This window comes from Microchirus variegatus (genome assembly GCF_963457635.1).
Source record: "Microchirus variegatus genome assembly, chromosome: 4".
NCBI lineage: Eukaryota > Metazoa > Chordata > Actinopteri > Pleuronectiformes > Soleidae > Microchirus > Microchirus variegatus.
In genome coordinates, this window is record NC_139805.1 from 22139445 (window position 1) to 22281716 (window position 142272).

General features: G+C 40.0%; 11 protein-coding genes across 15 annotated transcripts in view; 6 read left to right on the forward strand and 5 right to left on the reverse strand.

The window, feature by feature from the left end:
- Positions 1-2060: 2060 nt before the first annotated feature.
- Positions 2061-6434, forward strand: hsd17b7 (hydroxysteroid (17-beta) dehydrogenase 7; the record flags this gene model as incomplete). The annotated part of the gene is made up of 9 exons (XM_083888235.1): positions 2061-2095; positions 2207-2413; positions 2524-2616; positions 3437-3551; positions 5265-5459; positions 5812-5925; positions 6007-6063; positions 6148-6246; positions 6339-6434. The coding sequence occupies 9 exons, from the start codon at positions 2061-2063 to the stop codon at positions 6432-6434; spliced, it is 1011 nt and encodes a 336-aa protein (XP_083744361.1).
- Positions 6435-13455: 7021 nt separating this feature from the next.
- serbp1a (SERPINE1 mRNA binding protein 1a) lies at positions 13456-21305 on the forward strand. Of its 4 annotated transcripts, none has more exons than XM_083887973.1 (9): positions 13456-13826; positions 15942-16137; positions 16630-16782; positions 16893-16964; positions 17404-17478; positions 18399-18570; positions 19173-19217; positions 19310-19489; positions 20125-21305. In XM_083887973.1, the coding sequence occupies exons 1-9, from the start codon at positions 13568-13570 to the stop codon at positions 20179-20181; spliced, it is 1209 nt and encodes a 402-aa protein (XP_083744099.1). In that variant the 5' UTR covers positions 13456-13567; the 3' UTR covers positions 20182-21305. The 4 variants fall into 4 exon arrangements, with proteins under 4 accessions (XP_083744099.1, XP_083744096.1, XP_083744097.1 ...); XM_083887970.1 differs by having other exon boundaries at positions 13539-13826; positions 18402-18570; XM_083887971.1 differs by having other exon boundaries at positions 13539-13826; positions 16896-16964.
- A 1753-nt stretch (positions 21306-23058) lies between these two features.
- Positions 23059-31971, reverse strand: il12rb2 (interleukin 12 receptor, beta 2a; the record flags this gene model as incomplete). Its single annotated transcript, XM_083888236.1, has 15 exons — positions 23059-23496; positions 23577-23664; positions 23785-23881; positions 24705-24836; positions 25061-25210; positions 26272-26373; positions 26461-26646; positions 26743-26956; positions 27352-27425; positions 28479-28623; positions 29885-30027; positions 30134-30318; positions 30410-30533; positions 30990-31250; positions 31911-31971. The coding sequence occupies 15 exons, from the start codon at positions 31969-31971 to the stop codon at positions 23059-23061; spliced, it is 2400 nt and encodes a 799-aa protein (XP_083744362.1).
- A 3876-nt stretch (positions 31972-35847) lies between these two features.
- Positions 35848-50305, reverse strand: il23r (interleukin 23 receptor; the record flags this gene model as incomplete). The annotated part of the gene is made up of 16 exons (XM_083888237.1): positions 35848-36510; positions 36986-37076; positions 38250-38337; positions 38442-38582; positions 41566-41721; positions 41847-41945; positions 42660-42866; positions 42960-43161; positions 44206-44273; positions 44367-44580; positions 44667-44800; positions 44978-45144; positions 45242-45365; positions 45760-45926; positions 46004-46133; positions 50170-50305. The coding sequence occupies 16 exons, from the start codon at positions 50303-50305 to the stop codon at positions 35848-35850; spliced, it is 2787 nt and encodes a 928-aa protein (XP_083744363.1).
- A 4069-nt stretch (positions 50306-54374) lies between these two features.
- LOC310926137 (cytochrome P450 2J4-like) lies at positions 54375-67875 on the reverse strand (the record flags this gene model as incomplete). Its single annotated transcript, XM_083888238.1, has 17 exons — positions 54375-54550; positions 54771-54912; positions 56793-56980; positions 57734-57872; positions 57963-58139; positions 58307-58467; positions 59001-59150; positions 59290-59452; positions 61179-61389; positions 62718-62886; positions 63096-63237; positions 64494-64681; positions 64919-65057; positions 65148-65324; positions 65492-65652; positions 66722-66884; positions 67675-67875. 17 exons carry the CDS (start codon positions 67873-67875, stop codon positions 54375-54377), a joined length of 2847 nt encoding a protein of 948 aa, XP_083744364.1.
- A 1938-nt stretch (positions 67876-69813) lies between these two features.
- LOC310926138 (uncharacterized protein) lies at positions 69814-82544 on the reverse strand (the record flags this gene model as incomplete). Its single annotated transcript, XM_083888239.1, has 18 exons — positions 69814-69989; positions 70217-70358; positions 70976-71163; positions 71401-71539; positions 71629-71805; positions 72272-72432; positions 73765-73914; positions 74028-74193; positions 75012-75229; positions 77127-77285; positions 77514-77655; positions 78313-78500; positions 79548-79686; positions 79776-79952; positions 80207-80367; positions 81132-81281; positions 81391-81553; positions 82344-82544. The coding sequence occupies 18 exons, from the start codon at positions 82542-82544 to the stop codon at positions 69814-69816; spliced, it is 2997 nt and encodes a 998-aa protein (XP_083744365.1).
- A 4452-nt stretch (positions 82545-86996) lies between these two features.
- LOC310925621 (cytochrome P450 2J2-like) lies at positions 86997-92043 on the forward strand (the record flags this gene model as incomplete). Its single annotated transcript, XM_083887606.1, is given in 10 exon segments — positions 86997-87179; positions 88225-88387; positions 88485-88634; positions 88801-88948; positions 88950-88959; positions 89035-89211; positions 89456-89597; positions 89867-90054; positions 90133-90274; positions 91868-92043. Coding segments are annotated over 10 exon segments (1479 nt in total).
- Positions 92044-93249: 1206 nt separating this feature from the next.
- Positions 93250-99623, forward strand: LOC310926583 (cytochrome P450 2J2-like). 2 transcript variants are annotated; one of them, XM_083888748.1, is made up of 9 exons: positions 93250-93475; positions 94588-94750; positions 94840-94993; positions 95183-95339; positions 95415-95591; positions 95714-95873; positions 96124-96311; positions 96380-96521; positions 98515-99623. In XM_083888748.1, the coding sequence occupies exons 1-9, from the start codon at positions 93293-93295 to the stop codon at positions 98688-98690; spliced, it is 1500 nt and encodes a 499-aa protein (XP_083744874.1). In that variant the 5' UTR covers positions 93250-93292; the 3' UTR covers positions 98691-99623. The 2 variants fall into 2 exon arrangements, with proteins under 2 accessions (XP_083744874.1, XP_083744875.1); XM_083888749.1 differs by having other exon boundaries at positions 95714-95855.
- Positions 99624-106605: 6982 nt separating this feature from the next.
- LOC310926139 (uncharacterized protein) lies at positions 106606-118836 on the forward strand (the record flags this gene model as incomplete). The annotated part of the gene is given in 19 exon segments (XM_083888240.1): positions 106606-106674; positions 108315-108477; positions 108552-108704; positions 108800-108960; positions 109682-109858; positions 109940-110078; positions 110345-110532; positions 110608-110749; positions 110830-111000; positions 113883-114034; positions 114704-114866; positions 114962-115114; positions 115190-115350; positions 116138-116314; positions 117582-117724; positions 117726-117834; positions 117901-117996; positions 118086-118227; positions 118661-118836. Coding segments are annotated over 19 exon segments (2835 nt in total).
- A 2589-nt stretch (positions 118837-121425) lies between these two features.
- On the forward strand, positions 121426-132493 carry LOC310926140 (uncharacterized protein; the record flags this gene model as incomplete). Its single annotated transcript, XM_083888241.1, has 18 exons — positions 121426-121617; positions 122286-122448; positions 122544-122696; positions 122772-122932; positions 123658-123834; positions 124118-124256; positions 124548-124735; positions 124832-124973; positions 125691-125861; positions 126906-127123; positions 127383-127548; positions 127639-127791; positions 128303-128463; positions 129301-129474; positions 129567-129708; positions 129919-130106; positions 131302-131443; positions 132239-132493. The coding sequence occupies 18 exons, from the start codon at positions 121426-121428 to the stop codon at positions 132412-132414; spliced, it is 3006 nt and encodes a 1001-aa protein (XP_083744367.1). The 3' UTR covers positions 132415-132493.
- A 1606-nt stretch (positions 132494-134099) lies between these two features.
- hook1 (hook microtubule-tethering protein 1) overlaps positions 134100-142272 on the reverse strand; it is a gene marked incomplete at its 3' end in the record, with an annotated part of 9946 nt that continues 1773 nt past the window's right edge. The window contains exons 2-23 of the mRNA XM_083887983.1: positions 142196-142272; positions 141872-141944; positions 141658-141708; positions 140930-141062; positions 140376-140443; positions 140149-140211; positions 139819-139902; positions 139548-139595; positions 138625-138788; positions 138395-138535; positions 137929-138130; positions 137704-137814; positions 137537-137624; positions 137176-137242; positions 136955-137095; positions 136779-136866; positions 136306-136337; positions 136132-136214; positions 135938-136038; positions 135480-135581; positions 135285-135353; positions 134100-134258 (exon numbers count right to left, since the gene is read on the reverse strand). The exon at positions 142196-142272 is cut by the window's right edge and continues 9 nt beyond it. Of these exons, the coding sequence (XP_083744109.1) occupies positions 134100-134258; positions 135285-135353; positions 135480-135581; positions 135938-136038; positions 136132-136214; positions 136306-136337; positions 136779-136866; positions 136955-137095; positions 137176-137242; positions 137537-137624; positions 137704-137814; positions 137929-138130; positions 138395-138535; positions 138625-138788; positions 139548-139595; positions 139819-139902; positions 140149-140211; positions 140376-140443; positions 140930-141062; positions 141658-141708; positions 141872-141944; positions 142196-142272 (2145 nt within the window). The remainder of the gene's footprint in view (positions 134259-135284; positions 135354-135479; positions 135582-135937; positions 136039-136131; positions 136215-136305; positions 136338-136778; positions 136867-136954; positions 137096-137175; positions 137243-137536; positions 137625-137703; positions 137815-137928; positions 138131-138394; positions 138536-138624; positions 138789-139547; positions 139596-139818; positions 139903-140148; positions 140212-140375; positions 140444-140929; positions 141063-141657; positions 141709-141871; positions 141945-142195) is intronic.

The window sequence follows — 142272 nt, forward strand, 5'->3', positions numbered from 1 at the left end:
TACCTTCTTATTAACAGCAGTAATAACACGCTATAATTAACTATATAGTTACCAGGTAAATGCCCAGTATTTTGGCAACAGTTTCACTGTATTTACTTTCTTATTACCATTGGTAATTACCTAGTAACACTTTGGTGTTACCATGAATTTACCAGGTAAATACCTGGTAATTAGGGGACTGTAAAAGAAAGCGTTACCGGTGATTCATGTATATGACTGTGTATATTCAGTAGATGCATCTAAAACTCAAATATCTTGTATTTTGTATATATTTTATATTTATATGTTCTGTGTATGTGTCTGTGTCTTAGATGACCTGTGTGGAGCATCATGTTTGATTCAATTCACTCATTTTAGTTGTGTTTTTGACCTTGTGACAGTTTGTTTACAGGCCGCCGTATCATTGAACACATGATGTGTGTTGTGGATGTTGACCCAGTTCAAGAGAAAGTATATATAAAAAAAAAGTGTTTTTGAATCAGGAAAGAAGAAGAAATTGGAATGTAGACTTCAGACATCTTATTTGTCCCTTTGCCTCTATATGTCACAGGACTATGATAAACAAGGCCGATTATTTGATTCAGACTAGGGCTGAACGATTTTGAGTACATCTTTAATTGAGATTATATCAGAGAGAATGGTAATTTCATTTGAAAAACATTTAAAGTGATCACTGTGTGATATTTGCACAGATCTGTGAGAAACAAAGATGCTCTTGTCAGTCTGTAGAACAAGATGTGTATAGATCGAGACAATCATTTATCTAAAATGATATTTGATGACACAAATTTCGCTTTAACATAATTGCAGTACACTCTTAGAAATAAGGGTTCCAAAAGGGTTCTTCTACAAGGGCTGAGGTTCTACCTGCAACCATTTTCTTGGTAACACTAATGGTTCCAGTAAGTACCAGTTTGATCCAGAGAACCCTTTTAAAAGGGTTCTTGTTGGAACCCTCCAAAAGGGTTCCAGGTGGAACCTTTGTAAAAAGGTTCTGGATCCAAAAAGGGTTCTCCTATGAGGACAAGCCGAAGAACCTCATATGGTTCTACTTAGCACTTTTATTTCTAAGAGTGTAGGCCATATTGCGATTACAATAAAATGTCGATGAATTGTTCAGCCCTAATTCAGACCAAGTGGAATGTAGTAGCAGGTACTTTGTTAATTTTTAACACAAATGAACATCTGACCTAACTGACCTGCAAAGCTGCCCGCACACTGCCTTTGCTCTCACTATACAGTACACAAGTCTTTTGATAACCAGAGGTCAGATCACGTCACATGTCACAGAGCAACGTGATGTCACTGTCATTCAAACACATTCGTTCATCTATGGAATTAGTTATCAGCACTCGATTTGCTTTATTACCAGTGTATCTGTGATACTTTCCTTGCCCTTTCTCTTTGTTTTTCCATTCTGTATTTTACTCTTCACTTAATTGCTTGAACCTTCATACTGCATACCACTGTCTCAGCTGTATTTACAGGCTCTTATCAGAGGCTTACCCACTCACACAGTGAAGACACTTCAGTCCTTGAGACAAATAAATATTGTACAAATCTGCTACTCTTTGGTTTGAGGCTAAATTTGGACATTTGTGAATCTTTCACTTGCTTTTTTCAATCCTCCAAAGACACAAAGCTGCTGTTGGAACATTATCGCAGCCCAGAAAACGATGTCATTTGTTTCGTTTTATTCCATATTTACAACTCAAATCATTGGGGGGGTTTTTCCAGTGAGAATGTGTTATATACATTGCAAACAAATGATGTACATTGATAGCCAAATCACAAATAAAAAGTATACTTTTCTTTCTGAGCTCTTGTGTTATTCATAAGAAGTCAAGGATTTCACAAAGGGGGGTGGGGGTGGTGTCAGGTTCTGATTGGCTGGATCTTGCCATGGCGTCCAATCACAGGACGGAGGTGGAGTCAGGAGTGAAAACAATACTCCATGCATGGACCAGACACAGAACCTGTTGCACTGAAAGGAGTTTTTTCTTTTTTGAATTATTGTTTTCTGTTTTTGTTGTTGTTGTTTCCAATTTGGACCTGAAAACATGAATAAGGTGGTTTTGGTGACCGGAGCGAATAGGTAATGATGTTTTTTTATTATTATTAATTATTGATTCATTGTAGCTTAATCTACTTATTAATTACTCACCGTTACCACAGTAACACATGTATTTTATGTGTTTCCCTGCAGTGGCATTGGTCTGGCACTGTGTGAGCGTCTCCTCTCCCAGGACACAGAGGGCCTGCAGCTCTGTCTGGCCTGCAGGAACACGCGTCGAGGTCAGGCTGCACGTTCTGCCCTCCTCAGCTCTCACCCCGCGGCTCAGGTGACCTTGCTGCAGATGGACACCAGCAGCATCTCCTCTGTCATCAGCGCTGCAAGGGAGGTCAGACTCAGGTGGGAGGCTGACCTCATAGTGACATGAAATGAAGTCAAACATGCACCCAAAACGGTTTTATTTAATTGTTAGAAAGATCAAAATCTGTGTCTCTGCGTGTTATCCGCAGGTATAACCAGTTGGATTACCTCTATCTGAACGCAGGGATCATGCCAAAGCCACAGTTGGACGTAAAAGCATTTTTTAAAGGCCTCTTCTCCAGGTATGTTATCTTCCTCAGTCCTGAGGAACCTAATCTGACTCATCCAGCATACTTTAAATGTTGTTCTGATCTGTCATCCTTCTAAAGTTTGAGATTTTATTTATTTAGTAAATGGCCTGTATTTATAAAGCTTGATGACCACTCAAAGCTGCTTTAAGGCCCTGGTATACTTCGGCCAACATGGCACGTATCGCATATCGTGGACCCTTGTATACTACCTGGTGTGTCAGGATCCTGTAGTGTCTCACCTCACCATCAGGTGGCGCTACTCGCTGGACGCAGTTCTCTTCTTCTTCTACCAAAAAAGAAGAGAACGATGCTACAGCTCCCTCGGACACGTCTGGTTCGAGCGGCTCACAGCTGCTGGCCGAAGCTCGGATGACTATCCTTGGCAAACTACTGTCGGCGACTACGACCAAAACATTTTTCTGCTTGGTGTTTGGGGCTCCACCTACTGGTGAGGAGGAAATTCAGTTCACATGTGCTGTCCATACACACCCAATGTGCTCTTTGCACAGTTCCGAAATCTGGGCTGCACGCGCAGCCTCCGCATTCATGGCACATTTTGCATCATGTGCGCGTTGGGTCCACGGGCCTTACACTACAGTAGTGCAGCACCTGTCTGGTGCGACTTGGGGTTAAGTGCCTTGCAGAGGGACGCAGGTAGCCTAGTGGAGCCAGGAATCGAACCCTCAACCTTCCAGTTGAAAGACTATGAGCCAGCCATTTTAAATACGATGCTTCTAATTGACCCTGTTCTTGGCCAGGTCTTCTCAATGTGGTTAAATCATAAATAGACCTTGAGTTACTTTTATTCCAGTAATGTCATCACCATGTTTGCCACTGGCGAGGGGATTCTGACGCAGACAGACGGGGTCACCTCCGACGGCCTGCAAGAAGTTTTTGCCACCAACCTCTTTGGTCACTTCTTACTCGTGAGTCACTGCTAATTTTGTCAACCAGATAATCTGATATTTTCTCCTTCAGCTGCTTCCCTTTGTGGGTCGAACATGGACGATACCGGATCTGTCTGTCACTTAGCAATGTGGCTCATTAAAAATTAAAGGTGCACACTGTTCTTGCTGTAAGGTCACTGCAGACACTTCTCTGCTTACCGAGCATCTGCAGGTGATATTGGATATTTCACTTACCGTCAGTGAGTCTAAAATCATGTGTATGTGCTGCTGTAGTCACACATTGTTACACAGATGTTTCAAGTACTGTTGTTGGTTGAAACACTCTTAAGTTATCATTTACACAATTAACTCATTAACTCTTTAACAGTGCAGAGAGAGGCAGAAACTCAAGTGAGGTTTCTCCTGTTTTCATTTTTCATGATTTCTTTGTAGCAAAGAAACCAGAAAATATTCACATTTAAGAAGCTGAAAAATCGGAAAACTTTAAATTGATTATCAAAGTAGTTGACAATTAATTTAGTATTTTTTTTAAGTTTTTCTGCAAAACCCTTCAGCTAAGAGATTAATGTGAAAGCAAAACTTATAGGAGATCAATATAAACATGGATTGTGTCATTTAAGAAAAAGAGATGAAGATCATTATAATGTGCAACTCATGTTTGACATCATAATAATTACCGTAAATCATATCAGCTTTAATTTATGTTATTAACATACGGGCAATAAGAAGAACTACTAATTAGTGACAACAAACTAATAATAAGATAGCACGTCCAATGTTAACAATAACATCATGATGAAAGCAAAGATGTCATTAAAGTTTTATTCAGGAATTAACATGAAATAAATAGTTATTGCATCTACTGCAGACACAGATGCAGAATCATTGCTGTCTCTACAGGCTACATTTTAATAGGTCAGAGTAAAGATTAACAATATTTTTTTTTTAATGGATTAATTTCTCTTTATTCAAATCACCACAAAATAAATGATGTGATGCTAAATTTTGACTTTAAAGGATGCACAGGATGGGAGATATTATTTTGTTATGATTTATTGCAATTACTCCCACTGTTCAAATCGATGACTGCGATTTTCTTTTCCTGCTTAAACTTAAACCAGATAACACATTTCATGAGTCAATAACCCACAAGACTATAGGGCTGAACAAAAAAAAGACATTTGTAAAAGCCAAATGTGTGTCAAAATCGAACATCTTTTCTCACAGATCTGCACACTAATCATTTTATATAAGTTTTTTAGAATGAAAATGAGAATAATGGTGTAAATATGACCATTCCCTCTGATGTATATCACAATTGTATATTTACTCAAAACAGTTCAGCCCTACACGAGGCTCCCATTGATTTATTGACAAAATCAGTGTCAGTCAGTCTGATATTTATCTAAACTGGAGGAGACAGTGGTACATGACATATACAACAGAATAGCTGCCCCTGATAATAATAATAACAACAAATACACCCAGGTCAAGTGTTGAAATACAGTGTTTTTTAGCTCAGTGTGGGCAGAAATGAACAGAGGCACAAACATGTATTTTAGATAACATTGACAAACAGAAACTCTGATGCTTTGTGAGGTAAACTGGCAACGGCTACATTTATATGTTTTTGTTCATCGAGCTCGTAGCAATAATACAACATGGGGTTAGAAAGAGATTTTAACATGAATCGTCATCAAAAATTATTCTCATTGTGCTGTTTTGATCCAGATCAGGGAACTGGAGCCGGTTCTGTGCGACACAGGTCAGCCCTCACACGTGATCTGGACCTCGTCGAGTAACGTTCACCGCTCCGCGTTTAACCTGGAAGACGTTCAGCACCAGAGAGGCATCCAGCCCTACAGCTCGTCCAAATACGCCTCGGACCTGCTCAGCCTGGCTCTCAACACACACTGCAACCAGCAGGTCATCCCTCACACACACTAAGAAATCAAAGTACGAGACTGTACCTGAAAAGGTACAAATGCTTTGTCGCTCCAGTTGGACCCTATCAGGGTACAAGCACTATAACTTTTTCAGCGTGTACAGGTACATTTTGATCACTAGGGGTGCAGAAATGTTTCTTTAGAGGTACAAACAAGCAGGTACACATTTTAAAAGTACAGTGCTTGTACCCTCATAGGGTACAACTGGAGCGACAAAGCATTTGTACCTTTTTCAGTACAGTCTCGTACTTTGATTTTGTGCACACACACACACACGTCACATTGGCCTCTGCGGACACTGACGACTGCGACGTTTCCACTTTGCTGTTCAGGGTTTGTACTCGTCCGTGATTTGTCCAGGTTTTGTGATGACCAGCTTGACCTACAGCATCCTTCCGTCCTTCCCAGCGTTCCTCTGGACCCTGCTGATGCCTCTCTTATGGCTTGTGAGTGCAGCTGTCACACAAGTGTCTGCTCTTCCACTCAGTCTTTGATGATCTAATTGTATCTCTGTGTAATGATCACAGATAAGATTCCTCACCAACACTTTCACCCTGACACCTTATAACGGAGCTGAAGCTCTGGTATGTTACAAACAAACAAAAAAGACTAATTTCATTCATAGTTTTTAACAGAAACATAATCAGACACCCTTATCTTTCTTGTAGTTCTGGCTGTTTCGACAAAATCCTGAATCACTCAACCCACAAGTCAAGTACCACAGCTTAACGTCTGGGCTAGGCAACAACTACACACAACCACGCACGGTGCAGTAATATGGCATGAATGACGCTTCACAGTTGTCTTGTAAAAGAGTTCACATCATGAGTTCCGAGTCTTCTGTTCCTCTTTGTTACAGATGGATATCGATTTGGAGACGTCAGAGTCTTTGTATGAGAAACTGCTGCAACTGGAAAGTGAAGTGAAGAAGAAACTGGAGGAAAAACTCAAATAATCCCCCAACGTGTTCTTCTGTATTATCCTGCAGGAGCTCGACAGACACACAACACACAGGCTCTGTGATGGAGAATGTTATTCTTCTGTAACTGGCTGTCGGAATTTACACTCACCGACCGCTTTGTTAGGTACACCTGTTCAACTCGGACAATTACGATGACTAGGAGAAGTTCAAAATGAGCATCAGAATGGACAGGTGAGGTGGTTTAAGTGGCTCTGGATGCAACATTTTGAACTACACCACAAACTTCTGATTTACTGGGATTGTGTTCACAGAGAAGGGGATGAAAAAGAGAGAGAACATGTCCAGTGAGCAGCAGTTACAGAGGCCCCAGGAACTCAAATAACCACTTCTTACAAGTGAAGAGCATCTCTAAATGCACTACACATTCAACTGTGCAGAGGTGGAAATTGAATACTTTATTTGTGTAATTTGTATTTTTTAAGTACAATTTAAAATCAGGATGTTGTATTTTACTTGAGTACATATTGACTCAAGTATTGTACTTAGTTACTTTATAAATCCTATCCGTTACTGAGTAAAAATAAAAATTCAGCACAATGAAGACCTACAGGGGGGAAAATATACACCAGAACCAGACGAATGATGATGTGATTAGCACCAGCACTGGCGCGTGAATATAGAGGGCGCTCACCAAAAGTGACGTAATATCCTGTGTCGCGCCGGGCGCATGAGCTCCAAAATAGTTTTGGATTTCTGAGCCCTTGTCATATTTCTACTACCCTCACACCCCACGCAAAGTAACTAAGTAACTTCTACTTAAAGGTGCCATATGTAAGAATGTGGCCAAAAACGGTTACTACATTCAAATTCAAAATACCGAGGTCTTTTAGGTTTCGTTTTCTGACGTAACTGGCAACCCGTGGTTGCTCAGCAGCTGAGACTCTACTGACTGCGGTGATTGGTGGACGGCGGTAGGTGGCGCCACATGCCAAAACATGATTTCAAAACATAAACATGATTTGCAGTCTGCAAAATATTTTTTTTAATGCAAATATTTTGTCTGTACTGTTGTTGTTGGTGAGTTCAGTTTGTTATATGAACATTATTCCTGAGTCTCTGTGACATATTAGGAGGATTTTATGGCCAGTTGCTTTAGATTTATTACATAACGCACCTTTAAAGTACATTTCAAATTAACTACTTTTTACTTCTACTTGAGTACATTTTCAGATGACTACTTTTACTTGAGTTCTATATTTTAGTACTTCTTCCACCTCTGCAACTATGAAGCAGCAGAGGAACACTGCAGGTGCTGCTTCTGCTTCTTTATTATTATAATAAGTAATACTAAGTTGTTCTAATTTATAGTGACTTCATCAACATGTACCTGGTTTTCTGTTCACATTTGTGTCAGGCACAAAATAAACTGTTATGATGATGAAGAAGAAGTAGAAGTCGGTTTATATCACGCCTTTTTCAGTCAGCGCTGCGCAGGAGGAACTAAATCCAGTCTTGCTGTAAAGTCCATGATCCTCTCGACAGTGAGACAGCAGACTGTTCGTGTCCTCGCAGAAGTTGATATAAGTCGTCTGTGTGAACGGCGCGATCCCCTCTGTTGTGTACGGCGGTGCCACACGCGCACAAACGCACCTGGGGTCGCGCTCAGCGGGGTTTGAGGCGCAGCAGCTTCCGTCCCCGTGTTTCGCTGCCTGTCTCCCGGCTCCGCGCTCCTCCTCCGCTCCGCTCAGTTTCGGGTTGCAAAAAGCCCAAACCATGCCGCAGAAATAGATGAAAAACGTTCCCATGACCAACACCATGAGCGCGTAGGACTCCATCATAGCTTTGTTGACTGGTGATGTCATATTTAGATGATGAAGAGCAGTCACTGAGAGACAGAGAGATGAGGACACTGTGTTCAGTGCAGCTGCATCATCTGTGTGGGCTGGACCAAATCAGAACCGATTCATCCAATAATAACCAAGACTCAAAAATACATTCAACTTTTTTTTTCAGGACCAGTGGAACAAAACTGTTCAATGCCAAATATAGATTATAGAAATTGTTATTATAAACGATCTCTTTACAAACATAACTACAGAGTGTTTTAGTTCATATTCATAGAATGAGCACTGCAATATAAAGTAAACCATTGCCTTGAATCATTTTAGTTTCGTAACACCTTTAAAGGTGCATTATGTAATAAATCTAAAGCAACTGGCCATAAAATCCTCCTCATATGTCACAGAGACTCAGGAATAATGTTCATATAACAAACTGAACTCACCAACAACAACAGTACAGACAAAATATTTGCATTAAAAAAAATATTTTGCAGACTGCAAATCATGTTTATGTTTTGAAAACATGTTTTGGCATGTGGCGCCACCTACCGCCGTCTACCAACCATTGCAGTCAGTAGAGTCTCATCTGCCGAGCAACCACGGGTTGCCAGTTACGTCAGAAAACGAAACATCAAGACCTCGGTATTTTGAATTCGAGTGTAGTAACCGTTTTTTGGCCACATTCTTACATATGGCACCTTTAAGTTATCTTGACAAGTAAGAATTATTAAAGATTTTTTATTATTATTATTTAAGACAGAAATTATGTATGTGAACACTACTTTTCCATTTGAGCAGTGACTAATCTTAAAACAGTGAATTTACTACTCAATCCATTTAAGAAAACATATTGTCTTAAGCTATTTAACGTACTGTAAGTTCCTATACATAAAGCACAGTGATGACAGATTTCTGTATTTAACATAAGTTATCACTTCAACCTACAGAGTGGGAGTGAAGTATTGTTTTTAGTGTCTCTGTCTGTTTATTTGTGCTTCCACACTTGCACTTGCCAATATGACCAACAGAGGCCGCCAGAGGCTTGTTGCGTGTATGGAGTGAAGTCTGCCATCTCTGATTGCCTTGTTTTATCTTGAAAGTAGACATATATAATGCATGCACATAAACAAAGAAGAACACTTAATGAATATAGCAGATTATAGATGTTATAGTATGTATTTACATTCTAATCCAAAAAGGATTGGAGAGTGTCCAGAATAAAACTAATTTGTGAATTCTATGTTAATTTTTTCTTTCCATTTATAAAATAAAAAACATGTTTCACTTCGATTTCTTTCAAGAAGTTTGCTTAGGTTTAATCCATTTCTGATATGTAATAATAATCACATGATTTCCATGAATTACTGCAGTCTCCAGTGTGATAATGTAATAAAATCATGGAGGAACAGCTGAAAGGTTCAGTGCTAAAGCTGGAAACAAAGGAACAGACATTTTCAAACCATCAGACACAGAGAATAAGATCAACTGACGCTTTGTGGACTGCAAATTGAGACCATTCTGGACAGAATTTAGATAAACAGATTACGTTTTAGGGAATGGTACGTTGAACTACACCAATGTTCCAAATCAAAACCCACTGAGTGTAAAAATAATTAAATAATTAAATGAATGAAACTGACCATTTGTGTCTCACAAACACAGATTACACTATAGTGAGAGAATGTAACCTAAACAGGTTTGAAATGCCTGCGGCCATGTTTCCTTCCCAACATTTACATTTACATTTACATTTAGGGCATTTGGCAGACGCTTTTGTCCAAAGCGACTTACAATAGGTACATTTGTCACAAGAAAGGAACTTTCCATAAGTGCTATGATACAAGTGCTGAAGGTAGGAACCTATTAGTACTTTAGATTAGTGCTATGTAGGGTCGAGGTGAAGTCTGAACAAGTGAGTCTTGAGTCTTTTGCGAAAGATGGCGAGCGAATCTGCTGTCCTGACGTTGGTCGGAAGTTCGTTCCACCACTGAGGTGCCAGAGCAGAAAAGAGTCGGGACTTCGTGGAGCAGCCTTTGTTTGCTCTCAGGGATGGCGGTACCAGACGGCCGGCTGATGTAGTAGAGCGAAGTGCTCGAGCTGGGGTGTGTGGTCTGATCAGTGTTTGGAGGTACAGGTTGGTGCAGTTCGGTTGATGGCTTTGAAGGCCAGCACCATGGTCTTAAATCTAATGCGGGCCGCAACAGGAAGCCAGTGGAGGTCACGGAGGAGGGGGGTCACATGAAAGAATTTGGGTAGATTGAAAACGAGTGGCACTGCAGCGTTCTGGATACGTTGCAAAGGTTTAGTCGCAGAGGCAGGGAGTCCAGCCAATAGCGAGTTGCAGTAGTCGAGGCGGGAGATGACCAGGGATTGAACCAGGAGTTGCGTTGCTTCCTTTGTGAGGAGGGGCCGGATCCTTTGGATGTTGTAGAGGGCAAATCTGCAGGATCGGGCTACCGCGATGATGTTTGTGGTGCAGGAAAATCCGTCGTCGAGGATTACACCCAGATTCTTTGCAGTTGATGATGGCGATACAGTGACGTCTTCAACAGTGACCAACAGGTCCATGTGAGGGCAGTTTTTTCCCGGGATGAAGAGAAGTTCAGTTTTACTAAGGTTGAGCTTGAGATGATGAGCAGTTTTCCAAGTGGAAATGTCTGCCAGACATTCCGAGATGCGCGTGGCAACATGGGTGTTGGAGGATGGGGGAAGGAGAGGAACAGCTGGGTGTCATCAGCATAACAGTGGTAAGAGAATACAACAATCACACATTAACACAGAGTTTCCTAAAACAAGGTCATCAGCTGCAGGGTTTGACCTCCAACAATGTTGATTAAATCTTTCTATCTTGTAGTTTCATGTATATATATATATTAGACATACGTAGATGTATACCTCTATTTACATTTGGTAATTCGGCTACAAATTAACAGTAAAATACTGTGGAACACATGGTGGTACAGTGGGTAGCATCGTTGCCTCACAGCAAGATGGTCACCAGTTCACCACACAGAAAGGCCTGAGGTCCTTTCTCCCACAGTACAAGAACATTCAAAATCTAGGATTAAATTTAGGATTATTCTCTATATGTTGGCCGTGCAATGGACTTCTGTTTTTAAGTGTGTAAAAATATTGAAATGTATAAAAACATTTGGGATATATTATTTAAAATATATTTTATGGGCTATGTAGGGTTAGGGTAACCCTAACACTACTGTCTGTGCATAGTGAATGCATATTTGCTGTATATCAGGTTTTGTTAGCCCAGGGGCTGAAATGTTTACACTCGTGCTAAATGCAGGGTTAAATTGGCCTTGGGCTGAGTGTCACGTTCTCAACCACAATGACAATAGACATGCATTATTGATATACTGTTTATTTACTTAAAGGGACACTGTGTAGTATTTATGGGTTTATATGACCCCAAATCCACTTTTTTATACATATTATGTGCTCCTGCATTGTCTAGTCGCTGTATAATAGTTTTTGTTTCATTTTCGTAGTGTTTCAAAAAGTCATGTAAAATAACATGGTCGCGGGCCGCGGTTGCATAGCCACTGTTAGCAGCGAGACGCCATGTTCCTACGGGAGCCTGTAAGGACAAATGCGAGAGAACAAATCAAGCGTCTCTTTACTTGTAGCGGAAGTCCCGCCTCCTCTCTCTCAGATTCGTCTGCTACGGCCGCGGTAGCTCGCCCTCTCCCTCACCTCACGAACCTCATCTGCTGACACGGAGAAAGACGACGAGGACGACATTTGACCAGCTGAGGATACCGTAGCACTCAGGGAAGGGAGGGGGTGAGCAGATTTTGTAAATTTCAGCCTCTCCTCTAGATGGCACTATAAACTACTTACTTCACCTTTAAGTTAGCATGCACCTGATGTTTGCTTCATATGTTAGCAATGGTAGTTTATTTCAGGTCAATACAATAGATGTGTTCACATCAACTATGTATGTTTATCCCAATAAAAAAGCTCAGAGAAATGAGAATGAAGGAAAAAGGCAAAGTAATAAAAAATATAAAAGACATTTCAAGCTAACACAGGGTGATAAAAGCATGTTGGAAGCTCTGGGGAGTCCTCCTTAATAGGGAAGTCAACACAAGTGTGTCTCTCAAACTCCCACAGAGGTTAGCAACAGTTGGGAGAACTTCATTGTGGGTAGTGTAGGCTCTGTTGGCTTTGTCTGTATCTGCAGGGTTGCCAGGTCTGCCGTTTTCCCCCATAAAAGGGCTACTTTGAAGTTTATTCTATTGTTTTTATTTGGCTTTCACAGAAGTTTTTTTTTTTTTTTTTTTAAAGAGATCAAATAATGAATACAACAAACAGGTAAAACTAAAACATACAAACAAAAAGCATAGATGTACAGTGAAAGGGGGATTTTTTTAGCTGTTGGATTGACAAGTCCTTTTTAAGTTTAGAAATAAAGTCTAATTTATTCATTTATTCTTCACAAGGGGAAACATTTAAATTCATAAATAAGAAACTTCACTTATAAAATTAGAAGATCTCAGATGATCATAGCTGATCCCCTTACGTCCATTTTCTGTAAATGAATGTGGATCCATCACAATATTTTCAATGCATTATTCCAGAACAATCCATCCATCCATCCATTATCTACCGCTGTATCCTTCACCAGAGGGTCGCGGTCCAGAACAATCCAATAAATATATTATAGTATATATATATTATAATATATATTTATAGTAAATAAACAGTTGTTTCTGTGTATTCTGTGTTATTTAGAATACACAAGGACATTTCAATTTGAGAAACCAATAATGTTAATTCCTGACTAGTTATAATTCCACTTATTCCAAGTCCAAGATATTTAAATTCCCCTGGAATAACCATAATTGAATTACAAATACCTCAAACTGGAAACATGGATTGTCATAATTGAGTTGATGATATCTACAACTGAATTAAAGAACTCTGTAATGACATACTTCATACATGTGAATGTAAAGGTGGCATGTATTAGGATATCTGAAATTACAATTCTGAATGGGAATAATTTCATATTGGATATCTGATTGTTTAATTTTAACAAAGAATAATTTCATCACGTGTATCTATCATACATATGCAGACAAAAGAATAGCTTGCCACAGACCTGGCAACCCTGTCTGTATTTGCGTCAACGCCTCATTCGCTTAAAAAACTACACGCCCCATCGGCGCCAAACGCGAGGTCCCCGGATGACTATCGCGCCGGAAGAGAAGAAGGTCCTTTTCCCAGCCATCTTGTGGCTTCACCTAGCGAAGTGTTCGCACCAAGCCTCGTAGAATCGGAGGAAAATCCTGCTGAAGGGGCGCCATCATGCCCGGACAAATGCAAGAAGGGTTTGGCTGTGCCATAACCAATCGGTTCGACCATTTATTAGACGATGAGTCGGATCCTTTCGAACAGATGAAGCTTGCTGAAGTGAAGAAGAAGAAGGAGGCTGCTGCTCCTGGTGCCGCCAAGACCGCAGCACAGGCTGCCAAACACCCGAAGAAGGAGTCCCAGAAAGACCGAAAGGTCCCGCTAACTGACAAGAAAGAAGAAACACAAGCGCCAGTCCCACTCAAGAAAGAGGGTAAAAAAATTACACATTTCTGCGTTTTAGCTTCAGGTTAAGCTACAGTGGATGGGGTTTTAGCTATCATGCTAGGTCGCTTGCTCGCTAGCTAGCATTGGTTCATAAGCCCCCGTGACATGAGGTCCGCGTGGTTGCTGTTATTTGTCACTGTGGGCTGTCATTTTTGCCAACGATGACATTTCCTTTCAAAATGCGTGTTACGGTGTGAGCTGCGCGGCTTTTCAGCGAGTCGTTGACAAACAGTTTGCAGGCGAACTTGTTTTGGCTCGTCTTGTTCACCGGCCTTGTTGAGCAGGTGGAACTCGAAAGCCTGGTTAACCAGAGGAAAGTGGCGACAACATGTGCACTTTTTCTCTCCACAAAGAGCTCGTTCCTTTCAGCGAGGCCACTTATTGAAGACTTTGTTTTAATTAGGCCGGTCGCTTTTAATGCTCATTTTAATATAGGATTTTATAACATTTTTTTAAATAAAAAAAATTACAATGTTTGCGTTCACAATGTAGAAACATTAGGCGATGTTTTTTCTATGGTAACGTCACTACGTTATTATACTGGTGGTGGATGAGCCGCTGAATTTGACACGGACAGTTGGGAGATAAACCTCGTGGTTGTTCACCGTGTGGGGCGTGTTAAACCGCTGCCTCCAAACAGCCACTTCCCATTGGCTCATTGAACACGTTTTTTCCTGCTCGTTTACTTTCATAATTAATTTTTAAAACGGTATCAGCGTACAATGATATAATGATTGCCTTGTACCATTTACATATGGGTTAATACAGTAATCTCGGTTGCAAATTGGGGGGAAAAGAACTGGCTAAATGCTCATTAAAATGTAGTTTCCCAACTGTTATTCGTCTGTCATTAATCAACCTTCATTCCGTTTTGTCAGGAAATATATTAATGTTTGCACAATTTCTGAGTCCTTGTAGAAGTAGAGGAAACGGGTGAAATGTTAAATCTGTTTCAATGTTTCAAAAACTTGTTCCATAGGATTAGATGATGTGGATTTTGATAATTATTCAATTTCATTTCAAAATATGATAGTACTTTAAGTTATTACTCATCGATTGTTGGTAACAGATTATCAATGGACATAATGTTTAAGTTAAACAACCCTTTCAAGTTTCAACGTTAAAGTCAAAATTCAAATACATATGTATGGGCTGGCGTCTCCATGTTTTTACCTGATGAGCGTAACCGCATAACTTACTGCAACTCCTCGTGGCACTTCAAAACAAGTCACTAGGACTTATTTATTCATAATTTGACTGATATGGTTATCGTTTTCTCCATTCACGATTGTCCCAACAATGTAAATTCACCATCAACTTTACTGAGTGATTTTCATGGCCATGTGTTTTATATTCCCATTCCATGTGAAGTTCGCTATGATCGTGGAGTTTTTGTTTTCTTATTTTGGGTTGTGTTTACCAACTTTGATTTGCAACGTGGAGAAGTGAAGTGTTGGGAAATGACCAAGATGAAAACCTACTCTCAGGCTGTTAGTCGGCCGTTCTCATTATGACGGACTGCCAAGTGGCTACATATCTGATTGCTTGAGAGGAGATGAGACAGGTGCACAGACCATGGTGCACCCAGCTGCTGCCATGCTCTGGACAGTGTCTATTTTGGTAGCTGGTGATCTACGCAGGGGGCAGGACTTGGTCATTCACAGTCAACCATGTGCCACAGAGGGTTAAAGGCTGCAGAGGTGTTAACTCCATTCAGTAACCGGCTGATTCAGCTGATCAGCTCTTTGTCAGAGTTGTGAACTCATTTTCAAAGCATGTTTAACATCTTATGTGCTATCAATCAGCTGAGTTTTGAATGATTGAACCCATCGTGTAAAAATTAGTCACTGTTACACACAGTAACATTCACAAAATTGTAGTTAGTTGTTGCACCTTGCTTCTGTTTTGGGAAAATATTACACAATATTAAATAAAGGAATTCTATTTTATTCTGCCCATTCATTTAAATTTTTTGCTCCATTTAATTAGAACAATGGCACCCCACCCCCACCCCCCTCTTCCTTGTGTCTGCTGGCCAGCACAGGGTACTGCTCAATTAGTCCTATATGTGTCCTAATGCTGCTGTTGTGGTCAATCCTAGGTGCCGGTATGAGGAGAATGGGTCGCAAGCCAGAAGGTGAAGGCCCAGGCCCAGGCCCCAGACCCCAGGGCGGCCAGGGAGAAGGTCGCCCCCCCACAGACAGACGACCAGTGGACAGGCGGCCCCCTCGTCGCTTTGAGAGGCCTGCTGGTGATGCTGCAGAGAAACCTGAGGGCGGTGAATTCTCAGTGGAAAAGTGAGTTTAATTTTTTTATTGAGCAGGCATTTAATCCAATGTTGGCTGCATTTGCAAGGTTAGAGGGGGGAAGTTCATGACTACAACTATTTTTACACTGTGGTTTGTTGTTTTACCAATGAGGTGAAACGCAGGCAGGGACATCAACTGTTTGTGTGTGTGGTTTGCACTGATAAGGTTTACTATGTCCTTATTGCCCAAACTACTGTTCTGCTGATATGGTTTTTTCTATGGCCACAACTGAAACAGCTGATGGTAGATATAGAATGCTCCCCCTCTCTTAACTTTAGCACATCTTTGGCTAGCCATTTTTTGCTATACCAGTCTATAACAAAGCTTGAAGTGGTATTTGTTTTTGATTATGTACATTGTCAAAAAGAAAATGATTATTCATATGGCTGATTTACTGTGAAACAAACACGACAAAAGAGTATTTAACGGTAAAAGTTGCTGCATTTGTGTGCTGATTGTGTCCTTCTCTCTCTCTTAAAGGCCCACTGGTGACAGGCCGATGAGAGGACGTGGTGGCGGCAGCACCGGTGGCAGAGGAGGCCGTGGAGGCAGAGGGCGCGGTATGGGTCGCGGCGACGGCTTCGATTCCAGAGGAAAGCGTGAATTTGACAGACACAGTGGCAGCGACCGATCGTAAGTGCTTTTTCGGCACTTAGAGTGCTTAAATGAAACTTTGACAGGATTTGTTTGTAATTTAATGCCGTAAGGAGAAATGATCCTGGCTAAAGCAAGTGTTGTTTCAGTAGTCTGAAGGGCGAGGAGAAGCGTGGTGGAAGTGGATCTCACAACTGGGGAACCGTCAAGGATGAGCTTAAGTAAGTTCCCACAGATGCAAAATTACAACGATAAGTATGTGTAAATGTTGTCAACTCAATTGCATCTTTTGATTGGGTTAGGTTAAACTTGAAAACTTGAATTGTTTTTGGTACCCACAAACATCAAGCCATAAGTTACACATGCAAATAATTATTAATAAAGTGACTGTTAAATAAAATGTCAAGAGCTTCTTTTTGTTTCTTGGCATAAACTTGTCACTAAGCTGCATCTTTGGTTGCCCCATGATTTGCTCACACTATAAACCACTTTATATAGCTTTGCACTTGACATAAGTATTTTATGATGCGTTTTTGAAGACACTTAAATAGTTAGCCTGGGTGCTATACATTTGGAGATGTGTATATGGTGCGTTTAAGTCATTTTTATTTAATTCATAACATTTACAGTGGCTTTTCTTTCTTTCTTTTTTTTAAATAGCGAGCTTGACCAATCAAACGTCACTGAAGAAACCCCCGAAGGAGAGGAGCATCCACCTGCTGACTCTGAGAACAAGTAAGTTCTTTTATCTTGTCCTGACTTAAGAAAACATCAGGGTTTTATTTGAGGACAAGGAGTAGAATGTCTGTGAAGAAAAGAAGTCAGGCAGATGGGGAGTTCATCACAATCATGGCACTACAGACTGTCAATGTGGCAGAAAAGTTTGTCAAGAAATCTGAGTCTATCAACAACTATGGCAATAATCCACAAGCCAACTTTCTCCCAAATGAAGGTTAAAAAATGTAATAGATTTGAAACCTTTTGGGCAGTCTAATAGAGAAAACTTGTTACACAAAACAAATCTGACTTAAAACGTTCATTCACTCAACACTTTTAGATGTGTCAGCAACAATGGGCTTAAAGGGTCAGTCGCCTCTTTGCAGCCCGGTACGTAGAGTTTTCTTGTTGCAGACGTGTCCCGTTTTGTTCTGCATTTCAATTGGTCCCAATCTCCACGATGTTGATGTTCAAACGTGTTAAATAAAAAAAACATTCTTGTCTCCTGATGGGTCCACTAATTAGATGTTGTACAGCAATTTTAGTATAAACCAGGTTAAGACAAACAACTTGAGTTTATTTCAGGTTTACTGTCTTGCTGTGGTGGTGTAAAACATTTTAATTCAAACTGTTAAAAAAATATCCTGGGTTTTAACACAGAACCTTACTGCGCAAACACTACACATGAAGTTTACACTTCTGCCCTTAATAAAGCCCTGGTACCTTCTACAATTAATGATAATGAAGATTCTTGTCACTATTAAAGGAAATGCATTGGCAGATGTCAGCCAGTGCATCCTGGCAAGTCTTTGCCCTTTGCTGTAGAATGTAATATTTCCTACTCTCCAACTCGAGCTGAATTTGTATTAATTTTTGTTAATAAATACATTTAAATGACACTTGTGTTAATACTCAAGTCTGTGTCTGTGTTTATGTTGAAGGGAGAATGAGGCCGAGGAGGTAAAGGAAGAAGGCCCCAAAGAGATGACGCTGGACGAGTGGAAGGCTGTGCAGGACAAGGAACGCGCTAAGGTGGAATTCAACATCCGTAAAGCAAACGAGGGAGCTGATTGGAACAAAGGATTTGTGCTGCACAAGTCCAAAGCAGAGGTGAGTCGAAATCCCAGTCAAACTAAATACCAGTTATTCGTTCCATCTTAAATAACGCCACATTTTGTTGCTTCCATAGCAGTAGAAATAACATTTAGCAATGAGCATCAGAGCGAAACCAACTCTTGCAGTGAAAGGGAAGTCCTTTTACATGTGACATTTGCGATAATCAGGCTATCTTCCTGCAGCTAGATTGGCGCAAAAAGGTGTTAGATTTTGGAGTTTCCTGTCTGTGACACGTAAATATTTGTGGTAACACCACCGTCATTGTTTGAGGGAGCTGCTATAAAAACACAGAAGGTCCCTGACTTTTCTGTGTGGAGTAATTCTTTTCTTACCGCCTGCATTTTTATTCAAGACACAATTAAGACTGGAACAGGTTAGTAAGGCAAAAGTTTATTAAATTAATTCCTGAGCCAGTTTATATGTTGGATAGCAGGCCTTGGTGAGGTGGTTTTATTTTTCCTTCATTTGTTCCAAAACAAAATCCCAGCTCGATGTTAACTGAAGAAAAAGTGTCCTTTTGTAAATGTTATTTGTTTTTTTTTGTAATGAGTCAGATAAGTGTATTAAATGTAATGTTTTGCTTTCCTCCATCACAGGCCAAGAAAGGAGTTCTGATTGACCCTGAGGTTGAGGAGCCAAAGGTAACACTCCGACTGCTGTTGCTCAAACAAAACAAAAGCACTAAATGTACAAAAAACTTATCATTTCATCCCTATATTTTTTTGGGGTAAAGCCGGTAGAGGGTGATGAGCACCACTTCCGTAAACCAGCCAATGACATTACGACCCAGCTGGAGATCAACTTTGGAGATCTTGGCCGCCCAGGCCGCGGACGTGGAGGACCACGTGGTGGCAGGGGAGGTCGCGGCCGCGGCGAAGTCATCAGGCCGGTCCGCGCACCAAGGACTGACAAGGTAGATAATTCACTGCTCTAGGAGTACAGAAATTGCAGCTGTGACTCTAACATGATCTCAATTGCTAGTTTCTGCTGCTCTTTAATGGAAATTGTCAGTTTTTGTCAATTGCTCTCATTTTGCAGCCTCCAGAATCAAATTAGTTGACCCCATATTGATGTTGTCCCTATTAGATTATGTCTGCTGTCAATCACACTGGTGTCCACTCATGGTGTCATTCTTTGTGTTCTGTGTTCCTCTGAACGGTAACACAATTGACCAAATTGACATGTTTTATTAACAAAGACCCAAACTAGTGATAGAGACCATAAACTATCAAAAAGGCAATGTTTTTTTTTAAAGATTTTTTTGCAATCAGTGGAATCACCTTTAAGAAGGAACCCCCCCAAAGACAGTGGTCATTTTTAAAATATACCCCTTGTGGACACCAATGATATCGGCAGTATCGTTCAGTAGTTGCCTGTGTACAAGTGATATCTGTGAATTTCCAGTTGTAAATTGTATCATCACTTTGGTCAGATCGTGAATCTTGAAGCCTCAAAATTTAGTTTTTTCCTAACTTGAAGACTAAGTCCATTTTTATGTATCGTCTGTGGCATTTTTTAACGCTAACTTGTGTTGTTTTGTCCTCGCAGTCATCTGTGTCTGTGCCCAATGTGGACGACCCAGAGGCCTTCCCAGCCCTGGCCTAAGCCCCAGCTGCTGTTCCTCAGGCCTACAGGAGCCTCCTGAGCACCTCCACTACGAGGCTTGCATGTTCCTGGATCCTTCAGCAAAGTCAAATGATGGAGAAGACTGTCATTAACTATGACACTCAATGCGAGGACTGAGTTTTACCCAATAAAAACAAAACAAAGATGGAAAAAAAACAAATTAAGAAAAAAAAAAGAGAAAAGGACTTCTTGCTACCCTGGAGCAACTTATTGGTAGAGGTTTTGAACGTGAAAACACAGTAGCAGGGGTGTTTTCACACAGTATTTTTTTCAGAGTTATGTATTGTCCATTGCTAAATTTTTGTAATTGCTGCTGCAAAAATGCATTTTGAAATCAGTCGGTGAGATTTAAGGATTTTTTTTTCTTTAGCACTGCGTTATTGTTTTATATTTTATACAGGAGGTCTATTCTTCTATGATCTTCGGCCTGTAAATCTTGACTATTTTCATAAATTCTTTCAGAGACTGTATTTCACATGGTGCAAATACGGCACACCCCTTGATGTTTGATCAAGTGATTATTGTCGACATTTGAATTCATTGATGAAATGGTGCCCTCGGTCTGTATTAAGGTAATATTTTTACTTGAATATTTGTGAGGAGTAACTTTAGGTCATTTTGGAGAAACACACCGGTGATAACGCCACGACATCTAGATTGACCATGAAGTGGAGTTGTTCCATGAGTGTTTTACCTGTATTCTTGGGTGCTGTTCACAATCTCTGTTCCTCCTCGCCCATTTCACCTTTGATTACCCGCCATGTGAAAGTCAATCAAAGTCTGTTTTTACTTCAGAGTGATCCAGAGGGGAAGTGTCTTTACACAGTTGAGATGTTCTCCGACTGCTCACACACTCCACTCGAGCGTCCTTCCACAGATGTAAACTCGGCTCAGCGTCAGTTTTTTTCCTGCTGTGTTCTGTGCTGATCTTTTCCTCCACTGTTGACTCGCCCTGTAGCTTCCACAGTGGGACCACTGCATAATTGCTCTGAAAGAAATACGGTTGTTCATTGTGTGGAACAACTGAAGTGCTCTACAGATGTGTGAATTCTAGCCCTGCTATTGGAGACCTCTGTCAGTAAATAAAGATGGTCGATAAAGTTTTTGCATTGTCAACTTTTTTAACACAACCTGCAGACGGAGTTAAACGGTTCTACATGACATGGTTTCCAGTTGCTTGCTAAAAAAAAGCTCCAATCACTGCTCACTTTGCAAATGTTTGGAAGAACCTACTTTGGCTTTCTGATAACATGGAAGCAAACAAGATACTCTATAGAGCTGATGGTTTGTAAGCAGTCATGTCACTTTCTTATTGAAACCAATACAGAACGGTCTCTCATACTTGTGTTTTCTTGAATGACCACCAGGGGGTGACTTGTTGCTAAAAGTCAATTTGTATGCGAATCTATGGCAAAATGTGCTCTACTTTATGAAAGCAGACATGTTATTTAAGGTAGTCCTCACGATAATGTATTCTAAGGTGGTTTTTATTTGTTATTTGATTCTATAAGCACAACCTGTCTTCCTCAAGCTTTTATTTTGGTACTTCGACTTACTGGCAGTGTGAATTTGCTTATTAGCTAAATATTTAGTTTGGCCCAAAAGATTAAGATTTAAAGGGGACATATTATACCCTATTTCTTCAAGTTAACCTAGTTCCCTGGTGTCCTAATGAACATGTCTGTGACATGCTTTGGTCAAAATACCATAAGGATGAAGCACCACAGCAGTTCAATCACTCTGCCAAAACAGCCTTGTTCAGAACACTCTGTTTAGTAGTATCTCTAAGGTCCACCTTAAAAAAAGTAAAATGAAACTTAAAGGACAGGAAATGACATCAGCCACAGAGGCTACTGGGAGCTAACAGCAGTTAGCATTTGTAAAAGTGATCATTTGCAGGCTCTAGCAGGCACATTGCCGTCATATATAACATGTATCAACCGGACAGATAAATCCTCTGAGGCTGGAAGTTTGTGTAGAACTCTGTGCTGCACTGTGGAGCCAAGAATAGAACTTTTCGAGGACTTCCACTTTTCGGATACTGTTGCCCTCGCCAGCACTCTCCTGTATTTTATGGACAAATCGGAGCTCCGCGAGACAACAATTCCAGGAGTTTAGCATCTTGTGAGGTCCAAATGAGTGTGGACCAACATAAGTGAGTCATCGCCACACTTTGCCGACTGATAGGACCTCCAGAGTCCCAAATATAAGGATTTAAAAGATTAAAAAGTTGATTTTGCATAATCTGTCCCCTTTAATATTTATATTAATATTTACCATTTAGATGTACATTTAGCGTTTAGATTTAACATTTACATTTAGAATTTAGGTGTAACATTTAATTATATTCAACTATTTAATACATTTCTAAGTTAACAAATATTGTTGCAAATGCGCTAACAAAAAGTGACCTTTGAAGCTAAATGTGACAAAATGTTGCAGTTGTTTTCAGCATGAACCGCTTTACAGACGTCACCCCATAGTAACACGGCAGTGCAATGAAAACGTATTTGCAACGAGATTGTGGTAGATGTGCTGTAGTCACACTTCCTGTCATAAGGTTTCAGTGCTGTCTGTATCAGGATGAGGTTTTTCAGACGTTTATTTCCCTGTATTACTGTGGTCGCGGTATTAGTGTGTCTATAGCCATTCTGTGAAGAAAACAATAATAATGCGTGAAAAGGAAAAAGGAATGAATACATATATGGAATTAGCACAAGACAGCTGTGTATGTTACATGTAAATATGCAAAGAGGTAGTTGGTGCGTGATCCACACAAAGTCACTGAAAGTCTCATTTCTTTCATCTGTTCTTCCCCTAGAAGTTCTCACTCCTCCTCTCACCACAGAGTTCTCTCTAACTGTTCTGAAAGAGGTCACGACAGAAGTCAATTTTGACTTTGTCCAAAGTTAAATTTCCTCCAAAGCTGAACGGCTCCATGAAGATGTTGTGGCTGGGGAAGAAATTCAGCGTTCCGTCCTCCTCTTCCTCCTCCTCCTCCTCCTCTTCCATGTTTGCGTGTGTTGAGATGTAGTCCATGGTGGTGTTCGTGTCCAGAGACGTGTGCGTGTGGTCGGAGCTGTCCGAATCGTGCGAGAAGCTCTTGATGTACGTGGTCAGAGGGTACAGCGGCGTGCTGCTCTCTGTGCCTGGTCTCTGTTGTGAGGAGACCTTTGTAGACGCGGAGATGTTACTGTTCTCTTTGGGCTGCTCCTCCACATCCACCAGGACTGGATCTTCTTCACTCTGGCTTACACTGGAGTTACTGAGCTGCATGTGTAGCTTCATCTTGCCCTGTTTTGGGAGAACAAAGTCAAGCCTCAACAAGGAACACTCGAGCTGCGAGGTATTTTAAAACTCTTTCTTGGAAGTACCTTCTCTCTGATACACTCTTTCGCCCATTTGCTGTTTGCAGGATCTGGCACAACATCGAGCATGAGACACCGGAAAAACACCCAGAACCTGAGAGAGAATGTGGAAAATAGATGTTTTTGTTTGCAGAAGTGTAAATGCACAGAATAATGACCCATGACCCTTGTTAAGTTCTGTCATTTAAGCCCATATAGAGCTGCTGTTACTCACTTCTGTTTGACCGATGAAATCTGGCACAGACACATCAGAGGCACCAATATCGCGAAGGTGAAAACACACACCAGTAAGAGGGACAATGGAATCTCCTCTGCAGGCATGACATGGGAAAAAGAGGGAGAAGATTTGAACAGTGAAGAGTACAGTGGGGTAAAAGTAAAGAAACAGACAGTTATTATCTTAAAGGTAGGGTGGGAGATCATTTTCTGGAGGAACTGGTAAAAAAAATTTTTTTTACTGTGTTGCTTAAAATCCTCTTCTCACCCCGATTGTACCCGATTAATTAAAGCATTGTCACAAAAATTGAAAGCTGTGGAACGGACAGACTGTAAAAACATGTGATGCATCAATCAAACTGCCTTCTCCTCCCCCCTCTGCCCCAGAACGAAATACGTTTTATGGGAAAAGCAACTGTCAAGAAAAAGGCTGATGCAGAGCGATCCAAGACCAGAGTGAACATGGGTGCTGTGTTTGAACGGTGGCGACAACTGAAAGCTCAGTTTCTACTGGTGGCTCTGTCTCTACTGGACAGGTAGGTTAACCCTATTTCTTTGTGATCTTTTGAGAGAATTTGTTGCTTTCCTGTGCTTCAGAGGGAGAAGAAAAGGGCTTGGACTTTTGAATTCAGAATGTATAGCCTGCTCAAACACTTTTCCCATGATCTACAAACCCTACCTTTAGACACTGTCACTGTTTTTTAAACAGCCGATCAGAAGAGTTTGCGGTTTTAAATACAGGTGTGAACGCATTAGCGCTGCATCGTAAATGGATCTTCAGCTCCCATTACGAAAAAACTGATTCTGAGATGGTTTGGTAAGCACATGACCTCATGTTAAAGCCCGGTGTGAACAGGACTTTAAAGGAGAAAGTGAATCTTCAATATAGTGTGGTGGAGGTTTCATGAATGTGCTTACGCTGGATGAGGAACTTGTCTTCGTCACCACCAGGTCCTTCTCCTTTAGCTGTCGACGCAGTCATCCACAGGCTGTATTCAGCTGGAGGCAGATCTTTGATCTTGTATGTCCTGTCTGGTGCTAAAATGGAGTCTGAAATTCAAATATGTAGACACAGGATCACTTAGAAACTATATGAAGTTCTTTTTCTTTGGCTCCAAGATGGTGAATATTTTAACTCAAGGCTTTTAACTTCAGCACGTGGTAAAACACACCATCGTGGTGCAGATAGAAATATGTTTTGTGTCCTATGAAGCATCTTGATCACTATATATAAATAGGAGTTTAGGTTTAAGACGTGATGTTGTTATTCTCACAGTGCTGCTGCTCTCCACCGCTGCTCTTTAAATAGATGGTGTATTTGGTGATGCATCCCCGTCGCTTGCTCTGGTGAAGCTCCATCCAGCTCACTTTCACCGTGTGTCCGTCAACCTCCGGCTCATGGACCAGCGGACCAGCCACTGGAGCTGCAACCGACAAGCACAACCCAGAACAGGTATGACTAATAAAGGAATATTTAAAGGTGCCATATGTAAGAATGTGGCCAAAAACAGTTACTACATTCAAATACAAAATACCAAGGTCTTTTAGGTTTCGTTTTCTGACGTAACTGGCAACCCGTGGTTGCTCAGCAGCGGAGTCTCTACTGACTGCAATGGTTGGTAGACGGCGGTAGGTGGTGCCACATGTCAAAACATGATTTCAAAACATAAACATGATTTGCAGTCTGCAAAATATTTTTTTAATGCAAATATTTTGTCTGTACTGTTGTTGTTGGTGAGTTCAGTTTGTTATATGAACATTATTCCTGAGTCTCTGTGACATATTAAGAGGATTTTATGGCCAGTTGCTTTAGATTTATTACATAATGCACCTTTAAACAACAGTTTAATACTAATGGTGGTGAGGTGATAATGCTGCACGTTCTATCAGATTTAACGACAAAGTTAAACCTTACGATAACAGTTAAAGCTCGGGGTCTGTAAGGCTAGATTCGGACAAACCGGTACATCTCACCTACATTTTCCTGTGAATAACTACACAATTATCTGGCCGTTATGAAGTTTTTATTTAACAAATTACAGAACCTATCTTTAAATCTGCAGTGCGTAGCATTTTCCGTGATTTCTGATATTGATGTTATTATTCTGCCCCTGGTAATAATACACAACTTCCTATATTATAAAAAATAAATACATTTCATATGAACTCAATATGGTTACTGTATGAAGTAAATTTACAAAGACGAAAACTCAACACATTTTCACTATAATTTCAGGCAGTTTTAGTTTTGTGAACACACAATTCAGTTTCAGTTCAGTTTCTATTTTTATTTCAGTTAACAATTTCAATTTTAGCTTTCATTAACTCTAATAACCTTGAACTGAACTCCTCTGACAATGGTTTGAATGTAACATATTGTTCATATTTAACGATTTTGCACCACAGTTTGATGATAATATTTAAAACTAGTGTGTGTGCGCATTATTACAGTGTAAAATCACACCCGAGCTTGAAGTTCTGTTACCTGACTCCACAGTGGCAACACCTCCAAACACATTCCTGGTCACTGAGCTGTCATTATAGAACTCGTACAGCGCTCCTTTGTAGCACACAAACGGCATAATACCTGCACAAATTAACGCAATGATAAATAATATCATTATTTCCTTTCAGGAGAATTTTTTTTTTTTTGAGAATGAAAACACGTTCCCACCTGTGATGACTGCACGCTTGCTGTCACTGTCCAGTCTCATCCAGCTGAGCTCCTCCAGCCTCTGAGCCTCTGGATACCACTCCACCACATAAAAGGCAGCAGGCGGTGCTGCACTTTCACGCTTTGTCCAGGAGATGGCGACATTGCTGTTGTCTACTTGCACCGTCACATCCTGAGAGGACTGAGCTGAAACATGAGGAGCAAATACAGTATGTGTTTGGTTTTAATACTACATCTTAATATTTCCCAATCAAGCATTCACTGGCACATGCTTTCTCTGACCTTTGAGGTGTCGTGATGTAACTCTGGCAGGAGGAGATAAGCCTTTAGAGTTGCGAGCCCACACTGTCACATCACACTTGTCGGCACAGAGTGGGACCGAACAATTCCTGGCATCGGCGCTGACGTTAGTGACCTGCTCAGATCCAGAGTCTGGGTTGTAAACTCTGACTCTGTAGTCTATGATCCTCCCTCTCGTTATGGAAATGTCGGCCTCCTACAAGTAGGAAGAGAAGTTTAAAATGTAACTGCAGGAAGCTAAAATACCCTTCTGGGATTTGAATGTGATGTTTTCTACATACACTCAATGAAGGACACGTACATAGTATATCAAGACACATCATTTCTGTTCAGCGGCTCCTTTCTTGTAAACTGAAACTGCGGCGTCTGTCGTCAGGTTTCACTTACATTTCACACTTCATGTGACATTAAATCAACATAAGTGTGTGTGTGTGTGTGTGTGTGTGTGTGTGTGTGTGTGTGTACGTGTATTTGTCACCACCTTCTCTGGACCAAAGCCTGGTCCTAATGAGGCAGGAGCTCGTTTCTGAGGAACTGGTCAAATTTAGGGCCCAGATTTGAAAAAACACAAATTGATTGAACACACTGTACCTTCCAGTAAACTGTCGGGGTTTTCAAACCAGACTTGGGTTCAGCGTACCACACGTCCAACGGTTCTGCAGGGGCTAAAACAATGAAGCATCAATGTGTCACAGCACGACTAGACATTTAGAACTGCCTGTTCTCTTTTGTTTTCTTACATTTCTTGTAAGTAATTCCTAAACATTTGTCTAGATGCTGCAGTTTTCTCACATTTTCCTGTGACGCTGACCTGAATGCAGCGTATGTGCGACATGTGATTAACGCAGCAGGGGAAGTAAAGGTAATTTCACCCTGTCATTTGTGTACAGTATGTGGGAAGTTCTGAGACATGAAGGATTCTCCTCTCGGTACAGCTGCATGACATAATTATGCCTCAACAAGAAGAGATGAGGGCTAAAGAGACAAATAAATGAGCTCAAATAAACAAACCTGAGGGTCTGCAGCACAACAGTTACACACCTTACACACCTATGTGCTCTGATGCTAAATTGCAGATTTTCTCAGATTTTCCCTTGTTTGGTGCAAGGGAATGAATTGGTTTACAAAGCAACACAGAGTTAATTTTGCAGTCTCTTAAAAGCTGCCTGGCATTAAGGTGAAGATATTCTTCAACTAGAGTTGATTTACACTGATGTTCTAAAGTGACCTTTTGTGAAACCTGTTTTCCCTCTGTACTAAAACAGCTTCTTTCACTCTTTGTCCTCTGTGCAGAGCTGATGATCTGTCATGACTGAACACCGGTAACTTACATACATTATCTTCACACCATCACGATGACAAATATTCTGCTATATTTTCCATTACTGACTTCTTTACTGTTTCATTTCTTTCTGCACTCTGACACAGTGTAGATCTGGTAGTGTAGATCTTGTTGCTCTGCAACAAAATATAGTATAAAAAGTATAGCTGCATTTTTGTGTGAAGTTATATTTGTATTATTTGAATATCTGATTCACAATAAGACACTTTCTCAGTGGCTTACAGATTTCCTATCGGCAGACAGAAGTGAGCTGATAACTGCCTCAAAACCCAATAAAGAAAAGAAAATGACTTCATGATCTGATAGCATGGTCAGATAAAGTACCGCAGAGATGATGTTTGCCTGAAGTTTGAATGAGTTGTACTTTGATTCTTACCCTCCTCTTGAGTCCAGGTGGAAATGTTTGTGCTCCACTGACTCCACTGGCCAGTGCTGAATTTAGATCTGGCTCTGAAATGGTACAACCTGTATGGCTCCAGCGAGGGAATGGATCGGTCCTGAACTGCAGTGGTCTGCACACTCTAAGTGAAATAAACATGTTTACATTTAAGTTTGTGAGAACACCTCAACTTGTTTTTGACACCTGTATTTATTTATGTCTCATCAGCTTAGTACACATGTAGTTTTATTTGAATTCTTCTTTCAAAAAAAAGTTTCCTGAATTTAAAAAAAAAAAAGTTTAATGAAATTTTTTTTCGAAAAAAAGAAACAAAAGAGAGACAAAAACGTCATACCATACTATGTCGTCCAAAATTTGACCATTTTTTTGAAAAACTTTTTTTTGTCAAAAAATTTGTCAAAAACGTCGTACAATACTTTGTCATACTATAAGAAGTCATACTATACTATGTCGTCCAAAAGTTTACCTTTTTTTTGAAAAAGAAATTGGGTCCAAAATTTGACAAACGTCAAACTATATGTGTCATACAATAAAAAGTAATTCTATACAATGTCGTCCAAAATTTGGCAATTTTTTGAAAACATTTTTTGGTCCAAAATTGGACATAAACGTCATACTATACTATGTCGCCCAGAATTGGATAATTTTAAGAAAAAAATGTTTTGGTCCAAAAATAGTACAAAAACGTCATACTATATTATGTCATACTATAAAAAGTCATACTATCCTATGTCATCAAAATTTTAACCAATTTTTTGAAAAAACATTTTTGGTCCAAAATATGACAAAAACGTCATACTATGTCATACTATAAAAAGTCATACCATCCTATGTCGTCCAGAATTGGATAATTTTTTTGAAAAAAAAGTTTCGTCCAAAGTTTGACAAAAACGACATACTATACTGTCGTCCAAAATCTGACCATTTTTTTGAAAAACATTCTTTTGGTCCAAAACTTGACAAAAACGTCCTACTATACTATGTAGTACGTAATACTATACTATGTCGTCCAAAATGTGACCATTTTTTTGGTCCAAAACTTGACAAAAACGTAATACTATACTATGTAGTACGTCATACTATACTATGTCGTCCAAAATGTGACCATTTTTGAAAAAAAAATTTGGTCCAAAATTTGATAAAAACGACATACTATACTATGTCGTCCAAAATCTGACCATTTTTTTTTTAAACGTTTTTTTGGTCCAAAACTTGACAAAAACGTCATACTATACTATATAGTACGTCATACTATACTATGTCGTCCAAAATGTGACCAATTTTTGAAAAAAAAGATTTGGTCCACAATTGGACAAAAACGCTAACCCTTACAATTTTTTTTGAAAAAAATGTAATCTGTTAACAGCATTAAGACCTCTTACCTGGTATAATGAAGACATCCATGTCTCTCCTGCTGCTTTGTATTGGATCTCCAGTTGTTGAGTGACAATGTGCTGTTCCACTTGGACAATGCACTCCCGGGAGGAGCACGCCGGTTGTCCAAGAACAGGAGTCAATGGCCTTGCTACATAAAGAGTTAGTGGGAACACAATGATCAGACTTTAACATTAGAGAAAAATAATAATTGTGTACATGTTCTCAGCAGAAGCTGTTAAACCAGATGGTCTTACCAATGTCACTGAGCGAGTAGGTGATGGTGGAGGAGACAGAAGAGCCCAGTGGATTTTCGGCGCGTACCCACACAGCGATCATCTGGACAGATCTGGCCACAGCGAAGCTAACAGAATCACTTCCCTTATTGGAGACGTTGTGTCGCTCTGGGTCACTTGTGTGATTTCCTGATTCAGTTCTCACCCTGAAACACCACAAACTCAAGTGTCATGTGTCGCCATAAGGAAGGCCATTTTAAACGCATGCTTTGTTCTAGTGACAAAAAAAAACCTCACCATAGAACCGTGCGGTCAAAAAGATACGTGTCCCATCCTCGGGTCCAAGTGCACAACACGTCTCCGCTTTCATTATTCTGGACCTTGTAGACGCATGAAATGTTTTTTGGATGATCCGGTGGATCTGAAGGACAAAGTAGCACAAAGATTGTCTATAATGTCGTCATTTACATTGCTTTAGTTGGCTAAATCTTTTATTTATTGAGGATATTGTGGTGCATGTTACAATATAGGAACTGAACATTTCACATGTGTCAAACAAAAACAGGCTTGTCTATGCTCCCGAATTAGAAACAGGCTTTGTGGTCTTTGTGTTGCTGCACTCACGTCTCCAACGTGTGAATAGGGAGTACTCGAAATAAAGAAGAGAAAGCAGAAGTTCTTACAGCTCTTGTAGCTTTGAATGTCGACTCAAGCCTTGATATGAAAGTCTTATCTTAAAACGCAGTGCAGCGTTTAAAAGTAAAAAAAAAAAAAAACTTCTGTGAAACTCTTGGATCTGTTTTAAACTGACGTGGTCTAAATGTACCAACATATGCACGTAGACAAAAACTGTGAGGAAAAGCTGCTTCACACTCACATCCAGCTGAGATGTCCATGCCACACGGGTCCAGTCCAGAAGGACAGTTACACTGACAGCTGAACGTCCTCATGTGAGTGATGTTCACCACATTCAGATATATGGTGGTTAAGTTGAGATGCTTGTGCCTCTGTAATGTGCGCGGCTGCCCGCTGTACATGGATCCCTTGCACTTGCAGTTAAAGCGGCAGTAAATTCTAAAGGTGGAGTCGCGCTGCACCACATGGCCAGCACTGGACCAGATCACACAGGATTTCTCACCTAAAAGGCACAAATAGGGCACATTTATAATGTCTCACCTCTAACAGTGTGTGTTAGATAACGCCTTAGAACACAGTTTTTTTAAACGTACAGTATACAGAGGCTATAAGAATGGGCAGTATAGAGTGTCTTATATCCTCTTTTTCAGCACAACCAATGATGAGACAAAATATCATTTTCACCACCAAAGTACTCAAAATGTTTGAAAATCCGATTTTGTGAAATTTGGAAATACGTCACAGTTCAAAGTTCACTTGGCTCGTTTTTATGAACAAAAAGAAAAGAAAAACACTCCATTTTGTGACTTCTGCACAATTATTGCTACTTTATATCAACTCTAAAAAGGAGATATAAAATGAATCATAACATTGACTCAACATCACATAAGAAGTTCTTAAAGCATGAATATCTAACCTATAAAAACACAACCCAGGATGTCCATATATGGAGTTGCGTATTATTCCCACGGCAAATTGACATGGGTGCACCTGCGGCACAGATCTGTGCCACCTCGGTTAAATGAAAATGACAGGTTATTATTCTTATTTTTTTATGTCTTATATATATATAAAAAAAATCCAACACATTTAAATTAGCACCATTCAGAGTGGGTTTTAGTGTTTTTATTTACTTGTATTTATATTAGTCATGCATGCTTACCTGTGCAGAGCTGCATCATCAGCAGAGTGACAGCGGTGAAGATGGACCAGGTTTGGAACATGGTGATTCATCGGTTACTGTCTCTTTCTGTGAGATCCTTACATGGCAGCAGGAGCTGCTAAATACGTCTTCAAATATAAGCACACATGCATTAAGTCAGGTCAAGAAATACAGAAATTCTACTGGTAATCATGTCAAGGATTACTATATATTTTTTATCAAAGTACAGGAACAATATAGTGATCATTTTGTCATCGTGAAGTAACATCACGGCAGGAAAAGCTTGGTAACAGCCGTGGAAAGAGTGTGACGGACATAAGGAGGAGGATTTTCAACTTTATGATGTGGTAATTATCAATTTTGACTTGAAGACATTTTCATGAGAAGGTATGACACTGATGGTCGCCTAATCTCCATTACCAACTTATTACCAGGATGTTACTTTGGGAATAACAGGTTATTATTACTATAACATGATTATCCTATTATAAAACTAGCACCATACTACTATGTCGTTACCAGTTACCTATAAGACTCATGATCCTTCTAAGATCCCATGTTCAATAATAACACAGACATACTCACCAGTGGCCCAGTGTTACATCAACCTTTTGGCTCTCATGAAGCTCCGTCTCCTGCGTCGGACACATCTGTCCTCACAGCTGCGTTTCTCACACTGAAGAGGCAGCGGAGACACACAGATGCTGCTGCTGTTGGCTCCGCCCCTGCTGAAACAGAAACAAGTCCCAAATAAAGTCACAGTTCACCAGTGAAGCCAAACACACACAGAGAGAGAGAGAGAGAGAGGGTAGGGGGGGGGGGGGGGGGTGGGGGTTTGTGCAGCTTTTCTTTTAAGAAATCCACTCTGACTTTTCACTCATTTCTGCAGTTTAACCAACCCTCCTCCCTGACCTTAACCATAGCCGTTAAAGTCTGACTCACACTAAGCTTAACCGCAACTCACACTTTAACCAGTTCCACAGAAATGACACTCTGCCACATCAGGACCAGGATTTCGTCCCTTAGAGAGGACTAGTGGTCTTTAAGCGATGACAAAACGACCACATACACACACTTCTGGATAACCTGAATCGATTCTGTTTCACATGATCCTGATTTGATTTCATTTGATATCGAGTCATTTAGAGATATTTCAGTTACTGTAGTAATATTGTTTAGTTATGGGAGAGAATATTTGATTATAATAAACACAACTGACATAAACAGTATCATTTAAATGTCTTTTCTTACTTGTTCTTGTTTTTTTATTATTTATATAAATGTAGGACATTTACTGTTTTTTTTTTTAATAAGAAGTATATTTCACTGTAGATCGGTATAATCTGGTGATTTAAACAAAACAGCACGTCAGTAGAAGCAAACAAACTCCTGTATGATAGACAGTTAACAGTTACTGACAGTTAGCGCATGCATTTGCCTTTCAAAGGAGAAGTTGCAACATCACAACAACACATTTTTCTTTAAATCATCACATTTTCCAAACAGCCCAAAGTCTCTCCGTCAGATCCACATGTGGTGTTTTGGGGGATTTTCCCTTGTAACTGAAACATGTTTCCACCCTCAGGTGCACAAGCACAACGCAAAAGACAGAATCAATAAAGAAAATAGAACTGCACTGTTACCAGTTACTCAGGAAGTGTAATAAGTTACTCATTACTCTTTTAAATAGTAGCAACTGGAACTTTATATAAAGGGGCAATATGCAACTTTGCTAATATCCTTGCAAAAGTGTAAAAAAAACAAGGTTAATGTGCAATTTTCTCTCAAACAAAATCGTCTAAATGTCCTTATTCAAATAAATACATACTTGGTATTTAGGCTTTAAGTTGCATTACTTGTTATTACCTTACAGTTCATTTCAGTGAATGTAATCATAAAATGATGTAGAATAAGTGTATTTTTTGGATCTGAATCCACTTTATTGAAACCAAAATGGGCAACCTAGTTACTGTGCGTAATAATGATAATACTATTGCTGTTTTGTCAATTGTAATGTTATAATACAGTGTTACCCTAGTCAACACTGACTGTTATACACAGAAAACAATCAGTAAGATGATTGAGTATCAGGGGACAGACCCTTCTGAGAGTTTAACTTGGTTATGAATGGGGAAGTGAAAGAACTCTCAGGAAGTCCTTAAAGAAACGTGCTTAGCTGAAGACGTCGCTCGTGTGATCATTTTACACATTATTCAGTCTTTATCTGTGACAGGGAAACTTTTATGACTGACTTTTATCTGTTTTTGGAATAATTGTCACGCTCTGTTTCACGTTACATGTGTAAACATTGCACACATCCTCAATTTCAAACAGTATGGAGAGGTACATTTATTTGGTACCAGCAGTACATTTGTAACTATAGCATTACTAATGCACCAACCTGGCAACCCCAATATTTCCCTTGTGAATGGCTTGTTGTTTACCTTCTAGCACAAAAAAAAACAAAACACATGAGCCGAAAGAATGTAATAATACTGTTAAGATTCCAGACTCGAATAATACTTACAAAGGCATAAACACAGCATATCTTTATTAAACATATGGTGAATAATTGCTACATGTGCTTTTCAAGCAAAGTTAATGACAAAATTAGAATTAGACTTCCCACAAGAATGTTTTATAAGTGTATAGAGTTATATAATTTGAATCAAAGAGACCACCATTTTATTCTAACATACAGGCATTTCACATTTTAAAGGAGAAGCCGGAACTCCATTAAAATGTAATATAAATTTTGCAGATTCTGTGAAAGAAAATACACCTTTATTTGTGTCCATCAACTGCTGTAAACAGTGGAAATTAGCTCACCGACATAAAGAGTCCATGGAGCGATGACAAGGAACAACCTGATGATGTAAAAAATTATCATTATTGTAGTCTTATTTGTGGAGGAATGTCATCCACACATACTGTAAAGTGTCGCTTCCGCTTTTTTCGCTGTTCAAGAAAAATGGCGGAAGCAGGAGGAATGTTTTTAGTCACATGATTTCTAAACAAACAACATCGGCCTCTTATTAAAGGTGCCATATGTAAGAATGTGGCCAAAAACAATTACTACATTCAAATTCAAAATACCGAGGTCTTTTAGGTTTCGTTTTCTGACGTAACTGGCAACCCGTGGTTGCTCGGCAGCTGAGACTCTACTGACTGCAATGATTGGGAGACGGCGGTAGGTGGCGCCACATGCAAAAACATGATTTCAAAACATAAACATGATTTGCAGTTTGCAAAATATTATTTTTAATGCGAATATTTTGTCTGTGCTATTGTTGTTGGTGAGTTCAGTTTGTTATATGAACTTTATTCCTGAGTCTCTGTGACATATTAGGAGGATTTTATGGCCAGTTGCTTTAGATTTATTACATAATGCACCTTTAATACACCACATTTTAACCAGATGTTTCAAGACTTTGAAGAAAAGTTACACTTTTTTTATACGCAAATTGAAAATGTGTATTAAAACAGGCTGCGTGAAAAAAGAACGTCTCTGCAGAAGTGGGAGAATGAAGTGACTAAGGATGTAGACAGTCATGTGAAGGCCACTTTAGTTCCCTGATGGACGTGGAAAAGTGAGTTGTGAACTAAGGAGTTATTAAATAGTAATTTGTAGTCTCACCACCAGATGTCACTTATTATTACACACTGGACCTTTGATGATCAGTTTTCATTATCATTTATTGGCCCGTGATGGACTGGCGATCTGTCCAAGGTGTGACCCTGCTTTTCCCCCGCGATAGAAGCGGTAGAAGACGTTGTCGTTTATTAACTAGTTTTTCTTACAGCTTGTCATAGTTACAGATCATTGCAATGGTTATTTTCCTGTCTTTTACTGTTGCCGAGGTGGTGCTTGAGTAATGCTTTCTCGAGAGACAGTTTAGTGCGTACTCTTTGGTTCGCGTCATTCCCGCGGCTCCAGCTAGCTCTGTGTGGCGCTGACTGAAGAGCAGCTGACAGCAGATACCTGAGGGAAGTAACCATGAGTCAGCACAGTCGCTACTGTACACTGGGAGAAGCATGTGTCTGCAATGTCAGGCGTCTTCATGTCACCCTGCTGTAACTCCACAGAGGGACAGTTCACCTCAACCTCACCCTCCGTCCCCCTCGTCCCCACCTGGAAGCATCCGTGTAACACACCTGATGTTTCAGGAGCGTTCGGCCACAAAGGCTCGCCAACAGAGCTGAGAGTCTGCGGGTGTGAAACAGAGCAAACCACTTCCACACTAGACAGCAAGCCTCCAAGTAATCCTTCAAAAAGAGTTGAAGTGGTGTCCTCCTCTCTATCTGCTGCCACACCGTTTGGCTCCTCTTCTGTCTCCTTCCCCGTCCCTTCTTGTGAGGCCAGCACACTGATCTGGGGTTTGTAGCTGATGTCTCGCACTGGCTGGCTGTCCACGAGCACTGTCCTGACGTCAGGCTCTAGTGAAGGCGTCTGTGCTGCGGTCTGTCCTGGTCCAGCCTGCGTTGTCTCGACGTGGACGACGGGATAGACGTCGTCCCTCCCCTCGCAGGAAATCAAACTAATGGGAGACAGCAGAGGGTCGCTGTCGGTGGACACGAAACAGGGTTCACTGCTGTTCTGCTGTGAATCAGAAGAACACGGAAGAGTGACATGAAGGCTTTTGTTTTCGCAGATTACAAACAACAGAAAGTAAGTGTAGCTTCAATAGACAAAGGGGTGTGAAAGCACGGCCCGGAGGGGCAGACCCCTGAAAGAGAAGAAAGGGATGTGAGAAGGGTGTTCTTCAGGTACAAAAGTTAAGCTCTCGCCATGCTCTGGGGGTCTTTCTTCATCTTCGACCACTCGTGTGTTGATTGACCAAAGTCCACTGTTCATCTGTGTTTTTACAGAATATTAATATAATTGCTCCTGTATCAAACCACTCGTTTAACAAACATGTAGAGAAGCAACATTTCCACCATTTTGCTCACATATTAACAACATTCTTTATAGTTGGTTTAGAGACAGTCCTGCCACTCTCAGTCCTCTTCTTCTCTACTTAATTTCCTCATCTTTAGGAATTTTAAATAATCGTTTGATGCATGGCTTCCATTACCTGAAGTAGCCTGATGGCATTGCTGTTCCACAGATTTGGTAAGCTCTCATCGAGCCAGGCAGGTCCCCAAGATAAACACTTTTGTTTAATCCTGAGAAAGAAAGACATTTGGGTTTTAGAAGATTGACGTTGATGATTCTGTATTAAAAGCAGGGAAAAAGCATGTTTACTTCATAAAACAAACACATTTGGCTCTTCACAGTTAAAACCAGCTGTCACATTCACCACAATTAGCACATGTCTGGACACACGTAAGGGTTTAGGTTTCTGTTCGTGTTAATCGTGTGGGTTCTTCTGTGTGCGCTCATCCTGTGGCGTGGCATTTCATGAGTGCGACCACAGCGGCATTTATCCTTGAGTTTTAGTGAAACAAAACTTATGCACAGTAACAGCCAGTCGTTTGCAGGAGACTGCAATAACCGCCGCAATACTATGGTCCACTTAAAGGGATAGTTTAGGTTATTTGAGTGTGAATTTGAATATGTATTTACACAGCAATGGCTAACAAACGTGATATAGATACACAGATTTATGGACACAAGTATTGGGACACCTGACACCAACAGGGACTGTAATGATGTATTCAAATACATATACAGGACTTTAATATGGAGTCCATCCCTCTTTTGCAGCTATAACAGCTTCCATACGTCTCGGAAGATTTTTTTCATGTCTTTATATTCCTTACTGTGTACACTGGGACACAGTGATGTTGGAATAGAAAGGGCTCTTCCTCACACTGTTGGAAGCATAGCATTGTGCAAAAAGTCTTGGTTTGCTGTTTGGAGAGTGAAACCTGATTGAAACACCGTGAATTCAATACTTAACAGGTGTACCTTTGTGTAAAATACTTTTGTCCATATAGTGTGTATATTATATCAAAATTATTATAACATAAGCATGCTGTTTTAAGAGAACCTGAAGCAACGGAAAGAATTGTGATTCTACACATGATCAAAACAGATTTTGCCAAAACTGTGACCCTGACGGTGATAACATGGCTGCCAGCAAGTGCAGAAAGGAAAATTATATTAAATATTTCAGCCTTCTAACAAAACACTAAATAAAATCAAAGCCTGCTTACGTCTACAATGTTTGCTTCCAAACTGCTCGCTTACCGATGAAGTCATTGTTGCATATATGACGCCTTACCTGAGGTAATACTTTAACTGTTATAAGATGATATGTCGTCTGTTGTCTGTAATGATGACTGATCTCTTCCATGAATCATTATATGAAATATAAAAGCAATATAATTTAATACCTTTTCCTCACGCAACTCCAGCACATCAGGTTTACCACGATTGCTATGAAGATAGCTATGACGACAACGACTTCAATCACCACACCAACTAGAGAGGAGATGGCAAAGCAGACAAATAACAGTTTAACAGACGAGTTATGAAGGACTATAGATGCAGGCCAGGCTGAATGCTTTTTTTTTTTGCAGACTGACCTGTAGGGTCTGCAGGCTGAGAGTTGATCCGGTTTCCATGTTGACTTTCTCCTGCAGAGGTGGATGCAGTCATTTGCAGAGAGAGAGCTCCTTTAGGACAGTCCAGCCACATCTGTCTGGAAGCAGAGCCAGGCAGCACCACTGGAGAGGAACACAACACAAGCCAGGATTTACTCTCTCATTGTATTTATTTATTTTTGTTAAAGCAACAGGTATGCAACTTATTCTGACTCTAACCCTGAACCTCATCCTGTCCTTGCTCTGTGTACGTTTAGTGTAGAAACATAGTGAGTAGATTTGACTGTAGATTTTCTTCTTAAGTGGTCAAAATCACTTTTTTCATCTGATGGCAGCCATCTTTTGTATAAGCACAATTCAAAAGCCCTGAACTATCACTTTAAAGGGGAAAAAAGAAAACACTGTTTTCACCAAAGTCCATGGACAAAATCAGCCATTTCAGCTCATGTAAACGTGGGAGCTGCTACTCTATAATGACTATAACAATATACTGTATCATGATATAATAATATAATAATATGACACGGCATGTTTAAGGTTTGAAGTCTGTAGCTATAGGTGAAAGTACGCTGAAGTAGTCTGAATAAACTCTTAAAAAAAAGAACAAAAGGAAAAGGTAAGTTGTCAGGTGCCTTCACACAAATGTTCCACATGTTGTGTGAAGCAGGCTGGTTAGTAACAACCTTTACGTCTGCATGTGTGCATGAAGCCACAAAACTTCCTGTTGGTGGTCAACGTGAGTTCTAGAAAACCTAAGATTCACTGAGGTGAATGCACTGTGAAAATGATGACAACCAGTGTTTAAAACACCGCTGTGCTTACTGCTGAACATCTGCATTTACCAGTCATATAGCTCTATAATAGATATACTGTGTGTTTTATCAAGCATCAGACAGATTTAAAGGTTTAGTTCAGGCATTCACAAAGACAATACGCACATATGTTGTTGATGAGTATGGAACTTTGAATGTTCTTTTGTCTCTGTTGGTAATTCAGACTTTCAACAAATCAGCACAGTCATCACAAAGCGATGAAACAATCACCCAAGCACTGCAACCCCATGAAATTACTGGAAGTTAAGAGCAGAAAAACCCTGCTGATGCACCAAAGCTTTGTGGGTGGGGAGTATCAACGCAAAGGCTGCTTGAACCCTTTCCATTATGTGACAGCAGCTCCTCCTGAAACACAGCTAACGCACACAACTGCACATATGAAGCCATGTCCTGAACGAGGTAAAGTACACACATGAACATACGGGTAAAGAAAAAAAAAAAAAACCTGCCTTGATGTCAGGAACAGGAAACAGCTCACAGTATATACTCACATTGTTTCAAAATGTGGCCTACACTCTTAGAAATAAAAATGCTAAATAGAACCATATAAGGTTCTTCAGCTTGTCCTCATAGGAGAACCCTTTTTGGCTCAAGGTAGAACCTTTTATAACGTTTCCACCTGGAACCCTTGGTGTTATCAAGAACCCTTTTAAAACCCTTTATTCAGGAAAGGGGTTTTAAAGGGTCCTCTGGATCAAAATGGTTCTTACTGGAACCATAAGTGTTACCAAGAACCCTCAGAAGCAAACGGTTCCAGGTAGAACCTCAGCCCTTGTAGAAGAACCCTTATTTCTAAGAGTGTACAGTAATTGTGAAGGAGCAGAGGTTTAGACATTTTACAAATAATATTGTCCTAATACCAGAGGAGATTTTGTCTGACCTAGAGCCTTCAAACCCCCTCAACATTCAGGTTCACATTTCATGAAAACATGCAGAAAAATTCAGAATGTGTGAATCATGTTTTTCAAGCTGGTCAACAGATTTATTAATGAATCTTTGGAGTCTATTAGATTTATTGTTTTAGCAATGCTATAATGACCATATATAATTATTCTCCTCATTGTAATACAATCAGGATATATTGTATTACCAAACACACACAGTAAGAAATTATGATTTGGTAGAATATCCAGCACTTGGCCTAGCGGGAATTTGGACCAGCAAACCTGCAGTTACAAGCCCAATTCCGAGTTAAATGTGTCCTCCCCATGCACTTGAACAATAACATTCTCTTAAAGGTGAAGTAAGTAGTTTATAGTGCCATCTAGAGGAGAGGCTGAAATTTACAACAACGAACTGCTCCTCTGCTAACCCCCTGCCTTCCCTGAGCGCTACGGTATCCTCAGCCGGTCAAATGTCGTCCTCGTCGTCTTTCTCCATGTAGAGAGTGGAGACGGGACTTCCGCTACAAGTAAAGCGACGCTTGATTTGTTCTCTCGCGTTTGTCTATACAGGCTCCGGTAGAAACATGGCATCGTGGCAATGCAGTAGCGGCCCGCGACCATGTTATTTTACATGACTTTTTGAAACAATACGAAAATTAAACAAAGAATATTATACAGCTACTAGACAATGCAGGAGCACATAATATGTATACAAAAGTGGATTACTACACAGTGTCCCTTTAAACAAGTCATGACATGGAACTAATTGATGTCAGATATGCCGATCATTAAATACACTTCAACTTCAAATTCAACTCATTTGAATCGTGTTAATATGTAAAATGACAGTTTAGTGATAACATGGTCATAATATGGTAATAAGAGTAAAAGTATGGCAACACCATCACATTCTCAATCTCAATCTCAATCTCTCATTTTTACCTCTAAACTAAACATGGTTATAACCTATTTTGATCCCTACTTGATTTTCATGCATACTAGTCCTTTATTAGTAATCATTAAGCACTTCTTCTACATAACCTTATTCTACCTCTATTACGACATGAATTAAGATTTTTCCTACATACGTGTTAATACGTGTTTAATATTTACTAATAAAGGACTAGTATGCTACTTATATGCATGTCAGTAAGCACCTAGTTAATGGTGAATATGTGTTCCCTAATCTAAAGTGTGACCGAGGTTTTATTAGGAAAAGGAAGGTACTTTAAATGAATTACTCCTTATTGCCACACAATAACCATGTTATTATACCATTCAATTTTTTTTAACTTTAAATTTAACGCACAGCAAAGCCAGACCGTTGCACAGTCTAGTATATTTAACAAACACATGATCACAAAAAAATGACCCACTACTGCAGCTCACCCCTGAATGCTTGATTGCTGGAGTCCAGTGTCTGGATATAAAGGGTGTAGTTTGTGATGAAGCCTCTCTGCAGGTTCACAGGCAACTCATCCCAAAGGATCTGGATCCGCTTGGCCTCATGAACCAGCACTGTTAAGTTGGGACCAGATGCTGGTTCTGAGAGACAGAGAGAGAGAGGATGAGGGGTGTGCTGTATGTCACATAAACACAAGGAGTTTCATTTTTTTGGGCATTTAAACATGAGTAAAACGATGTGGTTGTGGCGACACACTGAGTCTTACTTTGTTCTTTGGAATAGATTAAGCCAGATGATGGAGCAGTGACGCCCCTGGTGGTCACAGCAAACAGAGAGACATTATACCTCACACCTGCAGTCAGATCTGAAACAACACGGGGGGGGGGGGATGGATTTATTGCTATAATCTAGTTAGATGTTTCTAGTTAGGCCTTTAAAGACAGAAGAAAGAGAGAAGAAAATAATTAATATTACAATCAATACCAGTAAAAAAGAATGTTTGAATCCAGTTTACAAGTATGTTACACAATGGCAGTAAAAGAAAATCAAAGAAATAGAATTAGGATTTAGCTACATTGTGATTATTATGTTAGATTTAAATCAACTAACAATTCACCAGTTACCCACTAGAGGTCACTGTTTGATTTCAGGTGAAGCGCTTATGTCTGTCAAATACAAACCTGTGATGTGGGGATGAAATAGTGACAAAGGCCATTTTGTGCACAAAATTATATTTTGTTCACATTACTGTGAAATTACAGTAAGACGATAAAGACCAATTTCCCACAATAAAACACTATGAAAGTACAGTAACTAGGACACAATAATTTAGTGTAATTTGCTGCAAAAGTCATGCAACTAGTAGCCAGTAATTCACTGTGAATGTAAAATTTCAAAGGAAATTTTCATTTCCTGTTGATTTTTTTCTTCTAAGGAGTGTTTTTTTTTCCAGACAGATTCTGTGCCATCGCTGCAGCTGAACCCAAATCTCAGAGGAATTCCCACATTCGTTTCAATCTACAATCTCACTGTTGGATTGAACTCATTCTTACACTCTGGCCCTTTAAGTGTTCAGTACCTGTGATTGATGTGCTGTTTTGACTTTTATCCACCTCTTGCCACTGCAGCTCTGTCGCAGGAACACTTCTCCACTGTACCACATAGCGCAGCAGCACTTCTCCTCCGGATGTGGACCAGTTTTTGTTCTCAGACCATGACCAGGAGACGGACACAGCACGGCCATTAGCGGCAGGATCCAGCTGTCTCAGAACAGGGCCAACTTCACCTGAGCAGATAAAGATTTACAATTCATGAGCTTTCTTCAAGAGTTCAATTCCGCTTGATAGGTTTTACTTTCTGCATCAAACTGTTTGTGTACCTGAGTGTCCGAGTGGCACATCAGCTGGTGGAGAAGATCCATATGAGGTAACAGCACTGATGCTCAGTGCATGAACTTCTGCTGGTACCAGAACTGAACAGTGACCTGAAGCCTCAGGACAGGTCACTTCCTTTATCTGATCAGAAGCCAGAAAGATTGTGTACTGTTTCACCTCACCACTGTAGTCCTGTGGAGGTGGAGGCTGTGGGGAAAATAGTTCAAAATTCAAAAAAGTGTGTTTGTTTGTGGAGCTGAAGGAGAGACTCTTGGATGAGAGGTGAAACAGTAATTACTCACACTAGTCTGTATTATTCAGTGTTTTTCTAGGCTTGATGACCACTCAAATCTGCACTACACTACAGTTTTGCCATTCGCCCACACTTTCATACTGCGCATCTACGTACGCAAACATGGGGTTAAGCGTCTTGCCCAAGGACACATCGGCATGTAGACTAGTGGAGCCAGGATTAAAACCCACAACCATCAAGTTGACGCTCAACCACTGAGCTACAGTGAGGCTAAACACTGAATCTGGGGTTGGTCTTTGAGCTATGAGGCAAAGCTGGACACTGACCCAGTATAAACACGCATGCACCAACACAAATATACAAATAAAAAAATGCACTTTACTGTATGCGTGAATGGTGTCAAATCTGTTTTTAGCTAAATTCATGCCCTTTTAAATTGAAAAATAAAGTGATTTGAGTTGGAATTTTAGCTAGCCAGCAGCTAACCTAAGTAGCTTGAAGCTAAAGGATGAGCATTTCTACAACAACTGCAATTGTGTGTATTGTATTGTACGTAGCATACACACTGCTAATATATGTAAGTTCAAACTAACCTCTGAGGTCTGTATTACTGAATTTGACCAAATGCATTAAGTTACCACTTCTGGGTCTGAGGCAGTTTGACCAAGCTAACCTGTGCCAGGATTCTGCCAATAGTGTTCACACAGCTAGTTGACCCAGGTTATTATCGGTGACTCCGTGTTACTGGTAGTGAGCAGGCGAGGAGAGGCTAACTTTCCCTATCTCTGTGTTTATAAACACCAGCCCATAATTCCTGTATACGCAGCCTTAAACATAATTTAAAATGTATAACTCAACCTCTAATGAGCAGAGCATGCTTTCTGTTAGATAATGTACCTGAATAAATTATTTTATGTGCTTCATCAGTATTTATAGAATATAGATGTCCTTTATTAATCCCAAACTGGGAAATTAGAGTGTAGTCATTTATACATTACCTTCCAAAAAACAGTCACATTCTGCTGGCTGTTGAACGTCCTCCATACACTCAGACGCTGTGATGGACCTGGTGATAGGTTTGCGTGTCGTGAGAGTGGAAAAACGTGCACATTATCACAATCAGTGGCCAGATCTTTTGCAGTTAAGATTGTGAGCTCACCTTTTCCCGGACTTATGGCCACAACAGATGAGCTCCATTTGCTGCACAGCAGCTTTTGGCTGGAGGTTGACCCAGGTGTGGAGCTGGGAGCAGTGGTGTGTTTCACTCTGAATGTGGAATTGCACGTCCTCACCTGGAACTCATACTCAGTCAGAGGACTCAGGTCGCCCACAATTATCAAAGCCTCACTGAGCTCCGTTTCCTCCCTGACATCCTGTGAAAGATAAAGGCGTCAGATCTCTCCTACACACTGTGTGATAAAGGCTGATGCTGACGACAACCACAGCACTGTTTATTTACCCAGGGGCTGTGACATCGAAGTCTGATGTAGGGTTTGAGATGCACAGAGGGATCGGTGGTTTTCCACTCCAATACCGCTGCTATGGAGCCATTTTCAAACTCTATGTGTGTAATATGAGGGGTATCTGGTATCACTGCAACAGCAAAAACAAACAAACACAAAAAGAACATTTTTCTGTGTGATGAGTTCACAGACCAAAGATAACAAAGTTTAATTTTCAGACTTAGTCAAACAGTGAGAAACAACAAGTCTGCGTCAGGGTGACTCACTTCTTAGGAAATGATTAAATGATCATGTGACTCATGCTTACCTATCTCCTTTACACACAAGATGAATGGATTAGACTGTGACTCTCCAAGGTGGTTGTAAGCCGTGATGATCAACTGGTATTTATTGTTTGTGTCCACAACTCCTCGTGGGATTTTTATTTCTTCAGCATTCTTGATCTGATCCAAATATATCTGGGTTCCATTTTCTCTGAAAATGTGTTAACAAAAATAAAATAAATGGGTTGGTTTTTTTTTCATGTAGGATTATAACACCACAACTGCTTGACTTCAGAATAAGAGCAAACCTGTTGACGGAAACGTTGTAGGTCCTCGGGAAGTGTGTTTCCTGACCGCTCTTCCACGAGCAGTCTATAAAGTCTGAGCTTCTTGTCACTTCACATATAATGTCTTCAGGTTTATCTGGAGGGACTTGAAGAGAAGAAGACAGAGAGCAAGTTAAATAGCTAAATGTTTTTTGACATAACAATGGTAGTATTTCACAAAATAAATGTTATTTTGGTTTGGTGGACACTCTAAATTGCCCATAGGTGTGAGTGTGAGAGAGGATGGTTGACAGATAACCTGTCTGGCACGTCTTACCCCACCTTTTGAGGATAAAGCAGTAGACAATGGATCGGTTTGAAGCTTTGGCCTGTTGCACCATCCACTACCAACCACCCTATCATGCAGCTTGTAACAGTTTAACACATGGGATGCGAGCAGAGCGGACTAGAAGCCATGTTTTGATTCATATAACCTGCACCTGTTTTTGATGTAAAGCATCTTGTGACTAAATGAACGAGACGACAACATGTGTACATACGCCCGCCATGTAGATCCAGTCCACTGACAACCATCGTGCCACTCTGCATACAGAGCACGGCAGACCTTGGTTTGTGGACGTTGGGCAGATGAAACTTTGCCAGGTTGCAGTTGACTTCCTTCCGGTCCTTGACAGTCTCACCGTTCAGGGCCAGGGATATTTTGGAACTGCATGTGAGGGACAAAACATTTACTCAAGAGGGAGAACCGTGTGTTGTTTTATGTTGTATTTCTTCCATTCCTACCTGCGATCACATTTCTGGACTTTGCAGTACACTGTCAGGTTTGAGCCCAGAAGGAAGAAGGGCGAAGGGTCTACTGTCACATTGCCACCTTTCACGACAAACTGGCGGCCAGCAGGGAGCAGAGGGTAAACTGTCCAGAAAACACAATCATAAAGGGATTTCACAGCAGCAATAGTGTCACTCTGAAAGTCATGTGAGATTTATACTAGCCGTACAGTAAATCTCACTGACGCCATCTATTTTCTTCTCAGTGCCATGATACAAACCCCGTTTCCAGACAAGGGGACACTTTCTCAAAAGGCAATAAAAACGATGAAAACTAGGAAACTTGAATCACTTATTGAATAAACTAAAGCCTCGAGAAAAGATGCTCAGTGATTTCAGTGACACACAAAAGTGGGACAGTTTGCAAGGTGGAGGAAATGAAAACTGGGTCTAAAAAGAAGCGAGCACAGGTGGTGGCTCACCACTTTGTGAGATCAGTGGCAGTCAGTTCAAAGTCAATGTTTCTCAGCACATGATTGCAAACAATTTAGGTCGGCTACAGTTTACAATACATCATCACTTTAGTGAAAAGATTCATGGAGTCATGGACGGACACTGCTGCTGAATGTGTGTGAACATTGGATTTACAAGACAAACCATATCTGTGAAGGTTCTCATAGACATCTTCTGTAGTTAGTTGTAGGCGACTCAAGCAAGTCCAGTCATCTACAGCTAACTACAGAAGAAGAAAATTATGAAACATGATGCTGGTGTGATGCACATAGCTACAGTACATATAGAAATAGCTTGGAAAACCACTCTTACAAGATAATGCACCAGGCTTCATTCTGGACTGCACTCTTAGAAATAAAAGTGCAAAGTAGAACCATATAAGGTTCTTCGGCTTGTCCTCATAGGAGAACCCTTTTTGGTTCCAGGTAGAACCTAGTGTTACAAAAAACACTTTTCAAACATTTTATTCAGGAAAGGGGTTTAAAGGGTTCTCTGGATCAGAATGGTTCTTACTGGAACCAATAGTGCTACCAAGAACCCTTGAAAACCAAATGGTTCCAGGTGGAACCTCAGCCCTTGTAGAAGAACACTTTTGGAACACGTATTTCTAGGGCTGAACAATTTTGAATAAATATCTCATTGCGATTATTTATACAGGAATTGCGATTGCGATATGATTCGCAATATCAGAGGGAATGGAAATCTTGACATCATGATTCTCATTTTCATTCGAAAAACATATTTAAAATGATTTAGTGTATGATATTTGTGCAGATCTGTGAGAAACAAAGATGTTACATCAAGAAAATGACTCATCTAAAATGATATTTTGACACACATTTTTGCTTTAACAAATATTGTGCCTCCTGCGATTTGCAAATTGCAGTAGGCTATATTGATTAATTAATTGCTCAGCCCTACTTATTTCTAAGAGTGTAGTTACAAAAGCATGTGTGTATATGACTGGCCTGTCAACCGTCCAGATCGGTCTCCTGTTGAAAATGTATGGTATAAAGAAGAGAAGCAGACTTCAGAATCACAAGTCTTGTATCGCGCAAGAGTGGATATACATTTCAGATGCAAAGCTGCAGCTATTAGTATGTATATTTCCCAGACGATGAAAGAAAACACAATTTAAAAAGAAGTGATGTGACCAAGTGGTTTACTTGAGTGTGTTGTCAGCTTCAATGTTTATCAAATACGGTTAACAGTCATTTCTTGTTATTTTTGCCTGTTTAACGAGGGTTCGAGTGAATTAACAAATAATAGATTTTCATTTTTATTTGTTGTTTTTAAAAAGTGCCAACTCTTCTGGTAAGACAGTTACTGTAGTAGTTTTCTGTAAGTATCCATGACGGGAAGACCAAGAAATGTCTCAGGAAAGTGTTTTTTTCCCATGATTATTTGTCTTTAAATAAACGCAGACATTAAAAAACACGTTCTCTCACACATGAGGTCAGAGCTTAAAAGGCAAAAACATCAACAGCTTATTACACCATTTTCTCAGGAACTGAACTGCACCAGACAGAAATAGGCTCTATTATTACACTGTGGATGAACAGATACTCACGCAGGATATAAAGGATGAGCAGAGGTAGGATTATGCATCTCGATGTAGTTGCGGAGAGATTCATCTCAGCTCATATTTGTTCTTTCTCCAAAGAGCCCACTCTGGACCAAACAGCAGCTGTTAAAGCAGAAGTTCCTTTACATTTACTGACTAAATATTCAGTGCTGAATCCTTTTCCGAGGACTGTTCTTGAAAACTCACCTCAGACATGTGTGCAGAAGAGACGATATGTCGTAACATGTGGAGGAAACAAGTGTTTTTTGCAAGTCCAAATGAGTGGTTGATAAGAAGAAGCAGCTCCAGTCATAACGGCCCTGCGACACATGTTCAGATAAAGCTTTGCATATCAAGATAAGCTTTTATTAGCAGCTCTCCTGAGATTACTTTCTCTGTAAGATGCGTGTGACTGAAGTGATTTCTGTTGTGCAACCTTTAAGGGGTCGGTGACCTAGTTTAGTGGTTATTTGGCAAAGACAGAAACCTTTAATGTCCTACTTCAGTTGCCTGTTTTTCATCACCACAAACGTTCTGTTGACTTCATCACATCACTTTGCTGCGCACCTGCTTTCGCTAAATGTGCTGCTGCTTGCAGCTAATTACCTGGTCAAATGAACATAAAGCATGTCACATGTGAAACTCCTCTCTAAAATAAAGATCGCTGACTGTAACGTCACATCATTTTTTACTGGTACTGACACTTTCCTCACAGTTTCTTCCAATAATGCCAAATGTGCAGATACAGTAATTGACAAAGGTTAACACACCATGAACTCATGAACCATATCATCAAAAACATTACATAGCTGATGCGTCTAATCTAATGAATGTAGAATTATCTTGAGTAAAACAAACATACATTTTCGGCTTGATAACCATCTCATAAAAAATATCCTACCCATTTTTGTCGCTCACCATTAAAGAGACAACCGTGTCTGAGGAAAGACGAGGACAGACTGAGACATTATCTATCTCACTTGTTTTCTGTATTTTTCCATCTCTTCTTTCAAAACGGTTACTGGAAAAACCCAGAAGCATGTGCATATTCATAGAGATAAAAGAGACCTCAAGCTTGAGGTTTGCTCATTTTCAGAACTGCTCTGTCTTCATTTAATAATGTCAAATGTTCACGTTGAGGAAAATGGCTTCAAAGTGGCAAAAAAAAAAATGTTTAATTCAGTGTAAATTATACGAGTTAGAGTGTGAATGAAGATTGTAAAAACAAATTCAAAGGCAGGTGAGTTTATTGAAGATGTGTTGTGCTTTCACAAAAAGCTGAAAGGTACTGTGACTAAACAGCGATTGCTGAAAAACAGCACTCATACCAGCAGCATGGCATTCTATTGTTTTTCTCATCAGTCACCTCAGACCAAAACCACTGTGTGAACAGAACATACAGAGGTTTGAGCAACAACAGGAGCTAAAAACAGGAGCTAAAATATCACACGGAGTTATTTATAAACACATCAGGCTCTGAGAAATCCCATGGAACTCAAACAAAGAAAATACAACTAATGAATTTAATTGGAATACTGATTATTTGCATGTTCTCCGCGCGTGTGTGTGGGTTTTCTCCGGGTTCTCCAGCTTCCTCCAACAGTTCACAATATAATTAACATCAATACTGGCTTAGACTTGACTTAACGCTCACAAAAATACAGCCCTGGTTATTTATTTAAAGTCCCATAAATTGGAGCATCATTTATACAAAAGATCCCTGTTTTCCACCACTCTCATTTCCCAATGTTTAATAAAAATAGTAGTATGGTTACTTTTGAAGTTAGACCTTTTATGATTATCGCAATAATATTGTAAATTACAAATACATTTTTCATATCTAGGTTAAGACACTTAACGGCACAGACTGGGCTGCTCTCCAGGAACCTCCGAAGGAGAAAGGTGAAGAAGAGGAATAACTCCATCCTGGCCAGCTGTTCCCCAACACACACACATTTACCTGAGAAGATACGACACATCTCAGAAGTTTGAGTTGCAGAATAGAAAATGGATTCAATTTGGACATCGTACAGATGAGACAAATATTTGTTCAATTCTCTTCCCTAAAGCTCTGCGTTTAAATGAGGTGTAACGACTCACTGACCTGCTGAAAAGGGGAGGAAGGCATCTCTCTTCCTAAATTTACCATCCTGGTCCAGAAAGTGTTGAGGGTTGAAGGTGTGTGGTGTTTCCCACATGGACTCATCATGCAGGACTGAGTTGAGTGCAGGTAAGATCATGGCACCCTTCAAGAGAATTTGTAAATATAAATGTTAACCATCAACCTGCCACTTAGATCCCATCCCCACTAAACCGTTTAAAGATATTGTTCCTTTAATTAACAGCTCTATATTCAATCAAATAAATCTATCCTTCTTAACTGGATATGTGCCGCAAAACTTTCAAAGTAGCAGTGATTAAACACCTCTGTAAAAAAGAGACCTATGACACAGATGTTTTATCTTATTACTGACCTATATCGAATCTTCCCACAATATTATTGTGTCAGTTACAAAATTGCACAGTGATTAAAATTTGAATGGAACTACACCCAGTGAGGGATCCAGCAACCAACGCAACAATATCTCCCAATACAGGCCCAAGTCCCATCGCAGACACGCCTCTAAACGTCGCCACAGATCTGGCAGAAGCAGAGACGCTGTGGGACAGGGGCAGACGGTGTATAGGGACGATTTGGGTGACGCCCTACAAACTAGGAGGAGAAAGAGATTTTTTTTCCTCAGCAATTCCAAAGATCCTTAGTACTAACATTCCTTTCAGCCGTCTCTGCCAGCAAAGGTAGTTGTTATCAGTGTTCTCGACACTATCTGTTATTGTCCAATCAGAATTGTCAGATTCAAGTCACGTTTTATGGTTCCGCCTCTTCTGGGGCGATTTGACTGACGTGGAGAATCGCCCGAAAATTCTCCCATCGACTCTCATGTTATAAAAGTTTTTTTTTTCGAAAAACATACCCTCCAATGCATTTTTAATGAGGATTTATGTGCATGCACTAACATGCTTGCGTCATATGTAAATTGAGCAAAGAGAGGAGGGATATCTTCTCTTCTCGTCACTTAACGTCTCCGATAGGTTGTTCGCCTCTCTGCTCGCGGTGCTCTAAGCGAAGCTCATCGTTTTAAAAATACACAGAGGATTGTGCTGGTTTAACCGGTCCCAGCACTAACTGATAAGTATACGTAGTTTTACCAGTGCCACGGAGTTCGCGCTTTCATACGTGTTAGCTGTTTATGGCTCGTAGCAGCGGACAGCAGTCATTTAAAGCTACGTTCATTAGGTTGTTTGCTAACATTGTTGATGTTTGTATCGCTCAGGGTTTAATTGCAGGATAAACCTCACGCAAATCAGACAGTCCGACTGTTTTAAGTAAGAGAGTATTGTAAGATGCATTTAGCAACACATCGAAAGATCCATTTCAGCACTTTCCTTTACACTTATGTCAAGACTGGCTCAGATGACTTGACAAAAAACAACCATGTTCAAGAGAGATGCGGTTAATGAATATTTATTTTAACCAAAAGTAATAATCTTCAACAAAATATAACCTATGTCTGTAATCAGTGGAATCAGCTGTACGTGTGGGTGCATGGCTGCGTGTGTGTTGTATGCGAAACTAAGACCAAATGATGAGAGCTGCAGAGAGCCAGGCAGGAAATGGTGAGAGAGAGTGTGAGCAGGGCTGAACTGCAGGGCTTTAAAGGCACAGCCCCACCTCCTCGGAGACTGCACACACCTGAGGGCCATGAGCTTGATGAGCCTGCCTGTGTGCACCATGGATGTATTATATCAGGGATAATAAACTAAAATTCTAATAGGTCCACTTTGTGAAAATTTCCCCAAGCAAAGGTCCAGAACATCATAATGTCTAAGGGCGCTTTCACACTAACAGCAGTTGGTGCGCACCAAAAGATCCATTCGAACCAAAAACTCTAGTTCGTTTCGTTTTCATTGGTGTGAAAGCATCAATCGCACTTGGGTCCGCACCAAATCAAGCGGACCAAGACCGCCAAAAAGAGGTGGTCTCGGTCCGCTTGACTCTGCACCAAATGTCAGACTCTGGTGTGGTCCCTCTGGTGAGAACGCGAACTCGGGTCCAAACCATATTCTGCAGTAAATGCCATGGACATAGCCTACCTTGTAGGTCTTTGGAGCGTCTCATAGTTAGCACGACCACATTCATGAAAATAGCGCGTCTCCTCTGCCTGAAATGACGCGATATACGTCTTCGCCGACTCCAGTGCATCAGCAGTTTGTTCTCCAGACGCAGCCGCGACTCATTCTCAAATTGGATATTTTGCCAAAAATGGCCAATACAGAGAATGTAATAAACGAAGATCAGAGCAAGTAGCAATGAGCGAACGTGTTGCTCCATAGTGAGTCAAAATTGGCGCTTTTCTACCGGAAGATATATACAAATTGATGAAACGTCGGGCCAATTTTGGTTCGTTTGCTGGTGTGAAAGCGGACCACACTGGAGTCATATGTTACATAATAACAATTGTATTGCCTGGTGTGGATCAAATAATCGAACTAGTGGTGTGAAAGCGCCCTAAATTGCGTTATTATTTAGTAGGGGGATATATACTGAAGTAGCCTAGTAGTCTGTAATCAACAACTGACTGTCAGATTAAAAACAGTAAGAACAATTCAAAAACATTTCGACAATATTTATTGTCACTTTTATACAATTGTATAGATGTAACACTGAACATATGTATTATTTTCAAGTGCCATGAGACAGACTGGTTTTGTGCTTCCAGGGGGAAGATTGAACATGAATGATTCTGTCCATTCTGGGTTGAAAGCTCTATTTTCGCTGTCCACTTTTCTCTTCTTAGAGAGCGCCATGTTAATTATTTTTCTCTGGCACACTCTTCTCTCTGTCTTCTCTCGCTGTATCGCTCACTAGTCTCTGTCTTCTCACACTGTAAACTCTCTTTTTCTCTGTCTTCTCTCGCTGTAAACTCTCTATTCTTTGTCTTCTCTCGCTGTATCGCTCACCAGTCTCTGTGTCTTCTCTCGCTGTAAACTCTCTTTTCTCTCAGTCTTCTCTCGCTGTAAACTCTCTTTTCTTTGTCTTCTCTCGCTGTAAACTCTCTTTTCTCCGTCTTCTCTCGCTGTAAACTCTCTTTTCTCTGTCTTCTCCCGCTGTATCGCTCACCAGTCTCTGTCTTCTCTCGCTGTAAACTCTCTTTTTTCTCTGTCTTCTCTCGCTGTAAACTCTCTTTTCTCTGTCTTCTCTCACTGTAAACTCTCTTTTCTCTGTCTTCTCTCGCTGTAAACTCTCTTTTCTCTGTCTTCTCTCGCTGTATCTCTCACCAGTCTCTGTCTTCTCTCGCTGTAAACTCTCTTTTTTCTTTGTCTTCTCTCGCTGTAAACTCTCTTTTCTCTGTGTCTTCTCTCACTGTAAACTCTCTTTTTTCTCTATCTTCTCTCGCTGTATCGCTCACTAGTCCCCCTGTCTGTCACTCTCTATTTAGCGGGATGCACAGATTTGATTGGCTTTTAGTGGCGTCACGTGGGATGGCTCAAGTCGAATGTTATTGGTCAGTGGATTTCCGGATTCGGTCAACCAGTACTGTAAAGTCTAGAGAAGCTGCGCCGGTCAAAATAGAAGCACCTCGTCAACATTTAAAATACTTTACTACTTGGGTCCGGACTCGGACCGCGGTCTGCCTGTTAGTGACCTCTGTATTATATGAACTGGCTAGAGCACCGCCCCTTGCTTCTGTTCATTCCTATGAAGCTGCTCACCCAGCACATATGCCGAAAAAGTTTTTGACTTCAGCGTTTATTTCCTGGTTATGGGGCCCATTGAGCATGCGCAGTAGTGTCACTACCATATAAAGACCTATAAAAGCCTGTGTCCATGTCTCGAGGTGTCCATGTCTCGAGGTGTCCTGTGGACATTTTTACACGCGTCTCTTTTACTATTGCAGTCAATGGGAAAATTGCTTCTGGGCTCCATGGGGTTTTCTGTTGCAGTACCCACAGTGGCCACCATGTAAAAATTGTCTTCAAGGCAGAGGGGGCGGTGCTCTATCCAGTTCATAGTATACATCCATGGTGTGCACAAAGAGAGAGAAAGAACACCAGCTGAAATTTTCTTCTTTAAAGTCCCATAAATTGGCGCATCATTTATACAAAAGATCCCGGTTTTCCCACCACTCACATTTCCCAATGTTTACTAAAAATACTAGTATGGTTACTTTGGAAGTTAGAACGTTTATGATTATTGCAATAATATTGTAAATTGCAAATACATTTTTCATATCTAAGTTAAGACACTTATCGCAGAGCGGCACAGAGGCGGTAAGGTTTAGGGCAGTGAGTGGCTCCCAGCTTGAACTCCAGACTGGGCTGCTCTCCAGGAACTGGTGAGAAGGAAAACCTCTGAAGGAGAGAGGTGAAGAAGAGGAATAACTCCATCCTGGCCAGCTGTTCCCCAAGACACACACGTTTACCTGAGAAGATACGACACATCTCAGAAGTTTGGGTTGCAGAATACAAAATGGATTCAATTTGGACATCGTATAAATGAGATATAGACGCTAATACTCTCTCTCAAGTGTCTTACTGATCATGGAAATACTAAATTCCAAAGGCAATCAGTGGATGACAAATATTTATTCAATTCTCTTCCCTAAAGCTTTGCGTTTAAATGAGGTGTAACGACTCACTGACCTGCTGAAAAGGGGAGGAAGGCATCTCTCTTCCTAAATTTACCATCCTGGTCCAGAAAGTGTTGAGGGTTGAAGGTGTGTGGTGTTTCCCACATGGACTCATCATGCAGGACTGAGTTGAGTGCAGGTAAGATCATGGTACCCTTCAAGAGAATTTGTAAATATAAATGTTAACCATCAACCTGCCACTTAGATCCCATCCCCACTAAACCGTTTAAAGATATTGTTCCTTTAATTAACAGCTCTATATTAAATCAAATATATAAATCCTTATTAACTGGATATGTGCTGCAAAACTTTCAAAGTAGCAGTGATTAAACCCATTGTGCGAAATACCCATTAACAATCGGGGGGTCCCCATCTCCCATTTGTTGCACAATACTAATAAACACAGACCCCCCTGTATTTCGCACCGTCATCTTAAGGAATAATTTTAATGAATTTTTGAAAATCAGGAAATGATCCATTTGCCCTGATGCACTTTGACAGTGAGCTGACTTTCTTCCCAAAACAAAAAGTATCTCGGAAGACTTGAAATTTACCATGATAATAGTCAGTGTTGCCCTGATCAAGGATCCGTTGAAAATATTTGCATATCTCTTAAGGAATAATTTTAATAAATTTTTGAAAATCAGGACATGATCCATTTGCCCTGATGCACTTTGACAGTGAGCTGACTTTCTTCTCAAAAACAAAAGTATCTCGGAATTACTTGAAATTTACCATGATAATAGTCGGTGTTGCCCTGAACAGGGATCCGTTGAAAATGTTAGCATATCTCTTAAAGAATAATTTTAATGAATTTTTGAAAATCAGGACATGATTTTCAACAGCGCCATTTGGAAAGCAAATAATTAAAACATTAAAAATACACAATTAGAAATAAAATAATTGACATTTTGTCTGGTTAAAAAGGATAAGGAAGCTTGCAAACTGTATTATGTATGTAGATCATATATGTAAAACTGAAATTTCAAAAATCTTTAGGAAAAAAACATGCTTTCCAATTACCCTGTAACATGTTTAGACCCCCCTAAAATTTTGCATTTGAGGCTTTCAGGGGGTCTTGAATGTTAATCAGGGGGGTCTAACCCCCCCAGATCCCCCTGTATTTCGCACAGTGATTAAACCCCTCCGTAAAAAAAGAGACCCATGACACAGATGTTTTAGCTAATTACCGACCTATAACAAATCTTCCCTTCGTTTCTAAAATCTAAAATGGAAAAGGCAGTTGCTAATCAATCATGTGAATATTTGTGCATTAATGGCCTGTTTTGAAGATTTCCAGTCAGGCTTCCAGTCAACACAGAAACAGCACTAGTTAAAGTTAGTAACGACCTTCTCTTGGCCTCAGATAATGGTCTAGTCTCTTTACTTGTCCTGTTAGATCTTAGTGCTGCATTTGACACCATTGATCATGATATTCTATAGCAGAGAATGGAGCAAACTCTTGGTATCACAGTTACTGCCCTCTGCTGGTTAAAATCATACTTATCTGATCGATTCCAGTTTGTTCATGTTAATGATAATGCCTCAATGCAAACAAAAGTTAATTATGGAGTTCCACAGGGCTCCGTGCTCAAGTCTATACTTTTTTCCTTATATATGCTTCTTTTAGAGAACATTATTAGAAAGCACAACATACACTTTCATTGTTATGCAGATGACACTCAGCTTTATTTATCAATGTAGCTGGATTAAATAAATGTTGTTCAGAGACAATGTCTCAGAGACATTAAGTCCTGGACGACCTGTAACTTTCTACTTTTAAACTCAGAAAAAACTGAGGTCATTATAATCAGACGTAAGCTTTCCACCACAATGAGCTAATCTTTTTAACGATCTGATTCTAATGATTCAGTACACTGAAAACGACTGCTTTGCCTGTCACTAGTTTGTGTGTTTGTGTTGCGTATAAAACAACATCACGCTATTATTGTGCAGCAGTAGTATGATGACCCCGCCCACGTTGAGGTGATACTATAGTAAAAGAAAAAAAACCAAACCATGAAGCGTTATGTACCTTTGGGATTGTGTATTTGTCAAGTGTGGTGTCCTTGTTTGCCATGTGGGCAAGATTGAGGGGAAGGATGTTTCCCATTCTCTGGGTCTCATGGATGACTGCATCAGTGTAAGGCATCTTTTCTCTGTCAGTCATGGAGGGCTGTCTGGATGAACCAACCACTGCATCTATTTCAGCCTGGACTTTCTCTGCAAATAGGAAACAACAACAGGGGAATGAGCAGAGGGGTGACATTTCAAGGATTTATGTTCCTTGAAATGAATCAATTTATGATTCGCACAGCTCCACCAATTTACACTACTTCTGTCTCACGTCCGCCCGCTTCCACGCAGCAGGTTTTTTTTGGTACACTGTAAATGTTGTAAACCCAACAAGCAGTATTTCTAACGACCGAATAAACAGGAGCACGCCGAGTTGTTTTATTCTGAAAAGTAAACCGGATGTTCCATTTTCCTACTTCCTCTCCCGCTTGAGCTGAATTCCGCTGAATTTATGTCGATCTGCTGCATCTGCCAGAAATAGAAGTGCTGTGTATCCACTCCGAACCCCCTCTATACTCGGGGCGTGGCCAGAGGAGGTTGGTGACAAAGCACCGGGAGAGAGTGACGAAAGCCTGGGATGAGCCAGCAAATGCGAAAATTCGAATGTAAAGGGAGGTGCTTAGCCATAGAGAGAGTACATACACCCATACACAAAACTACCAAGAGTTGGACGTGGATCACTGAATAACATTTAGGGTTTAGTTATTCTTTAATCGCAACACACTTGATGTGATCAGAGTGGGTGCATCAACATACATCTCTATTTTGCGGTATATTCACATCACAGTCGATGTTCTTCCTCTTACTCAAACCATCGCAACTAAACGCCTGACTCCAAACCTCCTCACCTAATCCGGAAAACCTGAACATTTCAGTCCTGACATGAACACACATATGCACCTTGTATGTGAGGGTAGTAGATCATGAACAGCAGTCCCCACTGTAAAGTAGTAGATGTAGTTTCTGTTCCGGCAACAAACAGGTCCAGAGTACAATACAACAAATTTTTAAGATCCAAACCAGATTCCTTGTCTTCTTTCTATCAGTGACAGATAGAGAAAGTAAAGAAGATGGGTTAACACGTGTTAAACTGTAAGTCAGAGAAATAAACAAAAACTAACATTCTCACCTCTCCCATTTCTATGAGGAAGGAGTCGATGTAATCTCTTGGTGAGGATGGGTCAAGGTTTTCTCTGTGTTCTGTGACCCTCTTTTCAACATAAGCAAGAAGTGTATCTGTCAGAGTGAACATCCTCCTGTGAGGTCCAGGCAGCCGCCTCATGAGCCAGGGCACTGCGTTGTAAATCTACAGAGCAAAAGGAGAAGTACCAGCTCATCTTTCTGAGTCTGAGAACAGTTATACATTTGAACACAAACACAGCTGGAGGCAACAGTGAACATAAAATTAAAAGTAAAACTGTATTGCATTTTTGATTGTGCACATTCAGTATATTGTTCATGGGGAAGTCTCACCTGTGCCCACACAGTTCCCTCCAAGTACACTAGCTCATTGAGGTCCTGAAGTATAGACTGGTACTGTTTGTCACTGTATTCAAACCGACTCCCAAACACCAAGCAGCAGATGATGTTCGACACAGCACCGTTTATCACCGTCTGGGGATTAAAAGGCTTTCCTGTAAAAGAAGACAAGAAAACACCAATAAGACACAGTAGCTACTGATTAATGAAGAGATCGTTGTCACTCTATACTTTTGCTATTACTATTACACTATTTTCCTGACTGTTCATCCACTTGACTGTGAAGTACATTGGACGATGATAAAAAGGGTTTTGTAACAATGCCACGTACTAACAGGCACATTTTGAATACTTTTATTCAATAAAGATAATTTAAAATAATGTTTTCATTCATAATCTTGACTGTTAGGCCTCATTCATCTCATGTTCACACCTTGCATTTAATACACTAAATACACCAGACTCCTCTGTTAAATGTTCAGATTTTAGACACTTCCTTGATAAATGTTGGAGATTAAAGCAAATTTTCTGGATTTTTAAATATCTTTCATCGATCGACAGCATTGTTCAGTTTGATTCTTGTGCCGGATGTCGCACTCGAGTCAAGTCGTGCTGGAACTATAAGAAGCAAGATTATGTAAGTTGTGTCTTACATAATCTTGCGTGAAAAATAAGATTTGTTTAGTGCCTTGTTGAACTTCAATAGCCTCATTCAGGTATTGGCCCTCCTGTTGGATGGACGGCTCCAGTGTCTTCTTGCCCAGACCAAAGTTTCTAAGAGTATGAAGGGCAAATCTCCTCTGCTGCTTCCACATATAGCCATTTGATAAAATAAGCCCTTTGGAAACACAAAAAACAAACAGTATAATAAAAAAATCACATGTAACTGAAACTGAATATAACTTCTTCATGGTGTCAACTCAATGCTACCATCTTATTTCTTAACTCGGAACAGTTTAAACAAAATCACACACTACCTTGATTCCCAATCACATCTTCAAAAAGTGGTATAGATGGACGATCTGTGAAGTCCTCTCCTTTTTGGACCAGGGCTTCTCTGACAAGTTTGTAGCCGTTAAGGACCACGATCCTTCCACCAAAGATGCGAAGGCTGAAAATGTTTCCATATTTCTGTGCAAACTGAAGACAGACGGCTCATTTCATTTCAGTTACTTACTTCCTCTAGCCTCTTTAAAAAGGCCATGTTTATTTTTGACGGCAGATACTTGAATAAGACAGCAATAACACAGCTGTCCTGAGTGGCTTCAGTAGGCTGAAACTATCAACGGAGACCATGAACTCCTCAGGAAGATGTTTACTGACATTTGGGCAGATAAAAACTCTACATTTCTCGCTAAATAAAGACTTAAAAGATAAGAAAGAGAATTCAAGTTTGATCTCTAATTCAGTGAACACTGACATTTTCTATGACCATAAACAGACTGAGACTTGAGTGAATTTACTGCCCTGTTTTGTTGATCTGGACTTTGACAAAATGCCATGTGGGCTAAAATGGACTATTAAAGGTCATCTTTGGAATTATCTAACTATTATGGCTCAGCATCCTTTTTAATGTTGGGGTGACTCTAATGAATAAATAAATGATCTATGAATAAACTGGGCCCAACACTGTGAATGGGTCAATTTCTTGATATTGCTATTCTTGTAGATAAGGTAATGGTTTATGATATGACAAAAGTGGACTAAAACCACTTTTTGTATTTATTTCAGAAAGTTCAGCTCATGTTCATTCATTAATTTCCAAATGCACAAATGTAATATTTCATTGGTGAAAAAGCTAGCATTATTTTAAAACTGAAGAAAAACAATTCCTGATATTCTTAAGGATGTTTTTGTTGTTGCTTTGATTTCGGTCTATATTTCTCTTTTTACATTAGTGTCATAGTTAACTCGCAATTAATCACAATTAATCGCAAATTTTTATCAATTCTAAATATCCTTTGATTTCTTTTTGTACCATTATTTTTCCTCATTTTAATACTCTTATCAACATAGAAAAGTGGATTGGCTTGCTTTGTGTAAATGTTATTTGCATATTTTGGCATATACTGTAGTGTAGGGCTGTTCAATTTATCGATATTTATAGAAATTGCAATACAACTTACTGCAATTTCAAGACACAATATTTATAATATAATATTTATTCAAGCCAAAATCTAATTTTAGATTAATTATTATTACACATCTTATTCTACAGACTGAACCACCCTGGCAGACAAACTAATCTATGTTACAGGCTAAACCTGGTGTGTGTAACGTATGTGTGTGTGAGGAGCTGTGTATGTCACAATCACTTAAGCAGAAAGTAATGTGTTCCATGTGTTTACATCCATGGTTTACATTAGCGAGCCGCAGGCGAATATCGCCGTCTCTCTGCATATTTTCAGTTATTCCTTCATTGTGAGAGCCACACAAAAACACCAGAGTCTGGGTATCAACCCGCAGTTCTGTGAATAAAAAGACGTTCTTTAACGCAGACGAAGTCCCGTGGTTTAGTCAGTTGTTGCCGTAACGAGCTAATCCGAGCTAAAAGAAGCTAGCGGAGAAGCGGACGGCGCTCGCCATCCGGTCAAAACGGAACGTTTGCTCTTTACTCATGCGAGCCGACTACTCTTTGACCGGCTCGCGCAGCTAGTCTGTTGTTGTGTTTCCGGTCTATCTAGATCCGGTGTGGTGTTGTAGTTGTTCTAACGTTACCAGTTGCTGCAACTGCATGTAAAAAAAACTACAAAGTTTGCTCGGTCAAAAAGAGCGTTAATCGCGCGATAAAAAAAAATTGACGCCGTTAAAATGGGTTCGCGCGTTAATTAACGCGTTTAACTGACAGCACTAATATTGAGCCTACCTCAGTGAACTGCAGGTGAATTCTGGAGGCCCTGATGCGGTGAAGGTCGCCTATGACAGGCAGCGACCACGGTCCTGGAGGAAAGTTCGACGGCACTTTGTTCTTCACAACATCCGCCAACAGCAGAAAAACACACACAAAGATGAAGACACTCCAGCCGTCTACCCACTCCAGACCCAGGACGCCGAGTATCTTTTCCATTTGTTCACTTCTTGCTACTTCCGTAAAGTTAGACGGTTAGTGCTTCCATAAACCGTTGGCGAAACGTTTCTGTGATTTTTGAGCTGTCTGGACACCAAACACAGCTTGCTCCGGATAATACAACTTCCTCCTTCCAGAATTTCAAAGTAAAACTCTCTCTTTGTAGGCCAGTGGTTCCCAAACTGAGTATATATATATATATATATATATATGAAATGACCAAGTTTTGCAAAAGTCATGCTTCTGCAGTCGAGCTGCTGCTTTTTATCAATTGAAAAATCTACAGCCATATACTTTATGTTTCATGTCAGCATGTCTTGTTTTTGTGGTATTGAAATCAGTGTCATCACGGTTGCAGTATTAGTAATATGTGTTGTATATTATCCAGTTGTACTACAAGGTACGAGAGAGTGAGCTTTTTACTGAATGTAAGCCTGTAATTTGGCCAAATTAGCTGTTGAGATGTTATCCAGTTCCCGAAAAAAACTTCCTTGAAAATCACTTAAATTTGGTAAAGGTCATCTTAACCTAGATATGATGTTCTTTGTCAAAACACTGGACCTCACATGTTTCAGGATAAGTTTTTATTAGTAGCTCTCCTGAGATGACTTGCATTGTAAGATGCATCTGACTGAAGTGATTTCTGTGATTTTTTTTTTTTAGAGATTTCCTTCAAGAGGTCGGTGACCAAGTTTAGTGGTTTTTTGGCAAAGGCAGACATTTTGAACAGCATTTCAGACCTTTGATGTCCTTCAGTTTTTCTCATAGCCACAAACACACCTGCTTTCATTAAATGTGCTGCTGCGAGCAGATAATTACATGATCAAATGAACATAAAGCTTGTCACATGTGAAACTCTCCTCTAAAATAAAGATGCTGACTGCTAATTTCAGAACTACTCTGCCTTCATTTAAAAATGTCAAATGTTCACATTGAGAAAAATGGCTTCAAAGTGAGGGAAAAAAATCTGGTTAAATTAAACATGTTAGTGTTGTGAGTTAGAGTGTGAATGAAGATTGTAAAAACAAATTCAAAAGGCAGGTGAGTTTATTGAAGATGTGCAGCGTGACATTCTGTTGTTTTTCTCATCCGTCACCTCAGACCAAAACCACTGTGTGAAAAAACAGAAGCTAAAATATCACAGGAAGTTATTTATAAACACATCAGGCTCTGAGAAATCCCATGGAACTCAAACAAAGAAAATAGTTAACATTAATTCAACTGGAATGCTGATTATTATAATCAACATCAATTCTTGTTTTCATTTTATAATGTTGACTAAAAATAGTAGTATGATTACTTTTGAAGTTATTTCATTGTGTCTAAGACGCTTATCGCAGAGCGGCACAGAGGCGGTAAGGTTTAGGGCAGTGAGTGGCTCCCAGCTTGAACTCCAGACTGGGCTGCTCTCCAGGAACTGGTGAGAAGGAAAACCTCTGAAGGAGAGAGGTGAAGAAGAGGAATAACTCCATCCTGGCCAGCTGTTCCCCAAGACACACACGTTTACCTGAGAAGATACGACACATCTCAGAAGTTTGGGTTGCAGAATACAAAATGGATTCAATTTGGACATCGTATAAATGAGATATAGACGCTAATACTCTCTCTCTCTCTCTCTCTCTCAATGTTTGCACAGGCAATCAGTGGATGACAAATATTTATTCAATTCTCTTCCCTAAAGCTCTGCGTTTAAATGAGGTGTAAAGACTCACTGACCTGCTGAAAAGGGGAGGAAGGCATCTCTCTTCCTAAATTTACCATCCTGGTCCAGAAAGTGTTGAGGGTTGAAGGTGTGTGGTGTTTCCCACATGGACTCATCATGCAGGACTGAGTTGAGTGCAGGTAAGATCAAGGTGCCCTTCAAGAGAATTTGTAAATATAAATGTTAACCATCAACCTGCCACTTCCCACTGATCCCATCCCCACTAAACCGTTTAAAGATATTGTTCCTTTAATTAACAGCTTTATATTAAATCAAATAAATCTATCCTTATTAACTGGATATGTGCCGCAAAACTTTCAAAGTAGCAGTGATTAAACCCTCCGTGAAAAAGAGACCCATGACACAGATGTTTTATCTAATTACCGACCTATATCGAATCTTCCCTTCGTTTCTAAAATCTAAAATGGAAAAGGCAGTTGCTAATCAATCATGTGAATATTTGTGCATTAATGGCCTGTTTGAAGATTTCCAGTCAGACTTTAGGTTCCATCATAACACAGAAACAGCACTAGTTAAAGTTAGTAACGACCTTCTCTTGGCCTCAGATAATGGTCTAGTCTCTTTACTTGTCCTGTTAGATCTTAGTGCTGCATTTGACACCATTGATCATGATATTCTATAGCAGAGAATGGAGCAAACTCTTGGTATCACAGTTACTGCCCTCTGCTGGTTAAAATCATACTTATCTGATCGATTCCAGTTTGTTCATGTTAATGATAATGCCTCAATGCAAACAAGAGTTAATTATGGAGTTCCACAGGGCTCCGTGCTCAGGTCTATACTTTTTTCCTTATATATGCTTCTTTTAGGGAACATTATTAGAAAGCACAACATACACTTTCATTGTTATGCAGATGACACTCAGCTTGATTTATCAATGCAGTCGGATGAAATAAATCAGGTTGTTCAACTCCAGGAATATCTGACCTGTAACGTTCTACTTTTAAACTCAGAAAAAACTGAGGTCATTATAATCGGACGTAAACTTTCCAATCACATTGTCACTTTAGATGGCTTCCAGTTCCACTGCGAGGAACCTTAAACTCTGTTAGATGTCAACATAACAGAAACTGGAGCCTGATGTATTACGAGCTGAAAAACAGCGATCAAGAGACGAGTCACAACCCGTTCAGCCGTATTTTAATTCAGTGACTGTGTCAGACAGAGTCTGTTCTCCAGTCATGCAGGAAGGAACTAATCTATTTAACGATCTGATTCTAATGATTCAGTACACTGAAAACAACTGCTTTGCCTGTCACTAGTTTGTGTGTTTGTGTTGCGTATAAAACAACATCACGCTATTATTGTGCAGCAGTAGTATGATGACCCCGCCCACGTTGAGGTGATACTATAGTAAAAGAAAAAAAACCAAACCATGAAGCGTTATGTACCTTTGGGATTGTGTATTTGTCAAGTGTGGTGTCCTTGTTTGCCATGTGGGCAAGATTGAGGGGAAGGATGTTTCCCATTCTCTGGGTCTCATGGATGACTGCATCAGTGTAAGGCATCTTTTCTCTGTCAGTCATGGAGGGCTGTCTGGATGAACCAACCACCGCATCTATTTCAGCCTGGACTTTCTCTGCAAATAGGATATTAGGATTAGGATTTTATTGATGCATTTTCTTACGGGCTCTATCTTCTTTTTTTTTTTTGCCTAATCGTAACACACTTGCTGTGATCAGAGTGGGCGCATCAGCATACATCTCTATTTTGCCAGATATTCACATCATAGTCGATGTTCTTCTTAAAGTGTGTTGTGGCTTGGAACCACAATCAGCCCTAATCACTATAGACAGACATGAACACACATATGCACCTTGTACGTGAGGGTAGTAGATCATGAACAGCAGTCCCCACTGTAGAGTAGTAGATGTAGTTTCTGTTCCGGCAACAAACAGGTCCACAGTACAATACAACAAATTTTTAAGATCAAAACCAGATTCCTTGTCTTCTTTCTATCAGTGACATAAAGAGAAAGTAAAGAAGATGAGTTAACATGTGGCAAACTGTAAGTCAGAGAAATAAACAAAAACTAACATTCTCACCTCTCCCATTTCTATGAGGAAGGAGTCGATGTAATCTCTTGGTGAGGATGGGTCAAGGTTTTCTCTGTGTTCTGTGACCTTCTTTTCAACATAAGCAAGAAGTGTATCTGTCAAGGTGAACATCCTCCTGTGAGGTCCAGGCAGCCACCTCATGAGCCAGGGCACTGCGTTGTAAATCTACAGAGCAAAAGGAGAAGTACCAGCTCATCTTTCTGAGTCTGAGAACAGTTATACATTTGAACACAAACACAGCTGGAGGCAACAGTGAACACAAAATTAAAAGTTATGCTGTTTTGTGTTTTTGATTGTGCACATTCAGTATATTGTTAATGGGGAAGTCTCACCTGTGCCCACACAGTTCCCTCCAAGTACAGTTGCTCATTGAGGTCCTGAAGTATAGACTGGTACTGTTTGTCACTGTATTCAAACCGACTCCCAAACACCAAGCAGCAGATGATGTTCGACACAGCACCGTTTATCACCGTCTGGGGATTAAAAGGCTTTCCTGTAAAAGAAGACAAGAAAACACCAATAAGACTCACAAACACTGTAGCTACTGATTAATGAAGAGATCGTTGTCACTCTATACTTTTGCTATTACTATTACACTATTTTCCTGACTGTTCATCCACTTGACTGTGAAGTACATTGGACGATGATAAAAAGGTTTTTGTAACAATGCCACGTACTAACAGGCACATTTTGAATACTTTTATTCAATAAAGATAATTTAAAATAATGTTTTCATTCATAATCTTGACTGTTAGGCCTCATTCATCTCATGTTCACACCTGGCATTTAATACACTAAATACACCAGACTCCTCTGTCAAATGTTCAGATTTTAGAAACTTCCTTGATAAATGTTGGAGATTAAAGCAAATCTTCTGGATTTTTAAATATCTTTCATCGATCGACAGTTCAACATTGTTCAGTTTGATTCTTGTGCCGGACGTCGCACTCATGAATCTTCCACTGACAACACTCTTTGAACAAAGTACCATCGCCAATGGATAATAAAAAAAATGTAAAACGTGCAGTCCAGTCGTGCTGGAACTATAAGAAGCAAGATTATGTAAGTTGTGTCTTACATAATCTTGCGTGAAAAATAAGATTTGTTTAGTGCCTTGTTGAACTTCAATAGCCTCATTCAGGTATTGGCCCTCCTGTTGGATGGACGGCTCCAGTGTCTTCTTGCCCAGACCAAAGTTTCTAAGAGTATGAAGAGCAAATCTCCTCTGCTGCTTCCACATATAACCATTTGATATCACAAGCCCTTTGGAAACACAGAAACAAAACAGCATAAACAAATATCATGTAACTGAAACTGAACATAACTCCTTAATGGTGTAAACTTAATGCTACTCTCTAAACCAAGTCACACACTAAAAATCTCCTCTGCTGCTTCCACATATAGCCATTTGGTACAATAAGCCCTTTGGAAACACAAAAACAAACAGTATAAAAAAAAAAATCACATGTAACTGAAACTGAATATAACTTCTTCATGGTGTCAACTCGATGCTACCATCTTATTTCTTAACTCGGAACAGTTTAAACAAAATCACACACTACCTTGATTCCCAACCAGATCTTCAATAAGTGGTATAGATGGACGATCTGTGAAGTCCTCTCCTTTTTGGACCAGGGCTTCTCTGACAAGTTTGTAGCCGTTAAGGACCACGATCCTTCCACCAAAGATGCGAAGGCTGAAAATGTTTCCATATTTCTGTGCAAACTGAAGACAGACAGCTCATTTCATTTCAGTTACTTACTTCCTCTAGCCTCTTTAAAAAGGCCATTACTGACATGTTTATTTTTGACGGCAGATACTTGAATAAGACAGCAATAACACAGCTGTCCTGAGTGGCTTCAGTAGGCTGAAACTATCAATGGAGACCATGAACTCCTCAGGAAAAAGTTTACTGAGTGTATAAGTAAAAAAAAAAGTTAAAAGATAAGAAACATTTGCCAGTGAATTCAATTTTAATCTCTAATTCAGTGAACATTGACATTTTTATGACCATAAACAACAGACCGACTGTGAGTGAATTTACTGCCCTGTTATGTTGACCCCTGGACTATGACATAACAAAAATGAACTATTAAAGGTCATCTTTGGAATTATCTAACTATTATGGCTCAACATCCTCTTTAATGGTGGGGGAGACTTTTATGAATAAATAAATGAATCAATGAATAAACTGGGCCAAACACTGTGAATGGGTAAATTTCTTGATGGATGTTATTCTTGTACATAAAAGGTAATGATTTAAAATTTTTACAGTGACAAAAGTGGACTAAAACCATGTTTTGTAATTATTTCAGAAATTAATTCATTTCCAAATGCACAAATGTAATATTTCATTGGTGAAAAAGCTAGCATTATTTTAAAACTGAAGAAAAACACAGAGTAAAACAATTCCTGACATTCTTAAGGATGTTTTTGTTGCTATATTTCTCTTTTTACAGCGTCAGATATATTATGTAATTGTCTTTTTTCCATTATCATTTGCTATTGAGCCTACCTCAGTGAACTGCAGGTGAATTCTGGAGGCCCTGATGCGGTGAAGGTCGCCTATGACAGGCAGCGACCACGGTCCTGGAGGAAAGTTCGACGGCACTTTGTTCTTCACAACATCCGCCAACAGCAGAAAAACACACACAAAGATGAAGACACTCCAGCCGTCTACCCACCCCAGACCCAGGACGCCGAGTATCTTTTCCATTTGTTCACTACTTTCTACTTCCGTATAGTTAGACGGTTAGCGGTACAATAAATATTTGCCGAAACGTTTCTGTCATTCGAGTCAGCCAAGTGGCTTATACAACTTCCTTCTTTCAGACTTTCAAAGTAAAACTCTCTCTATTATACTGTAGGCCAGTGGTTCCCAAACTGTTCACAGTCCCGTACCCGTCCACATATTTGACCTCCAGCCATGTTACATATATATATATATTATATATATATAAATGTGTGTGTGTATTTGTGTGTATTTACAGTGATATCTTGCATTGTACACCGATTACTGACAGTATTGTGCAGGCAGCTATAGCAGACAGCTGCAAGTGATCGAGCCTGTTTTTCACTTACAACATGATTAACAACTTACAAACAAAATTGATCCCAAAAGGAAAATAGTGTTATTTAATCATACATGTTAAGACTCAACCAGGATTTTATCAGAAGGCTTTTTGAAAAAAACATCATGATTTTTCAAGGGATTTTTGATTGTATGGATTTTACTGGATGGCTCATGTTTGGCTTTGCATTGTTACTTTTGATTGATGTGATAAGAAACTGGAGGCCACACAACTTTCCACCAGGACTGTGGGCCATGCCTTTTCTGGGAAATGTTTTCATTGGAGTTGACTTCAAAACTACGGAGAAGGTAAAGATAACAGAAACATGGAGTTTGTTGTGGAAAACTGAGATATTTACATTAAATAAAGTGTTTTCAAAATAAGAGCCTATAGATGTCTTAAAAGCAATAACAAAACCTGACCAACCCAATGTTTATACGGATAAATACTTAGTAGAATAAAACACAACAGAAACTATGTGCAAATGAAATGATCACATTTTACAAAAGTAATACACGTATATATGTATATATATATATATATACGCATATATATATGAAATTCCCAAGTTTTGCAAAAGTCATGCTTCTGCAGTCGAGCTGCAGCTTTTTATCAACTGAAAAATCTACAGCCATATACTTTATGTTTCATGTCAGCATGTCTTGTTTTTGTGGTATTGAACTTTAGTGTCATCACAGTTGCAGTATTAGTAATATGTGTTTTATATTATCCAGTTGTACTACAAGGTACGAGAGAGTGAACTATTTAATGTGCGTGTGTGTAATTTGACCATGTCTTCAAATTAGCTGTTGAGATGTTATCCTGTTCCCGAAAAAAACTTCCTTGAAAATCACTTAAATTTGGTAAAGGTCATCTTAACCTAGACATGATGTTCTTTGTCAAAACACTGTACCTCACATGTTTCAAGATACTTTTTTATTAGTAGCTCTCCTGAGATGACTTGCTCTGTAAGATGCATCTGACTGAAGTGAGTTCTATGATTTTTTTTTTAGAGATTTCCTTTAAGGGGTCGGTGACCTAGTTTAGTGTTTTTTTTTGGCAAAGGCAGACATTTTGAACAGAATTTCAGACCTTTGATGTCCTTCAGTTGCCTGTTTCTCATCGCCACAAACACACCTGCTTTCATTAAATGTGCTGCTGCGAGCAGATAATTACATGATCAAATGAACATAAAGCATGTCACATGTGAAACTCTTCACAGGGGGGGGGGGGGGGTATGTGTAAATTAAACATGTTAGTGTTGTGAGATGATTGTAAAAACAAATTCAAAGGCAGGTGAGTTTATTGAAGATGTGCAGCGTGACATTCTGTTGTTCTTCTCATCTGTCACCTCAGACCAAAACCACTGTGTGAAGCAGAAGCTAAAATATCACAGGGAGTTATTTATAAACACATCAGGCTCTGAGAAATCCCATGGAACTCAAACAAAGAAAATAGTTAACATTAATTCAACTGGAATGCTGATTATTATAATCAACATCAATTCTTGTTTTCATTTTATAATGTTGACTAAAAATAGTAGTATGATTACTTTTGAAGTTATTTCATTGTGTCTAAGACACTTATCGCAGAGCGGCACAGAGGCGGTAAGGTTTAGGGCAGTGAGTGAATCCCAGCTTGAACTCCAGACTGGGCTGCTCTCCAGGAACTGGTGAGAAGGAAAACCTCTGAAGGAGAGAGGTGAAGAAGAGGAATAACTCCATCCTGGCCAGCTGTTCCCCAAGACACACACGTTTACCTGAGAAGATACGACACATCTCAGAAGTTTGAGTTGCAGAATACAAAATGGATTCAATTTGGACATCTATAGATGAGACATAGACGCTAATACTCTGTCACAAGTGTCTTACTGATGATGGAAATACTATTATGGTAAATTCCAAAGGCAATCAGTGAATGACAAATATTTATTAAATTCTCTTCCCTAAAGCTTTGCGTTTAAATGAGGTGTAACGACTCACTGACCTGCTGAAAAGGGGAGGAAGGCATCTCTCTTCCTAAATTTACCATCCTGGTCCAGAAAGTGTTGAGGGTTGAAGGTGTGTGGTGTTTCCCACATGGACTCATCATGCAGGACTGAGTTGAGCGAAGGTACGATCATGGTGCCCTTCAAGAGAATTTGTAAATATAAATGTCTCATACATGTTTTTGAGAAACCACTGCAGGCTGGACGCAGCTGTCTGCTGACAAGAACACAGGAGTAAGATGAAGTCATTTATTGCATGTGTGAATGGCAACGGACAGGACGCATGCATGCTGTAACACTATGTGGCGCTAGAGAGCCTGCACCAAACATTTGCCGTGAATCATATTTTTTAGCCTGGACTGTGAGAATATCATGAAAAAGGAACAGTGATTGTTACAAGAAGATTACTTTCTTTTGCCACCAGGTGGTGTTATAAATTGAACAGTTTCCTGTTCCATGGTTCACTGCATTTCCATGAACATTTCACACATCTGAGGTGTAGACTTATATTAAAAGGACCAGTGTGTAATTTGCCAGGATGAGGAGCAGTGACATCATCCCCACTCCTCAGGTGAGTGAGCAGATCTTTCTGAAAGGATGATTCGAGGTCAACATTACAACTGTTGACCATGACTATGCCAAATTTCACATATAGGTCAAATTTGTGGTATGCTGCTTCATTTTGTGTTGTAGGCGGCACAATCAATTATTTAAAATGAATACAATAAGACCACGAGGACAGCAAGTGCATTATGTACCTTCGGGATTGTGTATTTGTCAAGTGTGGTGTCCTTGTTTGCCATGTGGGCAATATTGAGGGGAAGGATGTTTCCCATTCTCTGGGTCTCATGGATGACTGCATCAGTGTAAGGCATCTTTTCTCTGTCAGTCATGGAGGGCTGTCTGGATGAACCAACCACCGCATCTATTTCAGCCTGGACTTTCTCTGCAAATAGGATATTAGGATTAGGATTTTATTGATGCATTTTCTTACGGGCTCTATCTTCTTTTTTTTTTTTGCCTAATCGTAACACACTTGCTGTGATCAGAGTGGGCGCATCAGCATACATCTCTATTTTGCCAGATATTCACATCATAGTCGATGTTCTTCTTAAAGTGTGTTGTGGCTTGGAACCACAATCAGCCCTAATCACTATAGACAGACATGAACACACATATGCACCTTGTACGTGAGGGTAGTAGATCATGAACAGCAGTCCCCACTGTAAAGTAGTAGATGTAGTTTCTGTTCCGGCACCAAACAGGTCCAGAGTACAATACAACAAATTTTTAAGATCAAAACCAGATTCCTTGTCTTCTTTCTATCAGTGACATAAAGAGAAAGTAAAGAAGATGAGTTAACACGTGGCAAACTGTAAGTCAGAGAAAACAAACAAACAAACATTCTCACCTCTCCCATTTCTATGAGGAAGGAGTCGATGTAATCTCTTGGTGAGGATGGGTCAAGGTTTTCTCTGTGTTCTGTGACCTTCTTTTCAACATAAGCAACAAGTGTATCTATCAGAGTAAATATCCTCTTGTGAGCTCCAGGCAGCCGCCTCATGAGCCAGGGCAATGAGTTGTAAATCTACAGAGCAAAAGGAGAAGTACCAGCTCATCTTTCTGAGTCTGAGAACAGTTATACATTTGAACACAAACACAGCTGGAGGCAACTAAAATGATTTCTGTCACTGAAACAAACAGAATCTAGTCAGAAAAAGCTGTTTACTGGTGAAATAAAGAGTGAACATCATTTTAAACTATTGCAGACTTTTGCAGGCAGATATTTTTTGAACCATCTGTTATTTTTTCTTGTCCCTCCACTGGCAGCAGGGGGAAAACATCCCTTTAAGGCTGGTTCCTGACAATGTCGGTGCCCATAGTGATGTCAGCACTGACTTTGTGTAAGTACCGCTAACTACACTCTTTAAGCTTTTTTAAACCCTTGTTTGGTCTTTTTTGTTGTCAAATTGCACCATGGGGACAAATAAAGTAATACTGTATTGTGTTTTTGATTGAATACGTACAGTATATTGTTCATGGGGAAGTCTCACCTGTGCCCACAAAGTTCCCTGTAAGTACACTAGCTCATTGAAGTGCTGAAGTATAGACTGGTACTGTTTGTCACTGTACTCAAACCGACTCCCAAACACCAAGCAGCAGATGATGTTTGACACAGCACTGTTTATCACCGTCTGGGGATTAAAAGGCTTTCCTGTAAAAGAAGACAAGAAAACACCAATAAGACACAGTAGCTACTGATTAATGAAGAGATCTGTGTCACTCTATACTTCTGCGATTACAATTGTACTATTTTCTTCACCGTGTATCCACTCAATTGTGAAGTACATTGATGACTGTTTTTTACTTTACTCCAAGAAACATCATTTAAAATGATGATTTCATTCATAATCATGCCTGTTCACACATGGCCCTGGATGTGTCTCCTTTGACCGCAAGACATTAGAGGAGAGAATGTTTATTTTTTTATTATTATTATTTTTATTATACTCTATAAAAATATAAATGCACGAACTTGAAATGGTAAACAAAAATAGAATGTCATGACATTTTCTCAGATTCTTGATGCATTCGTTTATGGAATGAATTGTTTTGCTCAAACCCAGTAGTCCAGTGTCACTCGGCCACTCCTATTGACTATAATCTCAGATTGAGTATTTCAACTCACGAGAGTTATGGAGCATGGCAGTGTGGTGGTCAATATGCGTGACCAGTACACTCCTTATGGTCTGGTCAATAAAAGGGCACACCAAAATGTGGACTTTTGTCACTTGTCGATATGCCACAGATGTCACAAATCATGGGGGAGCGTGCCATTGACATGCTGAGTGCTGGGTTGAGCGTTACAGCTGTGGCAACACAACTGAACGACGCCGTATTCACCAGACATGTCACCTATCAAACACCTTTGGGATGTTCTGGATAGGCGTGTCCGCCAGCAGGTTCCAGTTCCAGTGGCTCTGCAGGAGGAATGGGACAACATCCCCCAGGCCACGACCAACAACCTGGTGATGTCCATGCGCCGCCGGTGTAGCGCTCTGCGTGAGGCTAATGGTGGACACACACGTTATTGAAGTTTGTGAACTTGGATCATCGACCCCCATTGTGTTCTTCCTGCCATTACTCCAGGACTTTTGTTTTGAAATTGATCCTAATGCTCGCAAATTAAAGCCACTTTATTGATCAAGTTGTACTGTTTTTTTTTTTGGATAGTTACTCTGTTTTGTCACATAACAATAACTACAAGTTTTTCTTTGTGCGTTTATATTTTTGTTGAGTATACTATAGTACTTCCTCGGCGTGGGCGGAGTCATTTTATACACAACACACACAAACGAGTGACTAGTGAGTAAAGCAGTGGTTTTCGGTGTAACTAAATCATTAGACATCAGTTCATTAAATAGATAGTACTATGTTAAGCTGTGCCGAGTCAAGTCATGCTAGAACTGTGTAGTGGAAAATCACCAGATGCAAAATTTTGTAAGTTGCGTCTCAGTGAAAAATAAGATTTGTATGTGCGTCTTGCCTTGCTGAACCAGAATAGCCTCATTCAGGTATTGGCCCTCTTGTTGGATGGACGGCTCCAGTGTCTTCTTGCCCAGACCAAAGTTTTTAAGTGTGTGAAGAGCAAATCTCCTCTGCTGCTTCCACATATAACCATTTGATATCACAAGCCCTTTGGAAACACAGAAACAAAACAGCATAAACAAATATCATGTAACTGAAACTGAACATAACTCCTTAATGGTGTAAACTTAATGCTACTCTCTAAACCAAGTCACACACTACCTTGATTCCTTCCAATCAGATCTTCAAAAAGTGGTATAGATGGACGATCTGTGAAGTCCTCTCCTTTTTGGACCAGGGCTTCTCTGACAAGTTTGTAGCCGTTAAGGACCACGATCCTTCCACCAAAGAGGCGAAGGCTGAAAATGTTTCCATATTTCTGTGCAAACTGAAGACAGACGGCTCATTTCATTTCGGTTACTTCCTTTGACGTTTAATGAGTTCCAGCCTCTTTAAAAAGGCCATTATTAACATCTTTATTTTTGACGACAGCTACTTGAATAAGACAGCAATAACACAGCTGTCCTGAGTGGCTTCAGTAGGCTGAAACTATCAATGGAGACAATGAACTCCTCAGGAAGATGTTAACTGAGTGTATAAGTAAAAATAAAGTTAAAAGATAAGAAACAGTTGCCAGTGAATTACATTTTAATCTCTAATTCAGTGAGCATTGACATTTTTATGACCATAAACAACAGACTGTCTAACTGTGAGTGAATTTACTGCCATGTTATGTTGACCCCTGGACTTTGACATGACAAAATGAAAATGGACTATTAAAGGTCATCTTTGGAGTTATCTAACTATTATGGCTCAACAGCCTCTTTAATGGTGGGGTGACTCTAATGAATAAATAAATGCATCAACAAATAAACTGGGCCAAACACTTTGAATGGGTCAATTTCTTGATATTGATATTCTTGTACATAAAAGGTAATGATTTAAGATTTTTACAGTTACAAAAGTGGACTAAACCCACTTTCCCACGTTCATAATTCATTTCCAAATGCACAAATGTAATATTTCATTGATGAAAAAGCTAGCATTATTTTAAAACTGAAGAAAAACACAGAGTTAAACAATTCCTGATGTTCTTAAGGATGTTTTTGTTGTTGCTTTGATTTCTATGTCTATATTTATCTTTTTACAGCGTCAGACATATTATCTAATTGTCTTTTTTCCAATATCATTTGCTATTGAGCCTACCTCAGTGAACTGCAGGTGAATTCTGGAGGCCCTGATGCGGTGAAGGTCGCCTATGACAGGCAGCGACCACGGTCCTGGAGGAAAGTTCGACGGCACTTTGTTCTTCACAACATCCGCCAACAGCAGAAAAACACACACAAAGATGAAGACACTCCAGCCGTCTACCCACCCCAGACCCAGGACGCCGAGTATCTTTTCCATTTGTTCACTACTTTCTACTTCCGTAAAGTTAGACGGTTAGCGGTACAATAAATCACTGCCGAAACGTTTCTGTCATTCGAGTCAGCCAAGTGGCTTAAACAACTTCCTTCTTTCAGACTTTCAAAGTAAAACTCTCTCTATTATACTGTAGGCCAGTGGTTCCCAAACTGTTCACAGTCCCGTACCCGTCCACATATTTGACCTCCAGCCATGTTACATATATATATATATAAATGTGTGTGTGTATTTGTGTGTATTTACAGTGATATCTTGCATTGTACACTGATTACTGACAGTATTGTGCAGGCAGCTATAGCAGACAGCTGCAAGTGATCGAGCCTGTTTTTCACTTACAACATGATTAACAACTTACAAACAAAATTGATCCCAAAAGGAAAATAGTGTTATTTAATCATACCTGTCACAGTCCCGTACCCCTTCGAATATTTGACCTCCAGCACATGTTCCCCCTACTCGTGTCTGACTAATACACACAGCACTCACCACATAACATCTCTCTAAGTCAATTATATCTCACCAAAAATATTTGATTTAAATGTTCCCAGCATGTTCAATGAGCAACACCAGCACACCACAATCACCATATATATTTTTAAATAAATCTACTGTACAGTATCTGAATTTATAAATACATATATATATATATATATGTATTTACAGTGTTATCTTGCTTTATACATACTGATGACTGACAGTAATGTGCAGGCAGCTATAGCAGACAGCTGTAAGTGATCAAGCTTGTTTTTCACTTAGAACATGACTAATGACTTACAACCAAAATTTAAACAAATTGATCAATTATTTCCCAAAAGGAAAATAATGTTATGTAACAACTCCTGCTAAGAACCCTTTGCCCAAGGCTCCTCCACTCCTCATTCATGTGAGAGAGACTCCACCCGGATTTTATTGGAAGGCTTTTTGAAAAAAACATCATGATTTTTCAAGGGATTTTTGATCGTATGGATTTTACTGGGTGGCTCATGTTTGGCTTTGCATTGTTACTTTTGATTGACGTGATAAGAAACTGGAGGCCACACAACTTTCCACCAGGACCGTGGGCCATGCCTTTTCTGGGAAATGTTTTCACTGGAGTTGACTTCAAAACTATGGAGAAGGTAAAGATAACAGAAACATGGAGTTTGTTGTGAAAAACTGAGATATTTACATAAAAAAAGTGTTTACAAAATAAGAGCCTATAAATGGCTTAAAAGCAATAATAAAATAGTTTATTGTGCAAAATAAAGACAAATAGTAGTATTTCTACTCATCTTAACCGAGACTCGATGTTCTTTGTCAAAACACTGGACCTCACATCTTTCAAGAGAAGTTTTTATTAGCAGCTCTAGACATTATCTATCTCACTTGTTTTCTGTAGTTTTCCATCTCTTCTTTCAAAACTGTTACTGGGAAAACCCAGAAGCATGTGCAGATTCATGCAGAGATAAAAGAGACCTCATGCTTGAGGTTTGCTCATTTTCAGAACTGCTGTCTTCATTTAAAAATGTCAAATGTTCATGTTGAGGAAAATGGCTTCAAAGTGGAAAAAAAAGATAACCTGTGTAAATTATACAAGTTAGTGTTGTGAGTTAGAGTGTGAATTAAGATTGTACAGAACACACAGAGGTCTGAGAAACAAGCAGGAGCTAAAATATCACAGGGAGTTATTTATAAACACATCAGGCTCTGAGAAATCCCATGGAACTCAAACAAAGAAAATAGTTAACATTAATTCAACTGGAATGCTGATTATTATAATCAACATGAATCATTGTTTCACGGAAATAGTAGTATGATTACTTTTGAAATGAGAGTTTTTATGATTATCGCAATAATATTGTAATTTGCAAATACATTTTTCATATCTAGGTTAAAACACTTATCGCAGAGCGGCACAGAGGCGGTAAGGTTTAGGGCAGTGAGTGAATCCCAGCTTGAACTCCAGACTGGGCTGCTCTCCAGGAACTGGTGAGAAGGAAAACCTCTGAAGGAGAGAGGTGAAGAAGAGGAATAACTCCATCCTGGCCAGCTGTTCCCCAAGACACACACGTTTACCTGAGAAGATACGACACATCTCAGAAGTTTGAGTTGCAGAATACAAAACGGATTCAATTTGGACATCGTACAGATGAGACATAGACGCTAATACTCTGTCACAAGTGTCTTACTGATGATGGAAATACTATTATGGTAAATTCCAAAGGCAATCAGTGAATGACAAATATTTATTCAATTCTCTTCCCTAAAGCTCTGCGTTTAAATGAGGTGTAACGACTCACTGACCTGCTGAAAAGGGGAGGAAGGCATCTCTCTTCCTAAATTTACCATCCTGGTCCAGAAAGTGTTGAGGGTTGAAGGTGTGTGGTGTTTCCCACATGGACTCATCATGCAGGACTGAGTTGAGTGCAGGTAAGATCAAGGTGCCCTTCAAGAGAATTTGTAAATATACATGTTGATCAAACCAATCCTGTTTAGTTTTCTCATACATGTTGATGAGAAACCACTGCAGACTGGACACAGTGGTCGGCTGACAAGAACACAGGAGGCGCTAGAGAGCCTGCACCAAACATTTGCCGTGAGTCACGTTTTTGAGACTGAACTGTGAGAATATCATGAGAAAGGAACAGTGGTCGTTAGAAGAAGATCACTCGCTGTTGCCACCAGGTGGTGATATAAATTGTCTACAATAAACAGTAACAGTTTATAAAACAGTTTATAGATGAGTGACAACTTCCTGTTCCATAGAAACATTCACTGCATTTCCATGAATGTTTCCAAGAAGCCAATAAAGCTTTGCAAAAAAAGCGTCACAAATGTCTGAGGCGTAGACTGTTATTAAAGGGCCAGCAGTGACATCATCCCCTCTAGATTCAAGGTCAATATTCCAACCGATGACCATGACTATGCCAAATTCCATATATAGGTCAAATTTGCTGGTGGCTGCTTCTTATTGTGTTGTAGGCGACACAATCAATTATTTAAAATGAATACAATCAGGCCACAAGGGCAAGAAAGTGTTTTTGAGCTACTGCTGTAAGAAAAGAAAAAAAAAGAAAATGCGCTGATGTGGTGCATTATGTACCTTCGGGATTGTGTATTTGTCAAGTGTGGTGTCCCTGTTTGCCATGTGGGCAATATTGAGGGGAAGGATGTTTCCCATTCTCTGGGTCTCATGGATGACTGCATCAGTGTAAGGCATTTTTTCTCTGTCAGTCATGGAGGGCTGTCTGGATGAACCAACCACCGCATCTATTTCAGCCTGGACTTTCTCTGCAAATAGGAAACAACAACATAGAGGGGAATGAGCAGAGGGGTGGATCATCTGCAAAACATGCCACGCACTGTGTCTCTTCATTCATCTTAAAGACAAACCTTTGAGGCAAAAAAAAACCCTCAACCACTGAGGGTGACGTTTTTTGAGAGGTGTGATGAGGCTTTTTAGGTTTGGCAACTTTTGGAATTTCTGATCAAATCTTGCAGTTTTTTGTTGTTGAAGAGCAACAGGCTGCATTGGGGGGGGGGGGGGGGGGCGGTGGGGGGAGACACCAAACCAAAACAAAGAGTTTATGGCTACAATTGCACAATTATCAATAAAGCCCATACTTACCTCCACCAAGGGGGTTATGTTTTCGCTGGAGTGTTTGTTTGTCAGTCTGTTTGTTATTTAGCAACATAACTCGAAAAGTCACGGACGGATTTGGACATTTTCAGGAAATTAACCCATAAATAATGAATGTATTATTAAAAGGCCAATAAAACTGTAGCTTCACCTATTTCTGGCACTTTGTGTACCTTTTTGGCAAATATTAGTACAGCTGTAATTGTAGGCAGCCTGTGTATGTACCAGAATATTTATGAGCCAACTGTAACAGTACCTGTGTCTTGTTGGTACTGTTACTTTGATTTTTTTGCACTAAGAGCCAACTGTAGCAATTGTACCTGAATATTATTGGTACTGTTTCTTATATTTCTGCAAAAATAGCCTTTTGCGGTCATTGCAACTTAATGTTGTTTATATTGTTACCTCTAATTTTGTAAGAGCCAATTGTGACTGTTATACCCAAATGTTGGTGGTACTGTAACTGTAACCTTTTTGCACAATACGCAAACTGTATTGTACCTGAATGTTGGTTATTATAATTTTTTGTTACTTACCTTTTTTGCACAAAACTAGCAGCCATTTAAATAAATAAGTGCTAAATCATTTATAACATTTTGTATCTATTTGTATCTGTCTACTGTATATGCAACATGAAATAGTAGTACAGGGGTTGACCGGCCCACTGGCTATAGACAGACATGAACACACATATGCACCTTGTACGTGAGGGTAGTAGATCATGAACAGCAGTCCCCACTGTAAAGTAGTAGATGTAGTTTCTGTTCCGGCACCAAACAGGTCCAGAGTACAATACAACAAATTTTTAAGATCAAAACCAGATTCCTTGTCTTCTTTCTATCAGTGACAGATAGAGAAAGTAAAGAAGATAAGTTGACAAGTGGCAAACTGTATGTCAGAGAAAACAAACTAACAAATATTCTCACCTCTCCCATTTCTATGAGGAAGGAGTCGATGTAATCTCTTGGTGAGGATGGGTCAAGGTTTTCTCTGTGTTCTGTGACCCTCTTTTCAACATAAGCAACAAGTGTATCTGTCAGAGTGAACATCCTCCTGTGAGGTCCAGGCAGCCGCCTCATGAGCCAGGGCAATGAGTTGTAAATCTACAGAGCAAAAGGAAAAGTACCAGCTCATCTTTCTGAGTCTGAGAACAGTTATACATTTGAACACAAACACAGCTGAAGGCAACTAAAATGATTTCTGTCACTGAAAACAAACAGATTCTAGTCAGAAAAAGCCGTTTACTGGTGAAATAAAGGGTGAACATCATTTTAAACTATTGCAGACTTTTGCAGGCAGATATTTTATGACATGAACCATCTGTTATTTATTAAAATTGTTAATGGGGAAGTCTCACCTGTGCCCACACAGATCCCTCTAAGTACACTAGCTCATTGAATTGCTGAAGTATAGACTGGTACTGTTTGTCACTGTATTCAAACCGACTCCCAAACACCAAGCAGCAGATGATGTTCGACACAGCACCGTTTATCACCGTCTGGGGATTAAAAGGCTTTCCTGTAAAAGAAGAAACCAAAACATTCAACTTGTGCTGCCGGATAAACGTCCACTGCCTAGCAACAGTAATGAACAACAACTTTCCGCAATATCGAATACATTTATCTAAGAATGACTGTTCGTCTCTCTGCGTTTCATCCCAGCTCTACCAGAATCACCGGGAGGGCTTTTCCCCCTGGGTCACCACTCTTTTTATGGGCTTGTCTTGTTTTTTTTTTCACGTCCTACGGCGAAAACCATCATCTTTTTGTAACGTGGTAACAATCTCCTTCCATGAATATAAGGCCATCTCGGTGCTCTTGGACAGAAGAGCCATACGCTTGTACAAGCGGACCTGCTCGGCCAGCCTTCCATTGAAAATGAAGAGTTGGCGTTAGAAATATTCAGAGGTGCGGGCCTCGCCAACATTTGGAGCTCACACGCCCAGGATAGGAGTCTTTTTGGCATGCGCCGAGGACACTACTGCGACTATAAACCTAGCTTAAAGCAGTTGTTTTCAGTGTAACTGAATCATTGGACTGGAGATTTGTACACAGAATGTTTCAGTACTTCCCGCATGACCGGAACACCGACGCCGTCTGACACAGTCACTGTCACAGTCACATTTAGTTTTGGCTCAGCTTGCTTGGAAACTCGACAGAGCAGGTACTAAAAAGTACCAGGTACAAGAGTCCAGTCGTGCTGGAACTGTGTAGTGGAAAAGCGCCATAAGAGGCAAGATTTTGCATCTCAGTGAAGAATAAGATTTGTTTAGTGCGTCTTGCCTTGCTGAACTGCAATAGCCTCATTCAGGTATTGGCCCTCCTGTTGGATGGACGGCTCCAGTGTCTTCTTGCCCAGACCAAAGTTTCTAAGAGTATGAAGAGCAAATCTCCTCTGCTGCTTCCACACATAACCATTTGCTATCACAAGCCCTTTGGAATCACAAAAACAAAACAGCATTAAAAAAAAAATCACATAACTTCTGAATGGTGTCTTAATTAATCCTTAACTAGGAACAGTTTAAACCAAGTCACACACTACCTTGATTCCCAACCATATCATGGACAAGTGGTATAGATGGACGATCTGTGAAGTCCTCTCCTTTTTGGACCAGGGCTTCTCTGACAAGTTTGTAGCCGTTAAGGACCACGATCCTTCCACCAAAGAGGCGAAGGCTGAAAATGTTTCCATATTTCTGTGCAAACTGAAGACAGATGGCTCATTTCATTTCAGTTACTTACTTCCTCTAGCCTCTTTAAAAAGGCCATTACTGACATGTTTATTTTTGACGACAGCTACTTGAATAAGACAGCAATAACACAGCTGTCCTGAGTGGCTTCAGTAGGCTGAAACTATCAATGGAGACCATGAACTCCTCAGGAAAAAGTTTACTGAGTGTATAAGTAAAAAAAAAAGTTAAAAGATAAGAAACATTTGCCAGTGAATTAAATTTTAATCTCTAATTCAGTGAGCATTGACATTTTTATGACCAAAAACAACAGACCGACTGTGAGTGAATTTACTGCCCTGTTATGTTGACCCCTGGACTATGAAATGACAAAAATGGACTATTAAAGGTCATCTTTGGAATTATCTAACTATTATGGCTCAACATTCTCTTTAATGGTGGGGGAGACTTTTATGAATAAATAAATGAATCAATTAATAAACTGGGCCAAACACTGTGAATGGGTCAATTTCTTGATGGATGTTATTCTTGTACATAAAAGGTAATGATTTTTAATTTTTACAGTGACAAAAGTGGACTAAAACCATGTTTTGTAATTATTTCAGAAATTAATTCATTTCCAAATGCACAAATGTAATATTTCATTGGTGAAAAAGCTAGCATTATTTTAAAACTGAAGAAAAACACAGAGTAAAACAATTCCTGACATTCTTAAGGATGTTTTTGTTGCTATATTTCTCTTTTTACAGCGTCAGATATATTATGTAATTGTCTTTTTTCCATTATCATTTGCTATTGAGCCTACCTCAGTGAACTGCAGGTGAATTCTGGAGGCCCTGATGCGGTGAAGGTCGCCTATGACAGGCAGCGACCACGGTCCTGGAGGAAAGTTCGACGGCACTTTGTTCTTCACAACATCCGCCAACAGCAGAAAAACACACACAAAGATGAAGACACTCCAGCCGTCTATCCACCCCAGACCCAGGACGCCGAGTATCTTTTCCATTTGTTCACTTCTTTCTGTAAATTGAGCTGTATGGAGCCCAAACACAGCTCAGGTTTATATAACGTCAGAATTTCAAAGTAAAAGTCCCTTTTCCACCTTCGCTCCCTCACCTACCTAAACGTGGGCGGAGTCATCACTGCAGGACTCCGCTGTTAAATATTGAGATTTTAGACATTTCAATGGTAATTGTTGGAGATTACCGCACATTTTGTTAGGGTTATTAAGTATTAAAACTGATCTACAGTTCGGCATTGTTCGGCCTGATTCTTGTGTCAGACGTCTCTTCACCGTGCAGGAGAGGACGTAAGGGTAGCGTAACAGAGGAAATCTGATCCATACCCTTAAGGCGAATCAGAAACAAAATCAGAGTAAATTCATCAAATCAATCAAAAACCGTGATGGCGATGAAGTTTACGAAGAGAAAGAGAAAAGACAAGTGATCAGAGAACTCTGTGCTGAAGCTTATAAGAAAATAGAAATAGACACTGAATGTACAGATATTTTACTAGAAGAGATTCCATCCTACAGTTCTCTGGACTTTTCACAACTCGTGGGAGAAATCAAAAATGACGACGTAAAACTAGCGATTCAACAAGTGAACGTGGGTAAAAGTCCCGGCCCTGACGGTCTGCCCACTGAGTTCTATCAGTTATACATGGATGACGTCATTGACCTGCTCACGTCCATGTATAATGAAGGTTTGACCAGAGGCTGTATGGGGGAATCTTTTTATATGGGAATAATGAATTTAATGTATAAAAAAGGAGAAGATAACGATATAGACAATTACAGACACTTAACGTTAATGAACACTGACTATAAGATTTTAGCTAAAATAATACTGAACAGATTAAACGATGTTCTGGAGGAAATCCTAGGAAAAGAACAAACCTGTGCCGTTAAAGGTCGACTCCATATCATCGGGCTGGACCAAAAGAAGGCATTTGATTACATCTCTAGAGACTATCTGTGGGCAGTCATGAAGTCTTATGGTTTCCCAGAAGCGTTTATACATTTAGTTAAGTGTCTGTATCATAAATCAAATGTTTGCGTAAATGTTAACGGGGTTTTAACAGAATCTTTTAAAGTAGAACGTGGAGTAAAACAGGGTTGTCCTCTGAGCGCCTCTTTATACATTTTAGCGATAAATCCTTTAATCAAAAGCATTAATTCTGACAGACTAATATCTGGTACATGTGTTGGTCGTTCCCTGAAAGTCAAAGCCATGGCATATGCTGATGACGTCACTGTGGTTATAAAAAACCAATTGGAGGTGGATGTTTTAACAAATATTTTAAGTCTGTACAAACTCGCCTCTGGAGCCAAACTAAACCATAATAAAACAGAAGGAGTTTGGATCGGGGAAGAGGATTAAAAGACTGATATTAACATCAAAGTAAAAGATGAAATCAACATTTTAGGCCTGACCATCTGCAATAACGACTGCAGTGGAAAGAACTGGGAGAAAAAACTGGGTGAAATTAAAGAAGAAGTAAAGAAATGGGAAAATAAAAACACTAATTATAAATCAAGAGTTAACATAATTAAAACCTTCATCCTATCAAAACTCTTTTTTCTGGCCAATATTTTCCCTCCATCTCATAAAATGATTATACAATTAAATAAGCAATGTGTAAATTTAGTTTGGGGAACAACTAGAGAATGCACGAAAAGAGAATTTCTTTTTAAAAGTAAAGAGTTCGGGGGTCTAGGAGCTGTGGAGATGGGCACAAGGCTTTGTGTAGCTTTTGTTAAAAATGTGTCCGTCTCCATCAGCAGAAATGCTCTGTGGGTTGGTGAACTCCCTCATTGGAGGAAGAAGAGAGGAAGAGCCAGAAATGGCCCTGAACACAGACTCATATATGGTGACTTTATTGATAAATACAAACATCTCAACATAGACTGGAGCGGCCTTCCGGCTAAAATGATTTTTAAGAAAATTAATGACTCCACATATGGTGGTTTTATCAGCTACAAGCATTTAAACAGAGATGAAACACCAGAGCTTTTGAAAATGTTTAAAAACAAACCTTTATCAGAGAGTATCAGAGACCAGAGATGGCTTCTGTCTCTGAACAGACTTCCTGTCAGAGCTGTTGTGTCTTGGAGCTGCTTTGTTAAAACTAAACAATGTCCCATGTTTAACTGCAGCGATGATGAGACACAACAGCACCTTTTAATAGACTGTTATCGAGCACAGGAAGTCTGGGGAAAACTGAAAATCAATGGTTTTAACATAGACATCAATTACAAAACAATCATTTACTCACTTATCGATAAAACAATAAAGCAGAGAGATAAAGACCTCATGCAGTTAGTCATCTGCATCGTAGGCTCAAAGTTATGGAAAACAAGATGTGCAATGGTCATTAAAGAAACTATTATAGACAGCAACACGGTATATAAACAGGTTTTAACAGCTCAGGAGGAGGAAATCTCTTGATAGAGATCAGCTCCTCCCATGGGAAAATTTAAATCTTTAAAATGTGGACCTTTATATGTATTTAGCACTGTTTTGCACTTTTTTATATTGTTGTTTGCACCTTATACACTGTCTTGTCTTTTACTGTTTATGTATGTTTTTCTCTTTTTTTTGCATCTCCGGTTACTCAGGTGACGTAGAGATGTAATGTGTCATGTGTTTTATTGTGTGAAATTCAATAAAAGTCTCTAAAAAGTAAGAGCAAATGCTAAAGTTGTTTGTTTACTTCCGGTGGCGACTGACCCCATAACCGACCGGCGCAAAGATTGATAAGGACGGACTTTTAAGCGGAACGTTTCATTTAACAAAGTTACACGACGGCTTGTTGGACAAAACTAGCTACTACTAAAAAAAAAGCTGTTTATCTCTCTCTCTCCATGTGAGTTTGTGTTTTCTCTCTTGTTTTCTGTGTGTTGTCTTTCTCTGTGAAGATTTACTCACATCAAGATGCCTTTTTTGTGCCAAATGTGTACTTCGCAGGAGAGAAACTGTGTTTAAAGTTTGAAGAAAGCCAATAAAACAGTATTTGAATTTAAATATACTTTGTGTGTTGATTCTATATTCATTCCATGATTTTATTTAAATAAATATGTTGTAAGCTTCAGGTTTATTTTCACGATTAATTACAGAAACAACACCCTGTGTGTATATTTGCCTTTGCGAGATAAGGATAATTTACTACTATGATGTATTTACAGACAGTGTTATCTTGCTTTACAAATACTGATTACTGACAGTATTGTGCAGGCACCTATAGCAGACAGCTGCACGTATTCAAGGTCCGGCCTCGTTTTTGCTTGACAAACTAGCCTACGCTGTCGGGGGCCGACAGCAAGTGGTATATCCACGAACTTGTCCAATCCTCAACTTTCCAATATACCCAAAGTATACGCACTCGCACCTGCCACTAACTGTTTTAATTAATTATTAATAAATTCGAAAAAATAACTGTTAAATATTATGATATAATGCTGACTACACTTTATATCAAAGTATCCATATAAACTCGAAATTGAACACAGAATACCTGAACTCATAAATTTCTCTCTAGTTTTTAATAAAACTAATTAACCTATTATACCTTGTTAAATATTATGAATATTAAAATGCTAACCACACCTGCCATATCTTCAAAGTGTCCAAATGTCATGAAAAAGCATACACTATGTTTATTAAATTTCATGAAAAAGCATACAATATGTTCAAACTTTCCATTCAATGCATTAATAAAGAAATGGAGGCTTAACTGTTTTTTATATAATAATTAATAAATGTTTATTATAATGTAATAAATATTATGAATAAGTGCTAAATAAACCCATGATATCCTCAATGTGTCCAAATGAGCTCAATAATAAAGAAAAAATGCCTTAACAATTTTTTTCTGTGTTCACTAATAAGTTAACCAGTTCACTTATTATGTAACTATTACCAATCATAGCCAAAGTAATAATGATTGTTCTTGTAGATAGTTGTTACATGAATCATTGTACAAAATTTGAAGGCAATATCTCCATCAGTCTGGAAGATAAAGCCGAAAATGTGTTTTTAGCATAATAAATTAATTAATTTGCTAATTAATAATAAAGCTACAAAGATAGGGATAATTCTCAGGTGGTATGTGATGCCCATGCAAAATTTGAAGCCAATACGGCAAACTTTGGAGGATACAGGCGAAAATATGGTTTTTATATCATTAATTAATTAATTAATTAATTAATTAATTAACTTTAAAATTTAATCTCAAACGCCTTTCCAGTTATCGCGTTAACGGCTAAAATCTGCGGACGCGCGAGACCGATTCCATAATATCTGCGCGCGTTTCTCGCGGATATAATTAACCCTAAAGGGAAAATTATGTTATGTAACAGTTCCTGGTAAGAACCCTTTACCCTATAGCCTCCTCCACTCCTCACTTGTGTGAGAGAGACTCCACCAGGATTTTATGGAAGGCTTTATGAAACAGCATCATGATTTTTCAAGGGATTTTTGATCTTATGGATTTTACTGGATGGCTCATGTTTGGCTTTGCATTGTTACTTTTGATTGATGTGATAAGAAACTGGAGGCCACACAACTTTCCACCAGGACCGTGGGCCATGCCTTTTCTGGGAAATGTTTTCACTGGAGTTGACTTCAAAACTATGGAGAAGGTAAAGATAACAGAAACATGGAGTTTGTTCTTTGGCACAGGGTTGTAGAGTAGGTCGTCAATGGTATTTATGGGCTTAACCTTTCCATGTTTTACAATTAATTTCAATTCAAAATTGTATCCCATAACCCCATGTAATCCCATGGGGCAAGTCAAGTCAAGAGCAGATGCAAATGTATTAAAAGCATTAATAAATTAGCCAATTATGCAAAAGGAAACACATTATTTAGATAAATACTTAGCAGAATATAATACAATAGAAACTATGTGCAAAGGAAATCAAGTTTTAGAAAAGGCTTTTTATTAACTACAAAGGTATATGTTGAGATGTTTTTATGGTATCGTATTGAACTTTAGTGTCATCACGGTTGCAGTAGTAGTAATATGTGTGTTTACATCATGTTATATATTATCCAGTTGTACTACAAAGTGTGAGAGAGTCAACTGTTCACACACACACACACACACACAGAGAGAGGGTATCAACTGTTTACTGTATGTATTCGTGGAATGTCCTCAAATTAGCCGTTGAGATGTTATCCAGTTCCCATAAACTTCCTTGAAAATCACTTCAATCTGGTAAAAGGCCATCGCCTGTTCTCAGTAGAGACGGTACAGGGCCCCGAAAGCTCCCATCTCCAGGCTGCAGAACAGTTTTTATCCTAAATCCATCACTGAACTCAACAGGACCTCTAACAAAATGCAAAACAAACAAACTGTTACTTTTCTACATATCTATTTACACCATAATCTTGTTGCATTTTCCTTTGGGCAATGATAATAAACTATTTTCTTGTTGAAGTTTATGTGATAGTTTTTCTTTCCAACATTTGTCAGAACATTGGAGCCAAAAAATGGAACTTTATCTCATCTTACCGACTAGAATTATTACTGCCTACAATTGTGTCCTATCTTGCTGGTTCCCTGACCTCTGACCTTCCCCTAAATGACTGTGAGAGAATGATTTATCCTATAGAAAAGAAAAAAGGTTTGTGGAAATATGTTTTTAAATTAAATAGATAAATAAAGTTTGTTTTCAAATACAGCTTGCTCAGCAGTATGGCCCTGTATTCAGCCTGAGGAGAGGCAGTGAGAGGATGGTGTTCATTTCAGGATTCAAGATGATCCGAGAGGCTCTTGTCAGCCAGCTGGACAGCTTTACTGACCGACCCGTCGTTCCTCTCTTCGATGTTGTCTTCAAGGGCCTTGGTGAGTAAATAAATGAATGGTATGACACTGTAAAGATAATAGATTATTGTGCAGTGTAGATATATTATGCAGTTTCTGTTTATTTATTTTAAAACAGGGTTAGCACTGAGCAATGGTTACCTGTGGAAGAACCAGAGGAAGTTTGCCAGCGCTCATCTGCGTTACTTTGGAGAAGGCCAGAGGTCACTGGAAAGATATATTGAAGTGGAAAGCAGCTTTCTTTGTGAAGCATTCAAAGAGGAACAAGGCGAGTCAAAAACCTGAAGAACATTTTAATCCTGGGTTTCATTCCAGTTGCCCCAACCTTGAAAATAAACATGAACAGTTAATACTTAATCATAGAATATAAGGAAAATGAATATTTGAATGTGATAACATAATTGTGTCACACATTGTATTTACTCTATCACCAGGAAGACCATTCAACCCCCACTACACCATATCCACTGCAGTGGCTAACATCATCGCGTCTGTGGTCTTTGGACGTCGATTTGAATACAGTGATCAAACCTTTCGTAAAGTTCTGGAGTTGGACAACGATGCCATTGTGCTTGCTGGCTCAGCTCAGACAGGTAATCCCTGTCTAAATCATTATTTGGTTCTGCAGCTGCTCTGGGACTAATGTGAGGTTCCATCCTGTCACACAGCTGTACGATGTGCTTCCTGGTCTAATGAAGTACCTGCCAGGTCCTCACCAGACTGTCCACACCAACTACGCAGAGATCATGAAGTTCGTGAGAAGTGAAATAGAGAAGCACCAGGAGGAGCGGAACTCTGAAGACCCTCGGGATTATATTGACGTATATCTGACAGAGATCGACAAGGTTTGGTGTTTTTGCAATTTTGTAGAAAAAAAAGTTTCTTCTGTAGCCGATACAAATGAGTCAGTTATTTTTAACCTAATTTGAAATAAATGCTTTTCATAAAAAAATTTTTTTTTTAGAAATCACATAAATTAACTAAAAGTTGAGGAAAATTCTGGGACAATGTCACATTTTGATGGGACAATAAGATTTTAAATTTGACTGATGATATATAAATATATATATTTATTGTTCACACTGCCAGAAAAAAGACGATCCTCAGGCTGGCTTCAATGTTGAAACACTGCTGGTTAGCACTCTTGACCTGATCGAGGCAGGGACAGAATCGTCTGCCAACACTCTACGCTGGGTGATCCTGTACATGATGCACTATCCAGAAATACAGAGTCAGTTTGAAACCTTTTGCAGGCTCATCTTTGTATTTTCAATCATACTCTTGTCGTCTTGCTTTACTAGCCCAGTGTTGCCGTTTCCTCTGTCAGTCTGCAGTAATTTTAATGTTTTGCCAGGCAACATGAGATCTAAACTGTATATACTAAAGTTGTTTTATTTAAAGGTTATGCACTACGTATTTTAGGAAAATATTCCAATACATTTTTGTGTACAATGGTCATTGAGCAGTCTGCTCTGGTACTGACTCTGGTTCCTCACTCAGAGAAAGTCCAGGAAGAGATCGACAGAGTGATCGGTCAGTCTCGTCAGCCAAAAATGGCCGATAGACCAGACCTGCCTTACTCTGATGCCGTCATCCATGAGACACAAAGGTTCGGAAACATCGTTCCAATGGGATTCCCCAAAATGGCCAGCAAAGACGCTACACTGGGAGGATACAATATACCAAAGGTATGAGGCTGTTTTCCTGACTCTTACAGATCATATCAGCCAATATCAAAAATCATCTCATGACACCTTTTTTCTCAGGGCACAGGTGTATCTACAATACTAGCATCTGCGTTGTTTGACAAGAAAGAGTGGGAGACTCCAAACACCTTCAATCCCGAGCATTTCTTGAATGCAGAGGGTCAGTTCCGCAAGAGAGATGCCTTCTTGCCGTTCTCAGCAGGTTTGTTCAGTCTATTCAATACATTACTGTAACATCTCCAAACTCTGGTTGTTGTCGATTCACTCATCAGTGCTTTTCAACTTCACGTTAAATCTGAACGGCCATCTCTAAATGTACGCAGATACACACTCCTGTTGATGGGGTTGAAGCAGGGGGCTCAAATTACACCGTCTGTGCGGCTCAGGCATTGAGGGACACTTGGCCAATTCCTCACATAATAGTTGACCATTCTTTCCATCTTCACAACTCTTGTGAGGGTGATATCATATATGGTCAGTGGCCGAAATGCCTTCTGGATTTGGTGACAGATCATTTGTCCATTTTTTTTATTTCCAAACAAAGAGAGAGAAAGAGGTCAACTCTGTTTACACACACTCTCACACACATACAGAGGGAAAAAGAGTTACTGTGAGTGTGTGGACTTGCTTTAGAAGCACAAAGCATTTTTTAAAAAAAAGGTGATGATAAACAGAATAATAAGGAAAGAAAGCAAGCTTTAAAAGTCTGCAGACAAAATAATAAAAATATTTAGTTAAAATAAACATGTACTACATTTATGGAATCAGTCGGACTGGCTGGAAAGAAGCTGTTATAAAAGCAGGAAGTGTGTGGTGATAGTATCCTCTCAGTACTGTGTGTTTTTTTTATTCTATACTTTGTGCTTTTGCGTGCAGGTAGTATCCATAAATAATGACAATATAATTTGACAGTAACACTAAAAAATAAATATTAAAATAAAAAAAATAAAAAAACTTATTAATAACAATTATCACTAGGACTGCACGCAGTCATGATAGGTCACTCGCATCCAGATGCAAGAGTCTCCACACGTGTCCCCAAGTGCAGTCGTTCCCTGATCTGACTTGTGAATCCCCGAAACCTTTCGACACCTTTTTGGCTTTGATTTGTGTAACTCATTTAAGTAGGTTGCAAATGGCCAACATGGACGCAAATATTCAAAAAGGCCAACTTCCTGTTGAGTTGAGGCCATGGTTACAATCGACTTTTTTGTTCCTCTTGGTCTATAACATCTTCCCACCAAGTTTCGGAAATTCTGTGGAACTCGATGTGTACCGAAGTCATAGGCACTTCCTGTTTTGTGGTGAATGTTCGAAATTCGCCAAAATGGGGGTTGCGAGGGTTGCCATGGCCACACCGTTTTGAATCCACCAAATCTTTAACAAAATTTCATCTTTGATGTGTCTAGTACCTACTGGCGCATTTTTTTGTCGGTACGACAAAGGCGCTCGGACGAGTCCGCTCATTTATGTAGGGTGCAAATCACCAAAACGGATGCAAAAATTCAAAAAGGCCGACTTCCTGTTGAGTTGAGGCCATGATTAACATTAACTTTTTTGTTTGTCTTGGTCTATAACATCTTCCCACCAAGTTTCTGGAAATTCGGTGAAACCAATTTTGCCTATGTTTTCACGGGTTCAGGACCTATGCCAATATTGCATTTTCACCAGACCTTTCCAGCCCCTGCCATTCCTGGCTCGGCCCTAATAATAACTGTTTTACCAACGTCCTTCACAACAGGATCATGCATCATTAGCGAGGAATCTAATGTTTCTGGTGTCCATTTCTCTCCAGGTAAACGTGGGTGTTTGGGGGAGAATCTGGCCAGAATGGAGCTGTTCCTTTTCTTTACCTCTCTCCTCCAGCGCTTCAGCTTCTTTCCTGTTCCTGGAGAAATGCCCAGTCTGGAGGGTGTGATGGGATTTACTCATTCCCCAGAGGAGTTCAGGGTGCTCGCCATAGCACGTTAATGTTCTCCATCTATCCATCCGCTTTCTTCATCACTCACTCACTCATCTACTGAACACATGAGGGTCACTGGTGCCAATCCCAGCTGACAGAGTGAAAGGCGGGGTCACACCCTGGACAGGTCATCAGTCCATCACAGAGCCTCATAGACACAAAAAAACATTCCTACGATCAATTTATCTGGGCTTGGGGACAGCACTAGGATTACACTGGATGTGTCCCCTCCAACATCTTTCATTATGTTTATTCATAATGTTGTTATTGCTTAACTCCATGTACACACTATTATCACACTCAACTGTACAGGTTTGACTTTCAACAACATTTTGTTCTGAAAATATGGCAAAAGTTTTAAATTTGCTACATTTACACTCTTTTCTGTAAAATTTCAAATAAAAGGTGTTCCATACGTTTTAAGTTGTCCGACTGCTGCACCGTGAAAACAAGGATATGAAATGAGAACAGTATCTTTCGTGGGTATTTATATATTTTGTGAGTGTGGTTGATACCAGCAGACACTACGGAGAAAGCAGAAAGATAGTCATTAGTACAGTCTTACAGTAAAAGGCTGAAGCTATTTTTAATTGTTAGTTTAAAAAACTTACCAAACATTTGCTCATGTGCCCCTTAAACTATAGGCCTTTACGCACACATGGTGCTGTAATGTAATAAAGTACTAAACTTAAGTAAAAGATTCATCATGTATCTGTACTTACCTTTGTTATTTCTAGCAAATTTTACTTTTACTCATTTCCTCCAACTGTCTTAGTTACTCTAATTACTACCAAATAAAATCAGAAGAAGAAGAGTATTGGTATTATGGTCTGTACTTATATAGAGCTTTTCGAGTCTTGATGACAACTTAAAGTTGCTTTATACTACAGTTTTGCCATTCACACAATGCAATATGGGGTTGTCTTACTGAAGGACACAAACTAGCAGAGCTAGGAATTGAACCCACAGCCTTCCATTTGAAAGACAACTCTACCTACCACTGAGCCACCATTGCACACTGCTAACTGATTACTGACAGTATTGTGCAGGCAGCTATAGCAGACAGCTGCAAGTGATCAAGCTTGTTTTTCTCTTAAAACATGACTAACAACTCACAAACAAATTGATCCCAAAAGGAAAATAGTGTTATGTAACAACTCCTTTTAAAAACACTTTGCCCTGGTCTCCTCCTCTCTTCACTCATGTGAGAGAGACTCGAGCAGGATTTTATCGAAACGCTTTTATTGAAACGACATTATGATTTTTCAAGGGATTTTTGATTGTATGGATTTTACTGGATGGCTCATGTTTGGCTTTGCATTGTTACTTTTGATTGACGTGATAAGAAACTGGAGGCCACACAACTTTCCACCAGGACCGTGGGCCATGCCTTTTCTGGGAAATATTTTCACTGGCGTTGATTTCAAAACTATGGAGAAGGTAAAGATAGGAACATGGAGTTTGTTCATGGGCACAGTGTTGTAGAGTAATATTTTCTTGATCTTACCATTAACTGAACAACTCAGAATAAATACAGCCAAATACAATACAATAAGAAAGTATGCAAACAAAGCAAATGGACAAATATCCATTAGTTTTATGAAAGTTTTATGAAACTGTTCCATTCCCACAACAAAAATCATGGTCCTGCTGTCGAGCTGCAGCTTTTTAATCAACTGAAAAATCTGAAACCACTGTTTTATGTCTGCATGGGTTGGCTTGAGATCTTGTTTTTGTGGTATTGAACTATACTTTCATCACATTGAGTAGTACCAATATGGTTTTACTTCATGTTATACAGTATATTATCTAGTTGTACTACGAAGTACAAGAGAGTCAACTTTTTACAAACAGAGAGAGGAAGGGCGTCAACTGCTCGCACGCGCGCGCACACACGCACACACGCACACACGCACACACGCACACACGCACACACACACACACACACACACACACACAGAGAAATGGGATAAACACCAAATTGAGAGACTGCATGAAGTCCAACCTCTGTCCATCGGAAAACTCCAAACAATGAACGCAGAGTATAATCAGATACCCATTAATCATCAAAGCTCAAAAGAGAGCATATAAATTCTACCATCACCTTAAAGAAATTGACCCCAACACACTCCACAATAAAGCCCTGACCCACAGAGCGACTGCACAGTGATGTCCCCTCAGCCAGCTGGTCCTGGGACTCCATGCACAAACTCAAACAGAGGCACTGAGCAGAAACTCCATCAGAATAAACCAAATAAGAAATAAGAAATAAGAAAACAAGGCAATCAGAGATGGCAGACTTCACGCAACAACCCTCTGGCAGCCACTGTTGGTCATATTGGCAAGTGTGGAAGCACACACAATCAAACAGAGCCACTAAAAACAATGCTTCACACCCACTCCGTTGAGTGAAGTGACTAAAAGAAAACCATCTGACACACTGGAAAGAATCAACCAAAAACCAGAGCAAATCAAAATGTTATCTGGCCCTAAACAGAGAATACACCGTGGCAGAATACCCGAGTACAGTGACCGTTTGTTTTCAAATACAGCTTGCTCAGCAGTATGGCCCCGTGTTCAGCCTGAGGAGAGGCAGTGAGAGGATGGTGTTCATTTCCGGATTCAAGATGATCCGAGAGGCTCTTATCAGCCAGCTGGACAGCTTTACTGATCGACCTGTCGTTCCTCTCTTCGATGTCATCTTCAAGGGCCTTGGTGAGTAAATAAATGAATGGTATGACACTGTAAAGATAATAGATTATTGTGCAGTGTAGATATATTATGCAGATTCTGTTTGAAAACAGGGTTAACACTGAGCAATGGTTACCTGTGGAAGAACCAGAGGAAGTTTGCCAGCGCTCACCTGCGTTACTTTGGAGAAGGCCAGAGGTCACTGGAAAGATATATTGAAGTGGAAAGCACTTTTCTTTGTGAAGCATTCAAAGAGGAACAAGGCGAGTCAAAAACCTAAAGAACTGCTTGAAAAGAAACATGTACAGTTAATACTTAATTATAGAATAAACTGAGCAATTTTCCATCTTTCATTACACTACATAAGGCTGTTATGCCCTTAGCTATCCAGTCCTTAAATCTAGAGTATATATAAGGAATATGAATATTTAAATGTGAAACTCTATCACCAGGAAGACCATTCAACCCCCACTACACCATATCCACTGCAGTGGCTAACATCATCGCGTCTGTGGTCTTTGGACGTCGCTTTGAATACAGTGATCAAACCTTTCGTCAAGTTCTGGAGTTGGACAACGACGCCATTGTGCTTGCTGGCTCAGCTCAGACACAGGTAATCCCTGTCTAAATCATTATTTGGTTCTGCAGCTGCTCTGGGACTAATGTGAGGTTCCATCCTGTCACACAGCTGTACGATGTGCTTCCTGGTCTAATGAAGTACCTGCCAGGTCCTCACCAGACTGTCCACAACAACTACGCAGAGATAGTGAAGTTCGTGAGAAGTGAAATAGAGAAGCACCAGGAGGAGTGGAACTCTGAAGACCCTCGGGATTATATTGACGTATATCTGACAGAGATCGAGAAGGTTTGATGTTATTGGGTGAAATGAGTCAGTTATTTTGCTGGATGGATAAATACAGTTCATGTGTAGCCTCTATGACCACAGCCCTATGGTATGACATAAATATAAATATTTATTGTTGACAGAAAAAAGACGATCCTCAGGCTGGCTTCAACGTTGAAACACTGCTGGTTAGCACTCTTGACCTGATCGAGGCAGGGACAGAATCGTCTGCCAACACTCTACGCTGGGCGATCCTGTACATGATGCACTATCCAGAAATACAGAGTCAGTTTGAAACCTTTTGTAGGCTCATCTTTGTATTTTCAATCATACTCTTTTGTCGTCTTGCTTTACTAGCCCAGTGTTGCGATCAGTCTGCGGTAATTTTGCAAAGCAACATGAGATCTAAACTCTATACACTAAAGTCGTAAAAGACATTTGTTTTTAATTAAAGGTTGCGCACTATGCATTTAAAGAAATTATTCTAATACATTTTTGTGTACAACGGTCATTGAACAATTAGTTTTGGTTCTGACTCTGGTTCCTTACTCAGCGAAAGTCCAGGAAGAGATCGACAGAGTGATCGGTCAGTCTCGTCAGCCCAAAATGGCCGATAGACCAGACCTGCCTTACTCTGATGCCGTCATCCATGAGGCACAAAGGTTCGGAAACATTGTTCCAATGGGATTCCCTAAAATGGCCAGCAAAGACGCTACACTGGGAGGATACAATATACCAAAGGTATGAGGCTGTACCAGATCATATCAGCCAATATCAAAACTCATCTCATGACACCTTTTTTCTCCCAGGGCACAGGTATATCTACAATACTAGCATCTGCATTGTTTGACAAGAATGAGTGGGAGACTCCGAACACCTTCAATCCCGAGCATTTCTTGAATGCAGAGGGTCAGTTCCGCAAGAGAGATGCCTTCTTGTCATTCTCAGCAGGTTTGTTCAGTCTATTCAATACATTTCCGTAACACCTCCAAACTCTCCATTCTCTTGTCACTGGCTCACTCATCCCTGCGAACGTTGCATTAAATATATACGGCCGTTTCTGAATGTACGCAGATATAAACTCATTTCATTACATTTTTGTAACATCTCCAAACTCTCCATGGCCATCTCTGAGTGTACGCAGATATTCACACTGGCGGATAGTTGGCTTAGTAACTTCCTTCATATTTGAAAACTCTTCTTCAAAGAACCAAAAGCCACTACGCCCTTTGTTCGCGTGACGTTCTCCATCTATCTGTTCCTCGTGTTACAAAAGAAACGGGGGAAACACTCTTCCGACTGAACTGAAAATGTCTAATCTGATTTACTTGGAGAATTTCATTCCTCCTCGTCTGTTTTTAAATACTTACTGTGACCTTAACTCTATATGTCAAGCTAACTTGGCACATTGTTAAACCAGTATGCTGTCAAACGTGATTGTTTTTAACCTAAATATGTACCATTTGACCTCTTAGCTAGGTCACCCTGGTCTTGCACTATATGGTCTGTGAAGGTTCTCAGTCATCTTCTGTGGTTAGCTGTGGGTAACTGGAGTTGCTTGAGTAAAGGCCTGTACATACTCTGCAAGAACAGAGACATGTTCTCTCTACCAGGGCTGCAAGAAAAGAATTATGAAAGAGTTCTTGCAGCTTTTTCCCCCCCGACATCATGTCCTGACTTGAACTAACTTTTTTATTGCCACCACGAGAAAAAGAGTATGTACAGGCCTTTGAAGGAAAAGGATCGACAGTCACACAGAACAATGGCAGACTTTGCCTCTCAGGTGAGGTTAACGACCGCCTTTCACAGCTCGACTCAGGTTAAACTAACAACCTGAAACTGGGTCAGAGGTGTGAATGTTGTGCATTGAATAGCTTAAGACTCTAGACAGGTTTCTTTTTCTTCCACCAGTTAGTCAGAAGTGAAGAAGCTTAAAGGTACAATATGTAGTATTTATGGGTTTATATAACCCAAAATCCACTTTTTTATACATATTATGTGCTCCTGCATTGTCTAGTCGCTGTATAATAGTTTGTTTCATTTTCGTAGTGTTTGAAAAAGTCATGTAAAATAACATGACCGCGGACTGCGGTTGCATAGCCACTGTTAGCAGCGAGACGCCATGTTTCTACCGGAGCCTGTAAGGACAAACGCGGAGAACAAAACAAGCGTCTCTTTACTTGTAGCGGAAGTCCCGCCTCCACTCTCTCCGCTTCGTCTGCTACGGCCGTGGTAGCTCGCCCTCTCCCTCACCTCACGAACCTCATCTGCTGACACGGAGAAAGACAACGAGGACGACATTTGACCAGCTGAGGATACCGTAGCGCTCAGGGAAGGGAGGGGGTGAGCAGAGCAGCAGGTCTTTGTTGTAAATTCCAGCCTCTCCTCTAGATGGCACTATAAACTACTTATTTCCCCTTTAAGCCCAATTTATACTCCTGCGTAAAGTGCTCTACGTAGGTTACGCAGAGACTCTGTGTCGTCTCCGACTGCACAAAATATTTTTTAAGTGTCCATCACTCCGTCAAGGGACAACGGAGACGGCAAGGGCTGCGATTGGTCTTCAGGACAGGCCGAGATAACGCTGCTCTGTGCCGGCCACTGTGCGCACCGAGGGTCCACAGAGTCGGAGCTGATCACCGACGACAGCGTCACTGCCAAACTACGCGTGATATCTTAATACACAAACCACGTTTAGTCTCTAAATGGCTAATTTCTCGCCTCAAATTATCTTAAAACTGCGTTCCGGGACACAGAAAATATTTATTTTCTGTGCAACAACAACAGTCTTTCTCTCTCGGACGCCGTTGCTCACTGTAGCAAAAAAGCACAACAACCAATGACGTTACCGACTGTTGGCGTCATGGGACTAGGCCAGTCTTGCGTAGCGACCCCTACTGATCGGGCTGGAAATTGCAGTGCTGATGTGTCCATTTCCCTCCAGGTAAACGTGGGTGTTTGGGGGAGAACCTGGCCAGAATGGAGCTGTTCCTTTTCTTCACCTCTCTCCTCCAGCGCTTCAGCTTCTTTCCTGTCCCTGGAGAAATGCCCAGTCTGGAGGGTGTGATGGGCTTTACTCATTCCCCAGTGGAGTTCAGGGTGCTCGCCATAGCACGTTAATATTCTCCATCTATCCATCAGCTTTATCCTACACCTGCTCTAGCCATCCTGGTCACTGACCAACAAAAATCTCAGCTTTGCATTATACAATGAAAATGTGTGGAATTGTACTGACAAAGACATCCGTGGCAGTTGTTTTTCAGTGTCCTAAACATCGACATAGACAAATTTATGCTAAAAGATGAAGCCTGTTTTGAAGCCTTGAGATTTGTCATGTGAGCGCTTTACAAAATGTACATCACGTTCTGTTGAAGACCTGGAACTCACAATGGTGACCATTAACTGCACGGGAAAATGTTGTCCGACTCAATAAAGTCAGAAGTTGTTACTTCCTGATTAAATTCACCCTGCAAACCAGAAAACTACGCCCTCTTTGTATGTACAGTGTTTGGGTTACAGGTCCATTGTGTAAGAATTACTGAGAAGTTGAACTAGCATAACATCTGCAAAGTGTGACAAATGTAAGACTCTCTGCACTTCATTTTAATAAGATTATAATTTCTTTTGACCTCTAGGGGTCACCACAGCGATCACCTGCTTTTTCAGTGATCAACATATTTGATTTGGCAGAAGGTTTTTATTCCAACAGTTATTAATAATGTTGTTAATGCTTAACTCTGTGTACACAGTATCATCACGTGGGATATGTTTCACAAGCAACTATACAGGTTTGATCTTCAACAGGATTAGCTCTGAAAATAGGGCAAAGGTTTTTCAATTTGCTACATTTACACTCTTTCTAGTTCACTGTAAAATTAAGCATAAAAGTATTCCATAGCTTTTAAGTTGTCTGACTACTGCACCGTGAAAACCAGGAGATGGAATGAGAACAGCTTTTTCTGTGGGTAGTATTATTATTTTTGTGAGTACAGAGAGTAGTACATACTAGCAGACTAGGGAGAAAGCAGAAAAATAGTCATGAGTACAGTCTATTGTCATTTGGCAATATATTGAACAGGCTATCCCTGTTTAATCAGTAAGCTTGTTGATGCAAATCTGGACAGCAACTATGCAGAAATATGCACACCCTATTCATTTTGTAGAGTATTTGGAAATAGTGGTGCTCGTGTTATATATGGATGCCTTCTTGGAATGTTACAGTTTTTGAATGAACAGCGAATCATAAACCTTTGACATGACTTCCTGTAACTGTGCTGTTATTTGTCTAATCTGCCATGAACCATACATGTGTTGGCCGTTGTTGCATAATAGCACTTCTAAGAAAACTTCAAAGAAGCAGCCCTTGTTGTTTGATGACTTAGACATCTGCAATCTGGTACACGTGTATTACACCAAAGCCTCTTAAAAAGCCACGGCCTACACCCAACAGGAAGTCAGCTATTAGCCAACTAAAGTTCTGCATCTGCTATGTTAAGTCACCCATTCAACACACAGAGACGAAACAACTATTCACACATCTACTAGCAGTTTACAGTGTCCAATTAATATCTGCATGCGTTTGGACTGTGGGAGGAACCCTGAGAAAACCCATGGACACAGGGATAACATGCAAACTGTATTCAGAAAGGCCCTCGTTTGGAACGGGCCACAAACCCTGGGCTTTTTGCAAAGGTGTGAGCCACTACTCAAATTAAAAGATTGAAAGATTCATGTTTCTTAAATCCATGTGGTCCTGATGGTTATTACTCTTATTTTACACCCTGCATTCTTGTCCTGACCTCTCCCTAAAAATAACACATACTCAAAAACAGTCTGGAGGAATAACACCATTCAAACTCAGGTCAGTCTTGATTCAGAACCATTTGTGAGTTGTTTTACTTTTTCAATTAAAAAGTGTATATTTTGTTGTATACAGTCTATGCAGGGTAAACATTAACATGGGTTACATGTTAGCAGTTACAAATGTTGCTGCAGTATTCTGTTATTGAATTCTTTAAAAAATGTTTCAAATCTGAATTTCTGTGGTTCTTTCTGTGTGAAAGTAAATGGTAGCTACTGACACCTGGTGGTCATATTGGAATTTGTAATCTCTCCTCTTCTAAAAGAAAAAAATACTTTATTCTTGCATATTTACCAGATGATCTCGTAAACATTTTTTAAGTCAAGCCAACATTGTTTTACTCCTTTGTTACAATTAGCCAAGATTGTGCTGCTATATATTATTTACAAACTACATTTAAGTTCACCACCTTCAATTCTGAATTGTGCACCCCTAATCTCCATAATTTTATAATTAAAACAAGTTCTGATTCTACCTTCTTAAATGTGTATATTTTTTGGTTTATTTGCTCAGTATGACAAATGATTTAAAAATAAGACATAGTTCACCCAGCCTGAGACATAAAGACTCACTTTCAGTGAAAACATTACTGCCAGCACAAATTCTATACAATCGTAATAATCGTGGATATAAATCAGTGAACATACAATTTATTAGGGTTTGTTAATTTGGTGTAGTAGAGTGAGACATTCTAATGATTCAATTTTCTGGTGGAAAAGGTCACCTAACCTTGAGTCAAAGCTGTAAGTGAGTGTATAAGCAAACACTAGGCCAAAATTGAGCTTAGAATGAAGCACAGCCCAGCAAAAGATGAATTGAGCTAATGGCTAACAGTAAGGCAAGCTAACATTACGGCAAGCTAACATTAAGGATGAATTGAGCCGACAATGAGACACAGGTTAAATATTAAGGTAAGGTAAATTTTGAGCAACTAATTAAGCTAACATTAAACCACAATTAAGCTGCCAATGAGGCGCGGCTCGGCTAAAATTGAGCTAAGGCCAAATAGTAAAGCGAACATTAAGCCAAAAATGTATATTTATAATGACACATAGCTTGAACCAAAGAGTCAAGGCAGAATTGAGCTGACAGTGAAGGGCTAAGTTTGAGCATATAATTCAGCAAACACAGTCACCATTAGGATAACATGACAAAAGTTACTCACCATTCTGGCTGGACCATGGATGTATTTGGGCTGGACCAGGTCGAACACGCCATCTTGAAACTTCTTGCACACGACAACCTTTTCGGCGTCTAACGTCACATGATTTGATGCATTACCGCCACAAGTTTCTGTAGTCCAACACTTTTTTTCAACACTGGCTGGAGAAAGATAAACTACGAAGAGGAAGAGGAAGCAGTAATCAGTGGTCGCCAGTCATCAGCTGATTGAAAAACACCTGCGTGAAAATAAACAGGTGTGTTGTATGTCACCAATCAGTCTACTTTTTTTAAATGCTTCTTCTTCTTGGTTTTTAACGGCGGCTGGCCACCAACATCATGGGGCATTACCGCCACCTACTGACCTGGGGTGTCGGTCCGGCTCCAATTTCCCCTCCTAATTATCTATGAAGGTATATTTGGTGCAAAAGTCACAAGCACGTTACTGCAGATTTCACATGCGCAAACTAAAGTCACAAATGCGTAACCATAAAGTTGAAGTTGTACATTGAAGTCACAAATGTGTAACCGTAAAGTTGAAGTTGTAAAAAAAATGTTATACCTTGTTAACACAAATCCATGTTACAGGTACACAAATCCTTGTTAGGTCCGGGTACTAAAGTATAATCCGTTTTTTTCACAATACCAACAAACAAGAGCACGGAAATTTCCTTGTTTTGTATTCAACCCAAATATGAACAAATGGAAACAGTGCTCCTTTTTCCTTTTTTCGTATTTAACCAAAATACGGAAAAACGAAAGAAACAAAACAAAATAACGGCCCAAATTTGTTTTTTGCAAATTCCTTCTTTTGATTTTTGTTCCTTAATTCTCGAGACGGCGGCTGACAGACCGGAAGCGGAAGTGAAGTGTAAAAACTTCAAAATAAAAGCGTGCTAATTTATTTTCATACAGATTATATACCATTCTCTTTATACACTGTAATGTAGTACATGTATTTTCGTGAAAAGTGAAACTATAACAGCTGGTTGTTTGGGAGAAGGACATGTAGTCCTTATTATTTTAGCTGAGTGTGTGAATGGATATTGTAGAAAACGTTTACCCTGCCGAAATAAGCTAGCATCTAATGTCACCAGCAGAGGTCGCCATCACCCGCAGCAAGACAGACATGGCCAATAATAGTGTTAATAATTATTTGAAAATCAAAACTTGTGATTAAGTTCTGATGACTTCAGCGTCGATGTTTAGCCACAAGGTGGCGCCCGCATCCACCCAGGGATTTATTATGTTTTGTCTTATAGCCTATAACCCTGTATGATTTAGAATACAAATATGCTGAGATGGAGCTATAGTATGTAAACTGGCTCATGAGAGGTCATCTGAAATACAAAGCAAACGTACCTGTCTCAAATGGATCAACATCTATGGAAGTCTTGTATTGTCGTCCCAGGGCAAAATACAGTAATGTAATAATATATATATATTTAAATGCATAGTAATTATTGATTGTTTTTATTATTTAATTAAGGGTTTTCTTATTCACGCTCAAGTTCAGTTTTGTTCCCTCTGTTATAAACTCTTCCAATTGGTAATATTGTGTTGTGATCAGTTCAGTAATTAAGTAAGTAAGTCATTTTCATTTGACAAATGCGCTTTTAGACAGAAGTCAAGTGGAAAAGGTCACCTTGTGTCACTGGAGTGTGACACAAGGTGAGAGGGAACCGAACAATCTTCAGTGTTGCTTTGATTACACCCTGAAGCCTCCTTCCTGTTGGTCTCAGGTCCAATACCATACTGTGATACAGAATGCCAAGGGGCTCTCAACACATGATGGTATTGAGAGCCTGTTACAGTAAAATACACCTGACATACAGTTAAGAGTGAACATGTCAGAGCCTGTAATGTGACCGTACATTTTGCTCATTTGAAAACAGCTTAAAGGTTGCAGGTGTACTGACAAAGTGGAGTATAATTTCAATGGTTTGAATGTGTGAAAACAAAGCAATTTTAGGCTATTCATATCTGTGTATTATGTGATTAACTAATAGAACTAGCACTTGAACCCCAACGCACAACCCAGGAAACAAATAAGTACTCAGTCAACAAAAGACTACAAACAAATTGTCATTAATCTAATCCATAATCTCAACTGAACTACTGTATATAGCACATACATGAACTTTGCTGTTTTGAACTATAACTAACAAAAACTACAAGTAAAAGAAACAAACAATTATAAAAAAATCTAATTAATATTTTCAGTGAATTAATCACAAATAGTGTCTTAAAGGATTCCTATGGTCTCCTCAATCCCTGTTATTGTCCTGTCATGAAAACATGTTATGTTCACCCTTAACTGTATGTCAGGTGTATTTTACTGTAATCTCCAGCGATCCAGACATGGACCCAACAGTGAGGAGCACGGGACCTTTTCCACTTGACTTCTGTCTAAAAGTGCATTTGTCAAATGCAAATGACTTACTTACTTAATTACTGAACTGATCACAACACAATATTATCAATTGGAAGAGTTTATAACAGAGGGAACAAAACTGAACTTGAGCGTGAATAAGAAAACCCTTAATTAAATAATAAAAACATTCAATAATTAATATGCATCTAAAGATATATATTATTACATTACTGTATTTTGCCCTGGGACGACAATACAAGACTTCCATAGATGTTGATCCATTTGAGACAGGTACGTTTGATTTGTATTCCAGCCAGTTTACATACTATAGCTCCATCTCAGCATATTTGTATACCAAATCATACAGGGTTATAGGCTATAAGACAAAACATAATAAATCCCTGGGTGGATGCGGGCGCCACCTTGTGGCTAAACATCGACGCTGAAGTCATTAGAACTTAATCACAAGTTTTGATTTTCAAATAATTAACACTATTATTGGCCATGTCTGTCTTGACTGCGGCTGATGGCGACCTCTGCTGGTGACATTAGATGCTAGCTTATTTCGGCAGGGTAAACGTTTTCTACAATATCCATTCACACACTCAGCTAAAATAATAATTATAGCCTACATGTCCTTCTCCCAAACAACCAGCTGTTATAGTTTCACTTTTCACGAAAATACATGTACTACATTACAGTGTATAAAGAGAATGGTATATAATCTGTATGAAAATAAATTAGCACGCTTTTATTTTGAAGTTTTTACACTTCACTTCCGCTTCCGGTCTGTCAGCCGCCGTCTCGAGAATTAAGGAACAAAAATCAAAAGAAGGAATTTGCAAAAAACAAATTTGGGCCGTTATTTTGTTTTGTTTCTTTCGTTTTTCCGTATTTTGGTTAAATACAAAAAAGGAAAAAGGAGCACTGTTTCCGTTTGTTCATATTTGGGTTGAATACGAAACAAGGAAATAGGGGCGCTGTTTCCGTTTTTTCGTATTTTGGTTCAATACGAAACAAGGAAATTTCCGTGCTCTCGTTTGTTGGTATTGTGAAAAAAACGGATTAAACTTTAGTACTTTTATATTCTTCCTTCGTTAAAAAAAAAAAAATCACTTCCGTCAAACCACTCCCGTCGTTTCGGTGTGTAATTACAGTTTTTAGGGAAAAAAAATCCAGTATTGTCACACCAGGGTGTTGGTCTCCGGGGCTGCAGCTGGATGCTCCTCCAGCGAGGCAGCCGGGAGCCCACAGACTGAACTGATATAGATACGGTTCATATGTATAAAACACATAAACAGCGGGAGAAATGGTGGACGTGAGTCTATATACTTAATAAAATGGAAATGTACTTTTAATCTCATAAATCTGCGACTTTATTTTCTCGTATATTTGACACTTTTAATGTCGTGAATCTGCGACTCCGAGCTGTCACTCAAAACTCAACAGAGAACTTCCTAAGCCCCGCCCACTCTAAGCCTTGTTTTCTTATCGATCGATTCGCTCGGTTTGCACAAGTTACAAATCCTTTTGCACCACTTATACCACCTAGCGAGGGAAAAAAGTATCTGAAACTCGTAGAAGCAGATTCGAGCACTTGTATCAATTGACTTGTAGTTGTGTACCTGTAACAAGGATTTGTGTACCTGTAACAAGGATTTGTGTACCTGTAACAAGGATTTGTGTACCTGTAGTCCTATTTCGTGTTAACAAGGTATAAAAAAATATTTACAACTTCAACTTTACGGTTTACAAATGCACACATATTGTGCATGTTCTCAGATTATGAAACACAGGTGTGTGAATGTGTTTGCTCCTACTGCACCGCAACTATTGGAGCAAAAGTGTCGAGTGCATGACTGCTGGAATTTGTGAAGCACAGGATAGGATTTGTGTACCTGTAACAAGGATTTGTGTACCTGTAACATGGATTTGTGTACCTGTAACAAGGATTTGTGTTAACAAGGTATAACATTTTTTTACAACTTCAACTTTACGGTTACACATTTGTGACTTCAATATACAACTTCAACTTTATGGTTACGCATTTGTGACTTTAGTATGCGCATGTGAAATCTGCAGTTACATGTGCTTGTGACTTTTGCACCAAATATACCTTCATAATTATCCATTCATCCATTATCTACCGCTTTATCCTCCACCAGAGGGTCGCGGGGGGTGCTGTGCCTATCTCAGCAGACATTGGGCGATAGGCGGGGTACACCCTGGACAGTTCGCCAGTCCATCGCAGGGCCATATATAGAGAGTAATATATAGAGTACATATATATATTCATACATATATAGAGTAACAGAGCTTGTTTCACATGTGCTGTAGGTTATGAGTAACTGGTTATGTCATATATCATGTCAGCACCTTTGTACTTTATGGTTACTTACCCCCATCTTTTCTTGTCATGATAAAAGGCTGAAGTCGTGAAGCAGTTGGCATTATTGAGCCACAGGAGACAAGCACCACACCATCATCTTGCTGCGCTTTGACTCAGCTCTTCAGTCATGTGGATTTATAATGTTCTGTCGAGTGTCGACTTTACAGGGCTGCTCCTGTTTGCTTTTCTTTTTCTGCTGCTCGCAGATTTCATCAAAAACAGGAATCCACCCAATTATCCTCCAGGGCCAATGGGTCTGCCCATTGTGGGGAGTTTGTTCAGTGTGGACATTAAACATCGAGACGTTTATTTGAGCAAGGTACAATTGTTTTCATTTGTCATTATTAGATAAGGAAAACTACAGAAAAACTATTTTTCATATTAGGCTCATTTGATATAATGAATAGAAACGCTATGTCTTAGACCACTATGTCACTATGTTCAGTTAGCACCGCTACAGCCTGAACCAACTGGTGGAAGCTGCATTTGGGTTGTCAGGGTTCTTGTCCGGATGGCATTTCAAGGCTTTCCGTCAATAAGCCGATAATGTCGATAATGTTTTGATCTGTTTAACTCTCGCTGTGCTTTTAATGCCAAGTAAACCATAGAGGTCCGTTTGTTGTATATGCTTGGCCTTTCCGGACATGTCAGTAAAAAAAAAACAGCAAAAGCGCCAAAACAGAAGAATCCCAAGATGTGCAAACTGGTGAAGTAAGAATAATATTTTCCGACAAGATTCTTCTTCTAATAATAATTCCCAGTAGCAGGCTGAACTCTTCAGAGGTGGAACACTGCCATCTGCAGTTTGAAGTTGTTAATCACAGTTTTTTTTATCGCCTATCCAAAAGTACCTCAACGCAGATCAAATCTCTTCATTGCAGATCTCAAAGCGCTTCAATGCAGATCAAAGTGCTTCTTTATGTCAGAGGAGTCAAACTCATTTTTGTTCAGAGACCACATGCAGCACAATTTGATCTCAAATGGGCCAGACCAATAAAATAATAGCATAATAACATATGAACAACAATAATTTTTTCTCTTTTGTTTAATATCTTTTTGACAAAATATGAGAAAAAATAACTGCAATTTCAATAATTTTATTTACACATCACACAGGTAGTTTAGTATAGTATTTCAACAACAAACTAATCCTGCTGGCCGGATCAGACCCTCTGGCGGGCCGGTTCTGGCCCACAGGCCGTATGTTTGACACCCCTGATTTATAAGTCATGTCTGGTGATGAGGTGAACATGGATGCACAGTGAATAAGTTAGAGGATGACCATAAAAGGACCAGAGAATGTCCTGTAACTAAGTGCTTTTGCCCATTTTGTCTTAACGTTCCTTAACTTTCCTTATATCGTCTAAAATCTGGCAGTTATTTACAATTTACTGCAGATTTTGCATGTTAAATTTGAAACTTGAACAGTATAAAACATATAAAAATTTTTAGTCTTTGTCTCTCAATGTGCAAAACAGTGCAAGTGAAATTACCATAATAACCACATTTTGGCTTCTCAGCTTTCAGATACCATTGATTTTTTTTTTGCGATAGCATGAACCGTTGCGTAACTATGGTAATGCAAAGTGCACTTGTGCAAACGTGTCGTCATGCTCGCTGTTAAAAGGGTTAAAACTGTGCTAAATGTAGAAAAAGAGGAGGAACTTGTGGTGATATTTGTTGTTGTTGATGTTATTTTGTCTGTGATTGGTCTTCAGTGGGACATTAATGCTATTAGAGCAGGATCACAGGGGTGGACGGTGCCAAGATGCATTGTTTTTAACAGCAGAATTCACCTCTTAAACCTCTCGTTGTGTTTTCAGTCAAATTATGACCTGAAGTCATCCCACTTTAGAACAGTGTTGCTGTCTTCCTGTATGCGACACAAGATCTTAACACAGCTATTCTGAGAAACACAGAGAGAGTCGTGTGGACTGACCGCATTTTGTTTGTCTTCAGCTGGCCGATATCTACGGGAATGTGTTCAGCGTTCGGGTTGGCAGAGACAAGGCGGTGGTCGTGGCTGGATACAAGATGAACAAAGAAGCCATAGTGACCCAAAATGACATTTTTGTTGATCGAGCATTCAGTCCACTGGCTGATAGGTTATACTTGGGCTCAGGTAAAAAGATTTTGTCTCATGCAGAACAGAAACAAGTTTTCACAAGTCAATAACTCTTGCATGACTGTGTGTAGGTGGTCTTTTTATGAGTAATGGTGAAAAATGGAAGAAACAGCGACGTTTCGCCTTCACTACGTTACGCAACTTTGGCTTTGGCAAAAGCATGATTGAAGAGAGTATCCATGAGGAGACCCGATACCTGCAGGAGGTGATGGAAAATGAGAAAGGTAGTTCAAACAAAGATAAATTATGAACTCATGATGTAAAATGAATAAAAGAGTTACCATAACAGTGAACTCTTCTTCTTCTTCTTCTTCTTCAGGTGAAGCTTTTAGCACAGCAGGCCTCTTCAACTATGCTGTGTCCAACATCATTTGTCAGATGGTGATGGGGAAACGCTTTGACTACACGGATCACATCTTCCAGACCATGCTGAAGTATTTGGCTGAGGTTCTGGCACTGGAAGGGTCCATGTGGGGTGTGGTAAGTCAACATGGATTTTGGTGTTAGGAAAATATACCTAAAATGCTGAAAACTGAAAGAGTTGTCAGATGCAGTCAAGTTTTATTTCAGATGTAGGCCTTCAACAAAGATTGTGCCAGGTCTGAGAACCACCGTGAAATTGAACTTCAGGCGTTCTCTGTTTGCCATCTTTTGTCACAAAACAGATCATGAATCGTGAACTTCCAGTTTCAAAAACTGACAAATCGCAGCATTACAAGACAGCAGATGCAAAATAACATAAGTTTCTCTGGATTATATTGTTCTGGTAAACATCTCCTCACAGTCAGCCCTTCTAAGTATGGGGACACCCTCCACCTACAAGTGAACACCAAAGATGGAGGGAAACCAGGTGAAATGGGACTGAGCCATGAGCATCAATTTAACCATTACTTTAACTAGTGGTTGCAACTTTTCCCAACAAGATCTTTTCATTCATTGTTTTCCGCTTTATCCTCCACATGAGGGTCACGAGGAGCTGGAGCCAATCTCAGCTAGCCAGGACAAAGGGAGGGCCATATCCAGGACAGGTTAGGTTACATTAGATTAGATTAGGACTAGTCACGAACAACTATTCACAAACAAGTGAATGTGTCCAATTAACCTCTGTGGGAGGCACACACAGGTTGAACATGCAAACTCCACATAGAAAGGCCCTCATGGTGATTCATTTTTCTTCCATCCACTGTTTTCTTTTGCGCAGCTGTATGAGTCATTTCCCAGCGTGATGAAGCACTTGCCAGGTCCTCACAACAAAATCTTCTCCAACTTTGACCACATCAGCGACTTCCTCAGCGAGGAGGTCGAGAGGCACAAGAAGGACCTGGACCACAACAATCCTCGGGACTACATTGATGCTTTCCTCATCGAAATGGAGACTGTATGTGAAACAAAAAACATTTGTATCCCTCTATGTTGATCTGCTAATAACTACTTGATCCACGGTTGCATTTCTGAACAGCACAACAAGTCTGAACTGGGCTTCACTGAGACCAATCTGACCTTGTGCTCTCTGGATTTGTTCCTGGCTGGAACAGAAACAACGTCCACCACTCTGCAGTGGGGTTTGGTTTTCCTCATCAAGAACCCTGATGTGCAGGGTAGGTGACAAAGGAAACATCAAATCAGACTCACATGCAGGAGGAGCCACTTGATGTTAGCATGTTAGATGACAGATCAAGGTTGGCTAAAGCCATGGTTCTCAAACTGTGGTACATTAAGCTTCCTCTGGTCGTACTTGGAGGAAACTATTGCACTATTGTTCTCAGTTAAGCCACTGTTTATGTCTTAATGTGGTTATGTAAGGACCTTCAAGAATCGTCCTAATCCTATGAGCTAAGATGATAATTATGTTTTTAATCTCTAGAGAAGGTCCAGGCAGAGATTGACACAGTGATTGGACAGAGCCGTCAGCCCACTATGGCTGACAGACCCAGCTTGCCCTACACTGATGCTGTTATCCATGAGATCCAGAGGATGGGAAACCTTGTTCCTCTGAATGGACCAAGAGTGGCTGCCAAAGACACAACACTGGGTGGTTATTTCATACCAAAGGTGAATATATAATGTGTATTTATTTTGTTCTTAAGGCAGTGCTCAGTGTTAAACCTGCGAGTCTTGGTTTTTTAGGGTACGACTATATTGCCCATGCTGGCCTCTGTGCTGTTTGACAAGAATGAATGGGAAACTCCACACACTTTCAATCCCGGACACTTCCTGGATGCTGAGGGGAAGTTTGTAAAGAAAGAAGCTCACATGCCTTTCTCTGCAGGTAATCCAGATTATCTTCAAAGCATAAAACAGACACTGTTGTGCTCTTACACTTCCTGTGTGTGTGTGTGTGTTCTTCAGGGAAACGTGTGTGTCTTGGAGAAGGCCTGGCCAAGATGGAACTCTTCCTGTTTTTCGTAGCTTTACTCCAGAGGTTCACCTTCTCTGCTCCTGATGGAGTCGAGCTGAGCGCAGAGGGAGTCACTGGAACCACACGAGTGCCACATCCCTTCAAGGTTCATGCCAAACTTCGCTGAGTTTGGCAGAATCTCAGCAAACTGCTCTCATTTAACCAGAGTACAGTAACAGACAGGACCAGAGTTAAACACACTCTCATGCTCTCACTGTTGTATGATGTACTAACGTCATTATCAGTCTCTCTGCCTGGACATTTAATTCTGTATAAGCAGAAGCAAAAGGGTGTTAATAGTTCATTAATAAAGGGAGCAAATGACAAATACATTATTTGTTGGTATGTTTTAATATTGAAGCTGGTGTCTATTTATCTTTTATAAAGCGAATAATAACAGCAATTAACTATTCAGATAGCATATAATTATGATGTGAAGTAAAAGCAACACATGAATAAATTAATATACAAATAAAATAGAATAAAAACACTGAACAGCAGTAATATTCAGACTCAAGTCTTGAAACACCACACTGGTAAAAGAAAAATGTGTTGTACGTTTCAGAAAGTTTGTGCCTCAATCAAAAAGGCCTGCTGGTCCTTGTCCTCATCCTTGATTGTGGAGGACTTTCACAGAGGATCTCAGGTTTAGTGATGGGTCGGTCACGAATGAAACGGCTCTTAGAGCCGGCTCTTTGAAGTGGACGACGGGAGCCGGCTCTTTCTTGGGAGCCGTGTTTTTTTTTGGGTTTTTTTGTCACTCTCTCTCTCTCTCTCTCTCTCTCTCATTTTCTTACTATGGTAAAGGTATCTACTATACCTTTTGTAATGTGTCGATGTTGTCTCTTCTTTCTCTCTCCTGCTCTGTTCGTGTGTTACTGCTGCGAGTGTAACTACCGCCCCTCCCCCCGCTGCTCAGCGCTGCTCTCTCTCTCACTTTTTTTTCTCTTCGCACCGCACGTGATTGGTCAATATGCGTGTGTGCCTTGTGTTTGCGCTGAGCAGCGGGGGGAGGGGCGGTAGTTACACTTGCAGCAGTAACACACGAACAGAGCAGGAGAGAGAAAGAAGAGACAACATCGACACATTACAAAAGGTATAGTAGATACCTTTACCATAGTAAGAAAATGAGTGACACCAGGAAAAGAAGCAAAATCTGGAACCATTTCAATTTTGTTGACAACACAGTGGCAGAGTGTAGAGTCTGCAAGAAAAGAATATCCTACAGAGCCGGCTCCACAAACAACCTGCACAGCTGAGGCACTTGGTATTTCTTAATGCCAACCTTGACCTTAATTAAAGATCTGGGTGTTCATTTTTTTTCTTTTTATTTTGCATATTTTAATCTATATTTTATTATGTTGTGGTTTGCAGTGTTTTGTGTTGTTTCACTTTAAATTTGTTAGTTAGTTGTTTTTTACATTTTCTGTGGAGTGTATGAATAAAAGCATATTTATATAATAAAGACATATATCATATATAACATATATATGAATAAAAAGCACGTTTTTTTACTTAGTAATTAATTTTGTGCATAATTTTATATTGTTGTTGATAAATTAATGAAAGCAATAAAACAACCTGAAGAGCCGTTTGGGAGCCGAAAGAGCCAGTTCTTTTTAGTGAGCCGAGCCGAAAGAGCCGGTTCTCTAAAAAGAGCCGGAATTCCCATCACTACTCAGGTTAAGAGCAGGGAGATCTTTAATTATTCACACTTTTGTATATATATATATCTTTAATTTACATTTATCAGAAATGTTGAACTAAATATTTAACACTACTGTCTTTTTTCATAGAAAGTGGAAATGATTCCTTCTTTCATATAATCTTATCTAATATTATTTGATAAGATTTCTTAAATGCTACAGACTTGGTTATTGAGCATCTACTTAAAAGAACCATCTTTAGTTGTCTTTAACTATGTGATATCATACCCCGATACAAACATTTGCACTCAATGAATTATTAAGCTTTAATTCACAAGGTTAAAGAATTCATTTTGAAGCTGGAGTCAACATTTAGGGAAGCTTGGCAAGCGTACACAGAAGCTGTGGTGAGGTTCAATAAAATCTCCATCTGATACAGATTTAAAAAGTGGCAGCAACAATCTGTGTATGAAGTGTGTCATGAGTGAATCATTGATCTAAATACTTCAATGGATGTTACCAGCGCTCTTTTGTTTCCCTCTGAGGGGTTACAGGTTGTCGTGTAAGGGTCTGGAGTCTGAAAGAAAATAACATGAATTTAGTTTTATCCACGTTAGTATATAACGGAGTCATAGAGTAAAAATGAACATTGACACATTGTGACCGAAATAATTAGTATAAAGTGTAAATAAAAGTGGGCCTAATCCAGAGCCCTGTAGTACGCCCTTGACAATAGATAAACTGTAGGGGAGGAAATATCTAGAGACACTTGTTAATATCTCCTCAATGCGTATTCTGTCTTTCTGGAAGTAAGATGACGTTTTTAAAAGTAAAATAATTATTTATTAAATCTGACTCCAATTGATTAAAATAAATGTATGATTAAAAGTTAACCTAAAATTACATTTAGCAACCTTTAGAAGGATTAAATTCTGCCACTAAGGAATCTAAAATTGATTTTAGTTCAGGCAACTATAGCAGTGATCTCCTTAACATAGAGGAACAGCCCTGACACCTGATCGAGATATTCAGAGGTTTTAGAACATAACTCAACAGTTACAGAACATCATACTCAATCTTTTCTATTCAACTTGAGGGTAAAAATGTTACCCAAAGAAAATTACCATATAACTAAAGACTAAAGACAGATCCTTCAAAACCATTAAAATTCAGTATTTTTTAATCATTATTATTACTTAGATGATTTGACAACCAGGAAACTGTGTGTTCCATGATTCCAATGATATGGAGGTGTACAATGCTATGAATATAAAGTCACTACAACACTGAAGATGGTTTGTCGTTACATCTATGAATACGGCGGCTCTTTAACCTTCTGTTGGGTATCGACCTCACAGGGCTGCTCCTGTTTCTTTTTCTTTTTCTTCTGGTAACAGATTTCCTCAAAAATAGGAATCCACCAAATTATCCTCCAGGGCCACTGGGTCTGCCCTTTGTGGGGAATTTCTTCAGTGTGGACAGTAAACATCCACACATTTACTTCAGCAAGGTAAGCACTGGACTCTAAAATCTGTTGGAGGATTACTAAATATTTTTGATGTTTGGTTTTCAAATAATGCTTATATTTTACATTTTTGTCTATATTTTTCAAATATTCAATTTCTATTTTACTGATAGAGTTTATGATCAGCTCAATATCCACAGTTGAGCAATTTCTATCAGGATAGTTGCAAATGTGTGTGCTATAAAATATCTAACGTTTTGCCAAACAACTACAAAATCATGTTGTTTTTTTATTTATAAATGGTGTAAATAATGCACATTTATATAGATTACACTGCATTAAATGTGTTTTTGGCTCGTACATGTCTCATTCCGATGGTCTTCTACCTTCTATACACTCATCACTATTAATATTTCCAGGTATTTTTGAGAAAGAAAGAATCTTACTTTCAGAATCTGATTAAAAACTGTCTTTAAATACATTATAAAACACACATTGAGCTCAGAGGTTTTGTGTTTTCTTAATTTAAATTGGATGTTTGAATCTATACATTGTTTAACCAGGGAGCTTCTCTCTACTGTTGCTGGTCTGGGGTCAGTTCACTAAAGTCTGTCACTGCACTGAAATTTTTGTGAAAAATAATCATCTGATCGGTAGAGAACTGCAGCAGTTCATCTGGGCTCACCACTGTTTGTCCCTCTCTGATGTCTCCAGCTCACCGATGTTTATGGGAATGTGTTCAGCGTCCGCTTCGGCCGGGACAAGATGGTGTTTTTGACCGGGTACAAGATGGTCAAAGAAGCCCTGGTGGCGCAAGCTGAGAACTTTGTGGATCGACCGTTCAGTCCAATGGCCGACAGGTTTTACTTAGGCACAGGTGAAAAGATGTCTCTCTTTATTTTTGTCTCCTGTTCAACACAAACCACTTTTCTCAAGTCCTTAACTCTTCCTCCTGTGCATGGTTGTGTGTAGGTGGTCTATTTATGAGTAATGGTGAACAATGGAAGAAGCAGCGGCGTTTCGCCTTGTCTACCTTACGCACATTTGGCCTGGGCAAAAGCATCATGGAACAGAGCATCTGTGAGGAGACCAGATACCTGCTGGAGGTGATGGAAAAGGAGAAAGGTGATTCTTAAAGACATGGTGAGATCATAACAAAGTTCATAAACTGCATCTTAACAGTGAACTCTTCTTCTTCAGGTGGACCTTTCAGCATAGCCGTCCTCTTCAACAACGCTGCGTCAAACATCATTTGTCAGATGGTGATGGGGAAACGCTTTGACTACAGCGATCACAACTTCCAGATCTTGCTGAAGTATTTGTCTGAGGTTATGGTGCTGGAGGGGTCCATATGGGGTGTGGTAAGTCAACATGGACTTTAGTTCAATCCTGTGCAGTGAGAAATACACCCTTTTAGGCTTGTGGGAGGAACCCAGGTGGACAACATGTCTGGTCAAAGGTTGATTGATTGAAACTGGTCCAGGAAATGAACTGAATTTGCTGTCAACTTGAAGTCAATGCTATTTAATCCGGATCTCATGGAGTCCAAGTTTGCAGGAGACTGGCAGAGTCCAGTGCAGTCACAGTTCTATTTAGATTTTACATGTAGACACTAAAGAAAGCTGGAGCCAGGTCTGAGAACCAAGCGCACATGGTTAAAATGAGAGTGAACAGTGATCCGGCATTAAAAATAATTAGTGTAGCCTGCTGTGTAACATTTCCTTATCAACTATCTGCCTTTATAGACACTATAAAAAAGAGGCTAATGACTCCTGTGCCAGACAAAGTTATTTAAATCAGATCAAGAATCTGATTTTAAAATGATAGCTGAAGCTTTTGCAGTATATTAAAATGCTGCAGCGTTGAATAAGGAGGTTGAGATTATGGCATACAAACAAGCTAGTCACCATTCTCTTCTACACTCAGAACCACCACAACAAACTGCCCATCCATCCTTCTTCTACCACTTTATCCTCCCAGCTGACAGAGTGAAAGGCAGGGTCATACCCTTGATGGTGCGCCAGTCCATCACAGGTCCACATAGAGACGAACAACCATTCACTCATGGTCAATTTAGAGTGACCAATTTACCCAATCCCTAATCCCCAACGGGAGGAAACCTGAGAACCACTGTTTTCTTTTGCGCAGCTGTACGAGTCGTTCCCCGGCGTGATGAAGCACTTGCCAGGTCCTCACAACAAACTCTTCTCCAACTTTGACATCCTTAAAGACTTCATTCAAGAGGAGGTCGAGAAGCACAAGAAGGACCTGGACCACAACAATCCTCGGGACTACATTGACGCTTTCCTCATCGAAATGAAGAATGTATGTGAAAACACACACACAAACTTGTTTCTATATCTTAGTGAGGACACCTCACAGGCATAATGTATTCCCTATAGCCCCTTACCCTCACCTTAACCATCAGAACTAGAGTATTTTGGCTGCTTTTTTCCATTACTATGTTTATAGTATATAGTAGAGGGTATAATTACAAATCCATACTGGCAAAAAAGTACAAAAGACATGAAGGAAAATTGGAGCCACTAATCATTGAACTTGCAATTCGGCTTAGCTGTGGGTTTTCGTTAAGTTTTCTCCGCTGCTATGCTAAGCTGTAACACACAGCAGAGCGCACACTGCACACTAGCTAGTGGTGCTCGATTAATCTCTCACGGGCAGCACAGGTGGCCTACTTTAGTTCCGTGTTGTAGTTATGTTATCACATGCTCAAAAATAGAAACATTTCAAAGAGAGACTGAAGTTTATGCATGTTTTAAATAAAAGTAACGTTAATAGATTTTTAAGACCTTTTGAAATTGTATTTAAAGGGACAATGTGTAGTATTTATGGGTTTAAATTACCCAAATTTCACGTTTTTATACATATTATGTGCTCCTGCATTGTCTAGTCGCTGTATAATAGTTTTTGTTTCATTTTCATAGTGTTTCAAAAAGTCATGTAAAATAACATGGACGCGGGCCGCGGTTGCATAGCCACTGTTAGCAGCGAGACGACATGTTTCTACCGGAGCCTTTAAGGACAAACGCGAGAGAACAAATCAAGCGTCTCTTTACTTGTAGCGGAAGTCCCGCCTCCACTCTCTCCGCTTCGTCTGCTACGGCCGCGGTAGCTCGCCCTCTCCCTCACCTCACGAACCTCATCTGCTGACACGGAGAAAGACGACGAGGACGACATTTGACCAGCTGAGGATACCGTAGCGCTCAGGGAAGAGAGGGGGTGAGCAGAGGAGCAGTTCTTTGTTGTAAATTTCAGCCTATCCTCTAGATGGCACTATAAACTACTTACTTCACCTTTAAGAGAGTTTAGGAGAATTTTAGACATTTTAAGGCCTTAAATTCCAATTATTGGATTTAAGACTTTTTAAGACCCCGCGGATAGCCTGAAGGATGTGCAATATCTAATATCTGATGAAAAAAAATATATATATATATATAATATATATATATATATACATATATATAAACACACCTGAGCATTCAAGGTACTGACAATGTTTATAATGTGACTGTGTAAATGGATTTAGGTCCTCATAATGGCTGCTTCATTCCCTTTATGCATTTCTGAACAGCACAACAAGTCTGACCTGGGCTTCACTGAGATCAATCTGACCTTGTGCTCTCTGGATTTGTTCCTGGCTGGAACAGAAACAACGTCCACCACTCTGCAGTGGGCTTTGGTTTACCTCATCAACAACCCTGACGTCCAGGGTAGATGACACGCTACTGACTTCACTTCCATCACAGTTCACTTTAAATTCACGGAAACTGAGCAATAATACAACACAATTAAAATGGAAACACACAATGTATACAGTACATATATGTGTATATATCATCAGATACGAAGATTATTCCAGACCTGTACTATTCTAACATCAATGTTTAGAAATCAATGAGATTCAGAGAATAGGAAACATTGTTCCTCAGAATGGCCTCAGAATGGCAGCCAAGGACACAACGCTGGGGGGTTACTTCATACCAAAGGTACGTCTAACATATGATGAGGAAATGAGAAGTGTTGTTGTTGTTGTTGCAGCATCACTTGGTGCTGACCTGTGAGTGGTGTTTTCTAGGGTACAGCCATAATGCCCATGCTGACCTCGGTGCTGTTTGACAAGAATGAATGGGAAACTCCAGACACCTTCAATCCTGGACACTTCCTCGATGCTGAGGGGAAGTTTGTGAGGAAAGAAGCTCACCTCCCCTTCTCTACAGGTAAATCAGATTCTTCAAAGCATTTTCCTTTTTTCTGGGCTGTGAGCTCCAGAATCACCACCTTGAAAATCGTCTTGATGTTTCTGACTGAAGGACACTGGTCACTGGTCTCAGTGTGGTGATTTTGATGGACTTGCTGTTTTCTGGTGTTTGGTATCAATGATAACAATAGCAGTGCTCTCCCAGGAGCTACCTGATTTTTGTAGCTCTTCAGTTCTTCAGGTTGTCATTCTTATGCTTGATGTCCGCTGTCGTTGCCAGTAGGTCTGTCCATGTGGAAATCTCAACATCAACCCTCCACTTCCTCTTGGGGTACCAAAGGGGTGTATTCTTCTTGAGAATTTTGTAGCGGTTGCCAGGGTCTTCTTAAGCCAAACCAGACTACAAAATGTACCTTGTGCTCTTACACTCTGTGTCTGTGTGTGTTCTTCAGGGAAACGTGTGTGTCTTGGAGAAGGCCTGGCCAAGATGGAACTCTTCCTATTTTTGGTAGCTTTACTCCAGAGGTTCTCCTTCTCTGCTCCTGATGGAGTCCAGCTGAACACAGAGGGAGTCACTGGAACGACAAGAGTGCCACATCCCTTCAAGGTTCACGCTAAAGTCCGCTGAGTTTGGCAGAATCTCAGTAAACTGCTCTCATTTAACCAGTGTTCTGCAAGCAAAAGCAAGAAGGTGTTAATAGTTCATTAATAAGGGCAGGAAACGATGAATACATTATTTGTTGGTATGTTTTAATATTGAAGCGGCTGTCTTTTGTGAAGCTAATAAAAACAGTAATTAACTATTCATATGGCATATAATTATGAAGTGAATTAAAAGCAACACAGGAATCAAGTAATATACAAATAAAAAATCTTTAATTTTTCAGGTGTAAGTCCACTTCTTTTTATTATATATTTTTTAAGCTGGAGTCAAATGGAGGTGGCTGAGACACTGAGGTTTTGAATGACTGCAGACCCTGAAGACACATGAGAGAGAAGCCACTGAACTTGAATCAAGAGCAAGAACAGGACAGACTTTAAACCATGTCCCTAATTATTAGCATATATGGTCCAGTCTAAGTGAGGAGTGAGAGGTTTACGATCAGAGATAACATTCAGGGAAGCTTGGCAGGCGTACGCAGAAACCTGTTACCTCTGAGGGGTTACAGGTTGTAATGTAAGAGTCTGTGTCATGTCATTTTATTGTGAAGATCCCTCTTATTTTGAAATGTTCTGGTCCCCGTCTGTGTGCACTTTACCTTTCCTCTCTGTGATTACCCCTACCTATTTCACCTGTGTCGTTCCTCAGTTGTATTTAAACCACACCATTTTCTTGTTCTTGTTTCCTTGTCTTGTTGTTAGTTCGTCTTCATTCATCAACCACTCCATACGGACCTTTTGAGCTCTTTTCTCCGTCTTTGATTATTGTCACTTCAGTTGGTTTTTGTGTGTGCTTCAGTCAGTGCACTTTTTGAACTCTGTTCTTCTGTTCCAGTATTGTGAGACGATTATCCCTCACCTGCGTTGATGACGCTATTTGAGGATTTTCGTTCCTATCTGCCTGCCTTGTTTTTTCTTGTTTTAATAAAGACTGTTTCTTACCACAGTCCTTTACCTGGGTCCAGTTCTGTTCGTTACAGTCTGTCTGGAGTCTGAAAGAAAGTAACATGAGTTTACGGAGTCATAGAGTAAAAATTAACATTGACACAAAATGACCCAAATAATTCATATAAACTGTAAATAAAAATGGGCCTAATCCAGAGCCCTGTAGTATGTCCTTGACAATAGATATATCATGAGATAAACTGTAGGGGAGGAAATATTTAATGCGTATTCTGTCTTTCTGGAACTAAGATGAGGTTTTTCAAAGTAATTATTTATTCAATCTGACTCCAATTGATTAAAATACATTTTCGATTAAATGTTGATGAGAATTAAGAGTTAACCTATAATTATCTTAAGCAACCTTTTCAACCCGTTAAGGTACGCACCAAGAAAAAAGTAAAGGAAAAATAATTTGCATTTATTTTTTAATCACTTATGATAACAGTCAATATATATATTTTTTCAATTAGACCCTACAATATTTCAGATACAGTCCTCTACCAAACGGTTGAGACGTCTGTCCATAATAAAAGTGCAACATTCAGAGAAGTCACATTAAGTGCAATTTTTTGATAAATAAATTATAGTAATCATTTTAACAACACTCACCCCTTCCCCCCCTAATTTTACCAACATTAGCTAGCTTCTCCAGCTTTACCATAAAATGACAAGTCAAGCATGTTTTGACAAAATTATTTGACCCTTATAAGACTTATTTTTGTTGAATGAAGTTACATAATTCTGTACAACTCCTCTGAAATGATAATATGTCAACAAAATAGTCTTACCTTCGAACGTCCTGCCGATATACGTCATCAAAGGACGAGTTTTCGTCATTTTCAATGAGATATAGAGTGACTAAAAGTGTGGTCGACCAAATAGTTGAGTAGTACCTTAAAGGGTTAAGGATTGAATACTGCCACTAAGGAATCTAAAATTGATTCTAGTTCAGGGATGGCAGATATAGCAGTGCCTGACAGCCCTGACACCTGGATCGAGATATTCAGAGGTTTTAGAACATAACTCAACAGTTACAGAACATCATACTCAATCTTTTCTATTCAACTCAGAGGTTGAGGGTAAAAATGTTACCCAAAGAAAATTACCATATAACTAAAGACTAAAGACAGATCCTTCAAAACCATTAAAATTCAGTATTTTTTAATCATTATTATTACTTAGATGATTTGACAACCAGGAAACTGTGTGTTCCATGATTCCAATGATATGGAGGTGTACAATGCTATGAATATAAAGTCACTACAACACTGAAGATGGTTTGTCATTACATCTATGAATACGGCTGCTCTTTAAACTGACCTATGTTGGCATAGTGACAGTGTTTTACTGTTGTTTCACCGCTTCTGCACCAGAGCTCTTGTTTGTCAGGAAGAAGAAGGCGGTGTCAAATATCAGTGGCTGGTTATGTAAGAACGTCAGCACCTCTGTACAGACTCAGAGTTGTTTTCTTCTCTCTCTTTTCCTTTTTTTTCCAGGGCAGGTATTGATGATAAAAGAGTGAACACAGGACATTATACAACCACATGTGATGAAGTGAGAAGAAAAGCACACACCATCCTCTCCTGGTGTTGTTTGGCTCAGCTCTTTAACCATGTGGCTCTTTAACCTTCTGTTGGGTATCGACCTCACAGGGCTGCTCCTGTTTCTTTTTCTTTTTCTTCTGGTAACAGATTTCCTCAAAAATAGGAATCCACCAAATTATCCTCCAGGGCCACTGGGTCTGCCCTTTGTGGGGAATTTCTTCAGTGTGGACAGTAAACATCCACACATTTACTTCAGCAAGGTAAGCACTGGACTCTAAAATCTGTTGGAGGATTACTAAATATTTTTGATGTTTGGTTTTCAAATAATGCTTATATTTTACATTTTTGCCTATATTTTCAATTTTTACCTATATTTTTCAAATATTCAATTTATATTTTACTGATAGAGTTTATGATCAGCTCAATATCCACAGTTGAGAAATTTCTATCAGGTTAGTTGTGTGCTATAAAATATCTAAAGTTTTGCCAAACAACACAAAATCATGTTGTTTTTTTTATTTATAAATATATATAAATACAATTTATTAAATGTGTTTTTCGCTCTGACGTCGTACATGACTCATTCCGATGGTCTTCTACCTTCTATACACTCATCACTGTTAATATTTCCAAGTATTTTTGAGAAAGAAAGAATCTTACTTTCAGAATCTGATTAAAAACTGTCTTTAAATACATTATAAAAAACACATTGAGCTCAGAGGTTTTGTGTTTTCTTAATTTAAATTGGATGTTTGAATCTATACATTGTTTAACCAGGGAGCTTCTCTCTACTGTTGCTGGTCTGGGGTCAGTTCACTAAAGTCTGTCACTGCACTGAAATTTTTGTGAAAAATAATCATCTGATCGGTAGAGAACTGCAGCAGTTCATCTGGGCTCACCACTGTTTGTCCCTCTCTGATGTCTCCAGCTCACCGATGTTTATGGGAATGTGTTCAGCGTCCGCTTCGGCCGGGACAAGATGGTGTTTTTGACCGGGTACAAGATGGTCAAAGAAGCCCTGGTGGCGCAAGCTGAGAACTTTGTGGATCGACCGTTCAGTCCAATGGCCGACAGGTTTTACTTAGGCACAGGTGAAAAGATGTCTCTCTTTATTTTTGTCTCCTGTTCAACACAAACCACTTTTCTCAAGTCCTTAACTCTTCCTCCTGTGCATGGTTGTGTGTAGGTGGTCTATTTATGAGTAATGGTGAACAATGGAAGAAGCAGCGGCGTTTCGCCTTGTCTACCTTACGCACATTTGGCCTGGGCAAAAGCATCATGGAACAGAGCATCTGTGAGGAGACCAGATACCTGCTGGAGGTGATGGAAAAGGAGAAAGGTGATTCTTAAAGACATGGTGAGATCATAACAAAGTTCATAAACTGCATCTTAACAGTGAACTCTTCTTCTTCAGGTGGACCTTTCAGCATAGCCGTCCTCTTCAACAACGCTGCGTCAAACATCATTTGTCAAATGGTGATGGGGAAACGCTTTGACTACAGCGATCACAACTTCCAGATCTTGCTGAAGTATTTGTCTGAGGTTCTGGTGCTGGAGGGGTCCATATGGGGTGTGGTAAGTCAACACACATTTTAGTTCAATACTGTGCAGCGAGACATGCACTCTGTTAGGCTTGTGGGAGGAACCCAGGTGGACAACATGTATGGTCAAAGGTTGATTGTTTGAAACTGGTCCAGGAAATGGACTGAATTTGCTGTCAACATGAAGATATTTAATCAGGATCTCATGGAGTCAAAGTTTGCAGGAGTCGGATGCAGTCACAGTTTTTTAGACACTAAACCAAACTGACACAACTCGCGAGAGTTCGAGAGTGAACAGTGATACGACATTTAATTACTTTAGTCTGTTGTGTGACATTTCCTTATCAACTATCTGCCTTCATAGACACCATAAAAAGAGGCGAATGAGTCCTGTGGCAGACAAAGCTATTTCATTTAGATTTTAAAGTTCAAGTTTTTTGCGGTATTATAAAAGTATTACAAAATGCTGCAGCATTCAATAAGGAGGTTGAGATTATTGCATACAAAAAACTAGCCACCATTCTCTACACTCCACAACAACAAACTGCTCATCCATCCTTCTTCTACCACTTTATCCTCCACATGAGGAAGGGGGAGCTGTGCCAATCCCAGGTGACAGAGTCAAAGGCGGGGTCATACCCTTGATGGTGCGCCAGTCCATCACAGGGCCACATAGAGACAAACAACCATTCACTCTGACACTCATGGTCTAATCCCCAACGGGAGGAAACCTGAGAACCACTGTTTTCTTTTGCGCAGCTGTACGAGTCGTTCCCCGGCGTGATGAAGCACTTGCCAGGTCCTCACAACAAACTCTTCTCCAACTTTGACATCCTTAAAGACTTCATTCAAGAGGAGGTCGAGAGGCACAAGAAGGACCTGGACCACAACAATCCTCGCGACTACATTGATGCTTTCCTCATCGAAATGGCGAATGTATGTGAAAACACACACACAAACTTGTTTCTATATCTTAGTGAGGACACCTCACAGGCATAATGTATTCCCTATAGCCCCTTACCCTCACCTTAACCATCAGAACTAGAGTATTTTGGCTGCTTTTTTCCATTACTATGTGTATAGTATATAGTATATACAGAGGGTATAAGGATGTGAAGGATGTGAAGGATCTGAAAATGCTGATAATGTGACTGTGTAAACACATTCTCCAGGTCCTCATATAATAGCTGCTTGATTCCCTTTATGCATTTCTGAACAGCACAACAAGTCTGACCTGGGCTTCACTGAGACCAATCTGACCATGTGCTCTCTGGATTTGTTCCTGGCTGGAACAGAAACAACGTCCACCACTCTGCAGTGGGCTTTGGTTTACCTCATCAACAACCCTGACGTCCAGGGTAGGTGACACACTTCTGACTTCACTTTCATCACAGCTCACTGCGCACTTTAAATCCACGGAAACTGAGCAATAATATAACACAATTAAAATGGAAACACAACGATATACAGAACATACAAATATTATTCCAGACCTGTACTATACTAACATCAATGTTTAGAAATCAAACAATGGTCTTCCTCACCAACTCTCTCTTTGGGGATCTCTGATGATTATGTTAGATGACAGGTCCAAGCTGACCATGCACAATTTTAAACATTTTCCAACCCTTCATTTCTTGGATTTCCAGAAAAGGCCCAGGCAGAGATCGACAGAGTGATCGGACAGACTCGTCAGCCCAGTATGGCTGACAGACCCAGTTTGCCTTACACCGATGCTGTGATCCATGAGATCCAGAGGATGGGAAACATTGTTCCTCAGAATGGCCTCAGAATGGCAGCCAAGGACACAACGCTGGGGGGTTACTTCATACCAAAGGTACGTCTAACATATGATATGATATGAAGAAATGAGAAGTGTTGTTGTTGTTGTTGCAGCATCACTTGGTGCTGACCTGTGAGTGGTGTTTTCTAGGGTACAGCCATAATGCCCATGCTGACCTCGGTGCTGTTTGACAAGAATGAATGGGAAACTCCAGACACCTTCAATCCTGGACACTTCCTCGATGCTGAGGGGATGTTTGTGAGGAAAGAAGCTCACCTCCCCTTCTCTACAGGTAAATCAGATTCTTCAAAGTATTTCCTTTTTTCTGGGCTGTGAGCTCCAGAATCACCACCTTGAAAATCATCTTGATGTTCCTGACACTGATCACTGGTCTGGTCTCAGTGTGGTGATTTTGATGGACTTGCTGTTTTCTGCTGTTTGGCAACAATGATGACTAATCAGATTGACAAAGCTACTACTTAAGTACTTGGTCATAGCACCAACAATAGAAGTGCTCTCGCGGGACTTCCAGGCAGCAGATTACCTGATCTTTATAGCTCTTCAGTCCAAATCTGAAATGTTCCCAGGCTGGAGATGGCAGTTGTCATGCACAACAGTCTCCTATCTGCAACCTTGATCGTTGTTAAATCTAAAGACAGTCCTGACACCTTCTTTAAACCTGTGCCATAGTTCCTTCTTGCTGTCTGGGGAATATTTGACCTGTCGCAGTAATGATGATCTACTTGGACCTAAAGTTTGGGGGCACATATTTTTGCCAGTTCTGGACTCATCTCGCATCTTGACACATTCGATATTTGATGTTCATTGTCGTTGCCAGTAGGTCTGTCCATGTGGAAATCTCAACATCAACCCTCCACCCCCTCTTGGGGTGTATTCTTCTTGACAGTTTTGTAGCGATTGCCGGGGTCTTCCTAAGCCAAACCAGTCTACAAAATGCACCTTGTGGTCTTACGCTTTCACTCTGTGTGTGTGTGTGTTTGTTCTTCAGGGAAACGTGTGTGTCTTGGAGAAGGCCTGGCCAAGATGGAACTCTTCCTATTTTTGGTAGCTTTACTCCAGAGGTTCACCTTCTCTTCTCCTGATGGAGTCGAGCTGAACACAGAGGGAGTCACTGGTGCGACACGAGTGCCACATCCCTTCAAGGTTCACGCTAAAGTTCGCTGAGCTCGGCAGCGAACACCGAACCAAAGGATGTTGTTGATCCAAAAAAAAAAAAGCCAAATTCATTATTTGTTGGTTTGTGTCTTATTTCAGGCCATTAATACTACTGATGCTACTATTACTACTACTAGGGTGAAAGATAATTCAGAGTTAATGCGAGGAGGATGAGAGGGCTTTAACTGTGATGAAGAAGGAAAGGGAGGAGAGGATGAGACACTGGGAACATAAGAGAGGATCAATATATCTGTGTGCAGGTCCAGAGAGTTCACTAGGCTTGCTAGGCCTGAAAAGTCAACAATAATATATCTGAGTTAATTCTATAATTTATCAGGAGCTAATATTGGAGAAAAGTGCACTGTGGTTCAATAAATATACAAAATCTGTCTGGTTCTCCTTCAGGCATGAGAACCATTCCATGAAACTTAAAGAAAACACTTTTAATGTGTTGTTGTGTTTGGAAATTATTTTGCTCTTTTAAAATTAAAACAATATAAATGTCAAAATCCAGGAATAGCATCACTACTCTTTCCATTAAAACTGTCATGGCCCCAGCGTGAATAAATGCACAATATTAGCTTCAATTAGTATTAGTTTCAATTCCACTAGGTTTCATCTAGTTAGATGATGGCAGTTGTTTATATTTGGTTGTCTTTGGTTATCTATGTCAGCATTGTCCCATGTCTCTTTTTGTCTTGTATGTTGTGATGGTGGTTATTTCCGTCACTGCAAATCAAGTTTTCACCTCGAATAAGAGTTAGGTTTCTGAATCTTAAATAGTTCATGAATTTCTTCAAGGAAAATAAATCTGCAGATTCTAAGAATTTCTATTGTTCTTCTTTTTCTTTTTTCTTTTAAAGAGGTGGTCATTGGCTGAGAAAAAATCTTGAGAACCTCTGCAGTGGAAAGCACAATTACCCGATTACTAAAAGGCCACATTGTTCTGCGACACACTCATGTCATTAAACTGTGCACACATAAGCCCTGAGTCAGCTCCAGCACCAGCCCATCATCTCTAACCAGGGACAAATGTGATCCTAATCAGTCATTCGGCTCCGACTCTTGTTCACAATGAGGGGATATTATTTCTTCCTGTGGCTCGACCTGAAGGCACTGCTGCTCCTCATTGTCACTATCCTCCTGTTGGTGTATTTTCTCAACAAAAAGGACCCACCTCACTTTCCTCCTGGACCACCAGCTCTCCCTCTTTTAGGAAACATCTTCAGCATCGAAGTGAAGCAACCTCACATCTACCTGTCCAAGGTAAGGCCGAAAGAATCAAGACGTTGTGTCACGCTGTTTATCTGATGTCCAAAAGAGGAACATAAATATTCATCAATAATTATTCTCTATATATAAAATCACAATTTTATTTATTTGCTGTAACATTAAGTGTATTAAACAATGTCAAAAGGACCAGATATGAAGTCATGGGGTAAATATCTTGTGCTGACAAAGTGCATCTCACCCAGAGTCACATGCTCGACAAAAGGCCACTCATTCTCCGCGTCTGCATTCACAGCTTGCTGACGTTTACGGAAATGTGTTCTGCATACGTCTGGGAAGACACAAAACAGTGTTTGTGTGTGGGTGGAAGATGGTGAAGGAAGCCCTGGTGACACAGGCCGACAACTTTGCAGATCGGCCCGAAAGCCCAATGGTGAACAGAATTTATCGCGGGAACTCGGGTGAGTCACACAAACCTGGTGGTGTTTCAAGTAACTAACCTGCCTCTCTGAGTGCTGCCTGATTAAAGTTCGCTTTCCTCTCCATCTCAGCTGGTCTGTTCTTCAGTAATGGAAAAGTTTGGAGGAGGCAGCGGCGTTTTGCCATGGCCACGTTACGCACGTTCGGCCTGAACAAGAGCTGCACAGAGCAGAGCATCTGTGAGGAGAGCCGGCATCTTCAGGAGGCCATGAAGGAGGAGAAAGGTTGGCAAAAACAACAGGAAAGACACAGCAATATTATGTGACACACAATTCTTTAGAACCCAAAATACACTGGTTTCCATTAACACTGCAACACATAAAATCACATCACTCTCTGATTTCTGTGATGGGCCAACAAGGCCTTCAAACTGGAGAAAACCAGGGTCCACAACCCTGAGTGTGTGTGTGGGTTTTCTCCGGGTTCTCCAGTTTCCTCTCACAGCCCAAAACATGCAGATTTGGGCAAATTGGACACAAATTGACTGTAGGGGAGTGAATGGTTGTTTGTCTCCATGTGTCCCTGTGATGGACTGGTGCACCATCAAGTGTGTGACCCCGCCTTTTTACCCTATGTCAGCTGGGACTGGCACCGGTGACCCCCGTGACCCTTATGTGGAGGATAAAGTGGTTAGAAGATGGATATGATGTGCTTCTTGACTGCGTATTTTTGAACTGTGGATGTGACAGCCCTACAGTGAACTCAGACTGAACACTATTCTATTCTTCTGTTCAGGTGAGCCATTTGACCCCGTGCCCCTCCTAAACAGCGCCGTAGCAAACATCATCTGCCAGATAGTGCTTGGGAGACGGCTTGACTACAGGGATCCTGACTTTCAGAAGCTGCTGCAGAATCTGACTGAGATGGCGTATTTGGAAGGCTCCATATGGGCTCTAGTAAGAGATAAGAGCTGCACACTCATGATACAATATAAAAATCAGGGGGTGTCTGTGTGTGAGAAAACATTAGGACAATGTGGTATGAAACCTTCTAACAAGGCTCTAAGAATTTTACATGATTTCAAAATAAGACAGTCGTGGATGAGATTGTGTTTCTGGGCGTCCTCTATGTGCTTTCTCCATAGCCATCAATAAAACACTACCGTAAAAACATAGACAGCCCAAAGCAGTCTGTGTGATACTGACTACGTCATGTCTGAATTACTTAAATTACCCATAAAAAGCTTTTTCTAAGGCAAAAAAAACCCCCCTAATTTTGAAGTGATTATACACTAAACAATAAACCATTGCATGTTACATATTGGACCTTTAGGAAGCAAGGAAAAGGTCGATCTTCTTCACAGGAGCGATCCTTGCTGGAGAAAGACCCAGAGCAAAGTGAACACTCCACATTTATGCTTGAGCAGCTCCCTCTTCGCATTCCTCCAATAGACAAAGACTCTACCTTCAGACGGTGCTTTCACATCTCTTTGTCTACTGTAGGCATCGGGGAGCTGGCTCCCTGCTGGTGTTGCGGGAAGGTGCAGGCTAGACACAATATACAATACACTATTCACAAAGAACCTGGTATTCTGTACTGGGTGGGTATCGGTGTTGGACAAATGTAGCTCTGAGACAGAGAAATGTAATTTTACCATTACAGGTACTTCTTATTTGAGACTGGACAGCAGATTCCAATAACTAGTACAACACTAGACAGTGAAGGTAGTAATTCTAAGTTTAGGATTAAAAAAAACGATGAATGAATTTGCCCTCTGTTGTTTCTCTAAACAGCTCTATGAAGCGTTTCCAGACCTGATGAAACGCCTGCCAGGGCCTCACAACAACATCTTCAGCAACCTGAAATCTGTGGAGGCCTTTATCAGGAGAGAGATAGAAGGACACAAGCTGGATCTGGACCCGAGCAACCCGCGAGACTACATCGACTCCTTCCTGACAGAGGAGAACGTACGTACGTCTGTCGTTTTGTGCCGCATACGAAGAGAAAACCTCTTCCCCTCTCGCGAACCGAGCCGTGTGATTGATTTGTCCTTCTGCAGCACAACAGAGGCAGTGAGCAGGGCTTTGAGGAAGCAAACCTGGTTCTGTGTTGTCTGGATCTGTTCCTCGCTGGCACCGAAACCACTTCGAAGACTCTGCAGTGGGGCCTGATCTACCTGATCAAGAACCCTCATATCCAAGGTTTCCTACAAGTTACTGATTATGATGGATTTTGGATATGTGTATAATTGATGAATATCTCTAAGTAACTGAGTGCTGCCCCTGCATAAAATGAGTCAGGTCTGGTAGTTTTGCTTGACAGAGCCTACAAATAATGTTACATTGTTTCAACAGAGACGAAACGTTTATATTCGTTGATGTAACGTTGATATTCATTATTTCACCTCTCAGACAAAGTCCAGGCAGAGATCGACACAGTGATCGGACAGACCTGTGAGCCCACCATGGCTGACAGAGCAAACATGTCCTACACCGACGCTGTGATCCATGAGATCCAGAGGATGGGAAACATCGTTCCTCTGAATGGACCGAGAGTGGCTGCCAAAGACACAACACTGGGTGGTTACGTCATACCAAAGGTAACACACAGTGAGAGTCAAGAGAAAACACAAGTATTCTGTAGTTTTACTGTGAGAAAAGTTCCAAGACAACATTTTAAAATGCCTAATTTCAGAGAGTAGAAAAGTGTTCTTCTTGTGATGGAGTTATGCTGGACTACATCCAGTATACGTGCATTGGGAGACCTTTGCTCTTGCATCTGCTTGAAAAGCTGAATATCTTTCAACTTCTGGGCAGAGCAAAGCGACTGACACATAATGTAGTTGTGCAACACTTGGCACTGCTCCAGTTAACCCTTAGAACACAGAGCAGCTCTACAGCGTATACAGATAAGAATATAAGAAAGTTCACATGGCTCATTTTGCGGTCTATTTTTTGTGACTTCTGCACAATTATTGCTACTTCATATCACTACTAAAAAGGCGACATAAAATGAATCATATCTTTGACTCAACACATAAGACAACAAAAATAACACATCTTGTCAAGCTGAATACGTGACCTGTGAACACACACACACACACCCCGGATGTCCATATAAGGAGTTGTGTATTATTCCCACAGCAATTTACCATGGGTGCTCACACGGCATTATGTGTGTTCAAGGGTTACTAAGCATTTTAAAACTTATAGAACTTGTAAATTATGTATTGTAAAGTTCAGTCATTTCAAAATTTGATGTCAGCAAAATCTATTTTAGGACTGTAAACATTTGAAATACAATCTACTATGTAAATCATTTTGTTTTCAATGAAATTATTGAAAAATTCTTGCTCAATTCAAGCCAAACTGTTTATTTGAATGTATTCATTTTAGTGATATACTACAGTAGATGTCAAAGGATTGAAAAAATACTCAAATACAGGGTTTCACTGCATGTACTCACCCCTCCACTACTGCCAATAAGCAAGTTTATGTTGCGTGCAGTTATTCGCCTGTGGCTGAAGATGGAAGAGCAGATAACATTTGACACAGTTCATAGCTCACTGACGTTGCAAAGATAATACGTCCATGATAAGCTCAAAGTCAAAGTCGGACCAGTTAATAAGACACTGTATTTTTTAACCTAGACAACAACTTGTAAAAGGTTTCTGGTGCTTGAATGGAATCCTATACATGTGTACTGTATTTAAACAGAAGGTTGTTTGTTTTTACAACAGCTTACAGACCTGGTGATGTTAACGTAAAACAATGGTTTCATCGTGATTTGTGCAGGGAACCTTAGTGATGCCCAACCTGACGTCTGTGCTGTTTGACAAGACTGAATGGGAAACTCCAGACACGTTCAACCCCGAACACTTCCTTAACGCTGAGGGAAGGTTTGTCAGGAGGGAGGCGTTTGTACCTTTCTCTGCAGGTAATAATAATAATAATACATTTATTTATATAGCACTTTCCATCAACGTGCTTTATATTACAAAATAAAAGCATACACCATAAAATGTACACAATAAATCACATACACAGTATAAACAGTATAGAAATTTAAAAAACAGGAAAGGGAGAGATAAAAAACAAACAAACTACTAATTAAGACAGCATAGGAGCGCGCAAACCACACATTCAACTCAAAAGTCAAATTTTACATAATTAAGCATGGCTGCAAACTGCAATCTCACAACTAGAAGCCACTAAATCCTATTTGAATTGAACGAATTACTGACACACCAGCCATGAAACACCCACCAGTTATTATCTTAAAAATAATGATCACTGCTTTATCTTATACTATGACAGTCTTTTCCAAGAAGAAACTTAAGATCGTGTTGCCTTATAATAACCTGCTCAGCCTCCCACACCAAAGTCCATAGAGAAAATCAGTGATTTTCCATCACAGCAGACAAGAGTTGTTGAACTACTGTTGCCTCCATGATTAAGCTCATATACATTCCTCCTCCCCAAGGACTGTGGTGAGGGGAAAGTAACTCACTTAATTTTCCATCGAAATATTGTGACAAATATATTTGTAAGATATAGATGTTATTAGGTGAGGCTTAAGTGGTTAAAGCCCTTTTTTCCTAGACTGGCTCCAAGTGATGGCAGTGACATTAGCACCAACTGTGTCACTACCTCATGGCATAAGAATTAAGTGAATCAGGCTGCAAACTGTGAGAAGGAAGTGAGAGTCGTGCTTGTTTTGGTTTTTTTCCAGGAAAACGTGCCTGTCTGGGAGAAGGCCTGGCCAGAATGGAGCTGTTTTTGTTCTTTGTCAGTTTGTTACAGAGGTTTTGTTTCTCCACTCTGGACGGAGTTGAGCTGAGGACAGAAGGAATCACCGGAGCCACGCGCACGCCGTTCCCCTTTAAGATCCACGCCAAGGCCCGCTGAACTCCTGCAGACAAAAATATACTACACCGTTCTGTACATTATGATATTCAATGGTGGCTCAGTTTCCTGTAATTGCCAAAATGTCAGTGTCACTCAAAGGCAGGAATGACACTGTCCAATAGAGTAAAAGAACATGTGTGAAACACTGATGCATCTCCAGCTCCCTCTACAGGAAATGGAAAGTAATGCATGTTACAGCATGCTTTTTGTTTGCCACAACACATAGTGGATGTGAATTAAGTGAACTATGAGAATAAATGTCATAAATAAAGTTCTGATTCTTGTGATTCTGACCTACAGCATTTATAAATGTGCCCTGGTGAAGTTAATAGAGTATGTAAACTGCGTCTGCTAGATGTAATAAAAAAATAAAATAAAATAAAAAAAAGTGATGTTTTTGTGTCAAAATAACACAAAAACATCATCGTCCTTTACCTTCAACAAAAGTTCCTGAACAGATGTCAAACATAAAGACAATTATTTTTTCATCATAGACCTGAGATTAATGTATCGGATTGTGAGACACACTTTTAGAAAAATTATTTATTTATTTATTCACAAGAAAAGTTAAATTTTAACCACATAAATTCCTGAAATTGCCTAATGCCTTCGTCTTTTTGTCCAGTTTTACATCACAATGAGACACTTCACATTTTCATTTAATGTGCTGTGCTACGTTTGATTGTACGTTTGATTAGATTTGTATAAATTCCACCGTTTATAGATTAGCAATCTAGAATCAGCCACTGCAAAAGAAAAACAATATATGAGCCATGACAACGCTAAGCCCCTTCAGTGTTACTGCACATAGTAACAAAACAATCGACAGCCACTTCACTGTGTGAGTGCAGCTGAATTTAAGACACACACACACACACGAGAGGCAGCACTTCTCTTCATTGCTCTTCACTCTCAAACAAGACGGCCTGAAAACGTCTCCATGATTAAATATAAATATACCAGCGACACAAATCACAATTCTCAGGCATCCTGAACCTGGCCTCAACGTTGGGGCTCAAAAGCTGGCGTTCAAATCATGTTCACATTACAGTTGTACAAATTTGGAGATTAGAGATAATCGTACACATTTTTCAAATCAAAGTTTCTTGAGTCCTGGATTTATGTTGCAGCGAGGATTTTTTACAGCTTTGAGTAAAGGGCGTAAAAAAAAACATACATGTGATGTCTGATGCCTGAACACAGTTGGTGGCCAGCACCTAAATATACAGGGGAGTTTTTCTTGACGTATTACTCTATTCGCTGCATAGTACAATGGCTCTGAATTTACATTTCATTGGCATTCAAGTAACCTTTTTTCTTAAAAAGCCACATTCATATATTTTACCAGCTTCAGCTTGGACTAAAATGTACATTCCACTCATTCCATATTAAAAAAAACAAGGCTAAATAGATTAGAGCGAGTGTTCAGTCGAGCACAGAGCAGTGAGAAGTCTGTGATGTGGATGGTGTGTGCCGCTTCAGCGAGTGACGTGACCAGCTTGTATGCTATGACCACAGGTGAGTGACTTACTGTACAGAGTTGAGTTTAAGTACTGCTCCATCCACGTCAGCTAACCTGCAACAACCTTCCTGAGCGCTGAGAGTGGATTTGTTTAAGGTCACTTGATTGCTCACTTGTAGGCTCACTAAATAATAGGTGAGAGCTTTTGGCTCTGTGATGAGGTCTACTTGGAGGCAGTGGCAGGCACGTTGATGGAAAGCGTCCGGCGCGGTGCGTTCGAGACCTGTCGCTGCTGAGACAAGAAAGACTGGCCAGGAGACAGCATGGAAGCCGTGCGGCCGCCAAGGCGCGACTCGATAGCCAACTTCTGAAAGTTCAGACTCTGAGGGCAAATAAAGAAACAGCATTATGACCATTAACTAGTGCTGGGCATGTTAACGCGATAGCAGCGTCAACGTTGACGCACAACGCGTTTCCATGACGACTGACCGGAAAAAGGTCAACGGTTAAAATGAGTCGCTGGTTATTTGTAGCGCTGTTCTTTTCGCTTAATAAACAGACCGCTCCAGTTCGACTGTAGACGTGGCGCAAAAAGGAGCCAATGCAGCTAACGGAGCCAATTGGTAAACGGTGCCTAGACTCCGGTGTCATGGCACGTAACCATGACGTCATGCGTGTCTTTTCCCGGTCAGTCGTCATGGAAACGCATTGTGCGTTAACCTAGTGCCCAGCACTACCATTAACCCTTTTGTTACCAGTCTGAAGGGTCCATCACATGCATACTTCTCATTACCGTAACTCCTAGACCGTTTGTGACATCTAGAAAATACAAAAACTATGAACTGCGGATCTGTCCAGGGTGTGATCTGGCCTATCACCTGAGATTGGTAAAGCGGTAGAAGACGAATGGATGGATACCGGAAAGCAGAGAAATAGAGCTTTGCACCCATATACTTTTTATTATGGTAGCCCTTGGGACTTGTGCGGAACAACCATCCAATCACAGACAAGATTCACCAGCGTGTCACACGCTTGTGACGTCAGCTTCTCATTACCATATTCCTAAATGGTTGATTAATTGCCAAATATTGAAAGTCAAAGTTATTTTGGAAAAAACGAGCAAAAAGGGGCAGAAGCACTCACTAATTTATACTTTTTTGACAATGCTACAGCCATAAAATCAATATAAACCTAGGCAGCTTGATTATCTTGATGGTCATAAGAGGGTTAAAGCTGTAGTGTCATCTTTGGACTAACTTTGGTTTGTCTTGTTACTGGTGTTAGCATTTAGCTCGCCCAAAACTTACTCTTACAAATATACAGCATTTCATTAACAGCTCTACTCATACGATTTACAGTGAATATTCATGATGCTGTAACAGACAACACAAAACTAATGTCATCTTACCTTGTTATACCAAGCTGTGACGATCAGTTTCTCTTCATACTCTCTGACCTTAGCCTGCTCACATTGGCGCTAGGAAGCAAAATAAAATGTGTTGGTTTCAGCCAATGGAGAACAGTCCTTCAAAAAACATCCAGTATAATCATAATAAACGTTTATTTAAAAGGACTGTTGTCAATCTCAAAAATGCAAATTTACTTCTAGGTTGAGCATCTGCTTCTCCCGCTCTGCCAGCTGGTTCCTAAGCGCCTGGATCTCAGCGGTGGCTGGATTCAGTTTAGGGTCCAACGCTCGGATTACCTGCGGGTTAACGACAAAGTTGTTCTGTTAGGTATTTGTACGCTGCATCCTTCATCTGAAAATGGACTCAGCCGAGCAATGCTATCAGACCTGACTGAGGGCGCATTTGTGTGTATACAGCAGCAGTGCAGGGGGTGGGTGGAGACAAGAAGCGATTATGAAGTTAAACTTCTGAATGGTCAAGTTTTTGAGCAGTGGAATTCACTTCTGAAATGTTGTGTTTTCAGTCATACGCTAACCTGTTTGCAGCCATCTTGTTTTACTAGCACAATTCTGTCATTTGCACACAATGGCTTTAAAGTAGTGTAGTAACACAGCTAGAATGAAATAAAAACAATAAAATCAGAGGCACTCACATTGCGAGCTTTCTCCAGGTACATCTTGTACCTCTCTTCCATGGCCCGCATGTCATCGTCCTTCTTCTTCAGAGCAGCCATCAGCTCATCCACCTTCAAAGCTAAAAGAGACGGTTTTCATTGTGTGGTCTCACTGAAGTCATGAAGTGTGTCTCTCTGCGGACAAATGATGTGATGTGTGACACGAGGCTTACAGGTCTGAGTGTTGTCAGGCTGAAGGTCCTCCAGCAGCTCTTTCTTCTTCATGATTTCATCCTGAGCCTCATTCAGCTGCACCCTGAGAAAACACACGCCCTTTCTTTACTTTCCTCGACTTCGTTTTGTCTCCCTCTCAACTTGGAAATCACTGACCGGAGACTGAAACTTACATGTGTGCGTCCAGTTTCCGCTTGAGGTTTGACTGAAAAAAACCAAAAGGAGGCTTTAAAGCATCTGCAAACACCAAGGCTGCATTATACTGTAAATAACAGAGTATACTGTACATACTGATAGTTAACTTCCATCTGCAGGACATAAAATACTCTGAGCTCGTCTCAGCAGATACACATGCGTCTCAGCAGATACACATACACACCTGAGACAATCTATCCCTTTCTGAAACTCTCTGTCAATATAGAAGTATATTATTGTGCTAAATGTCCTACTGTCTTTTAGAATTTTAGACTTTTTAAACTGCCCTGTGACTGATCAAAGTCTCCAGTGATGGGTTAACTAAATCACGTTTACTAAGCCTTTAGTGTCTAAATGTATATATTTCTTGCATGACATCATCCCAGCACCAAGTTTAACTCTGCTAGCCCTTTCCTCTTTTACTGTTCCATTGCACGCTTGGAACACTCACATCATCTGGCTTGGCCGCCTGACTCTGCAGAGCCTTCTGGAGGTCCTCCACCTGCTGCTGCAGCTCAGTGATGCGCGCTCGGCTCAATCTGCAGAACATGGAGAGAAGAAAATGGAATCGTCTCACTACAATAACAAAAATAACCAGGTTAAAATGTATTTTGCTAATGTCCTAACCTGTTTTCTGTATCCAGTTCACTACGTGTCTTGTGTGCCTCCTCCAGCTGACACTGCAGGGCGGCGATCCTCTCCCGCTCAAATTCCTCCTGCTGCACTCTCAACATCTTGTTCTCGTGCTGCAGTCTGATGAACTTTTCTCTGAACAGTCACACATACAAAGTCAGTGCTAAGACACACACACACAAAGATTATTGTATGTTGTAAGGAGAGCGTCTTACCTGTACTCAATAGGTATCAATTCAGCAGCCAGATTATCATGGCTGGGGCTGCTGGAAGGAAGCATCCCTATATGGAAGATGAAGCTTTAGAATATCAAAGTGGCGAGGACTGTGTTCATATTACCAGCCCCATTGTTCAAATCTTTTTATTATTATTACAACAGATCTCCTCCATTACCATTTGATTTTGGCACACTGTTCAAATCATGTCACTTTTAATCTAGAAGCACACATGAATGGGTTTCTATATCTGATCTGAATCACACCAACAGAAAAATAAGTTATCCTAGTCTGGTAATCTGAATGTTGGCAAGAAAACAATGAGGTTTATGTTATTAGTTCAAACCTTGTAGAGAAATACCTGCTTGGGAGAGTTGGTGCTGTTGAGCCTCAGTGCATCGTAGCTCCTCGTTGATCTCCTTAAGAGAATCTCTTTCCGTCATGACCCTCTAAAGGAAGAGATACAGATTTTAGTGAGTGAAATCTTTTTTTGCCATTTCTTTGCAAAACATCAACAGTTGGCCCCACCTCTTTCTCCTTCATCACAGTTTCGTGCTTCTCCTCAAACTTTTTCATCTCAAAGGCGAGGTTGTCTGCTCGCCTCGATTCCTCAGACAATTTATTGTGTAGCTCCTGGACCTTAAAAAAGAGACATAGAAACCAAGCATCAACAAAGGCATGTTTCTATTATCACGTTGTCACATAAGAGGGATTTCGGAGTAGCGCGACTTCAATCTATGGTTCTAACATTACCTGGCGCTTGTATGTCTCCAGCTGAGCACGGGCAGCGTTGGCCTTGCGGAGCTCTTCCTCCAAGCTGACAGTGTTTTGCATGTAGGTCATGTTATTCTCCTCCAGCAGCTTCATCTGCCTCTTCAGATCGCCCAGATTCTCCAGTTTACGCTTGTAAGTTTCCACTGAGGCTTCCAGTACTACCACTCGATCTGTACAGTTCCTGTACGGACACAGTGACACAATCATCATCATCAAGGCCTTGACAGGCTTCAAAGTTGGCAGGTGACTTACTAAGGGAACCAGTGTGTGCAGTGCTAACTTTGATGTTGTTTGGATAAGAAATGCAGGAGATATTGGTAGAAATGCAACAAATCCAACTTTTAAAAGATCCACTTCCACACACAAAAATACACATACGGGTACTGCACTAGTTTGATTAACTAGGGAACTTAAACACAGAGTTACCATTCCCCTAGACACAGACCTCATAACATCCAGCTCATCTTTGAGAGCTCGAGATTCTTCTGCCAAGCTGGTGAGCTCGTCATTACGGTGCTGAACCTCGATCAGCTGCTTCTCCAACTCTTCGCAGTGGATCCGGTAGTCGTCCTTAGCAGCCTCCAGCCTGAAGGATGTGAAGTATACACATCTTTAACGAGTCTTTCTCAACCATTACAAGGTCGACGCAGCACATTTACGCAGAAAGCGACAAACCTGAAGTTCTCCTCCTGCAGAGTCTCTAGTTGCTGCTGTAACTGACTGTGTTTTCGTCCTGAGGGCGTGCTGGGGTCGTCGAATGTGTCCAGCTGATTGGCCCGGTCAGTTAGGACGTCGTTCTCAGCCAATAAGCTGTTTCGCTCCTCTTGGAGTACAGCCACCTGTGCGGGTTCGACAACATATGAATAACCCATCTCACAAGTAAGAGTTTAACGTTAATGTTAAATTGCTCTTTGGTCGGTTATTTCATGCAAAGCAGAAAATTTGAGATGAAAAGAAAAAAAGAGTCGTTCTCTCATAAAACTGTCTTCCTCTACCAGCTGTTAAAGCAAACAGTGCAGTTTATCTAGCAAACATGTTAACACTTTTATTAGTCAGTTCTATTTTAATTAAGACTCCTCCCCCTAAAAGTATATTTTAATCAACAGACAATGGTCCATCAACTTGAGATTAACTTGTGATTGTTTAAAATGTCTAAACTAGACACAAACAACCTCGAGTTTCTGAAACAGACTTTATCAAATAACAAAACATTATGATTAACATGGCGCTCAATGCAATGAATGATTTGTAAACCTGAGCTAAACATGAGCTTATAAAATTAGAACTGAAAGCTGATCAAGAATAATATTCAGCACAGGGACAATTCTTTAAACCTATAAAAAATCAAAGATGCATTTTGAAATAACGTGATGTTGCTTTCACCAATTGAAGGAATTATTATTATTATTATTATTATTATTATTATTATTATTAATAATAATAATAATAATAATAATAATAATAATAATATTAATAATAATAATAATAATGCCAAAAATTAAAACACGGATGCCAATCAATCCATCTGTTAGCGGAGTTAGCGTCAACATTTGAGCAGTTTGTTAAGATGCGTTTAGTTTCAGCCACGTTGGACTTACCTCGCAGCAGAGAGAGACGAGCGAGACTGGGGACAGAAAAAAATCAATCTGTCGAGAGTCCAGTGGAACAGATGATCAGTGACTATGCTGAATGTGGTCTGTGTGTACAGTGCACGGAGAGGCCCACTGGCAGCGGCAGAGCCAGCAGAGCCCAGACTGTTTGATCACAGTCCTTCTGCCACAGCAGCTCCCAACAATGGGCCCAAGCTTTACAGCAAAATAAATGAACCCAAGGCATTTGATTATGTGTGTGTGTGTGCTGCATATTCACCTGTATGTCCAACTCTTGACAGCGCTGGGCTAGAGCTTCCTTCTCAGATAAAAGTTCCGCTAGATCCTCCTGGGCTTTTTTTAACTGGACACATGAAGGAAAAGTTAAACTAAGAAACATGCACACTCACGTTCTCACACACACACACACACCGAGAATCTGGAATTCTGCAATTAGGCCTTTATCACAGCAGCCATTTTGAGAGGTCACAGCAGGGATTTCACTGGTTTTAGTCCTCAAATAAACCGTTTTCATGGCAGACAAGAAAAACAGGTATAGTATGAGAATCATAGTAATGTTCACAGTGGTCTCTGTAGTAATAACACTGACCTGCTGTTCTACATCCCCTGACAGTTCTGCTCCAAACGGGGTCATGGTCTCTTTATTCATGAGCTGGAAAGAAAATGTGTCACTGGGTTTGTTTTACACACTCATTAAAAACAGAGCTACTGCTGAAGTTACTCATAAAAAGGAACAACTGCTCGACCAAGCCTTTCTGTACATTTTTATGAATCTCTAACATAAGAAAAAAGAAAGTTATTTTAAGTGGGGCTGACCTCCTGGATGGCTGTCATGACAACATGCTGCACAGACTCCTCCAATGTCATGATGTTCTGAATATATTCTGTCAACAGAGCGAGAAAGAGTCATGAAAGACATGATTCATTATTTGTTTTTCCTTCTTTAAAATGTACAGTTACACTGCTCAGCAGGAAACTGCTGTTGTCAGTAGCTTAGGAGTGGAGTTAGTTCACCAAGATAAGCAGTAGGTGGCTCCAAATTCCATGTCACCAAAACAAGAACAACAGGGTGCAACTTCATGACATGAAAAAGGAGCAACATGGTGATGTTTCATTGTTGCTTCAAGTTATTATTGTGGTAATATTCTGACCACAAATGGGGAAATGTTTAAGTCACTTGATTTCTTCATACTCTCTTTTAAAGCTGCCTTTTATGGATCCACTTACCCTTCCCTGCCTCGTGCATAAAAACTTCAATATGATTTTATCAAGAATTGCAATTTCAGTTTCTATTTGGGTGTTTTTATGCACACAAAACAGGTCGATAGAAACCCACCTAACACACCGTAGATATACAAGCAGTGCCATACCTTGTTTATGCTCACATCTGACAGCACAGCCCAGTATGAGCTGCAGTAGCTTCCCGAGGTGAACTGGGTCCAAACGCTCTGCGACCAGGGCCAAATCTGGCAAAGGGAAGTTTGAGATCTCCTGTCCTAAGACCTGATGGGGCAGAGCGAGAGATAAAAACATACTTAAAGAGTTACGGTGCTAACATTAGTGTTCACACTGCCATTTTTACATGTGTGAGCAGGAAAAGCACAGGTGTTACTAAGCATATCAACAATGGCTGTGCTCAGTTCATGCAAGTCAGAAGAGTGTGACAGTGAGCATGCATGCTAAAACTGAAGCACCTCAATGGAGCTGAGCCATTATTCATTTGATTATTTAAACCTGTGATTTATTTATTTTTATAGCAACGTGCCAAAAAAAGCAAAATGGGAACATATAGCGTAAATTAAACATCAGTTTCAACAAAAATTGAACATTAAAATATGTATAAAATATGCATACATAATAAAATGGTAACTGCATATCTAAGTGACTGGAAATATCATACAGATATTATATTATGAGGACTTCACAATATCCCAACCATAACATACAGAAAAATTATAGGGTTCCAGTACTTTTTTCTTTATGCATTTCACCTGGGGCACTCTTTGCACTACTTTAACTCCCACAAGCATCGATTCAACACAAACAGCCCGACTCTCTCACGCTTGTTTTCGTCTAGTCGCTTAGAAACTGAGCCTACCTCATTATAATAATCAACCACCATCTGAAGGATCTTCTTCAGGTTGTTCATCTGAGGAGATCAGAAACAGAGTCAAATGATCTGTGGAAAAGACTCATTTGGGAGGAAAAAAACATGTAGATTTTGGGGATACGGTTCAGGAAAATATGACGAGAAAAGTCCAAATGAGCACATAAAGAACCAGTGGGTTTGGTTTGGCACAGCATGACTGTACCTTCAATCTCCAGTTGCCCTCAACATCTGTTTTGATACGACCAAGCCATGCATCAGAAAACCATGCTGGGTCTCTGCCACACACAACAGAGACGCGCACACAAAGTAATCGGTCAAAAACAGCTGTCTCAACAACAACAGCGCAACAAATGAATTAAAAGCAAATCATTACTCTATGAATCTTAATGTTCAAAATCACACAATATGATTTTCTGTATATGTTTTTTTAAGGTGGAATAAGTGCAGCTAATCATTTATCCTCAGCTTTGCTGATTCAAGTAGCCAAAAGTGATGTTTCTGTAAGTTTGTGTGTGTGTGTCCTCACATCTGATGCAGTGCCTGTGATATTGCTGATCCAGTGGTCAGTTCCTCTATTGTCGTGCAGGGTGCAGGAGTGTTAAA

Coding starts and splice junctions, on each gene's coding strand:
- serbp1a (XM_083887973.1), top strand. CDS start 13,568: ATGCCCGGACAAATGCAAGAAGGGTTTGGCTGTGCCATAACCAATCGG. Junction 19,218..19,309: donor CTGAGGTTGAGGAGCCAAAG/GTAACACTCCGA, acceptor TTTGGGGTAAAG/CCGGTAGAGGGTGATGAGCA. Junction 19,490..20,124: donor GCGCACCAAGGACTGACAAG/GTAGATAATTCA, acceptor TTGTCCTCGCAG/TCATCTGTGTCTGTGCCCAA.
- LOC310926583 (XM_083888748.1), top strand. CDS start 93,293: ATGATTTTTCAAGGGATTTTTGATTGTATGGATTTTACTGGATGGCTC. Junction 94,751..94,839: donor TGTCATCTTCAAGGGCCTTG/GTGAGTAAATAA, acceptor GTTTGAAAACAG/GGTTAACACTGAGCAATGGT. Junction 95,874..96,123: donor GAGTCAGTTTGAAACCTTTT/GTAGGCTCATCT, acceptor TTCCTTACTCAG/CGAAAGTCCAGGAAGAGATC.